The sequence below is a fragment of the Boleophthalmus pectinirostris genome, unplaced genomic scaffold (assembly GCF_026225935.1).
Source record: "Boleophthalmus pectinirostris isolate CB_2022bp ecotype Guang Dong unplaced genomic scaffold, ASM2622593v1 HiC_scaffold_15, whole genome shotgun sequence".
Lineage (NCBI taxonomy): Eukaryota > Metazoa > Chordata > Actinopteri > Gobiiformes > Gobiidae > Boleophthalmus > Boleophthalmus pectinirostris.
This window is the reverse complement of record NW_026571070.1, coordinates 16,429,258-16,573,436: the sequence shown is the minus strand read 5'-3', so window position 1 is coordinate 16,573,436 and position 144,179 is coordinate 16,429,258. Positions and strand designations below refer to the sequence as shown.

General features: G+C 37.6%; 4 protein-coding genes across 7 annotated transcripts in view; 3 read left to right on the top strand and 1 right to left on the bottom strand.

Moving 5' to 3' along the window:
- The window catches only part of cebp1 (CCAAT/enhancer binding protein (C/EBP) 1), a 2,210-nt gene extending 52 nt beyond the window's left edge, over nt 1-2,158 (top strand). Inside the window, exons 1-3 of one of the 2 annotated variants that reach the window (XM_020931557.2) lie at nt 1-108; nt 898-1,128; nt 1,741-2,158. The exon at nt 1-108 is cut by the window's left edge and continues 52 nt beyond it. In XM_020931557.2, the coding sequence (XP_020787216.1) occupies nt 898-1,128; nt 1,741-2,043 (534 nt within the window). In that variant the 5' untranslated portion in view covers nt 1-108 and the 3' untranslated portion in view covers nt 2,044-2,158. The other variant, XM_055151191.1, reaches the window with a different exon arrangement.
- A 5,557-nt stretch (nt 2,159-7,715) lies between these two features.
- slc22a17 (solute carrier family 22 member 17) lies at nt 7,716-40,664 on the top strand. Its single transcript, XM_020931554.2, has 10 exons — nt 7,716-8,201; nt 9,466-9,975; nt 19,748-19,851; nt 24,235-24,389; nt 25,309-25,474; nt 27,509-27,633; nt 29,080-29,185; nt 30,983-31,206; nt 34,006-34,117; nt 35,890-40,664. The coding sequence occupies exons 2-10, from the start codon at nt 9,502-9,504 to the stop codon at nt 36,164-36,166; spliced, it is 1,743 nt and encodes a 580-aa protein (XP_020787213.1). The 5' UTR covers nt 7,716-8,201; nt 9,466-9,501; the 3' UTR covers nt 36,167-40,664.
- Nucleotides 40,665-50,314: 9,650 nt separating this feature from the next.
- zmp:0000000991 (mucin-2) lies at nt 50,315-72,079 on the bottom strand. Of its 3 annotated transcripts, none has more exons than XM_055151112.1 (5): nt 71,866-72,079; nt 62,132-62,217; nt 61,886-62,036; nt 57,209-57,251; nt 50,315-55,994 (listed from the first exon to the last, which is right to left on the bottom strand). In XM_055151112.1, the coding sequence occupies exons 1-5, from the start codon at nt 71,967-71,969 to the stop codon at nt 55,635-55,637; spliced, it is 744 nt and encodes a 247-aa protein (XP_055007087.1). In that variant the 5' UTR covers nt 71,970-72,079; the 3' UTR covers nt 50,315-55,634. The 3 variants fall into 3 exon arrangements, with proteins under 3 accessions (XP_055007087.1, XP_020787211.2, XP_055007086.1); XM_020931552.2 differs by having other exon boundaries at nt 71,866-72,068; XM_055151111.1 differs by lacking the exons at nt 61,886-62,036; nt 62,132-62,217 and having other exon boundaries at nt 71,866-72,068.
- Nucleotides 72,080-75,285: 3,206 nt separating this feature from the next.
- LOC110166320 (receptor activity-modifying protein 3) lies at nt 75,286-143,032 on the top strand. Its single transcript, XM_020931556.2, has 4 exons — nt 75,286-75,623; nt 125,919-125,948; nt 127,228-127,384; nt 142,012-143,032. The coding sequence occupies exons 1-4, from the start codon at nt 75,572-75,574 to the stop codon at nt 142,265-142,267; spliced, it is 495 nt and encodes a 164-aa protein (XP_020787215.2). The 5' UTR covers nt 75,286-75,571; the 3' UTR covers nt 142,268-143,032.
- Nucleotides 143,033-144,179: the final 1,147 nt, after the last annotated feature.

Sequence of the window (144,179 nt, the reverse complement as noted above, 5' to 3'; positions counted from 1 at the left end):
GATGGGAGGAGAGACACTTGGAGGATGTGTCTGCAGATTACTTACACCTGACTGTCTCACTCAGGATTATTTATTTACACATACTCTTTCAGAGGAGAACAAGTCACGGTAAGACAAACTCTACTACAACTAACAAGACCGTTTTTAGTTGCTTTAGGCTTATATTAGGCTATAGTACACTGTATTGATGTTGTTGTTATTATTTATTTATTTATTTTTAATTGGCCTATGATCTTTACTTTTTACTTTATTTTCTCTCCGCTACAGAGAGCCTATGTTTGAAAAATAAAGACCAATAACCACATAATGGATTAATTAATGTATTTTTGTTTAACAGAAATTGTAAACTGGTTCAATATTCATGGGTTACAGGTTGCTGGTTTAGAAGTTTTGTTTGTTTATTTTCTGTGTTGCCAACAGTGCATGCTCATAGCAATAATGTCCATTAATCATTATTATAAAGAATAAAAAAAATAAAAAAAAGAAAGGTTAAAAAGTTCATTTTAAACATACCAAACAAAAAAGTAACTACCATTTTGAGTTGTTTTTTTGTTTTGTTTGTTTTTTTAACTGATAATTACTATAACAATGGTCTTAATATTTAATCTCACTGAAATCTGTGAATAATATATATAATTATATCTTATTGATGTTTAATTATAATGTAAATGTGTTTCTTCTTTGTCATTTTTAAATTGCTTACATCTTCATTTTGCAGTTTTATGTATTCCATCACAGAATTAGGCTTATGAAATACAACAACAGCAACAACAAAAAGTGACACAACACGCATGTTTTCAACAGAAGTCTGTACATTTTGTATTTGTGTATCTGATTCTAAGATTTACATCATCCCCATGTTTTCTTTGATTTTTTCTTATGTTTATTTTTCTTTAGATGTCCGATTCCAGGGTATCGTCTGTGATCCAGGAGTGGGTGAGCTCGTACCAGGGACCATCGGGGCAGTCTCAGATGGACCTGCTGTATTCCCAAGGGCTCAGGGCAGAGGACAGAATGGTGAATGAGCAGATGATGGGACTGTCCTACCTACCCTACACCTCCACCTGCATCAGTAACACCTCCAACTCTATAACAGGTTCCAGTGAACATCTCCACAGCCCTCAGCCGGTGGGTGCATCTATATATTCAGTTACATATTTAGAAAACATTGTGTTTCTTTCAGCAGATTAAAAAAATTCACCAAGTTAAAAACAATTCGTAATACCCTAAGATTATTGTATTAGCCTGCCTTCACACTCAAGAAAAACAAAATGTAATTTAAAATGTTGATAATTTCATAAAATCCTATGGTAGATGTATACTTTTTTTTAATTTATACTACTGAATATACAAGTAGAGCTTTCTGATTCTCTCTCTCAGGAAACCAAATATTGAAAACCTTGGTCACATTTTTACATTTATTTAAAATATCTTGTATGCTTTTGTGTTGGCAAGAATAAGATGAGTAATATTTTGTCTCAGATTCCAGTCTAAGTTATTGTATTGGCCTGCATATGCCATAGCATATGTATGAGAAAGCATTACTTGAGATTTAATCTTTTCCTTTGAATTTTATGCTAGTAGATTAATTTAGATCTGTATGAATAAATGAAATCTGCCTCTGCTTTTTCCTCACTTGTGTATATTTCCCTATTTATCCCTCTGAATAAGTAGTACATCACTAACTAGCAAGTCATATGAAAAAAGAAACAAGAACAATCTCATTCTCTCTGTTTCCAGGACTTCGCCCAGTTCCTGCACCCCTCACTGCGCCCCCCGATGACCAAGAGGAGCATCAGCAAGGACAGTCCTGAGTACCGACTGAGACGAGAGAGGAACAACATCGCCGTGCGGAAGAGTCGGGACAAAGCGCGGCGTAGGATCCTGATGACCCAACAGAGGGCCCTTCAACTGCAAGACGAGAACCAGAGACTGCAACTCAGGATAGGGCAGCTAACACAAGAGCTGGACACTTTAAAGCATATCCTCTCCCAAAGACACATGCAGGGGCCCGCGGAGGGGCCCGTGGAGACCTCCATCTGAATCTACTGCACCAAATGGACTTGTAAGAAAGAAGGGACAAAAAACAGACATCAGATACCAGACTTTGTGCAAGACTACTTCATCGACGATATAATTAAAACGTGTTTAAAGCCTGTCTATTGTAGCTACTACTAATTTTCATTGGAGGTGTATTGCTGAGTTTCAGTGGGGGCCAATACTGGGACTAGCTAAAATGTATATTGTTAAAGGTGCATTACGTAACTTTTCAGGAGGTAGGATCAGTTACCTGTTTGTCTCCATGGAGATGTTATTGCTTTGCCACTATATAGTATCTTGTATTTTTAAAAATGCCTTGAAAAACTCTCTTTACTCTCTTTTATCTCTTTACGAAGAAAGATAAGTATTTCAAGTAAAGCAATAATATCACCATGGAGACAAGCAGATGGCAAACCCTTCACCAAAAAAGTTACACGGTGCCATTTTTAAATTCATATTTTTATTGTTATATAATGAGTTCTAGTCCCTCAGGTTCTACATTTGTGAATTCACCTGCTGGATACTGTTACTGAGAATACAAAGTTATCAATAGAGAAAACTGTCTGTATGAAATATTGATGTATTTTCCTATCCCCACTACTTGAATGATAGCATCTGTGCAGGTCACCAGCGATTTGATTGAGACATTGCCTAATAATCTACCTTCAAACTTCACAACTTAACTTGGTTGTTTTGTTGCCCAACTCCGTTTCACAACAATGTTTACAGGCAGTCCAAGCCACTTTAACTAACTGTAAAGGGCACTCTTCATTTGTTCAGAAGTAGAATTATATCATCACCATTGTGTAAGTTTTATTATTGAACAAAAAAAAAAAAAAAAAGAAATGCTGGCACGAATTCACTCACAACCTGTTCTCATCTAATAAAAGACAGTCGATTTTTACATAGTACAAGAACATAATTCATCACATGCGTTTAAGTGACCTATAGAAAATGCTTCATGTAACAGTACAGTCTATTATTAAGACTCATTATTATTACTTGGGTTACTTTTACTTCACTGCATCCTTTCTTTGGAGATTCTGCCATTTACCATAAGCTGAAGCCACAGGAGCGGATGTCATACCGGAGACCGTTGTTCACCAGAATTTCCCTTTTGTGAGATGAGCGAGATTTCAACACATCAGGACGGAGATGGAGAGTGCACAGAAGATGGTATCAGTCGTTTTTGGGGCTGCCAGAGCTTTCCTGTGGCAATGATGGCAATGGAGGGACACAGAGATAGTGGACACGACAGGGAGGGGAAGGAGGGCTGAGGGGCAGACAGAGGAGAGGGGAGACTCCAAACCAAATTCAGTGATTATACAATTCAAACATCCTTTAGTTATGACATATGGGGCTTCTTTAGATACCACGACCAACAGACAAAAGTAGAAGACACTGTGCATACGTATGTAAAATGAACACCTCATTCAAAAATAAATCCTCTTTATAACAAGTAAAGTTTTTTGACTTATAAATTAACCAAGACATATGTATTTTGTCCTTTAAAATGTGTACCACTCTGACATTTGGATAATAAAGTTTGTTAAAGTGTTAAACTAGCCTCTTATGGTGTGGTATTGAAAGTAACAATTGTTATAGGAAGACTGAACAGCAATTTCTTTACAAAAATGTGTTTATTGTTAAAGACAATGAATTAGGAGATGTTATTATCTTGTGGATGTGTTTTCACTGCTACTCACTAGCTCATTGTATAGAGCAGTGTTAGAAATTGGCAGGTAAATGCACATAAATAATTTTCATCTTTTTTTAAGCATTAATTAAAAAAAATATATGAAGAAAAGACAACACAATTCTAAGTTAAAATATTTTCAAGAATGGTATAGCCTAGCAGATAATATTAATTTTATGTATGAATAAATTATGATTTGTCTAAGTTTTTCCCTCATGACTTGAATGTGAGAATGTGAGATTGCAGTGATGTAAATAACAATTTACTTAGTTTCACAGAACTTCACCAAACGTTATTTGAAAATACTATAATTATATGTAATTACCAATGCTTTGATCTGCTCCATTAAGCGTGCTTTGTATTACTGAGGCCGTCAAGCCCTGAGCGGCAGAGCTGGGTACTGCCGGTTTATTTTCAAGTACACACACAACTCTGTCCTTTTGAAAGAAAGCCAAAATTTTACTCCTATTATGAAATATTTAGATTGAAGTAACAGTAGAAAACGTTTTGGTTACTTCTCCCGCTGTGAGTCTTCTATATTAATAAAAACCTTTGTTGACAATATTAAATCATTTGAACATTTGTGTTTCCTGCACCTCTCATTCAGATACAATTTAGTTTTGTTCATTTTCATGATCCATCTTTTAAAATGCCTCCAAATACATGAACTTAATTATAAATCTTATGTTAACTTCAGACTCTTTGTTACTCTTTGTTAGAAACTCCATAATACTTCTGGGGTAACTTCTTGATCCACTACTTTGTACTTCTACTTGAGTAATATTATTTTTTGTAACAGTACTCTTACTTAAGTACTTTTGTTAGCTACTTTACTCTGCTCACCTCCGTTGAATCGGTTCTTGTGTGTGAAGGTGTCTGTTGAAATGTCCCAGCATCATGTGGGGCAATCTGTGGTCCTGGGACTGCAACATCTGAAGTGAAGAAAGACTGTATTTCACCCTAAAATCTATAGTTACTCAACAACAAACAAGAGACCGCAGAAAACCATAGAACCAATGATTATGTTATAAATGTTTTGTCAGAGGTACAGAGGGGCTGTGTCCACTCCTGAAATAGGGAAGTTCATCTCGACTTTCTTGCCAAAATGCCTCTTCTGTTCCCATGGTCATCACATATTAAAGATTCTACACAGATATTACACAAAATTGTCTCTTGTGAACTTAAAGTCATGTTATGATGTCGCTATCTCATCAAAAACATACCTGGAGCTTTGTTTTGTTTAATTTAGTAATCCTGTATTATTAGTGTGTCGACATCTCCAAAGCTCAACATGCTCTGTTCCAACTTGTGATGTCATGAAGCGATAATTTTCAGCTACCTTTTACCTTTAGTTGAGTAGAGATCGCCAGTTCCTGGGCTGGTCACCCAAATGATTCTAGTGAAGGCGTGTGGAGTTTAAAAACACAGTGGTGCACTTCCTGTACTTCCACATGGCATAACAAGGTGGAACAGTGTTTTCAGTTTGAGAGAAGAACTCTAAATTTGCAGGATTTTGTGTGTTAAACATGTGAGAATGAAACAAAACACAACTCCATGTATATATGTTTATGATGAGGAAACAACATTACAACATGGATCAGAAAAAAGTGTAATATGGGCCCATTAAATAGCCAGTTTTGTGTGTTTGTGTGTTTAAATGCTGTTTTTTTGTGTTCAAATAGCCAACAAAATTACTGTTTCGTTACACTTTGACAGTATCTGATTTAAGTTTCCACAATTGTATTCAAGTAGTGATGATTTTGTTTTGTTTCAGCTCATTTGTTTTGCTGTCATGTAATTCTTGTGAACCTGGAGGGCCACCGTATAAAGAAAAATCGAAGTAGAAATGCATTGGATGGGTTATTGGATTGAGTTGGGTAAGATTCTCTTCAGCCCTTTAACCTTGTATACGGCTGTGGTGCAAGATATCACAGTTGGCCATTTTAAATACACAGATTGAATCTTGATGCATAAAAGGGAAGTGACAGTTGATAGTAACGTATAGCCAACTCCCTATGTACCTATGTATGCAATCTGTATATGGGGAAGAAATTAAAAACTGACATTTAGCCATATATAGCACAGATGACGAAATGTTATTACCAAACAAAAGCATAAAACAGAAATACAGTTTACATTCACGGGCACTTCAACAGTTGTGTCTGTTTGCTTAAGCTGTATGCAATCATTTTTAAGATAAGTAAATGGAGCCAACTCTTTCTGAATCTGTTTGCAGCAGATGTCATCAATATTCCCTGAGGGTGTGATGCTACCTGATAGGACTGCTCTGTCTGAAGCTCTGTTACTCAAATTAGACTTTATCTGAGCTTTTTTTTTAACACAATCTGACCAGAAAGAGCTGACTTAGTTGGAGCTACAAGTGTTATGTTTGTGCGCTTAAACAATTCTCCCACCCCTAAAATTACAGTCACAAGCTAAAATCAAACTCCTTAAGGTTTGTTTTGATCACAGGTTCCCGAAAATGTGTTGTTTAACTTCATTTTTTTCCCCTTGAGTTTTCAGATTATATTAAAACATTTTTGGCAGTTTTTGCTAATGTGTGCATTGTGTCACCGTGGTAACTATTGAACATTCAGCCCATAGAGACACATTTAGAATACCCCAAGCATGACGTAACTACAAATTAGCAATAAAGTACCAAATTTTAAACCTTTACCCACATTGCTGGATCTTGCTCAAAGAAACTTACAGATCATAGTATCTTTTTTTTTTTTTAATAAACCACAGTTATATGTAATTAAAAATAATAATTCATAATAATTCATAAAGCACTGACAAGGGCCTAAGACAGATTTCTTCAGCCTACCTACCTAATCCCTAAACATGACAGTTTCCACAGTGCTGCACAGACAAATTATAACAATGAGTGGCAGTAAATGATAAATAAATAAATAAATAAATAAATAAGACACAGAGGACCACACAACTCACGCAGTGTTAAAAGCCAGAGAGTAAAAGTGGATCTTAAGCCAAGTTACACGTTAGATCTGTGAAGAGGAGACCCTGCTCATGGCTTTTTTTTTCTTTTTTCTCCAACACCCTTACAACACCTGTAATTTAATAAACACAAGATAGATACATTTGATGCTGTACTGTCTTTCAGGCAAAACAATCAAATCCACCAGAAAAGTTACACAATGCAGCTTTAAACTCGCCTGTCGCTCAGATTCAGGTTGCAGGAGCCTGTCTCTTGTGAACATTTGATTAATGGCTCCATCATGTGGCGCGAGGGCAGAACGAGAAAATGACCTAGAGAGATAGAAAAAAACTCAGATGTCTCACTCTGACTCTCATTACTAGAGTTAAACCTGTTTCAAATACCTTCTGGAAGTGTAAATTACTTTATAAAAAATAAATAAATAAATACACGTGACAAACTTAGGGTGACCAGATTTTCAACATAAAAACTGGGACACTCCTAGTTTGGATTGGTTGGTAATAATAAAATTGTGGAACGAGTGCGTAATTAAGGATAATTGTTCTGCACTTGGCACTAATGTGAGTCAGTATAGTCACATTTTCTCTGTGTTTTTATCATTTTTAAGCAGTTTTTCTGTATTTTACCTTAACAAATGACAATATATGCCTCTCTTTAATGTTGGTAGGAGTCAGATTGGTCAAACATAGGGACATTTCTTGTTTAAAACTGGGTCAAATCAGTGGTTTTGGATAAATGTGCTGGAGCAAGGGACACGGGCCTCAAAACTGGGACTGTCCCGGGTCAATATAGGGTCTGGTCACTCTACCTTTGACACACCTGAAGGATACGCATGAATAAGACAACTATATATATAAATAAAGTTATATAAGCAAAAAATCTAAAATAAAAGTGTTGAGTAAGAAAACCCTTTATTTATCATAACCATGGCGTCATTGTTCCGAAGACACATCCAGACACACCTCTCTTCTCCACAGACACGATCTTGGACTCGGTCGTGCTTTGACGGTGAGAGCCGATTCTTCTCGAAGTGAGACACCGGCGACAGTGTTGCTTTCTCTCCTCTTTTAACCCGCATTTCCCCGTCGCAGTTTTCCCCATCAGCTTTCGGACAGGCGACGCTTTCCCCTTTAAGGCCACGCTGGCGACTATCATGATTTATTTATGTATTCCGTGTGATGTCGGCGAGCAGAAACTTGGAGTCGACTGAACCGCTGGTGAGAACAGCAGAGGAGCATCCACCGTGTGACTGCCTCCCCTGGCTCTACCATCCTCTCATCTTTTGGCAGGGCGCTTGCTAATTCATACACGAGTACTTATCAGAGCTGGTACGATACTTCTTTGTGTCCGACATGTCTTTTTATAATGGAATAACATAAGGATAGCGACGCGCGCAAAGGACTAGAGCGCAAAAGGGAATGCAGCTAGACCACTTCGCACTACGCAATGTTTTGGATATTTAGCACCCAAAGCCAGCAGTAGGAGACTTCACGCTCAATTTAAGGGGTAAGTAACAGTTTGTGTAGCTGTGGTACGTGATCATTTGCGTGTGTTGTCGCTATTTGGGCAGGTGGATGAGGAGACTCTTCACTTTGTAGCCGCTCTCTACAATTTTCATCTGAGCTTTTGTGTCTGCTCCACGTTGGCTGGCAGATTGTTACGTCCCTTCCTCGCCCTTTACCCTCCTCGTGTATAAAAGCACTTCTTATGTAATCCCGTGGGACTCGTTTTTTCCAAGACTTCCTGACCATAGGAAAACACGCCGATCCAAGCTGCTGCTATAGGAAGAGCCATGTGCAGCCGACTCAGACAGGAGGGAGGGAGGCTGCTAAAGGCACAGCTTGTCCACATTCCTGCTCTCAGCTGTGAACAGCACTGGAGGAGGCTAGTTAAACAGGATCAGACTGCTTTTTGACATATTTTGTGTTATAATTTAAAGATCATAGTTCATTTTATTTTGCCAGTAGCCACGTGTCAGTTTCAAACACGTTTGTCACCCATCGACATAGGCCTCCTTGACCTATTATTAATTACTGTATTTTGTAATCATCTTTAGGAAATATGTAGTAGTGTCTATAATGCATTTTACAACGCCCAAAATATCTTCTTAGATCACCACAATTGTGATGTATAGCAAGTTGATATAGTTTTCTATTGTGAAACTAATGAAACTTTGTGAATGGGTAGCTTTCTTCCATGTGTAATAAGACATTTGATACAATAGATCTCTCTTTTAGAATCTTTATTACATTATAGCCTGTGTCTGTGTAAGTTGACCTTAGGGCCAACACTCATAAAATGCAAATTTTACACTTTAATGCGTAAAAAACCTTCACCAACCAGATGACCTGCCCTCAAAGCAGTGATACAGGGTGTTACAAATCACAGCCATAAGAACTCTTTATATAGGATTAACATGTGATAGGCTGTTTCATTGGGCTTACAAGGCTTTTAGTGTAATGAGCTATTTATACGGTTTATAAAATACCTTTTAAAAACATTTTGTCTCTTGTAGTACATAGTTGTCATTACTTCACAGTCAACTACTGCAAGTGGATACTAAATATAACAACTAAAGTAAGCTTATCTTTTATCTTCAGGTATTTGGTATCTTGAACAAGCAAAGTTGAAAAAACAAACATAAAAACCAAAACAGCCTGTTACTTTGTCCAAATCGATAAGAAGTGTTACTCAACTGTTCTTTAAACTTTGCACAGTTTTAAGATTGCTTAGTGACATCTTTGACACGTGTTCTTCTTGTCTTCCACAGAGCTCGCCCTCGCCTAGACCTACCTCACCTGTTGCCATGACATCACCAGACTCCCCTCCGCTGGTGTCCCCCTCACCATGCCCCCCTCCTCCCCCGTCTCTCCCCTCCTCTCCTGTCCCATCATCCCCAGCTCCATCCTCCTCGTCCCTGCCCCTCCCACCCGCTCTGCCCCCTACTGGCGAGGTCATGGTTCTCGCTTTAGGACGAAAAAAGCAGCGGGTTCTCATCGCTCTCTCCATTTTACCGAACTTGTTCCTGGCGTTTCTTCTCAATTCGGATGGGTTGATAACTCTCTCCCCTCCTCACCACTGTCGCCTGCCCATGTCCTCTTCTTCTCCGGAGATCCTGAACGCGTCTCTGCCCTGGGTGAAGGGGGACCGGCCCGGAGACAGCGGCGGGCCTTCACAGTGTAAACAGTTCACCAACAGTAGCCGCGCCGCCATCGTGGATTGTGAGAACGGATGGGACTACAACGTCACAGAAGGACTCAAGAACAATATAGTGACTGAGGTAAACACAACCCCATGTTTAGATATACATTTAGTAACTTTTAGTCCTGGTTTAGTCCGGCTGTAGATCTGATCGAGTGCGGGTTTGATGCAGTTTTATTTCATGTTAATGTTCTGGCTTTGTCACAGCTTAGTCCTGGTTTAGTTCAAAAGTAGACCTAGTTGGGTCATGGGTTAGTCTTACCTGGCCAGACAGAACCACATGCTTTGGCAAAATTTTACAAAGATGAGTGGATCTGGAGCTGTATCCTTTCTCCCTGATTTAAGAGGGAGTGATTGACACATGGATTTACTGAATAGATAAAAAACAAAACATGCAAGCTTACACATGAAAAAGCAGAAAAATCTACATAAAGGACTGAGAAACAGTGCTGTTTTTACAGAATCAACAATCAAAGCACCAAACTACTTCTTATCTCAGGGAAAAGTTATATATGAGAATTTTTCAACCGGAGATGTCTTCTACATTTGAGAGACACGTGCTGTAAATTAGCAGCTGTGGTTGGATTGTCTTATGTTAGGACGGAGGATTTTCAGCCTCTATTGTCCGGTTCTAGTCCCTTCTGGATGCAAACAAAAGGTAGAAAGGACTGGCTGGACAGGCACCTGGTTGAGTCTGACTGTAGACCTGAGTCCTGGTGTGATGCAGTTTTATTTCATGTTAAAGTTATGGCTTTGTCATAGCTTAGTCCTGGTTTGGTTCAAAAGTAGACCTGGTTGGGCCCTTGTTTTCTCCTGGTTTGCTCCTGATTTATAAAATTTTTGTCCTATGATTAGTTCTAGTTTAATCGTAGTTGGTTTAATCAGATTTTAGACCTGGTCAAGTCCTGATTATTGCAATTTTTGTCCATGTTTAAGTACTGGTATTGTCTCAGCGTGGTCCTGGTTTGGTCTATAGTTTTGCCTTGCTTTAGTCTTATATTTTTAATCACATATTTCTACCAATTTGCATCCGTCGCTTTGTTGAATTCACTTAGAAGTTTTCCTGAAATAGCACTGATTTTTGCATAACCAGCCTAAACCTAAACCTCATTTAACTTTATATAACACCCCAAGCACTATACACGTAAGTAATTGTTCTCAAACTATCCTTCAAGCTTTAGTTAATTCATAGTTTTGGTTGTAGTTGAAATCTCCAATAACAAAACTATTGTTCTGGTTGGGATCAACAAACACTGGCATTGTCAAGTAAACCCCATAACAACCTCTTATGTTTTTGATTCTTACCAGGTCTACTCTTTAAAACATGTCTAGATATGTTAAAATTACTTGAATTTAGAATAGTTTCTCTTTCTGGTAATGATAAAAATGTTGTGAACACAATTTTCAAAGTTCCTATTATGAAATTCTTTACTTTATGAAAAAAAAAACTGAACAAAACTGAACTAAACCTCTAAAAATATCCAAGCACTATTTACAAATCTACTAAAATAACCCGAGTCAGGTGTAAGGTGCAGATTTCTACCTTTAGGGAATTCTGCACAAGTTATTGAGATCTCCTAAAAATATTTTCTCTGGTGTTATTTTAAGCCAAACATTTGTCATCTGAGGAAGGTAGCTACAAAAAGACATAGACTGGGTTAATTGTGAATATGCCTGTAGTGCAATTTGTTGGAGTATTTGAGAATGGGAAGATTATTTTCCTGTCACTGATTAAGAAAATAATAATTGGAGAAGAACTTAAGTACAGAGCAGTGGGCGTACATGCCATTAGCGGATGAAAACTGGAGTTGATCAGCAATATGGCGTCTTGAAAATAAGCGATTAAAGATTGCTCAAACATGCACGAATTACTCCAAATACAACTCCGAGAGGTTAAATGAGAAGGGTATTATGCATAATAGGTCTGCTTTAAGGGTTTGAAGTAAAACAGGGCTTGGAGGGAGTTTGTAGTAAATTTATATTACCTAATTTGCGGAAAATAATCAGTCAGCCCAAAAATATCAGCAGTGTTTATCGGTAATCAGCTCCTCTGGAAAATATCAGTCAATCTCTATTTTTATCCTTCTGAGTTTACTAATTTCTTACCAAGGGGCAAAGTAAATTAGACTATAGAGCTCCACTGTACAATTTTGTATTAAAGGGCACATGTTACACTATAATGTTTCCTCATCAAAACCCTACCAGGACAGGAGTTGTGTTTTATTTCATTTACACATGTTTAACACACACGCCCTGCACATATAGGCTGAATTATCTCAAACAGAAAACACTGTACTAAGGCCCCGTCCACACTAGTACGTATTCAAATAGTTTTTTGCGGATGCAGTGTACTTCCACACTAATCCGAATGAAAATGGCTCCAGAGACAGAACAATCTGGTGCCGCGAACTCCCACGAATTCATCTGAGTAAGGATCTGATCTGACACTGTGTAGACGCCTGAAAACGCTGATACGCTAATGTAGGCCTATGCACCGCGAAGTAGCTAATTCACCACCAAAACGCTAAGAGCCTAGAATATATGTCCATTCATATATACAGTCTATGTGTATGACCTGCAGACGTATAATCTCTAAAAAGTTTAACATGAACCATTTCCAACGCGACAGAAGCACAGAACAGACTCACCACTAGAAGAACACCCCTCTGTGACAGAAAAAACACATATAACACATATAATCCACTGAGTCATGTCCTTTAGTCCGACAGAAGCTGAACCACATCAGCAGCACAATAGTGAGCTGTTTTGAGCGCTAAATTTATGCAAATTAGCCATGTGGTTTTGAGTTTCGTTTCTGTAAAACATAAACAAATATGCTCAAAGCTGTGTGGATAAGGAAGGATTGTGGACACAGAAACAATGTGTGTGGACGCAGATCGTTTCCTATATGGTGATACACGGATTCGTTTCAGTGTAAGCGGGATCTAAATGTAAAAGGTAGATATTAATCTGAAAACTACCTCCATATGACATCTCAAGGGAATTTTGAGCTTTGGAGATGTAGACAGACTAATAATAAAGGATTACTCAGACATGTGTGGATGAAACGAAACACATCTCCAGGTATGTTTTGTCAATTTGACATAATACAGAACTTTAAATGCAAGCACTGTCAACTTTGCGTGAGGTGTAATTTAAAAAGCAAAGCCAGTGAAACATCATTTTACCGAGACCAGCCCATGAAAATCTTTGGGTTGTCCCGGTAACAACCAACTTGTGCCAGTTTTTTTCCACTTGGTCTGGTGGTTGCCGTGGGAGACACACCCAGTGCTCCCAGCCCCAGCTGATGTCAGGCTTTTGGTTATCCACCCACCAATAAAATACAGTGTCTAGCTGCAACTGTACTTAGGCTAAAACAGGAGAAATCTAGAAATAATGAAGGATTTTGCTGTAGATTGGGTCCATTCCTTCATTACTGCTGTGCTGAGCGGGCAGGCTGTGTGCAGGAAGCAGGAAGCTCACTGATCAATAAATAGTCAACACCAGGTTTTAGTCAATGTCCTGATGCTGTGGCTAAGAACGCTAATAGCTAATCAAGCAACATCCATTCTGGCTTTAGCTGATCACACAATTTCCACAAATGCTCAGGATGAAGTGAGCCAATTTAAAATAGGGTTGAGAAAAAATCGATACCTGCATAATGATTCATATAAAATCAATTATTGAAACTAGATCCTCATTTGTAAAAGTATTGACAATGAAAAAAGAATGCATTTATATAATCTGGACCTTTCCTTTGTTGCTTTTGGTGGTCATGATCTTGAACTAGTGTAAGACTTGCCTGGGATACACACTACTTCAATACTATGAAGGTGTGAGTCTGTAAATCTCCCCGTTTTCAAATGGGTGTTATTTTTTTTTATTTATTTATTTATTTATTTATTTCATTCATAAAGCATAAAAAGACATCTACAGTGTCACAACATCAAACACACAAGAAATGAATGAAAAGGAGCAGAAAGAAGAAAAAAAATCTTATGTTATCTGCCCCCCTTTCCTTTTTCAAGACAAAACATCAACACTGATCGTCACTAAACATTCCTTATCAGTTCAGGCACAATTACTGATCAATTGCAAACAGTAAATCTTCATTATTATACACAACTTAGTTTTCTTTTTCATACAGACACAGTGCATTCGATTTTATATGTTTTTTAAATGTCATCATTGTACTTGATTCTTTTATTTCTTTGTCAAGACTATTCCATAAGTGAACTCCTTTCACAGCGACACTTCGCTCCATAACCTTGGTTCTGAATCTGGGTTTTTTAAACATGTAGGTTCCTTTTAAATTGTAGTGGCTTGTTCTCATCTCAAACAGTTTTTGAATATTTACAGGTAATAAATTACACTTTGCTTTATACATGACTTTGAGGAGACTTAAGTCAACAATATCCTGCATTTTCAACACTTTAAGTTGAACAAATATTGGGTTGGATGGCTCTCTACAATGACTGCTGGTGATAATTCTCAATTGACAGATGGATTAGCCAATCAGGGACATGCATTGTCTGTCTGTGTATAAAGTAATAAAGGAAGAAAATATCACAGGCGACTGAAAAACATCTCTGCAGGATTAATGAGCGAAGCACTATAATCTATTAATCTGAGGCGAGATAAATTAGATTTTATTTGTAAATCATGAGTGACCAATGAGCTTCTTTGTTTCATATGCATCACTGAAAAAAATACAAATCTGATTGCACGATCAAGATTGGCCGGGCGTGAGACGTGACAGAGGGCGTGGGGACCAGACTCATATCAATCTGCATAAAAATAAAGGAGATATCATTCTAGATTTGCCAAGTATAAGACCAAAATCCTAATTGAGTGCATTTTTATTTTAAATAATTGTCAAAATAGATGATATAGTGTGGTATTTTGCATGCTATTGAACTCAAGTTTAAAATTGTAGTCCTGTGAAAAGGCTAATTTATAATAATAAAACATAGTTGACTGTGCATTGTAATGCAATGGACCATGTCATTCTTGCCACTTCCAAAATGATTCTAAAAGTAGCATAATAATGTTTCACAGTCCTTAGTGTATAATGCTTAATGTTACCATGAGACCTAGTTTGGTGTAACCAAGAGGTTTTACCCAGTTCTACCAGAATTATAAGCTTTATTAGAGCATCTGTTGACAATTTAAAATGTTATAAATGCCTTATATTTATATTTACAAACAAGCTCCACACCACTAGATTGTAATTGCTTTTATGACAAATGAACCACCCTGTTACTCAGACGGGCAAAGGTCACAGAACATGTTTTCACCACAAAAACATTCAGACTGATAATAATTAACAATATAGTGGAGTGTAGTTGAGATATATTTGAGTATTGATTTCTTGAGAGATCTGGAGAGGGCCACACCTCTCCACCTTTGGGCAGGGTTTGGATTGCACCAGTAAACACACCTGCTGTTTGTCCACTTCGGTCGATTGGGTAATGAAATATTAAAGTGATATGACTGGGTCCAACTAGAGTGCCAGTATTATTCAGACAAAGCACGTACACCCCTAAAAAGACTATAGTTTATTGCAATTTATTACATACACAAGTTTGTAAAAGCAAGTAATGTATTAAATTATTTAGAATAGGACATTTTACAGTGGAAAGTGACATTTCAGTGAACTAATATTGAAGCTCATCACAGGAATATAATATAACAGATGACCAAAACACATCTATGGCAATCTAAAAGATAACTCAGACTAAACCAGTAATTTTATTTTTTAAACCAGATCAAAACCAAGACCAAATCAAATTTCCTGTAAGCTTAAATTAACTAATTATGGGAAAAGACTTTAGAGCACCACTGAGAAAGACCATTTATCACTGTTGGATCTTTAGTTATGTAAAACAGCTGTTGTGCGTCAAATCCTGTTTGTGAGTGTCTTGCTCAGAGGCCGATCTCCACTCACCAAACCAGTCTGTCCTGTAATGCTCTGTTTTGTACTTTGGCCTTTTCCTGCCTCTTTCCAGTGTTGTGGTTCTGCGAATGCATTAAGCAGAAGTGTCATAATTAAATGTTGCACTAAGAAACATTGCTCAAGGAAGATATTATTACCTTAACTAGAATTGTTCACATTATGGCATTAAATTCATCTAAATGTAGCGTTTATTAATTATAGATGTTTTTAATTGCTTAAAAATAGCAATAGCAAAGAGCATGCATGCATACTATGAGCAGGCTCACCTTTCCACAAACCTGACCTGGCATGGTAGCATCACCTACCTGTCTCCATGGAGAAAAGTTACATGGTGCATGTTTAAAATGTTGTGTTTCATGAAATATAAATGATTTTAATTTGAGTTAGATTAGATTAGTTGTTTCAATTAAGATGTTAGGACTAAATGTGTGTGTAAAAGTGTTCTTAAGTAAATAGTACTAAGTCCCTAAATCTGGGTATTGTTATTTGAATAGTTTAAAGGTGCACTGCGTAACATTTCTAGTGGAGGGTCTGCTACTTGCTCGTCTCCATAAAAATGTTATTGCTTTGTCCATAATGTTCCACAGATCAGATCTGTGAAGGGTCACCCCATTTAGTTAAGATTATGGTGGTATACATTATTTTAATGTGGATTTAATATGATTAACCGAGATTCAGGGGCAGGACCACACCTCAACCACACTCTTTTCCTCACCAGCGAACCACAGCTCACTTCAACCCACCTCTAATTTCCCAGAAGCCTATATGTAGCAGCCTTTCCCATTATCCCAGTTTGTCTTGGCTAACTCGACCCCACCCTCCCACCCTCTATCTTGTTCGTCTTTCAGACATAAGACGCCTGCGAGGGGGGTCCCGTTCCAGCTGGGCCAATTGAAGATCGAGATGGAGCCCCCATTCTCTGATTCTCAACCCAGCCATCTCTGCCCCGCCTCGCACATTCATCATCAAACTTCTTCTTCACACAATGTTGTTTTTGGCGTGGTACTACCTAGTGAACTGAATAATTTAGTCTCATTCAATTTACTGCCTATATTTAATCTTGAAGCAGTAATTTTTGACCAGTATAGCATCTTTTATATGATGATATATTGAGCAACAAAGTACTATTTTGTTGTGCAAATATATAGTCCAGGTTGTTTTTAGACTATGGGGGAGAATTTAAGACTATGGGGGGCCATTAGTCTGATTCATGAGACGGTTTCTATGATGTGAAACCCTTCTGACCTCGCAGTATTAGGATTTGTTCGCTCAACAGTAGACGGGTACTTTTTTTATTTAACCAGTCGCTGCTATTTGGTCGTGACGAATGTAATGCACCACTAATGGGGCTAACTGGTTTATTAAGCTTTTCCCAAATCCCGTAGGAAGAAGGGCAATAACGTCTTTCCCCTTGATAAAATTCACTGAACATTTTCTTTGTTCCGGCTTTAAATCCTCGATTTTGTGAAACGTTACCAACACTGAATGTGTGGCTCTTCGCTGATTGGCTGGTGCACGAAGTTGCACTTCTGGGGTTCTTGCGAACCGTCTAGTGTATTCCGATTCCTGATGCCATAGTCTCTTCTATCACTGGGGAAACACTGAATGTAATACCATGGAACATTCCAGGCAAAACAATAACATCTCCATGGAAGTGCAGGTGATGCACCCTTCACCCGAACAGCTACACAGTGCACCTTTAAGTGGCTTTATTCAGTGCTAATTTAGTACTTGTGTAGTCCTGGTTTGAGGTGGAGAATGTGAAATATGTGTTGGATAAATCGCAGCACATTTTTTTCATTCCTACCCGGGACCTCCCTGGAGTCTAGAGCAGCAGGACCAATGATGTCACCATTTCCCTCTCAGCGCTCCCATTAAACACTGTTCATTTCATTTGCGCGCCTAGTACTTCCTCATCTGCGTCACTAAAATAATTTTGCTGTGGGCAGTGGCAGACAGAGCAGTTCGCCCCCCTCAGCTCTTCAAACGCAGTGTCTGGGTTTGATGTGATTAAAACTCATGATTTGAACAGATGTACATGTCCCCAGTGCTCTCTCTGTTAGAGCAGTTAGCAGTTTGTTTATTCCCACAATAGAAAGGCATGTGACCTGGCTGTCTTTGTAGAGGAGTGAGAAGTCAAAGTAAGAGTAGTGATAGTGTTTGGTTAAAGGGCTGCTTTTTTCTGATCTATGTTATGATGTTGTTTGCGCATAAAAAGCTGGAGCTGTGTTTTGTTTCATTCACATGCTTTTAACACACAAACCCTGCATATTTATACTTTCTCTCAAACTGTAAACACTGGGCCCCACCTTCTGTTGTCATGTGGTGGAAGTGCTTCATTGTGTTTTTAAACCACGTACACCGTCACTAGAATAATTTGGATTATTTCAGCCCTGGAATTGCCATCTCTACTAAAGAAAAGGTAAAAAAGTAACTGTTAACTTGAAAAGTACCACGGCGTGACATCGCAAGGTGGAGCAGAGCATTTTAAGCTTTGGAAATGTAGACAGACTAATAATAAAGAGTTACTCAAACATATGAATGAAACAAAACACAACTCTGGGTATGTTTTTGAGGCGGTAACAGCATTATAACATGGCTTAGAACTCACACAAGAGTCATTTTTGTGCAACTTCGGCCCTTTAAATAAAATACATTCTCCAAATGATCTGATTTTAAGTTTGATGGGGCCATTTATCTTTCTTTACACTGCATTGCACTTCACAGTTGCTCCCACTCAGACTCAGAGATTTCTTGACCTACTTTTGATGTAAGTGGTATTGATTTTCCTGAGACAGCGTTTCAGAGTAATCCAATGGCACATGCCGCAGGTACAGTGCGTGGGTGGGCACAGAGTAGAGGAGGGGCTTTTTTTGCATAGGGACTACGGACACTTAAAATAGGATTCACAGTTTGGTGTGAATTGAGTTTGACCTCTCATCTGACCTTTAAGTGTGCCTGTCTTTTATTATTACCCCAAAGTGTGTTTAAGGAGACATTTAACAAGTATTTTGGCAGAAGTTAAACCTACTTCCATTAAGGCAGATTGAATTTTTGGACAGGCATTGCGATTGCATTTAGATTTATGCTTTATGTCTTTTTTTATTTTATCTTTTTAAAGGGCCCATATGAGAATATTTTCAATGCTATGTTATAATGTTTCTTTGTCACAAACATATTTGAAATTGTGTTTTGATTCATTCACGCATTTAACACACAAACCCTGCGTGATAAGATTGAGTTCTTCTCTCAAACTGTAAACATTTGTGATGTCATGTGGTAATACAAGAAATGCACCACTGTGTTTTTAAACTCCCCACACTTTCACTAGAATAATTTTGACAATTTTGACCGACCCTGGAATTAACTAAAGGTAAATGGTAGCTGTTAACTTGAAAACTACCGCTTCATGATCTCACAAAGGTGGAACAGAGCATTTTGAGGTTTGGAGATGTGAACAATAATAATAAGGGTTACTCAAACATGTGTGTATGAAACAATACACAACTGCAGGTATATTTTCGATGAGGTAACAGCATTATAACATGGCTTAAAGCTCACCAGAGGTAATTTTGCGTAATATAGGACCTTTAAGAATAAGCTCTTGTTCTATCCACATCTGGAAGCACATTTGGGTAAAGACTGAACTATGAATTGATAAACTAATAAAAGCTATGTTATCATACCAGAACATGTTTGTAGAGATCTAAACAGACAGATGAGAGGCAGTTCTCTGGAGAGGATCCCATAAATTGGCTGAATAAATGCAGCCTTTTGCAGTTTGCTAATTGTGACCTTCTAAATTGCAGTTTCAATGCTATTTTGTTGAATTTTGCAGCACTCATTTACATAATTATGTATTAATCAATATTGTCTTCTTGTGTGTGTTGTACAGTGGGACCTGGTGTGTGCGCAGTACTGGCTGGTTCCAGTGGAGGAGGTGTGCTTCATTCTGGGCGTCCTGACCGGGTGCCTTGGTCTCGGTTATACTGCAGACAGGTAAGGCAATGTCACCTGAGCTGTTCATGAAGTTTATAGATGGTAATACTAACCCTGTCACCTGAGGTCAATGTAAACATCTATGTTATATTTACATATCTAGTACACCACAACTTTTGTAATAGTCTACGTATCTTTAAAGGTTCTATATTGCACAAAAGTGACTCATGAGCTTTAAGCCATGTTAGAAAGTTGTTACATCATCAAAACTATACCTGGAGTTGTGTTTTGTTTCATCTGCACAGGTTTGAGTAATCATGTATTATTAGTCTGTCTACATCTCCAAAACTCAAAATGCTCTGCTCCACTTTGTGATGTCATGTAGTTGTAGTTTTCAAGTTAACAGCTACTTTTTGTCTTTTTATTATCCAAATGATTCTAGTGAACGTGTATGGACTTTAAAAACATAGTGGAGCACTTCCTGTATTACCACATGACATCACACAGTGTATTTTATGTTTGCCAGAATATGCAGGGTTTGTGTGTTGAAAATGAGTGAATGAAACAAAACAAAACAAAACTCTGGGTATGTTTAAATCACAGCTTCTTGTTATGACATTCAACTGTCAAATTTGTTGCATTTTGTTTTGGCCATCTGAACCCAACAAGACATTAGAATCAACAACTTTTAAAGGTGCACAGTGTAACTTTTCTGGTGGAGGGTCCATCACCTGCTTGTCTTCATGGAGATATTTCAGTTTTACCTTGAATCACAGTATAGATACATAGGTAAATGGTCAGGTCTTTGGAAAAGTAAGCCTGTGCATGTTTAAGAATGAATGTTTTTAAGGTTGTTAAGGCATGGGAGATGTGTCTAATGTCATAATGTGGAAAATTCCAGGCAAATAAATAACATCTCCAAGTAGAAGACCCTCCACATTACATAGTGCACCTTTAAGATAACTAATCTAGAAATTCTTAGGTCTGTTTTGTTAATATATAAAGTGGAGAGATCATACTGTACCATACAAAATAAATTAACCAAAACTAGATTCTGTATTTCCTCATATGAACATAGTAAGTTGTTTTATATTCTCAGCACTTGCCTTATGTCAGATGACCATGAGAAGTGAGCGATCTTGTTACACGGTGGACAGATATAGCTCACAGCACGTGGCATTCAGTCTTCAGCATCATATCACTTTGTTGTTCATTCATATCCTGTCATTAACATGCTGCTCCACTGAATGAAACCACACCACAAAGAGAGAAAGAGAGAGGGAGGCTGCTGATATACAAATGAAATTATCCTCAGATTTACTGCGCCTGTCTGCAGTTAAAGCCGTTAGTGAAGCTGGAGATTAACTATGTAGTGGTGGAAGTGACATGTGGGGAGGCTGTATTTCAACAGGTATAAATTAATTCAAGGGAAAGGACAGCAAATCTTACACAACGGAGATTTGTTATTATTTATGTTGTCAGACAGGGCAGGTAATGAACATACAAAAGTCCCACAAAGTAAACACACTAAATCGTAACCATGGGAAAGCTTCCATCTGTCATCCGGGGTACATTTCCAGGCTTTTTGGGAACATTACACTGACTTTCCTGGATTTTGTGGATTTCCTGGAGACCAATTCTAACCTTTACTGCTACTAATTACTGCTTGTCTATTCTTCACCTAAACCCATAACTATTTTAATCCATATTTGAGCTTTAAATCTTCTTGTTATTCTAATAATAATTTAGATTTTTGTTCCCATAATTTTGGCAGGTCCCCATGGTGTGAATGTGTTCACATTTCAGTCCATGCAATGTCCTAAATAGCTGCCCATTTGTTCATTCATACATACATGCATACACTGGATGCAAGGGAAGAATGAACTGCCCAAAAGCTTTTGGGCAGTTCACTCTTCACTTGCAATTCCTCTGGGTTAGTTGGCCTATCAACCACTGTTCCTTCAGCCTCTACAGTGCTGTGATGAACATCTCAATAAACTTAAAGGTTTTTGGTTGCATAGTACATAACATCTCCATGAAGAAAAGCATTTGCCCACAATCTATGTGTCATTTGTTCATTTGTTTTTCAAAATAAAACCAAAAATAAGAAAACAAAAAAGCAACTATTTTCTTCATTATTTGTCTCCAAACCCAAAATGAAAAAAAAAGATAATTTGTTTTTTCAGTTTTCGATTTTGTGTTTAAATGAAGAATGGAAAAAATGGATAACCACCATTTTCCGTTTCTGTGACTTAAACTGCGATCTGGACTAAAGAAGGACTGAGTGTTGGGACGGACCCGGAGGTGCACCCACATGGACTGTCGGGTTATCAGGACTGAGACCAGGACTGAGATCAGGACCAGACCCGGGAACAGACTGGGACCAAATCAGGACTGAACCAGGACTAAACCAGGACTAAACCAGGACTGAACCAGGACTGAACCAGGACTGAACCAGGACTAAACCAGGACTAAACCAGGACTAAACCAAGTCCCAGTCTCAGTCGCGGTCTAGTCCCAGTCTGGTCCTGGTCTCAGTGCTGGTCTCAGTCCTGATCACCCGACAGTCAGTTTTTTCCATTATTCATTTAATCACAAAATCGAAAACTGAAAAAAAAAAAAACAAAAAAAAAAAAAAAATCGTTATCCGTTTTTTCATTTTGGTTTTGAAGACAAAAAAATTATTATTATTATTATTTTTTTTAATTTTCTTATTTTTGGTTTTATTTTGAAAAACAAATTAACAAATGATATACGGATTGCCCACAACTATGCAAATTAGTTAGTTTATTTATTTATATGAAACTGAACCAAAACCTTCCCTGTAGTGTATATGTAATCCCCTATTCAGTTCTCATGTTTATGCTTCATTAGCTCAAAACTAGGTCTGAATTCCTCCAGTGCGTTATTTAGGTTCTCTTCTGATTGTGTTTACAGGTCGGGTCTGTGGAGCTGTGAGGGTGAGAAGGGCTCAGGGGGGAGCTGTAGTTTGGGAGAAACACTGGGGTCTGATGCCAGTTTAATTAGACTAACAGCTTTAATTCATCTGGAGAGAAACTGAGTGAGGGCACAGTTTATTCTAACAGCATACACACCAGAGAAAGGGAAAGGAACAAGGGAAAGGAAAGGGAACAAAGCTTATCCAAGGATATTTTTCCTATTTTATTTTTTCTATTATTAACTTTAGTTCAAATAATACATCTATAAATAAACAGCCAAATATACACAAATACTAAAACAGAGAGGCTTGCAACTTTGAGAAGCAGTGTTCCCACAAGTTCATACTGAGAAAACTAATGTCAACAAAACCATTAAGAAATTAAATGAGCAGAAAGAACGTGAAAAAAGAAAAACATAAAGACTGTAACCAAAATTTTACTTGGCTCCAACAATAATACTCAAGTAAACATACAAAACATTACTCCAAGAAATGACTCAAGAAGTATTTGGGGGAAACTTACTAACTATTCAAATAATAATATTTGTAAAAGTAACTCTCTGGGCATAACATCTAATTTGTAATTCATTTGTGTAATTGGAAGGGAAAAACATGAAATAATGCACAATGTCTGGTATTTTCAAAGCATGCTGACCACACGAAAGGGAAAAAAAACAGTAAACTCTGAAAGAGCAATGCAATAAACACAAATGTTCAAATCATTTCATTTTGTCAACACAAAGTTTTGTTACTTGTAAACTCACAGTGGGAGAAGTAACCACAACTTTCCCCCAAGTGACACTGTGAGTAAATATTGGTGATACAAATGATATCAAAATCATACCAAACACAGGTAACTATATTTAATTTATTATCAGTGCTCTTTTAATCAGTGGAGGAGTGACATTTATACTCCAAAAATTTGATTAAATTATTCAAATGTGGATCAATTGTGCCACCATAGTCTTTTGGAAACGCTGTATGTCACTTAAGTAGGAGTAAAAATATAAGCCTGAAAACGACTCCATTATGAACTAAAGACAATGACGCTATACTTTTTAATTAACTTTATGGACTAATTTGGTTGCCTTGTATATTTTTTGTATCCTGTTTTTCTTTGTAACTATGGACCGAATAATATTTGTGTCTGAAATAAAGAATAAATAAATACTCCAAGAAGTACACAAAGTTACCCAAGTAAATCTCCTTCCTTCCTTCTTCCTCCACCTACACTGAAGGGTCAAATACAGAGGACAATTTTCCCTACAGGCTCATTAAAGTATACCATAACCTTACATATTGAATCATTGTACAACAGGAAATGATACGATGTAATTTTATACTATCATTGTACATTTATATCCTCTCTGGAACTTTGTCCTACTTTCTATTTCCTCTCTATAAATACACTCAGATCAAAACACAGCACATTTCTCTATAATATGGGATTTATATTTCTTCTCTCTCTTCTCTAATCGTGTCTCTGTGGTTGTGTCTGTCCTCAGGTTGGGCAGGTCCAAGTCTCTCCTGATCTCGCTCACCCTGTCTGTGGTTTTTGGAGTGCTGGTGTGTGTCTCTCCGTACCCCTCCGTCTTCATCGTGATGCGTTTCTGTTTGGCCGCTGCCAGTGCCGGAGTCTACCTCACACTGTACATCGCACGTAAGTATCACTCTGGGGGCGTTTAATGTTTATCTTTATGAGGGGAATGTTCAGCAATGACCATAGTGACACAATCTACACATCAGCAAACACTGCCAAAAATGTTTTAAGATAGTAGAAAAAAAAATACAGCCTGTGATAAATATGCGTGTTCATGGTCCTGTTTAAGTGTTTGATTTTCAACAAAAAGATGAGAGTGACCAATGGAAAAACTAATGCTAACTAGCTTGTTTAGATGTGAGAAACTTTTTTAAGCGCACAAATCAGCTCATCTGTTGTAGTTCGAACTAAGTCAGATCTTTTTGGTCAGAATGTGTTTGATTGAGGAACAGAGCTTCTAACAGAATTGTTCTTTCAGTTAGCTTGACACCTAGGAGTGTGCAAAAATATCAAAAATATTGCTGATATGTGCTGATACAGTATTGACATCATGGGCTGCTGTATCGATATATCACCAAGAATATTTTTTGGTATTGCTTGTTTAGGTGAAAGAAACTCATTCATGCAACAGATTTGACATTTTCACTGTTTTGATGATTTTAATGGGCATATTTCATATTAACTTGGTTTAACTAAGACTTTTAGTATCACAGCCATCATTTAGCCATTATTTTTATTGAATCGTTTCGAATTAAAAGCTCAGTGTATCGATATATTTATCATATTGTGGCCCATGTATCAAGATATGTATCGCATTGTGGAACATGTATCGAGGAATGTGTCGTATCGGCAACTTCTTAATGACACGCAGCCTTATTTATACCCCCAGGAAATGCTACTGACACCAGCTGCAAAGTGTCAGAAGGGATGATATGAAATTGACAATATGAGCAGATGAGGTTAATTAATGTGTTATAATAAAGCTTAGATTCCCGCTGTATTATTGATCATCTGATAGTTGTGATCGTGTACGTTTCAGGTCTGGAGCTGTGTGAGCCCTCCCTCAGGCTGGTGGTTACCATGGCAGCGGGTCTGATCACAGTGTGTGGAGAGCTGCTGCTGCTGGCCGTGGCCCTGGGCTGTCAGTCCTGGAGGGGGCTGCTGGGGGCCGGAGCCGCTCCTCTCACTCTCTTCCTCAGTTATGGGTAAATATTAGCATTTAATCACGCTGCGATTTGATGTGTGTGTGTGTTTTTTCAATTATTTAAGCTCATAGACTTTTCTCAACAGAACAGTAAGTAGTGAAGAGTGGGGAGAGACATTCAGAAAATATGCTTGGGGTTAGCATCGAGGCAGGTCACAAGAAAATTTGTTGGCACAGATTTTGATGTTTTAGTTGATAAATCGTACAAAAATATGTATATATATATATATATATATATATATAAGTAAATTGGATGCTTTCACTTCTCAGAGGAAGCCACTAACAAATACTATTTAAAGGGAAGAACTACACAGAGTTGTATTTCAAGTAGGGATGTAATGATATCCAAATCTCTCGGTATGATGTTATCACAATATGCATCTCATGGTAAGATATTTATTGCAATATTTTGGAGAGGCTGATATAATTGTAGATAGGACACTTTTTTGCTTTTAAAATACCCTGCAAGATTTTGGTGTGAATTATTACTGTCATAATCCCAAGAATTCAACTAGAAAACATAACTTCATGTTGTCTGCACTGCAATGAATCATGGGATATGCAGTTCCTGATGTTTATTAGCTATTGCTACTATAAAACAATGCATTTAAGCAGAGAAACTTGAAATTAGATTATATTGTGACAGCCCACGATAATTATTGTGAGACTTCTGATGATACGATATCACGATATTTAAATTATTGTTACATCCCTAACTTTGACTGATTTTTGTATGTTTGAGATATGAGATATGACACATAAAACAATCAGTTTTGGGGGTAAATATTTATTATTGTGGGGACTTTCTTTGCGCTAGTTTTTTTTTGTGCTATGATTTGAACTGTAGAGGGTTGAATTATGAATTTCTATGAACCATTATTGACACAAACAAGTTACATAAGTGTTACATTCTGTTATTTAATAATTGCAGTCTGTGTTTTTTTTACAGTATTACACATTAAGTATACTTTTTGGGGGATAATTTTGCTTTATGGTTTGGTTTCAGTATTATTATATTACTTCAGCAATATCACGCATTTAACAGGCCTAGGCTTGAGTGCTCAGAAAATTTCAGTTTTCACCTACCCCCGATCCCCAGCTATTATTCCTCACATTAGTGGCGCACTGAGCTCCTGTCCCCGGTGGTGTATAGATCGTGCAGTATTGACCTGTATCACGTCTGATAAAATGTCTCCATGCCGACAGACTTGCTGAAAGCTTTGTTTGATCGCATTGATCGCTCGTCACCTAAAGCCTTCAGCTCCTGTCAGGAGGAATTAGGCCATTGAAAAGTCCCTGGACACATTCAGTTCTTTGTTTCAAAATGAAGCTTTATTGAACTTTCATTATTGAGACTTTGCAGCCGATGTCATCAGCATTCGTTGGGGGTGTGATTCTTACTGTAGGCACAGCTCTGTCTGAGACTTTATTAGACTAGACTAGAGATTAATGTTGGATTACAGGCAATATAATGTCTGTTTGTGGCCCAATTAGAAACAAAATCTGATGATGCCTATCCATTGGTTTTACAGTGATACAAAAAAAAGCACTGTTGCCGTGGGAATTAACAATTAGAAACAAAATACACTATATTTTTAATGGTGACAAGTCCTCAAAATACACATCAAACTGATACCCATGATTAATTTATCTTGATTTGTGAGTGCCTATTTTATGCTCTTGCTTTACTTAAATGATGCGTCGCAACACTGGAATTTCCCCATTGTAGGACAAATAAAGGTTCTTTCTTCTCATGCTTTATTTAGTTGGAGGTTAAAGGTGGTCCACAGTATGACATTAAACAGCTCTACCTTACATTTACTGTGAGCAGAGTCGCCTCTCCACAGATCTGACCTGTAACTTGGTCTGGTTTGGTCTCCATGCAGATAGAAACGTTTAATACCATACTGTGAAACATTTCAGACAAAGCAATAACATTTCTACTGACGAAAGCATTTGACGGACCTTCCACCAGAAAAGTTACACAATGCACCTTTAAAAGATTCATATGTTTACTATGCTGTCTGTTTTGCAGCATTCCTGGGGTCTTTCCAGAGTCCCCAAGATGGCTCCTACTGTCAGAAAGATCTTCCGACATGAACTCCTTCAGCGAGAGACGAAACTCGACCCGAGAAGGAAGAGACGATGAGAGCTTTACAGGTTTGCACACAATCACAGTCTGTTTAGCGTTGAAAATAACTAAGCTTTGTGATATAGAGGTTTAATAAGCGTTCACTGGATCAATTATTCATGTAATTTACAGTGTATTTGAAATCATTGTTACCTTTCATTCAGCAGTTCTAAGAGCAGAAAATTGCACTTGGTTACATCATAATTTATTAAAACTCATTGGACATAGCAGAGCACAATGATAAGCCTGTTCTGTATTGGAAAATTAGCTCAGATTGCTTTATGCTAATGTGGTTCCCAGACTGTGAAAGAATAGCTGCTATCATAATGTTTAGTGTCTAATAACCTCACTACATTGGCACCTTTTGTGATTTAAGTTCACACAAGTTTACACATTACAAGAATACTTATCAAACTAAAGTGATGTGTGCTCATTTCTCATCTTAAAATGTGACATTGTATAAATTATTCAGACAGATTCTCTATAAATTTGCACTGCCTTTTCTTCTGAGATAAGAGTTCATCTAATACAGGTCAGACAAGTGCTTTATAAATAGTTTTCCAAGCCAAGTTCACATCTTTGACTAAAAATTCATTCAGTTGAAAGGAACTCCAACCAAGATTTCTTTTACAACAAGTAGCTCTCAGCGGTTTTCTAACATGGAAGTTAGCAGACTTGTTTCTTTATTAAGTCACTTTAACCTAATTTTACAATTTAGAAAGTGTAAATTATAACACAATGATATGGTTGGAGCACCAAACACAGGGCAGCATTGAGGTTTGTGCAGAAGCCAAAGCCTATTTTAGTACCAATACAGGCTGTTTTGTTTGTGAAAAACGTGCATAGGGACAAATAGGTGGTGGACCATGTTTCGTAGTCTACCTTTTAAAGACAAAAGATCCTGATCAAAAGTTTAAATTGCAGTAAACTGTCTTAAATTTGTAGTCTGATTCATCAGCCGGTTTCACTTCATGGAAATCGTCTGACCTTGCACTGTTAAGATCCATTCGCTCGATTGTAGGCGGGTACTTTTTTTAATTTAACCAATCGATGCTATTTAGTTGTGATGTAAGTAATGCACCAAATCCGATAGGAAGAAGGGCAATAACGTCTTTCCCCTTGATAAAATTCACCAAACATTCACACTTTGTTCCGGCTTTAAATCCTCAATCACGGGAATCATTGCCAACACAGAATATATGGCTCTTCGCTGATTGGCTGGTGCCTGGAATCTTACTTCCAGGGTTCTTGCAAACCGTCTAGTGTAATTTGATTCTTGACCTAGTCGCTGGAGAAAAATGAAACTTAGCGGAGGCACTAGGTGGCGCCAGCCTGCTTAATCAAATTGTGCCTAACATATATAAATTTCCCATTATAGTACTTAAGTATCAGTACAGAATTCCTTCCATTTGTCACTCCTACATTTGTTCATAATTGATGAAATAAAACCTGAGTCCTTGTTTTGTTTGCTTCAGAGCTGGACTCAGAGCCGCCTCTTTCGACTCGCCCACATCTGTCCTTCCCTGAGCTCGTCCACAGCAGAAACATCTGGAAAAACCTTTGCGTGCTCGGATTCACCTCGTAAGTCACCACACACTGCCCAAAATAACATGGGCTAAATCAGATTCAGAGTACAGAGTAAACATATAAGTGGGCTATGTTTTGATGGCTAGACGTAAGTATTGAATATACAATTTCATCATTTCATTTCCTGGACAAATCCATGGGGAGGGGCAGGAGGAAGTGTTAGGGCGAAGGGAAGTCTAGTAGTCCCTGCTTAAACTACTGCCTAAGAGGAATACAATGGATGCACTGCAAAAAGAAATATCTAGGTAAGTTAAAATGACTTAAATTAAGAACATTTTAGTTGATTTGAGTAGATTCAACTTGACAAGTAAAATGATCTACCAATGGAATAAGTGTGTTTTTCTTAATTCAAGCAATGTTAGATTTTGTTTCTTATTTTCAGTTCAAATAGTATTTTTTTTATATTAACTGTAGCAAGATGTATTTTCATATTTTAAATACAAAAAGTCTTATTCCATTGGTAGATCATTTTACTTGTCAAGTGAAATCTACTCAAATTATGATAAAATTTCTTAATTCAAGTCATCTTAACTTGGCTAGATTTGAGTTTTTGCAGTGTGGATGGAAATGTCATCGTATTAATGCCTGGTTTAAAAGCACATATATGGAGATCTAATAGCTAGGAATTTTAAATAAAGTTAACCTAAAAAAACCCAAAGTGGTATAACATTATATAGGATGGTGGGGGTGATTCAGGTTCACTGAGTGTTGCTTAATGTGATTTTATATATATCTGCAACGGCTCTGTCAATAACACACACAGTCCTTATTTTACCTCCCAGGGGTAAAATTAGTATTTCTCCATTTAGTCATCAGGTTATTTCAGACCTGTGTCATATTACACCTGGGTCATGTTACTATAGACACTTTAACTCGTCACTGTTTAACACACCTTTAAACTCTCTTCCTCTCATTTTCACCTTCCTCTCTTTCTCTCTTTGCCTGTCTCTCTCGCTCTCTCTTTTTCTCACCCACCTTCCTCATTCCTCTTCTTTCTCATTCACATTTGTTTCCCTCTTCCCCTCCCACTGTCTCTGCTCTTCTCTCTCTCCATTCCTCTATTCTTCTCTCTCTCTCTCTGTGGCTCTGTGTCTCTCCCTTCCTCTATCTCTCCCTCTTTCTCTACCCCATTCTCTCTACGCCTTTCTCTCTCACCCCCCCTCTCTCTCTCTTTCCCCTCTCCCTTCTCCCACTCTCTTTCTGTCTCTCTTGTTCTCTCTCTCCTCTCTCTTTTTCCCTGTCACCTCTCTCTCTTTCTCTCTCCCTCTCCCTTTCTCTCTCTATCTCTCTCCCTCTCCTTTCTGTCCCTTTCTCTCCTTCCTCTCTTCATCCTCTCCCTCTGTCTGTCTGTCTTCCTCTTTCCTCTCTCCCTCCTTCTCTTTCTCCATCTCTCTCTCTTTCCCTCTCTCTCACTTTCTCTCTCTCCCCCTCTCCCTCTCTCTCTTTCTCCTCTCTTCCACTCTCTCCTCTCCCTCTCTCTCGCCGTCTCTCTCTCTCTTCCTCCCTCTCCCTCCTCTCCCTCTCTCTCTGTCTCACTCTTTCCCTCTCTCTCTCCATCTCTCCCCATTCCCCTCTCCCTCTCTCTCTCCTCCTGTCTCTCTTTCTCCTCTCTCCCGCTCTCTCACCCCTCTTCCTGTCTCCCTCTCTCCCTTCCTCTCCCTCTCTCCTTGTCTCTTCCTCCTCTTTCTCTCACCCACTCCCCCTCTCTCTCCCTCCTCTCTTTCTCTCCCCCACTCCCTCTCTCCCCCGCTCTCTTTCCCTCTCTCTCCCTCTCTCTTTCTCTCTCCTCAGGTTCATCTCTCACGGCATCAGTCATTGCTACAGCTCGTTCCGCGGTGACGTCAGAGGCACGGCGCCCAGTTTCTATTGGACGTACCTGCTGTCCGTCTGTGCGGGAGGCGGGGCTTGGCTGTTGCTGTGGGCGACGGTGGACAGGTGCGGTCGCCGTGGCATCCTGCTCCTGTTCATGACGATGACAGGGCTCGCCTCTCTGATCCTCCTCGGCCTCATGGAGTGTAAGTGAAGTGGGGTTGGGCTGGGACACTGAGTCGTGACTAATATTTACGGTAAACCGTTACTCATGGGTTACAGAATTATGAACATCTTGGATCGTTGCCGTAGCAATTAACAACATAAAACAAAATATTATATCTTTTCAATTAGAAGTCCTTCAGATGTAGCAGATAAAAGTAAACTAAAACCCATGTAGAATATAATATAAAAATAGATAATAAATAACTTAAAGATGCTCTGTTCCTGCTGTTTCCATGGAGATATTAGCTCAGTGAATGTTCCACAGTACGCCATTAAAATGATCCACCATGCATTGATTCAATTAAGAGGTTTTTATTCCTAAAAATACATTGGAACTTGTCTCTTGTCTCTTGGCACTTGTCTCCCTGAAGGTAAATAAGTTTAATGCCATACTGATTCAAGGAAAAGCAATAACATCTCCACGGTGATAAGCAGATGGCTGATGCTCTACCATAAAAGTTACATATTGCTTTTGGATGGGATTTTTGAGCAGAGTCCTAGTTCCTGATGAAAGCTCGGTACTTACCCCAAACTCAGGTGTTTAGTTGTGATGAGCATGAAGAAAGTCGAAGATTGCAGATCAAATTTTCTGAAGCGTAGGATGCTGTAGAAGAGTAGTGTTTGTAGGATTTGGTTTAAAGCCTTTTTACTGTTTAATTCATGATGTACTTGAAAATCAGTCTCCTAAAGAGCTGACAGTGTGAAGCTGAATATGCAAAACGATGCACTGCCCCTGACATGCTGATTCGCCTCGTTGACTGTATAAATTGTAGATGGAACACATTTTTAACACTTGTTTTACTGAAGCAAATAACAATTAATTTCATAATATTTCTTCCATGATAATATGACTAATGCTAACAGTTACATTTTCATTCTCACGTATTTGAGTAATTTATTATTAATCACTCTACATCTCCAAAACTCGAAATGCTCTATTGCACCTTGTGATGTTTTGAAGTGTTAGTTCTCAAGTTTTGAAGTTAACAGTGAATGTTTACCTTTAGTTCAGCAGAGACTGGCGATTCCAGCGCTAAAATTATCCAAATGAAGGTATATGGAGTTAAAATACATTTATTACAGCACATAATATTTTCAAAACATTTTATGAATCAACCTATTTGGACAATTCTGAATGCACTCTTTACTAGAAATCCAAAATGTCCTAAATACAATTCATTCAATATAGACATTTTGTACACAATCTATTTACTAATCTTTCTTTACAGTATAGTCTTATTTATTAACTTCATAACACAATGATCCAGACAGCCTTGTTTATGGAAAAGTACCTCCTGAGTTCCTTTGTTTGTCCTCAGCGTGATGTCAAAGGAGCATATGCCTGTTGTGTTTGCTTGGTATCCGGCTCCCCCTAGCGGCTGAAACAGTCCCATGACCTCACAGTTTTATGTAGGACACTGCAGTAGCGCCAAAGTCAAAGCCTGGTCAGGTGCATTGCTTTAATCATGCTCCAGTGACTGTGTGTGGCCCAATAACAAGGAGGTATGGTTCAGGTCACCTCCTCTCACTCTGATAAGAACAGCCTGTGGGAGTGTGAAGTGCAGCAGTATTAAAGGAGAGGGGTATCCAGGGTCTGCATTAAATAAACAGAGCAGAGTTTACAGTGTTTTCTATGTGATATGGACTATAGGGGTGGGAAGTACTGACTTAAAAGAATATCTATAAGTTTTTTTCTGGAACATCTCTCAGTAATATTCAGATAAATTAATACTACAAAAAGCTGCATTATGTAACGTTTCTAGTGGAGGGTACGTAAACACAGGGTGGCATTATCTGTCTCCATTAAGACAAGTATGTGTATATTTCTGAGGTATTTTTGAGCAATTAAAGGGCCCATATTACACTATTTTCTGATCTATGTTATAATGTTTCATCAAAAATAAATCTCCAGTTGTGTTTTGTTTCATTCACACATGTTTAACACACAAACCAATCCAATCCACAAATACAGAATAATAACAACAATATTAATATAATGATAAAATAAATGCTCAGATTTAATCATACTAGTCTTAAACCAATAAAACCAGTAAAATAAAATAAGCAAAACCTCAGAATAGCAGTAAATAAATAAATAAAACTAATAAAATAATTTTAAAATAAATAAAAGCAAATGAGGACCACACAACTCATGCGGTGCTAAAAGCCGGAGAATAAAAGTGGGTCTTAAGACGAGACTTAAAACACTCCACTGTGGGGGCGGTTTGGGCATGGTGAAGCAAAGTGTTCCAGAGCTTTCAGCCGGCCACAGAGAATTCCCAGTCCCCTTAGTTTTAAATCTCGTCTTAGGCGCCACAAAACAGAAAATATGTTCCACCTTGTGATGTCAGGAGGTAATACAAGAAGTGCTGCACTGTGTTTTTAAACCATACATGCTCACTCACTAGAATCATTTGGATGATTTCAGGTCTGGAATTGCAGGTCTCTACTGAACTAAAGGTAAAAAGGTAGCTGTTAACTTGAAAACTACCACTTCATGACATCACAAGGTGGAACTGAGGAATTTGAGCTTTAGACAAACTAATTAACCAGGATTACTCAGACATGTGTGAATGAAACAAAACACAACTCCAGTTATGTTTTTGAGGAGGTAACAACATTATAACATGGCTAAAATTTGTGTAATAAAGGACCCTTTACAAAAACAAAATTTCTGCAGTGTCCCTTAAATTTGAGAAAAACAAACCAATATATGGCACGCTATTTTCTGAGTTGAAGTTGAGTAACAATGCAAATCCAAAATCTCTTTCATCTTTCAGATTTGAGTGAGACGGCCATCACAGTGTTTTCAGTCTTGGGACTCTTCTCATCTCAAGCCACTGCGTCTCTGTGCATCCTCTTCACCGCAGAGATCATGCCCACCATCATCAGGTAAAACTAACCAGCTTCACTAAAACTAAAAACTAAAACTAAGTCAACTTCTCCACAGACTATTATAAGAACAATGTTACTAAATGACTTATATATAAACATCTTTCTCCACCCCAGTAATGAACAATGAAAGATTAACCACAGTGTACAAATGAAACAAGAACATTAAAACCCACTGAATGTATTAGTAATGAACAGAAGTGAGTTTATGCAGAACTCAGTGCTCCCACTCTCCACCTCCACACAGCACTCTCAAAACTGGGTTAGCCATTATAAAACAGAAAAATGGTTTATCACTCATGAAGCTGTAACTAGTGGGATGAAGCAAGTTTAGTTCAGTTGATGATTACTGTTTTTATCATTAGACTATCTGAAATTATAATTTTTTCCACTACAAGGATACAAATTACCTTGAAGCGCTTTGATCCAATGAGTAAAAAACCCATAGATAATCTATAACAATAACAGACTGCATCCCATGTATTATTCAAGCATAAAAAATGAACTACTTTGGTACAATTTGCTGTTAAACTATATTATGTATATTGATATGTTTGTGCTTAAAGGGACAGTCTGGAATTTTGGACATAGGACCTCATTTCCTAGTTAGCCAGAGTGTTGGAGATGTGTGCAGACACTTTGTTAAATTTTCCATCCAGTCCTTGTAGTTGTAGAGGTGACTGGTGCTAGGCTAGTGCATGTCAATGGCCATAGTTAGCCTGCCACTAAAAACAGTCTTGCCGGGGAAGGAATATTTTAAAAACACTCTGGCTCACTAGGAAATGCGGCCTCATGTTCAAAATTCTGAATTGTTCCTTTAAAAATATTAGAAAATTTATTTTTTTTTTCTTACAAGTAACGAATTTTAGTTATGACCATAGACTGTGTTAAGAAGTGGCCCCATAGTATTCACCTCCAGTCAAATGAAACTCACGAGAACAGTTATAGGGGCAAATTTGAAGATGAAATCCATATTTACGGACAAAATTGCGAAATAAAAACACCAGGATCATGTAGAGTGGGTTAATGTGAACCTGACAGCTGCAGTTAGGGAGAGAGAGAGGGGCGACGTTTTCTCAACACAAAGTGAATTGGAGCCAGACTCGATGGAGCCGTAAGCTTGCCCATGGTCACTTCATATTTTAATGGACTTTACATTGACCTGACAGCTGCAAGCTCTCTGGTGTAATAATTTATTAACATTAAAATCTTGGCTGATGTTTGAGAAATTAATAGCGCTCTGCTTAATTATTCATGTGGGTATAAAACAATCCCTTGTGCTGTCTGGACACTGGGTCAGAGCCTCTCGTGTGGGCTGCTGTAATTAGCGCCTACTAAAACTGTGCTATTGTATAATGAAATATGTGTGTGTGTAACTGGTACAATACATTACATAACAGAAACACATCTAAAACACAAATATAGATATAACGATTTGTTTTAGATCCAAAATACACATGGTTTTCGAAAGTAGAGTTGTAATGCATTTTTCATGTGCTTAAATCAATTTTCTTTTCAAGCATGCTAGTTTTTTGGAGTTTTTTTTTAGCATTAAGCGTGACTCAAAACTCCTCTCTAGCCTCTGAAAGTTGTGAAACAGTAATTAATTAGGATGCTAGTAATGTGTTAGGAAAAGTGTTTGATTTGCAATAAAATTAACAAATTCTTTTTTTTCACACAATTTTAATTAGGTACAGCGCCTTTAATATATAATTAAAGTTTTTGATACTATATGACTTTAAACATGCTGTGTGCTCTGAAATCCTGTGCAGGGGCAGTGGTGTGGGTGCAGTTCTCGCCCTGGGCTGCGTGGGGCGCCTCAGCTCTCCTCTCATGGACTTAAGGAACCACTACGGCTACTTCCTGCACCACGTGGTCTACTCCTCCCTCGCTCTTTTGGCCGTTCTGTCCATTCTGCTGCTGCCCGAGAGCAAAAGGAAGCCCCTGCCCCAAACGCTCGCCGACGGAGAGCAGTACCGGCGCCCCCCACTGGGGCGGAGGAGACGGGACAATGTGCCTCTACTGGCCACGCCCAACCCAGAGACCTAAACACACACACGACTGTCGCGTTCACAGGATCGATTAGGCAATATAAGACTAATATTACAAAAAAGGGATGACGAGAAAAGGGCTTAACAGACATGAAGCTTCCTAACATTGTCATATCCTGCCACACTGACCCCCCTCCGTATGACCTTTTGACCTTTGACCTTCACAAATGGGGCATCATTGATAACAGACAGCTTGTATTTCCTCGTCACCAGCATTCATCATGATTCACCAACGTCCCAGATCATTTTCTAGAGTCTGCTGCCTACCACATCTGAGAAACTACGCACTTGAACCAGTCAGGCATAACATTGTGAATCAGTTTATTTATTTCGTATTAGTCGATGACCAAAGAGGTGTTACTTGGATTGCACAGATTGCTTTTAATTATAGCGCTTGATAGTGGCTTGGAAAATACGACATAGCAAAGGGAATTTTTTATCATGCAAAGTTGAAAAATGTGTTGGAAGATTTTGATGAACAGCGACGCATGAAACCTTTGTTTTCTCAATATAGAAGCTACTCTTGCTGAAAAAGTTACTGCTGATTTTGAATTCTTATAAATATGCATTATAATAAGAAGATGAAATTTTCACTCTGTTTTCTATTGGGAATATTGTGACACTTAAAGGTGCACCACAGTATGTAACTTTTCTGGTAGAGGGTCCTGGAAAGATCTACAGTATGGCATTTAATTTAGCTATCTCCATGGAGACGAATCGGCTGCATCACCAATCCAAGTTAGTGGCCAGATCTGTGGAGAAGTGGGCCCGCTCAGAGTAAGAGTGCATGTTTTTGCGGTACTTTTGAGAAATAAAAACACCTGGAAATGAATAAATACAAGATACACTGTATGTGTTTAATGCTGTGCTGTAGAACATTCCAGACAAAGCAATGACATCACCTTGAGACAAGCAAATGGTGGACCCTCCACTAGAAAAGTTACACAGTGCACCTTTACACCCTTATTTCGACCCTCAATTTTGCGATAGTGTTACTTATTCCCTTTGTGTAGACTTTAAGCAGTCCTTTTTGAATAGTATGGCAGTTTTATATGATTTTATACGCTGGTACAAGTTTTTTATACAGACATGTTAATCAGCTCGGAGAATGAACATTACAGTATCAGGGGCAACCATAGTCTCCTCTATTATGGGAGTGGTCACAATGTTATGCCTGATTATTTGTGTACGTCCCTGTGTTTGTTAGGTCTTCATGTGTTACTATGGAGCATATGGACAGGCTGTGCCACTGTCCACTGATGAAGATGTGGGTCTGTTTGCCTTGTAAATACACTCTAGTCTCTTTAACTTGATGTGGGATACAGGGGGAGTGGGGTCATGCACTTTGAGTCAGTTTTTCTTAACATTGTGACAAACTTTGGCCCAAGTCTTTAGAGGCAAGTAGCTAAACAAACACTACCGGACAACACTTAATATTAACTTAAAACACTACAAAAAATTATATTGTTACTAAATCTGGCCTGGAGTCAGTGATCTCTAATATTTATTGTATTATATTAGTCAGATATGACAGACAAATGGCTAAAATAATAGAAAGCCTGGGGATATTAAAGCAGAAGTAAGTTATATTTTGTTGACATTGGGCTGAAGTTGAACTTTGCTTTTAAATAGACTTTGCTGTACTTTAAGTTTTTGTTAGAAATGTTTCGACAAAAGCAAAGGCATTTATATAATAATGGGAATCTCTTCTTTTTATAGTTTATTCTGATCATGAGTTTGAATTGTAAAGTTCTTTTTGTTCTATTTTTTTCTGTAAACGATTGCCTTTTAAACATGCTTTCTTTGCTTGTAGATTTTGTTTATGTGGCTCAAAACATCTGTAATGAAGCATTGCCTTTCTTTAACTCTTTACTAAATTATTAATAACTTCATTTCCAGTTTGGGCATTCACTTTATATTCTTAGTTCTTAGGGATGCACCGATCCTGCTTTTTCAGTTTCGATACCAATTTTGATTCTATAAGTATCTGCCAGTACCAGAAATCAAGCAATGTCAGTGCGTAGACTAAAAATAGCATTTATTTCCATTAAACTAAATAAAATAAGACAGAACTGATCCAAATGTGTTATGTAGCTGATATTTATCTCTCAAGGAACTACAGAATAACTTAAATAACTTGTAACATATGAATAAAAGTTGAAACATTGTGAGACTTTCTTTTACCTCAACTGAACCGATATTTGGAATTTCGATATCTGATCCAGCTAAATTTTCAGTATCTATGATCATACCCAGTACCAGTATTAGATCGGTGCATCTTTAACTCAATCTAATCTTGTGCTTTAGAGTTATGTTGCTAACTAACAGACCAACTTAAATTGTAGTCTTTCTAAATAGGCTGTAGTCGTTAGCACATAGGCTGTATTCTTCTTTTATGGTGATTGCTCGTATTAGGATCTGTTTGTTTTAGCTGGAATATTCTCCTTTCGTATTAATTTATTTCTACTACAATGAGACTTACTTCTCCTTTAAAGCAGCCCATGTTACAGTAACGGTATTGAGTGAATTATGGAGTTTAGCCTTTTCACGTGTCTGTGTTTAAACTGGTCTCTTGTCTCTTACATTCCTGTCTGCATGAAGCACTCAAAGGGCTTGTCTAATGTCTATGTATTTCTCAGATGCTTCTAGTATCTTATTACCTCTTTAGACTCTTCTCTTTTTAGCAGGACAAACAATTTATGGCAGAAGTAGTGACGATAGCTCTTGTATTTTCAGGTTTTGAACAATTTAATGATGTCACTTCCTGTTGTTGTTGTTGTTGTTGTTTTTTTGTTTAATTTTGTACCAGAGGATGGCCCGGTGATAAGGTGCCGCTGTTGGACATGGCAGCTCAAGAGGGCCATAGGAGTCATTATAACTTTACCACACAATGTCAGTCTTCAATGTTATTACTGTACAAGTCCTAGATTTGAATTTGCTCAGGCTGTTATTATTGTTATAGTTATTATATTATAAACGCTGTGTCATTTTTGTTGGGATTAGACAGTGCTGTGCAAAGGTTTAGATTTCATACTGAAAGCAGGTACAAACTGTACACTGCGGAGAAGATCTAACCTAAAGGTACATTGTGTAACTTTTATAGTGGATGGCACGCAGCCTGCTTGACTCCATGTAGATGTTATTGCTTTTCCGAGAATGTTCCACAGTTTGGCATTAAAATTATTTATCTCCATGGAGACAATCATGCGACAAACAGTGGCAGACTCCAACCAGAAAACTTACATAGTGCATCTTTAATAGACTTATATATAACAGTTATTGTGTAGTGATCATAGTTTACTGATTACTTGTTGCAGCCTTATTGATACTTTGCATTGACATCGTGCTGTGGGTGACCAGAATGTCAAAAAAATAATAATAATAATGAATAAAACTGGGACACCCTTAGTTTGTGGTGGTTGGTAATAATAAAATTGTGAATCCAGGGCATAATTAAGGAAAATAGTTTTGTACTTGGCCCATTCACGACTAACATGAATCAGTATAGTCACATTTTCTTAGTTTTTTTGGTCATTTTTAAGCAGCTTTTCTATATTTACCTAAACAAATGCCTCTCTTTACTGTTGGCAGGTATAAGATTGGTCAAAAATAGAGTCACCTGGGGCAATTCTTGTATACAAATCACTGGTTTTGGATAAATCTGCTGGGACAGGGGACTCAAAACTGGGACTATCCTGAGTAAATAGGGACGTCTGGTCACCCTAATCATGCTATGGGTGTTCTACATGTAGCTCAATGGTGGAATTTTCAGCTGTTATCATAGTGACACAATGCACACATTAGCAAAAACTGACAAAAAAGATTTAAGATCATTTGAAAACTCTAGAAAAACTGTTGGCAATGAGAGATTGTGACTATAATTTTATGTGCAAGAGATTTTTTTATTTTTATTTTTTTTTTTTGCAGCACAAATCAAATCGCATGTTGTAGTTAGTAGTAGCAAGTAAATCAACACTTTCTTGTCAGATTATGCTAAAATGAAGCTCAGATTAAAGTCTAACAAGCCTCAGACAGAGCAGTGCTTACAGTTAGCATCACACCCGAGGATTGTTGATGGTATGAGCTGCAAAGTGTCAATAATCTGAAACATTTCTTTTACTTAGTTGCTGTGGTTAATGCTTATCAACATGGTACAGAATCCCTTTAAATATTCCTTAATTTGAATCGTCATCTCACCAAGTTACTATCGTTACTTTATTCAACTTTATACTTGTCAGTTTTCACCAGCATTTTCCACACTTCACCAAAACCTTTGCAGAGTGCTGTGTTTAGATTGGACAGTGAAATTATGTCTGTTTGACCTGATAACTTCTTCCTTCAGACTTAGGTATTTTTTAATTTTGTGTATGTTGCACTTGGAAACTCTTATACTCAGAAAACTACTATCACTACTTTTACTGAGGTATCTGACAACACTGACGTCTGTTTAATGAGTGAGCAACACTATAGCCTGATTTACTGTACAATAAAACTGATTCAACAGACTGGCTTTTCAGATTAAATGTGTTTATTTGATTTTGTTGTGTCTATAATAATCCGACAATTAAAAACATTATTAGTTCTCTGGCATGAGAATCTTGTTAGTACGCTTTAATCTGTGTAATTAAAGATAACTACTGGGTGGTAATGTTTTAATTTGGTTTTGTAACGCCAAAGGACGAATGCTGTTACATAAAGTGACCACTAGATGGAGACATTGTAGCGACGCGTTTATCACGGTTTAGTGGCGAATACTTCAGATGCTGTAACACTGCAGTGAAAAGTGCCAGAGGTCCTGAGTAAACAAACTTGAATGTCACTGTAAAATTATACCACTTGAACACAGATGTTAAAACAGCTTGTATTGTTAAGAGACACAGGCTTTATGGGACGGCTGTCATCTGCCTACATTTGGTATTGGTGGTTTTCTAGACTGTAAAGATCAAAGGGATGTCAAAAGTATCGAAAATCAGATACTTATATATAAAAAATAAATAAATAAATAAATAAAAAATAAATCAAACTAGATACTCATCAGGCTTCGATATTTATATAAAAAAATATAATAAAAATCACATAAACAGAACAAAATGTGAGGTTTCCTAGATAGTTTTAGTTTCACTTTGAGCTTCATCAGAACTTCTAGTAAATGAGATCAAGGCAAGAAAAAGAAAGTATTATTTTGGTTATGAAAATGACATTGTATTTCTAAAATAGGAGCACGTTTGTGATATCATAATTGATATTGAGTATTGAGTCAATTCATTAGTATCAAAATCAGATTTGAAATTTGAGTATCGCAACACACTAGTCATACATATTCCCAAACAGCGAGCAAGCACCATTTTCCTTATTTAGTACATGCAAATTCATAACAAATATCCAAAGGGAAAATCCACAAATGTTGAATCTGATCAGTTCTGTTAATAAAAATATCCTTGAACCTGCTACTTGACCAAAAATCTTCATTTTACTAACTTGACCTTTACTTGCTCTGCCCGTCACCGGTGGCCTAAACATAATACGTGTTTGATAATAGACCATTAGTCCAGAATACAGTTGACGTGAATATCCATGGATTTCAGAGTGATGTATCTAACAATGTTGCCATAGCGATTAGCAATTCAAAATATTACGTCTTTTAAACTGACAAAAGGCCTATAAGCAGGAAGCTAAAAGCCATGAATAGGCCCATAGAATGTCGTGATGTCATTGGAAAACCATACATTTATATCTGTCAAACTAAACAAAAGCAGTCTAGTCCACAAAATGAATGGTCATTTACTACAATGAGTTTAGATTTTTTAAACTTGAACTTGTTTTTCTGTTTGTTCTGCTCAGTGGCCTTGAGGTTAGGTTGCAACGCATCACTATTTTCTGATCTGTTTTATATTTATTTTATAGTTTTGCTCATCACAAACATACCTGGAGTTGTGTTTTGTTTCATTCACACATGTTTAACACAAACCCTGCAGATTTAGACTGAGTTCTTCTCTCAAACAGAAAACACTCTGTTCTACCTTGTGATGCCATGTTGTAAAACAGGATGTGCTCCACTGTGTTTTAAAACTCAAGGCGTGTTTTTGAGGAGGTAACAACATTATAACGTGACTAAAAGCTCACAAGAGTTGATTTTGCATAATATATGACCTTTAATGTCTCTCTCTCCCTCCTTTCACTTCTTGCGCACAGCCCTGCCCAACACAGCTTTCCAAAATAGCTTTAAACCTCATAATTACAAACCATCTGTGAAATAACTTACCTGGAGTATATTATTTAGGCTACATATGTTTTCCTCTGTTTTTTCCAGTCTAGACCAGTCCCTCCTAGAGTGAAGACAATGCGTATTATGAAAAACTTAGCAACACCCTTAGCAACCCAGTGAATCTGACAAAGGCACTCTAAATATGAGGCGTGGAGTTAGGCGCAGGTCACAGTCTCCACTCCGTCGGACGTTAACTGCCTATAGGAGCTTGCCGTGGAGCTGCCCTTTTGACCTTTAGTTGTTGAGGTTGCAATTTAACCCCTGTAAAGTGAGCTGTGAGATTTATGGTGCAGAGAAGGACACAGGAAGAAAGACAAAGAGAAAAGCAATAGGCTATTCATTTGTTCTATCTATATTTGACTGTTTTATGTGGCCTCCAGGTTGCTATAGGTGTGAAAGTTGTGATAAAAGTCGAGATAAGTGAATTCTAGCAACTTTTAAAGCCAACAAAGCAAAGTAATAATTCAGTTTACATAATATCTTCAAAAGTCAGAATTAAAGGCCAAATTTCAAACTATTTAAGATGAAAAGAAAGCATGTTTTGAACATAACCTACATACTTTAGCTTTGAGTAAATATTTCACAAGAGTATGGGGAGTATTTCTGTTGCACTTCTCTAAGCATTTTTGACCTAAATGGGCAGCCATGCAGGCGCTGCTCTTAACCATTAACTGTTGACATGTTAATTACAAGTACAGTGTGTGGTCCTATTACATGAAAGTACAAATATGCCTTTTTTTTTGTTTTTTGTTTTGCGTGTGTTTTGTTTTGGATATCAGTGCAGAGAATCAATGAAATAGGTGAATTTAAAGGTGCAATATGTATGTTTGTCTCCATGGCAATATAATAAATCAGAACTGTGGAATTTTCTAGGCAAATAAATAACACCTCTAATGAGTCCCTTCACCAGAAAAGTTACACAGTGCACCACACAATGACCAGATCCTGATCATTTAGGATTTTTAAAAGTTGCAGTATAAAGTAATTGAACCAAAAAACAAAAGTTAGAAATCTGTTGTATCTTGTAACATTTTATTTTATTTTATTTAAATTTCTTTTCTCAAATCTGTTGGACAAGAAATCATTCTCAGTTCACCACTGCACTATATTAGACAAATACAACTTGCTTAATTTTAATAATTTAGTTCATTTTAAAAATGAATGTTTTATATATAAAGTTCTGTATGGAGGATTTTATTAAAACAAAGACTGTCAGTGGGATGGGAACTAGGGCCATAGCCCATGGAAACTGTGAGGTCACAGTTCCCTGTCACTGTGAGGTGACATTTGGACAAAGTGTGTCTCAGTCAGAGTCACTAAGTTCTCAAATAGTCTCCCATTATCAGTAAGAGAGACTCCAACACTGACCACTTTCAAATCACATTTGAAAAAGTGGCTAAAGGAAAACAAGACTCATGGACACTTTTAGTGTTTAACTGTCACTTGTTTTGTCACTTATTATTTTTGCTGTTAAATTTGTGGTGTCACCTGCCTAGACAGACAGATGGAAATTAGCATTTTTGCTATAATCTGTCATATTTACACTGCAGTGTTGTAAATGTTCATTAATACGCACTGTCCCTAATGAATAAATAAATAAATAAAATTAAACAATACTCCTACTTTGACCAGTTGTCTTTATACAAAAAACCTGTAACAGAAGCATCTGACACCAACAACAGCAGTGGGAGAGGAACACAACCCAAGATGGTTCTGAACATACTGCTCCACTGGCCCCATTAAACCCGCTATTTTATTTCATTTTCATCGTTGACCTTTCTGCAAACAATTTCTGCAACCCAAGAAGGAATCTCCAGTTACAATAGAAAGTATGTGAGTGTACAAAAGGCCCTGGCCCGGTCAGAGGATGTACTGATACTGATAACACTAAACTGATACAAGATCTACAGAAGATTAGACTCATGCTTTCTTATGTAACTGTGATTTACGATAATATGATCTCACTTTGTCAAGAGATGCAACATTTTAAGACACTGAGAGAGTTCACACATTAGTTAGACCTATAAGTTTGATTTAAGGTCGCATCCTCTCACGCTGTAGACTTTTATCATTAATGTGTGACTCTTGGAGGGTCCAGAGGCAACGTGAGGTCATTTAAGGTCACATTACATTACATTACAATAAAGGTGCATTATGTAACTCTATGCTTGTCTTCATGGAGATCTTCAGAAAAAACAAAAATGTGTGAGAACAGGTAGAGGGTGCTCTTGAAAAACAGATTTTTATTTTTTTTTTAGACAAAAGGAAACCCAGGCAGTCCATAAAAGTAAAAGTTGCACAAGGAAGTATAGTTAAAAGGCCTTTACTTAATGTAGATGTTATTGCTTTGTCTCCATGTTCCTGAGTATGGCATTAAACCATCTCTATGGAAACAAGCAGGTGATGCCTCAGTTACAAGAAGGTTAAGTTACAGGTCAGATCTGTGGAAAGGTGTCAAAGCTCATAAGGTTTTTGAAGGTGTTTTTGAGTCCTAAAAACACTTGTAATTGAATAAAAAAGAAGCTAGACAGTTACATACCAGACAAAGCAATAACACCCCATTACAGACTAGCAGGTGGCAGACCCTTCACTAAAAAAGTTACATAATGTGTCTTTAACTAGACTCTGGAAAAAATGGGTTGCGGTTGTGCACAAAATAATGAAAGATTTGATTCTTGAGCAATCTGCCACCCAAGAAGAATAACAATTTTATGATTTATTATTACCACTACAACTGTAAATTTAATTCCAGGAGTGAACATTAAAGTCAATGAAAACATAATGCCCTTTGCTTATGCTTTGGGGTAACAAGTGTCAAGTTAACACTAAACATCCCCGTGTAAGCTCACAGCACCCAGAGGCACTGAATGAAGTAGTCTACAGTGTCTTATGTCTGGGCTTGACTGTCCAATGTGCTTTGAAGTTTCAGGAAAAAAGAGACTCAATGAAAAAGACACATGTCAGAGCCTGAACTGCTTCAATTCACAGTGCTCAGGTGAGCTTTCTCATTCTTTCCAAGATTATTTATATTATACTGCATGTTTGGATACTCATAGTCTTTTCCAAACTGAAGCCTTATAGGGCCAATGTGTCTGGAGCTTTTTGCATTTCTTAAAGTTTAGCATTCATCTTTGCTTTGGCTGCATGATACAAAATATTAATACACATTCCACTTGTCTAAACTATGCCAAATGTATTTATTTATTTAAAGGTCCTATATTACACAAAAATTGACAGTTTTGTTTCATTCACACCTGTTTGAGTAATCCTTTATTATTAAGCTCAAAATGCTCTGTTCCATGAAGCGGTAGTTTTCAAGTTAGCAGCTATATTTTACCTTTTGTGTGGTAGAAATTGGCAATTCCAGGGCTGAAATTATCCAAATGATTCCAGTGAAGGTGTGTAGAGTTATTATAGGGTCTCAGTTGCTTAGTTTTTGTCAGTGTTTGTCCATTGATCTGAAGGTTGATGGTTAAAATCACACTCTGAACATGAACATCAAGACACTTAACCCTCCTTGCCCTCTTGTGTCTGTGTATGGATATGTATTTTTGAATGGGTGAGTAGTTCAGATTTTGGAGCACTGATTAAAAGTATACTAGTGAAAGCCTTTTTTCCTTTCCTTTTTTTTTTTTTTTTTTTTTTTACATAACAGACAAAACACAATTGAAAGTTGAAATTCGACGAAGGTTACCACATTCTTTCCCAGGAGTATGAGTAGGACCATAACAGACATAACAATCCTGTCCTGCTCTGGGCCACATGACGCCACCTGCCCCACTGCCCCCTCCTAATGCCCCCTCTCCACCTGCCCCCTCCTCCAGGGAAAAGCCGGGCTATTGTTTGGGGAAAGGTGATACTTGGTTCATGTGAAATAAGCGTTTGTACTGTAAACCTCATCGAGCACAACAGACAGGATCATGACAGGAACAGGATTTGTGCCTCAGCCTCAGCGTCTCTGATCATGTTACGCGTTACACAAACAGAGCCTGGTGTTGAAATACATACATTTTCACTGTCATTACAAAAGCTCTGAGTAGTGGTTTGCATAATGTATAAAACAAAAGCAAAAAAAAAAAAGCCCAATTATCCATGGGTTTTACAATTCATGAGAAAATAAAACCATTGACACAATGAATAATAATTCAGAGGGTTTATATGACACTGATCTTTGTTGTAATAATGCTTTTTTCTCGCCAAAAATGTTTCTGCAGTTGGATTGTTTCTTCAGACATGTTTAACACTCAGTTAAGTTCTTGTTTTCTCTTCTCTTCTTCTTCTCAGAAAACACTTTGCGATGTCATGCGGTGTCAGTCACTGTTGTGTGCCGGTGAAAAGATTAAAGTGAAGTTTAACAGGAGAACTGGTCAGGGTTAGCCTGATTCATCAGCCGATTTCACTTTGTGGAAACTGTCTGACCTCGCAGCATTATGATTTATATCCTCAATCCTCAAGAGAACTATGGCTTTGTCTACATCCATCTCGACTGCTTTGTTTACTGTTGTTCTGTACCACAAAAGGGACTCAGTGATGGCTTCACAGCTCTTCGCTGATTGGCCGGCGTGCGGTCTACAACTTCGGGGTTCTTGCAAACCGTCTAGTGTATTCCAATTCCTGACCTAGTTGCTGGAGAGAAATGAAATTGAGTGGAGGCACTAGGTGGCGTCAGCTTGGCTAGGTCAGGGCAGCTTGAGGAGAGGAAGAGCCAAAAGTGTCCCTCCTTTGTGTCCTGCAGCATCACCATGGTTGCTCATAAAGACAAAAACAAAAAAAAAGATAAAAACATCACTTATAAGTTGAACAGTTGGCAGACATAAAGCCTACATCTGTGTAAAAATTCTAGCCATCTCACTACTGCCAATAAATAAAAAACTACACATTGTTTTCTGTATGTTTTTGTCTCATCTGAATGGGAAACGGCAGACTTCCCAGCACTCTGAGCCATGCACCATGACACATAATGGAAATACAAAGTGGTGTCTCCACTCTGTTGAAGTCATGGTTTATTTCACTCCCTCAGTCCACTGTCTGTGTGAATGTCCCTGTGAACGTCTCCAGTGCATATTTTCTCTAACCATCCGCCCATAATGAATACTTTATCTAACTACTGCCACAACACTTCACCTGTCTCTCAAACAAAGGCCCCACCCATGACAATAATGTTTAAATGAGCTCCACCTTCAGAGATGATGAGAAGAAGACGACAGTGTTGCGATTCACGTGGTCAATTTAACCCCAGGCTTCTATAATTGTGATTGCGATATTAATATGCCTTTTAAAATACCTTTCACTTGTTACGTAGTTTGTTAATAAGTTTTTTGTGCAAAGTCATTTAGAGATGCCATCCTTGTATTGAATGATTGTTTGGTGTGTCTAGTAACGCCCTACATAAGATTCAATTTCAGAGTTCAAAGTACAGCGATCCAGGACTATAAAATTTTATTGACAGGGGAAAGTATACAGCAGAAACAGGAGAGCTCTATTCTGCAAATAGCTATAAGTCTACTTAATCTGCTTTTACTTTGCAGTGACATCACGCTGGGGGAGTCCTATCTTTATGGTGGGATGTTCAGCAGTTACCATGGAGACACAATACACACATTAGCAAACACTGATAAAGAGTTTTAAGAAAACTTTGTCTGAAAACTGAATAAAAAGTACAAACTGACATTTTCAGGAGCCTCAGCGAGCGTTCTTGGTTTTGTTTAGGTGTTTGATTTTCAACAAAAAGGTGAGAGTAACTAAAAAAAAAAACTAAAAAAAAACTGTGAGAAACTTGTTTAACAGCACAAACCATCTCACCTCATGTAGTTCCAAGTAAACTGGCTCTTTCTGTTCACATTGTGATCTAAATGCTCTCCATTATATTATTACATTCACTGTATTATGGAACTGGACAATTTAAAGGTATGCTTGTGCTAAGGCATGTTTTCTGTGAAAGGGTCCACTATCTGCCCATGTCTATTAAAGATGCACTGTGTAACTTTTCTGGTGGAGGGGTCACCTTACTACCTGTCTCCATGGAGATGTTATTGCTTTGCCTGGAATGTGCCACAATATGGTAGTAGACTTGGCCATTTCCATAAAACCAAGCATGTGACACCACCAAGCACCAAGTTACGGGCCTGATCTATGGAGAGGCAGCCAGGCTGGCGCCACTTAGTGTCTCCACTCAATTTAATTTCTCTCCAGCAACTAGGTCAGGAATCAGAATTCACTAGACGGTTCACAAAAACCCTGGAAGTGTGAGTTCAGGCACTGGCCAATCAGCGAAGAGCCATACATTTTATGTTGCCAGCGATTCCCGAGATTGAGGATTTAAAGCCGGAACAAAGAGAATGTTTGGTAAATTTTATCAAGGGGAAAGACGTTATTGCCTTTCTTCCTGCGTGATTTGGGAAAAGCTTAATCTACCAGTTATCTCCGTTAGCGGTGCATTACGTGCGTCATGATCAAATAAAGAAAGTACCCGCCTACCGTCAAGCGAACAAAATCTGAAGCTGCAAGGTCAGACGGTTTCTACAAAGTGAAAATGGCTGATGAATCAGGCTAATGGAGAAGTGACCCCCACAGTAAGAATGCATTCAAGATAATTTTGAGCAATTAAAACTACTTTAATGAATGAATACAAAATGAATATGTTTAATGGTGTACTGTGGAACATTCTAGGCAAAGCAATAATGCCTCAGGTGTGCGTGTTTGCATAAAAATGGATAGAATAGGACTGCAATTATTTTAGACTGATATAATTTTTCTGGAGTTATGGTCATATCAGATAAGAGGGTTTTATAACTGTCAGGTCACATACCTCACACAGATAGTGCACTGAATTACACTGTATACTGCTCTATTAAGGAGGGCAATAGGGAAACACTCAGTTTTTATATTGTGTAACTGATATGATTACTGGGGGTTTTCAGGTTGTAGAATGTGATCTTGCCATACTCCCAGATAAGGGACAGAGGCATTTTTTTTTCCTATTTCCTGTTTTTCTTTCCCATGAAAAATCCAAAAAGTAAATACACAAACGCAAGTTTATAAGGGTCTAGACCCAAGAAGTCACCTGCTTTTTGACGTTTTAGCTGCCCCCGTCTGCATAAAATATGATTGTCCTACAGAATGATGTGATTTATTTAGTATAATACCAAATCCAGATATTTCATATCTTTGCTCCATCTCTTTCAGTTTATTGTATTGACTTTAATAAACAAAGTGTCGCTACTGATACTTTGCATCTGATGTCCATGGGAGTGTGAGGCTAACTTAAGGAACTACACTGTTAGACTTTAATCTGATCTTTATTTAACACAAACGAACCAGAAAAAGTCAACTACAACAGGTAAGATGATTTGCACGGTTAAAAAGTCTCTTGCACATAAAATTACAGTCACAAGTTAGTGAGCATTAGCCAAGTTTTTCAGTTAGCTACTCTCATCTTTTAGTTGAAAATCAAACACCCAAAGAGGAACATGAATGCTCATAGATCACAGGCTATCTTTTAACTTTTTTTTGTCAGTGTTTGTTAATGTGGTTTTTCATTGTGTCTTCACACTCCACCATAGAGATACATGTAGAACACCCCAGCATGATGCCACTGCAAAGTATCAATAATGTAACTCGGATACTTAGTGCTGGCCTAACTTCTCTTGAACTAATGTTAAAGCATATATACACTGTTGAAAGGGTTCAAATTTATGATACGTTTTAATCAAATAACTGACATTTGCTATTGGAAATTCCTGCAGAAACACTTTAAAAAGATCCTTTTTGGCTGTTGGAAATAGCCTTAGGTTGTGTGTAACTGTTACCTAATGCTTATGCAATACATGTCTCTTTTGATTGATGAGATAATAATATAAAACAAACAAAAAAAGATGGATTTTGACAAAACGTTTATTTATAAAACAGATATATTAAGACTTAAGAATCTCTCTGTGCAAATAGTTAGTCAGCAAAAGATCAAAACCTGTACAGAGCAATTTAAACATTCTCATTTAAACATGTTTTAAATCTATTATATAAATACAACTATATTATTATTATTATTATTATTATTATTATTATTATTATTATTATCCCTTGCTCAAAATCAACATTCTGCCTGTTTAAATGGTGGTCATCAATTCAGCTTATGCATTTTAAAAACATTCAATCTTCAAACACAAAGTACATTCAAACTGTAAATTAGCACAATGCCTCAGTAGCAGATGCACACATCACACACACACATTTATATTTAGCGCCATTTTCAGCTTAATCTTACAACAGTTTCATCATTAAAATATATTCTCTCACAACAACCATGCAAATCTATGTAGAACAGTGAGCGTATTGGCTAAGCCTAGATCAACTTTGTACACCCCACCATACGAAACCAACCAGCAGTACTGTGCAAAAGTGTTAGGGAGCTATGAATACAGTTACATACTGTAAGTGTGTATAGAAAGTGTAAAAAAGCAATTGTTCAAATGCTATTTTTGCTATAAATTATTATATTTATCTTTAAGAGACCAAAACAAACTTCACTAAAGGTTCATTATGTAAGTTTGTTGGAGGGTCCACTCCTGTCTTTTCTTTATGGAGACATTATTGCTTTGAAATATGCATCTCTAATCAGGTGGCACCACCAACTTACAGGTCAGATCTGTGGAGAGGGGACCCCGCTCACAGTAAAAATGCAGGTTATTTGAACAATAAAAAAATTCCAGGTAATTCAATAAGATAAGACAAGCAGGTGGTGAACCCTCCATCAAAAAAGTTACACAGTACATCTTTTTTATACTAGATTTTTATACTAGGTTGAAAAGACTTGTGCACAGTACATGGCCCTATTTAATGTCTCAAAGACAACAGTAACCCACACTTTAAACAACAAAATTAACATCTTTGACATTCTTTACAAATTAACTTGATGCATTGCTCAAATGTCCCTCTCCTCTCATCCAAAATCACAGAGACTTTCAAATACAACTATTTTACAATTCTGTCTCCTTTTCTTCATCTTCACCTGTTTCTAAATAGTATTCATCGTCTGTGGTAGTGTCTGAGCTGCTGTCAGAGGACTCTTCAAAGGTGCTGAGGCTGGACATGTACCCCCGGGAGGGTCGATGTCCTCTGGGAGACAGGTTGTCTTGTGGTGGGTCAGATTGTCCAGGGAAAGAAGGGGGAGAGAGACTTGGTGGTTTGGACATGCGTGGCATTATGGGGGACAGGGGAGGAGTTGGAGGAGGTGTGGGGGGTCCCTCTGTATCCCATGGAAAATCAACAGTATCCATGCCTTGTGCCCATGATGGATTTGAAGAAGACTGTCCCATACTCAGATATTGTGGGAAAGATCTCGGCAGTGACCTTGATCGGACTTTACCGTCACTTGGGTTACGTCCAGTTTGGGTATTTGCCTCATAGTCATATTGTCTGTTCCAGTTATCTGAATCGCTGGCTGTATGTCCGCATGAAAAAGGAGTACCTTTCGTCAAATCGCCAACACTCATGAACCTTGACCCCGTTGAGATCCGTCCGGGGCCAGAGGGGCGACTAGATGAAACCGAACTTACAGAGAAAGACCTCCCAGGCTCAATACCATGCTTTAAATCCGCATAAGAACTGGACATGCGCTCTTTATCAGTTACAGGTCCCACACTTGGAGGTCCTGTTGAGGCTTTGTTCCTTCTTGTCGCCACTAAACTTATCTCACCAAGTTCACAAGGCGAGGATGAAGAGTTTTGTCTTGGTGGTTTTGGGCTGTAGAAGACATTATCACTAAGGATCTCCGAAGGCGAAAACGGAGAAACAGGGGATAGAGAAGGGAAGGGGGAAAAGGGAGACCTCGGACTAGAGGGGGATTTTCTAAAACCATTTGATGAATTTGGGCTATATCCTGAATTGAGATCATTGGCAGACAAAAACTGGTTTTGTTTGAAATCAAAAGCGACGTGGTCTTGACTTGGGCTGTGTGTTTTCAAATGAGGTGAACTCCTTTTATCAGGTATCTCTTCATTGTCATCATTCATTGTCATCACTTCTTCAGTCCACACTGGAAACTGGTCCTCCACCTTGTTTTTCTCAACTGGCACTTGGACAAGAGTGTATCTACTATTTGCCCATCTATGCATGTCCTCCACACCTTTTTCATTATTATTTAGCTCCATTGTCATGTCCTCCTCTCGCTCTAGTGTTTTGTTACTTTCTACTGTAACATCACTTCTACTGCTATCACTAACCCCACTTAAAGATGGTGCCTGGGATGTCTTCTGACATTTTTTGGGTAAAGACTCCTCATCATTGTTTGGTCTTATTTGGCTGAAAGTCTGTTTGATTTTACTGATCATTTGGTCCATCTTGCTAGTTTTCTCTGAGTCAGACCTGGTCAAACTAGCATTGGGTGTACTTGAACTCTTCTTCAAACCCAAACGGCTTCTTTTTGGGCTTTGTTCGCTGTTCCCTTCGATTGAATAAAACTTGCTCTTACCAACCTCTTTTATTTTTCTTTTCGAGCTGTCATCATCAACGTTGTGGCTTTCTATGGAACTATTGGAGCTGAGATTTGACATATTGCCCTGTTCTTTCAATACCTCCTTTCTCTGCACTTTTTCGGGTAACTGCGTCTCCTTTGGAACTGGTATGTTAGGAGTGGTATTCTTCAGCCCTTCAGTAGGTCTATCTAATTTCCCCCTTAAGCTATAAACCAAAGTCTCAGTTACACATGAAGATATCCGTGGAGATCTCTCACCAGGCAGAGATTGAGAGATTTGGACTCTGTTATGAACGAGCTGAATTTGTCCATTAGCAAGAACCTCCCCAACAGGCTTTATGGAATTATTGTTGATTTGATCTAAGTTTAAGCCGTTTAAACAGTTTTTCAAGTCTATTTGCACTGGTCGCAGAGACAGTGGCCCACTTGTCAACAGAGGATTCTTAACTGTTGCAGGAGTTGAATTTGCAGTAGCAGCAGAGGTATTTAGAAGATTAGTTTGAGTGGATTGGCGTGGAAAAAGTGGTGAACGTGGTGGCTTGGTTTTAGTTTCCAGTTTGGATGTTCTACTTGACACAAGAGTAGAGTAGGGAGGGGAACTATAGCGGTTCTTATAACCATTGGAAAAATCAGGGGGTAGTGACAGAGCGGCAGAGGAGCGATATTGAGCAGTAGCTGATTCTGCCGATAGTGTCCTCTCTTGTCTCGGCAAGTTCAAACCGTGGTTTTTATGATCAAAAGTTTCAGCTGACAGTTGTTTGTACATTTCTCTTGATTTCAACTCCGCAGAATCAGATGACAGAGACCTATACTTTGTCCCCACACCTACTTGAATACTTGAAGACTTTGGCGAGGTCGAAAACGTATGCGGCTGGTTGAGAGTTCTCAACGCAGTAAAAATAGATGGTCCTTTAACGTTCCTTGATGGCAGTTGGTTTAGTGATTCTTGCTTCTCTTCTTTTTTTGAATCAGCCGACTTATCAAATGTGACTCTCTTAGCCATTTTTGTCTCTCCCTTGGAATTTTGCTTTTTGGGCTCTAAGTCAATGCTATTGCTTAATGTTCTGTTAGATTTCGGGCTAGGAGTTTGTGGGGAGCTGGGGCTGTTGTAGTTAGGAGTAGAGGGTGGAGTTATCAAGGAGGAGATAGTAACAGGAGGAGTATGTGGACTAAGATATGAAGGGCTGGAAGCTGTTGGGATATTATTGGTCAGATTGTAGTTTGATTTTGAATAAAGACTAAGTGTTGGACTTAGGTTTGTTTTGGCTTGGTAGGGTTTGGGGGCATAGCTGCGCTCAAAGCCAAGGGGAAATTTAGGCGACAATGTTTCTTCTTTCTGAGACACTGAGCCAGAAAAATTAGAAGAACTTGACGTGGATTGAAAAGAAGCTTTGTTGTTTTGACCCAAATCTAAGCTTGATTTATAGTTCGCATTAGTCACTGCGTTGGTGATGTCATTTAAGTGGGATTTCTTGGTCAGCCTGTCTTTATTTTGTGACGTAGCAGAAGCAGTCTTTGGTGCACTGTACATGTTTTGGTATTTGCTGCTGTTATCCGTGGGATTATAGGTGCTTTTTGGGCTTAGCAAAGGAGTAGGAGTGAACTCGGGTACTTTTGGTGTAAACAAATCACTGCTTGCATCATGGTTAGCTGGTTTCGCTTGATTCATTTCATGTGTCCCTGCTATGCTAAATTTAGAGTTGGCACCAGACAAACTCATGGGTTTTGGTGGATCCCTGTTTAAACATTCAACCTGGGCTTTGAACTGGGATGACTGACGGTTTGGTGAATTCTGTGTGCTTGATAGTCCTTCTTGTAGCGTTGCAAGATTACCACCTAGCTCTGCCATGTTTTTGTTGCTATAATTAGGGATTTGCCCATTGACTGCTGTATTATCTGACTGCATAGTATTGCTATGAAAAGGTGTGGTTAAATGAGAATTAGATTTGTTATTTATGTTTAATCTGTCTTCCTTTTCTGGGGACATCCAATTTAAAGAGGAGAGCAGGGGTCTTCTTGGAGTTGGATGAGGTTTTAACAAGGCATTGGGGTCATAAGGTATGCGCTTAGGCAAGGTTAGCGGCTTTTTTGTGAGCTTAATACTTTGTGGGAGGTCTCTGCTAAAAGATCTTTGTGGGGTGGTAGCTTCTTGGCTTGCATTCGCTTGGGAATAGGGTGATTCTGAATGCTTACTTGGCACCGTTGAGTAGTTATAAGCTTTTGACAATCTTTCTCTCTGTGTAGGCGATGAAGAAAGAGGAGTATTGCCGTTATTTGAAATGGAAGTTGGAGAAAGCTGATTTTTATGTTGAAAAGTTTGACTGAGATGCGTTGAGAATTGCCGATTGCTGTCAAAATGATCTGGACTCTGCGTTTGATTTTCGGTAGGACTAATTGGACTGTTGGCCCCGCGGAGGGACAAAAGCATGCTGCTCGTAGTTGGCTTCGAGTTTAGAGGTGAGTGACCCCTTTGCGGAGATCTCTGTGGTTCATTTGTGTCTATGGCCATGGGCGAGGCAGGAGAGAGAGGAGAGAGGGGGGGAGAGAGGTGAAAGAGGCGACGGAATTGGTCTATCTGTTCTTTTATCATCCACTCTCATATCCAAAGAGGCCGACTGCTGAATTTTCCTGTCATTGTCCAAACTTATAGGCCCACTCCGAGTAGACCATCCCACTGTGTTGCTCCTCGTAAACTGGCTTTGTAGTCCACTTGACAGCATCCTTTCAACACTAGAGGAGCTCTGTAAGTTCCCCTGATAGTCTGATACCCCTGTCCCCTCCCTCTTGCTCTTGCGCAGTCGTCCGCTCCACTGAGGGGGGGGCCAGGACAGTTACAGTAGAAGATAACATTGCAGAGTGTCCCAAAAGTTCCTTAGCCCTTGTCTTATCCACGTTTAAATCCACAGAATTCGGTCTTTTCGCTGGTATCCCACTTTGAGATGCGTTTTCTTTAAGTAATCCGCGGCGGCCATTGGGGAAGCTCTGGATGTCACCGCTGCTGGTCTCGATGCTGATGCAGTTCTGTGTTTGTTTGACTTCTCTCAAATGAAGAGGTATCTTGTCCACAGCATGCAATGTTAGATCGTGAACCTGCACCAAAAAGAAATAAGCAATAAGCAAATTAGACTTAAAATAAATAGAATAGGCCAGCAACAAAGAAGAAAAAAAGACGAAAACAACCCAAAAACATGGTGAGTGTTTAATTGGACAGATGAAGTAAAATAAAAATAAACAAAAATCTTAAAGTGCAAACAAGAATAACTTAAAAAAGCGAAGGTTTGAAGAAATTTTCAGAAGCTACTGTGACCTGCTGCCACTGTCTCAGGCGCTCAGGTCATAAATATTAGAGATTGACTCACATGTTTGTTTAGTTTTTTTTCATGGCCGATGCTGAATTATTTTAGAATACAACAAATTGCATATTTTTGGGTTGATATTTTGGGTTTTGATTATTTTTCACAAATTATGTAATTGAAATGTATTATAAACTCTCCCCATGCTCTTTTTTTACTACATACCATAAGAGCAAATCTCACAAATATATGACTATCAGTAGGAAATAGATTTAGTTTTATCAGTCGCTAAATGCAAAAAAGAATTTCCAGAGAATATATACAGTAATTACAGTTGATGTTTTTCCATCAACAGCACTGGTAAGATTTGTAGATAGGAGTTGAACTGATGAAACCTTTTAGAAACCCAGAGAAAGTAGTTGGAAGGTTAAATATGTAGGACACATTTACTTACATGGAAAATTAAATATGCAAGTAACAATTATAACAAAATAACAATAAATAAAGTGGTTGTAGGCAATTTCTTATTAATTTGTTTTGTTTTCCTTTTCATGTTGCCAATTTTTTTAGAGCTGGTTTAAACTTGTCAAGTTAACCTGTCGTGTTATCAAAGATCTGACACTGTGGCCAGGGAGTGTACGATGGAAAGCTCTCGCCTGTGCAGTTAAAATGAGAGGCATTTAATCTCTATGCAAAAATATGCAAAACACTCAAATCTGCAGGATCCCATGTAACTTTTCAAAGTACATGCTGTGCAGTGTCACTGAAGTCTGCGTTCCCATGGTGTGGCTATTTAAGCCTCGACAAACTGGTTATTTTGAAAGACAAGAGAGATTTCCAAAGCACGCTGTACACACACCCTATCTTTTAACCGCTAAAATAATAATCAGCCAGTGATGTTTGTGGCAGTTATAATGTTTTGGCTAATTATCTCCAACAGGTAACACTATAAAAACAATAACAAAAAGTAAATATGAAATTTGCTTTTATAATTTGGCAGTTGTGACTTACCCGGTAAAATATTTCCTTGCCACAAACTGGAGATGCATCAAAACTAGAAAAAGAAGAGAGAGAGAGAAATTATTAGTCATAATTAAAATATTATTCAACTGACCATATGTGACATTTGAACACATTCAGTATTCCCAATTAAGTATTTTACACATGAAAGCTAATTACAAATAACTAAAAGAAGACTACTGCTGTTCAGCGGTTTTCATGGTGACACAAGGCGCACGCACTGGCAAACATAGACAAAAAAACGTTTTAAGATCATCTGAAAACTCAAGAAAAAATGCTAAATAGATTTAAACAATACATTTAAAAACTGGGACTAAGTCATGGGCCAAACTAAATATTTACTGAAAAATTTCAAGAAAATCTGCATGTTTTCACTTCTTTCGAGATAGGTAATGTTAAACCGGGCCTGAGTTTGGCATGTCTGTTCTGGAGGCTGTGGTCAGTACAAGCCTTCATGGTCCTGTTTAGGTGTTTGATTTTCAACAAAAAAGGCGAGAGTGACAAACTGAGAAAGTGTTGGCTACACTAGCTCTCCTCTGATTGTAATTTTGTGAGTGAGAGACTTGTTTAACAGCACAAATCATCTCACCTATTGTAGTTCCAACCAAGTCAGCTCTTCCTGGTCAGATTGTGTTAAAATAAAGCTCAGATTAAAGTCTAACTTGAGTAACAGAGCTTCCAACAGCACAGTGCTTTCATTTACCTTCACACCCACAGATCAGCTGCAAAGTATCAGCTGTTTTTATTAGTTGACAAAACTGAGCTCAAAATTATAAATAAATACCTTTACTATTTGAAAGTAGTAGTTGAGTCATTCTTTTCTATTGTAAACAAATACAAATATGCAGTTTTTTTTTGCTTTGGGGTAACTCCATTGTCATGACCACACCTTGTTCTGTACTGTAATGTTTTATCCTTGACATTTGAGGCGTTGGATTTGCCACAGAAATGCAGACAAACTGAACATTCAACATTTCAATGCTCTCTCTTTCCCCTTTTCTTTTAGTAAACAGTTTTCTCAGCTACAACCGTCACACCTCAGAAGAAACTATGCGGCGATTTGCTAGGTAAACTCCCGACTCAAGTGACTATATAAGGAAACAACCCAGCCTTTGAACTGGGACATGTGATTGGGACAGAGAGGTGTGTCCCGTTTTGCACAGCTCAATCAGTCCACCTGGTATTACTTTTACTTCAGGCATGTAAGATTTGCCCAACCTTTAATACAACTACGTTTCCTTATCTGATGCTGAAGTTTATTTACAAGTGCCTAGATACTGCCGCTGCCAGGAGAAAAGGAGTTACCACAGAAGCAGCTATTGTTCATTCACACGATGTAGAAGGACATTAACAAAGCTTGTAGACTGATTTATTGTTCATCTTTAATGTGGTATGCAATGTGGAGCACGCCTAAAATTTGACCATGGGAATAAGCAAAAAAAACAAGCAAAAAAAAAGTACTGTAAAAGAGTTTAAATTTGTCCGTGAATATTATTGTTGGGTGCACTACAGTGGTCTAGTGGACGGTCTTTCACCAATTTGTCTCAAGAAAATGTTATTGCTTTATCTGAAATATTCTTTATTAAGGTATAATCGCATACATCTTTAATTTACCCAGGAAAAATCTTAAGTAAAGGTGCAGTGTGTAACTTTCAACCGCCTGCTTGTCTCTGTGAAAATGTTATTGTTTTGTTTTGGTTATTGTTTAATCGTCACATGCTTGTTTTCATGGAAATAGCCACTTCTAATACAATACTGTGGCACATTCCAGGAAAAAACAATAACATCTCCATGGAGACAATTACTGAGCAGACCCTCCACCAGAAAAGTTACACAGTGCACCTTTAAGTTGAGTCACCAGCTTGTTTCCATGGGGATTCCTTTGATTTATGCTTTTTCAGGCACAATAACATCTCCACGGCAAATAGGTTTCAGATCCACAACCTAAAAACTTACATAATGTCTCTTTAAAAATCAGCACCAGAATCGACCTTAGTGGTTTCTGTTCTTGAGTAATATGAGTCAGATTATTTAGTAAATAGTTTGGTAAATTGTTTTGACAAGTTGCAAATTATTAAGGCTGAACGAACTTGTAACATTTGGCATGCAAAAGGTTTAAGCTCAACCTCCACCTGTTCTGAGTCTGTTTCTTATCTGATAATAATATTTGTTTACAATCACAGGCTTGCTACTTAAGACTACTTTAAGACTACTTTAAATTCTTTGGCTACCGCTACCTCTTGATAACATTTATATCTGAAAATAGCAAGAGCTAAAACTGATACATTTGACATAATACTCAATAATCAGGCACTCTAAATTATTATAATCTAAATAAGTATGATAAATAGACTGATTAGAATTACTAGAAAGCATGTTATAGCATGTCTAACAATTAGCCTATTTCAACACTTTCTTGTTTTGTCGCTCATTTCTAAACCTTCAAAAATATTTTCAGATAATGTTTCAGGAAGTACCGGTATTCATTTTCTACCTTGTTATCAAGATCAAGGCTAATTAATTTACTTACTCGTTACCAGCCAGTTTATATTTAACATATTAACTGTGAGAAACTTCCTTAAATAACTAAATGGCATTTCAAAGGCATGACACATAATATAGATAAGTGAAGGAAATGAAAATACAGTGCATGCCATTACAGTCATATCAGGTCAGCTTTACTCCACTAATGTCTCTGTAATATTTCCAGACGTTTTGTTACACAATGAAGTACGCAGACAATTGATTCAGATACTGTTTAAACCAAACAGTTGAACCAGCCCTGTACAAAAGAACAGAGTTTGACCTGTGAGCAGGCGCTGTTACTGCCAGGTGTCACGAAATTACAGGGCTTAAAAACACATCACGCAACCCTGGTATGCACCTTAGTGTGTGAACGAAATCGTAACTTCATTCACAAACGCTACTGTGTACGTTAAGTATATGCAAATTTTCTGGGGATGTTTCTAGTTCACCTAAAATGTTCATAGTATGGCATTAAACATCCATCTAGTATTGATTCAATTATAGGTGTTTGGTTATGTGAAAATAATCCTTCTTCTGACGTGTAACTTGGCTTGTTTCCTTGTAGATAAACTTAATGCTATACTGGGGACATTCTAGGTAAAGCAATGACATCTCCATGGAGACAAGCGAGAGGTGGACCAAAATGCCAATTTAATGTAATATACAATGCACACATAGGTTATAGAGCAGGGGTCTTCAACTTGTAGCAGGAGCCACCAGTAGCTCTCCACTTCCTTCCAAGCAGCTCGCCAAAGAATTTCTGAATTATAAATTTTGTGCTGAATAACAAAAATTAGATGAATACAATTACTATTAAAATTGTAAATGTATAATTTTCATGCCTAACTTTACTTTCTGCACTAATAAATGGATGATATGTATGTTTTATAGGCTTCTAACTGTTCCTATCTAAGACAGTGGCTCTTATATTTACTCAATTTGTTGCCACTGCTAAAATAAGTAGCTCTCTGGCATTTTCATTTTGTAAAATCGCTCACTGGAGGAAAAAAAGTTTGGAGACCCATGTTATAGAGGCTGCAAGATTAATCAGAGCGGTCACAATTAGCAAATTAGCTAAATCTTCTCATTTAGTGCATGTATAAAATATGCACTACAATCTGAATATTGATTTTAAATGCTAAAGCCATAAATCAAAACTAGTCCAGCTCCAGTTGCTACTCCAAAAATGTCAAAAACTTTTGGAGACGCGATACTAAACTTAAAAAAAGAGTGTGAAGTTCAAAGTTATGTAATCTTAAAGGGCATATAATGGTAAACGATTCATAAAATAGTTATAAAATAGGCCAACGTGTCAGGGCAATATATGTGTCACGTAACCAGACAGGCAGGTGTGCTATAGGCGATTTAGTGTGATGTAAGTGAATAAAATGACACAAGGTACAAATCAAGTGTACCTACTTACTTTCTGCCTCCTGATTTTATTATTAGGTTATGTATAGTTTCTAAATGTACTTTTTACACTGGAACATCTTTTAAACAAATATCAAAAAATAATAATTGAAAAACTAAAAGAACTAACTAATTTTGTTTTAAATTGTTAAATGTTATGGTGATGGTGTTTTTTTCATGACTCTAAAAGTTATGGATAGGTACTGCCTTATAATAACAGATTTGCTCAGATTTATACTTTGCAGTGATGTCATTCTGGGGATGTACATGTATGTCTGTGGTGGAATATTCAGCAGTTACCACGGGTAAAATACAAAATGCATTTAAACAACACATTTTCATCAAATATGATCAAAATACGAGCATTCATGGTTTTGTTTAGATGTTTAATTATCAGTAAAAAAGGTGAAAGTGAAAGAAAAACTGTTCACTAATGAGTGTAATGTCATTTGAGCCGGCTCACCTGTTGCAGAGCCGGCTAAGTCAGTACTTTATGGTTTGATTGTGGTAAAACAAAAACACAGATTAAAGTCTAAATTGAGTCACAGAGCTTCAGACAGAGTAGAGCCTCCAGTTAACATCACCCCCTCGAGGGAATGAGGATGACGTCAGCTGCAGAGTATCAATAGTCTAAAGCCATCTGTAGTACACACTGTCCCCCTATAATGACTAACTCTCATGAAATGTTTTGTTTTGTAAAGGCATTGTTGTCTGTATTCAGTATTCTCTTACCTATCTGTGGAAGTCTCTTTGTTGTGTAGGTCCGGCTCTGATCCGCTCCGACCTGGTTTGGAGCCGAATTTTAAAAAGAAATGTGATGTGAATTTGGGTCTCTTTGTCTGGCCTGTGTGATCCTTGGTGGACTTTGAGGAAAATGTCAGTGCTGAAAGAAAATTACAACCAAGGTTACATAAACAGCCTACAGGCCTGTATAGTCACTAGTGTTGGTGTTATATAAATGCATTAACGCTCATTTACCTGTGGAAGTTTCTTTTGTGGTGTTGAGTGGATGACTGGATTTAGACTCAGTGACAAAGCTGCTGTGAAGTGTCTCACCTTGTTCTCTGAAATAATAGGAAATAAATAACAGGACTTTAATTAATTGAATTTAATACGCTACATGTAACAATATCCAAATCTCTCAAGTATGATATTTTCTTGATATGCATCTTACTGTACGATATTTATAGCAATAACTTGTATATGCCAACAGAATCCTACTTTTTCCTTTTATAATGCCTGAACAAGCTTTGACAAGTCATAAGAAGAACAATAATTTTAGGTGCTTAATAACAGTTATTTCTTAGTGTAGTCTGACTCTGCACTGAAACAGAGCAAAGGTTTATGTCTATGTGGTTCCATCTACTTTTTAGCAATTACTGCATCTTCATGTAGTCTGCTCAAAGAATTTAAGCAAAGAGACTTGTAATCCAATATTGTGATGGCCCACGATATTACTGTGAGACTTTTGATGATACAGTATTACAATATGTCATTTATTGTTACTTATCTACACATGATTAGGTAAACTAAACAGGGCAAATCAAACAAAACAGTTTATTTTTTTGGCTGAAAAACAACAACAACAACAACGGAATAACCCTGCGTTCGATTATCCTTCTGAATTGGTTTTCCGAGGAAGTTGCCTAGCAACACACGTGACACGCCCCTTTTCCTGGGAGAGAGTGACTCGGACCTCGGTGGCGGAAAAAGTAGACTGAGCAAGGATTCCGAGTCAGAATCCAAAATGGCTACGCCCACTGTGACGTGTAAATGTGAACTGTTTTTATTGTGTTCGGACACTTTGGTGGTTTAAATGTCAATTTCAGTCACTCATTTTACTGTAATACCTTACCGCGTCCGCATCACTGCCTATGGGTTTTGGTAGTTGGTGTTGTGGTGAGGCCAATATTGAACAAAAACTTGATTTAATGAGTGTTATCGTCCCTAAGGTTGTAACCGACGAGAAATCATAACATAATATGAAGTGCAAATTTCAAAAGTTAAATTAATTCAAGTGGTAGTGTTTTCATAAGATGAGGGAATAATCATAATCATAATCCACGTAGTCCGACACGCGAAACATAATACGTTTCAAACTCGGACGTGACTTCAAATCCAAGGTCCAAGTGGGAGCCAGAAGACAACTGAACACAAGGTAAGATCTTCCCTTGTTTTTTATGTAATCTAAAGCTCAATAGCCAACATTTAACCATATTAAAAATAAATAAATAAAACTCTTAAAATAAATGTAATATTTACGACTCCCACAACATTTTAGAGATCTGCCCAAAGTATCTATCTGTTGGTTTCAGACTGATGAAAAATGAGGACCGTTGCCACAGCAGAAATCAATGTAAACAAAATAGAAATATCCTACCTTTTGAATAGTGAAAAGTCCTCAAAATGTCACCAATAACAGAAAGCTGAAACCCGTGAATATTGTCAGATCCAAACCTGGACAAATATTACCAGTGTGTTGCTATAGTTACCACCTCTATTATTGAATACTTGAATGCCTAAGGGGTTGTTGAGTAAGCGTTTTTCCAATAGTAGGACCAAACCAGCGGCAGTGCTCTTCCCACAAGTCAGAAAAATATTATAGACTCAAGGTGCACTGCGCAACTTTTCAGGTGGAGGGTCCGCTACCTGCTTGTCTCCATGGAGATGTTATTGTTTTGCCAGGAATGTAAACAAATCCATTTCGCATGTATTCTCTACGGGTGTTTCTGTTGCTCAAAAATACAATAATTCCTTCTATGAATAGACAAATATATCTAGAAAAACCAACCACATTTCCATGGAGAGAACCAGGTGGAGGACCATCTACTAGAAAGGTTACACAGTGCAACTTAAACTGTAACACAATGCAGTGTACCAGCATGCAAACTTGAAACATGTCTCTTCTTATCCTGTCCACATTACCGAGGTGCAAAGCTATAGTTATGCAACAGCACTGAGTCCACACACTTTCCTTTTACAACCACCAGAACAGCTCACACACCCACTCACCCACTCCAAACATGAAGCTCCACTTTACTGAAGCTCTGCCAAAAACAATGTGTGGAGAGGAGGACAGAAGGGCTCAGAATTTGGCGTTAAAAAAACGTGACCGAGCATGTCAGCATCACCATTTTGGACAGACTGATAAAAGAGTTAGTAATAATTGAATAAAAGAACTAAGGTGTGTGTTAGAACTGATCAGATATGATACTACAATGGACAAACAATTGGAGACATGTTTTTAATGTGAAAGAGCCTGTTCTGTTATAATGTTTCCTTATGAAAAACATACCTCGAGTTGTATTTTAGTTCATTCATACACACATTTAACACACAGACCCTGCATATTTAGACTCTAGAGTTCTCACTTGAAACAGAAAACACTCTTTTCCACCTTGTGATGTCATGAGGGAATACAAGAAGTACTCCACTGTGTTTTTAAAATCCATACACTTACACGAGAATCATTTGGACCATTTCAGCCCTGGAATTGCCCATCTTTGTTGAACTATGGGTAAAAGGATGTGTTAAATGCAGAGGACAATTTCCCTACAGGGACAATAAAATACTACTACAAAAAAGAAGGTAGCTGCTAATTTGAAGACTACTACTTCATGACATCACAAGGTGTATCAGAGCATTTTGGATTACTCAAACATGTGTGAATGAAACAACACACAACTCCACGTAATATAGACCCTATATTAGGCATGATATTATATTATTATATTATGTTATCGTTTGAGTGTGGGGCACATGTCCTAGTTAAGAATTTCCCAAACTTTTATCAACTAAGAATTTCAACAATTTCAACTAAGAATTTCAACTTCAAAAACATATGCTCTAGTGGTGTGTTCCCAGTCTGCAGTGGTCCAAGGAAAAGGAACTCTAAATGCATTTAAGTGTGTCATTCTGGACACTTCACTATGTCTATGTACTAGTATACATCTACTGCACTTGATTAATGGTGCACTGTGTTATTTTTCTGGTGTAACTTTACTTGTCTTCCCTGAGAAGTTAATGCTTTTCTGTAGAAGGTTCCACAATATGGCATTAAACTTATTCATGTCTGTGGAAGGAAACAACCACCAGGCAAAATCACAGGTCAGATCTGTGGAAAACTGACCCTGCAAGAATGCACATTTTCAAGATAATTTTGAGCAAGGAAACACCTGCAATTGTATAAAAGCAAGATAGATAAGTATTATGCCATACAGTGGAACATTTCTGGCAGCATCTCCATAGAGACATGATGCACTTTATCAAAACAATCTGCATAAACAAAATTGTTGGATCAAACATCTTTTCATGACGACATATTGCAGTACAGTCTTGGCTGAAGTCTGCAGACTTCTCCACCTTTTTCCTTTAGGCCTGACTCATTGGCCTCATTAGAGTCTGTTCTTTTGGGCTTTTACAGCAGCAGCAGCTGCAGCAGCGTGACAAGACAGGACCAGAGAGAGATCCCAAATATTAAATATGAGGCGTGATCTGGTACCAACCCGAACACACCTCCCATGTGGACTTTTCTGTGTATGTTTTCATCCCAACCTTTGCCCCGGGACAAAGATGAAACATTACATTACATTGCATTGAGTCTCTTGTAAAACTTGTTAGTAAACTGTGGCTAAATGGTGTTAGCCTGTAAATGATCTGTAAAAACAAATGCCTGTTTGAACCACATTCTCACAAACTAAAACTGCATAGTTCACATTTCAAAGGTCGGAAGCCATTTCTGTCATAGTTAGCTGTCTGTAACAAGCTAATATCTTTTCATGTCAGTCAACAGTTCAACAGGATGTGGTAAAACTAGACAATTGCATTCCCCAGACACTTAGTGTAGGATTTATATTCAAATAGCAGCTAACTGAGTGAAGACACTAATGAAATAATGCTTAGTATGCAGAGAGTCCAGTAGATCACATTCTTATGATGTCAGCGCATTACTCTGACCCATAGTGAGAGACAGAGGAATACAGTACTTTGATTGTTGGAACTTTCTCAGCAGATTCAGAGCTCAGATATCTTGGTATTGGTTGACTGTATTATGTGTAATCATGGGTGTATTTATTAAGCCAGACAGGGCGATATGGTGATTTCATAGGGCTGGGCAATTTTGCGTGACAACACAATTGTTGATTTTTCTCAAAAAAAAAAAAGTCTATGTTCAATTCAATTAGATTTTTTCATCCCTCTCCACCAAAATGTTCTGCAAACTACAGAAAATGGTCAAAACTGAAAAGATTGCATTCATTACCATATTTAACCCATTGGGCAATGATGAAATATTTTATGAATGAGCTAAAACAAACTATTGCATTAAACATGCATCCCTCAGGTGAGGGGAACATGCGAAGGCAAGGACTGTAAGTCAGAACTGTTTTATCTGGTTTAGTTATCTCTCTATCATACAGACATGTCAGAAATCCACATGGCAAAGCAAGAAGTAATATTATAAAGTAGGATACTAAATGAACTCATCTCTGTGCAAAACTAAAATGAAAACTTTAACACATATTTTTGGTCTGTTTTTGGTATTAATAAATGTTGAATGCATTGACTTGATCTTTTCATTAATTTGAATGAAAAGCTGCTAAATACTCCTCTTCTTTGAATAAGGAGTAGTTGTAGAAATGAGGGCTTACTCAAGAGGAGTCCCCAAAGCACAGATTCTTGATTTACAGTCAGAAGTTACATAAGCACTAAGAGATTAAATGAAAACCAGAACAGGCTAGGAGGCAGAATACATCAAATTAGCTTTGCAACATCTACAGGTTCCAAGTTGTTACTAAAGACAAACTCTCAAAACAAGTCACTAATTATAGGGCTGTAGGTTTTTAGTCATTTAGTCGATCAGCTGTGTCTTAGTCAAACACATTTTCTCTTATCTCCATGAAAATAGAAAGGTTTAATGACATACTGTGAAACATTCTAGAACGGGGTGGGCAAACTATGGCCCGGGGTCCATATGTGGCCCTTTAATCCTTTTAATTCGGTAAACTTGAATAATAATAATAAAGATTTTAAGTGTTTTAAAAGTCATTTCAGTAAACAGTAAATACCGTGGGACTTGAAAGACAGATATTTTGTTGTAATGCTTTGTAATGATTTTCAAGTATGGGATATTTCAATATTGTAATATTGTAACATGTCATTTTTTTCTTACCAAAAAACTCCATCCATCTGCTTTTGGAATCCTTTGTGGCCCACGAGTCAAAAAGTTTGCCCACCCCTGTTCTAGACAAAGCAATAACATCTCATGGAGAAAAGTATTTGACGGAGTCTCCACCAGAAAAGTTACACAATGCACCTTTAAGGATTTATACAGGACAACAGCAGAGAGTGAGGGAGTTAGCTGAATATTTGATATGTTTTAGTATCTTTATATGTAACAGGCAGATTCAACTCATGACTCACAAGTTTAATTTGTTGTTATATAAATGCAGTGTTTCCTAGTACTTTACTGTATAAATAGTAGTTTTTTTCATGATTTCCTGTGCAGGTGAGTCAGTTTGGGACAGATATACACAGAGATACATAACAGTTTTGAGATCTTTGCCCCGCCCCCTCTTTCCGTAGACTAATCATCCAGCAGGACATGTCTTTTGTCTACCAAGAAGTTTCCTACAGCTTTACTAATTAGAATTCACAGTAGCATAATTTAAGTTCAAGGCTCAAAATGCCGAGGGCAAACTCCAGAGAGACTTTAAGTGGTCATTATTATCACACTTTGAATCACTATCTGACCACGATCTCAGTTTAAAAGTGTGAAAACTCTCATTGTGGTAGTCCCTGTGTGGGTAATTGTTCATTTGCAGATGGCCTAGAGCTTTCTCATCCATCTGGCCCTTTTTACTTTTGAAGAAAATAGCTCAATCTGGGCTAATGTGATGCTGGTTTCACACATGAAGCTCGTACTCTTCTTAGAAATCACACCTCCTCAAACATTTCTGCCTCTTTGTACACACTGCTCACTAGCCTTCAGATTATTTTTACTATTTTGTTTCAGGGGACTATTTATTTTTATGGCAATTTTATTTTTTGTGTTTAATGAAAAGCTTAGTTAAAATGAATTTGTTTAATGTTCTAAAAAATGTATTCCTTCAAGTGTATTAGCTATGGTGATGTCTGATTGAGCTGAAATAAATAAACTACAAACAGACCTCCACCAAAGTGCAACATTTCTATGATAAACACATCATAACACACTATGCCCTTGAGTAAAAGTTGTTAAATTTGAGCTGTGTTCTCAAAATAGTTATCAAGATATATATGTTGAAAAGTTTCTTCCTCTGTCTGTAACGTTTTCTGACAGTATTATAAACATTACGAGTTGATTTAACCTATATTCTAGTAGAAATAGACATAGGCCAGATCACGATAACAAAGAAACAACAGAGATGTATTGTAATAAACGATAATATTGAAACTACTTTATGCCACTGACACATTGACAATAAAACAAGATAATCCAAGTAAACCTGTTATCATGAACGGCAACAAATAAAGAGCAGAATGAAGGAAAAATTGCCATTATTCAATGTTTTGCAGCTCAAATCTTATTGTATTACACCAAAACTATCCAAATATTACACCAAAACTATCCAAATATCCAATACTGAGCCCCAAAACATATAGTTCCAGCTTTCATATACTGATCACTAAATCGATACAGAAATTATTGTGACAGGATTAGAGGCACAGCTGATAAACCAGGAAACACAAACCTTCACATTCCTTCATATAAAAGTAATATCTAAGAATAACACACTGCCCTACTAAAGCTCAAATCCATCAATGCTGTCTACATTGCTGTGTCAAACATGATTTCATTCTAAACCAACTATAACGATATTAACTATCTATGAAGCATGACAGCTTTTAAGTCAGGCCTCTGTATCCACGGAAACCGCATTGTTCTATTTCCTTCCTTCCGTTTAATAAAATCCATTTAATCTGCCCGTTTGTTTTTGTTCAGTACACTCACCCGCAGCTCTTCCGATGGTTGCATTAGCAGACTATATCTTGTTATTGTAGCTGTGAGTACATGTACTAGAATATCCAATACAGTGGACACAGTGTTTATGTTTTGATCCCCTGGCAAACCTCTATGACTAATTGTTGTGCTTGCATGTCTCTCCTCTTGGCATCTGCAGCATAGTGTGTCTTATAAAAGTATGCTGTGACTTAGTTTAGGTCAATTTCTCTGTGGGTGTGTGGCTGCTGCATCTGCCAATAGGATTCTTACATAACCACAAGCATCGATGTTGAGATCATTCTGGGTGCGGACTCACTGCCATTGTAACTCATGTACTATTCCAACACCTTTAAGTCATTTGCACTGCTTAAGAGACAAATACAAGGCAAATTTAACGATGATTTTCCAATGGGTGCGAAGATACAAAGTGAAGACAGAACTGGGCTTGTACGACACACCTCTATAATCTGTTCCTTTTAAAAGATTATTCTGAGCTAATATTCCAAAACAAATGCGTCTTGGAAAAAATAATTACTGGTAATACCATGAACAACATGCTAATTATTATTAAATAATAATAATCTTTTAGGATGGCCTATGTTTCTCTATTGTATTTTTCTTGTATAATACTTAAGCCTTACTTGGCACCAGACTCTTGCTATTTTATACTATACTGATTTTGAAATTATTATTACAATTTTTTGTTTTTTTTTGTTTTTTTTTGTCTTTGCTCTTTGTTATTATATTTTATTGTGATGTGTGAACTACTATGTCCAAATAGTTCCCCTAGTGAATCATTACAGTTTGTCTAATGCCTTTCATAAAATGTGATGTGGCATAGATTTTAAACCAGATGCCCAAACTGCCTAAACTACTGAGCTTAGAGCCATCATAATGAGGAGACTACTTAAAAAAGCATTATGTAACATTTCTGCTGCAGGGTCTGCCAGCTGCTTGTCTGCATGAGGATTAATTAAAGATTAATGAAAGAAATGCTACAGATAAGTTTAATATCATATTGTGGAACCTGCAGGCAAAGCAACAGCATCTCCATGGAGACAGGCAGGTGGCAAACCCCACACCAGAAAACTTACACAGTGCACCATTAATACAAGATGTAGACCAGAACATCCAATATTGCATCGTTAAATTAGTTCAGACAAAGCTTGGGATATGATAAATCAAACCATCTTAAGCTAGCCAAAAGGACAGTGTAACAGCAGGAAGGGCATCTGGTTTAATATAAGCAAAATCAACATTAACCACTGCATATAAGGCTGATAATTAAAAGGATAATCAGAAGGAGAACCAGAGATTACACAAGGTTTTGCATTAACCAAGCAAACAGCGCGCTATCCTGCCATCTCATATTCCAGTTTGGGACGTAATAACTCATCTTTATGCGTTGTATGTGTATAGACAGGCTGCAGATCACAGTTGTAAACATTGAAGTACACTGAACTGAACAGGATTGATTATGTGTTTATATAATGAGTGTTTGAAGAAATGCAGGCGCACAGACACAAGACAGCTTTGTGTGTCTGTGGGGGCACTTTTTAAAAGACTGAAAGGACACTTGTATGAGCTTGTCTGATGACATACAAGGCTAAAATATACGAGTGTAAACATTAAAGGTGCATTGTGTAGCTTTTCCGGTAGAGGGTCTCCGCCTGGAATGTTCCACAGTATAGTACAGGTATTAAATGGCAGTACAACACAGGGCGAAGTTATATGTCAGGTGTGTGGAGAGGCGAGCCCACTCACAGTAAGAATGCAAGTTTTTAGATTAAAAAAAAAATGTTATTGTGTAAATGTAAGATGGATAAATGCAATGCCATACCGGGACATTTCAGACAAAACAGTAGCATCTCCATGGAGACAAGCAGGTAGCGGACCCCCCATCAAAATATGCACCTTTGATACACATCTTTACAGTGATAATAATAACAATAACAATAAGGCCTAGGATTTGCTTAGACTTAGAGCGAAGGCTATAAACAGCTCTTCATTGTCTTAAGAGGGGTTACTACAGATTAAACCTGCTCCAGCATGCCACAATAGTGATTTCCATTAACCCAAGAGCGATATTCCAGATGCATTCTAGGTCAAATATGTAATCCCAAATGCAAAATGTCAAAATAAATAAATCAGCAACTAAACTGGCTGTAGTTTGAATGACAGTGTAGCCTACAGCCTATGCTCCTAGCGGTATATGACACTTAACTACTGTATACACGCATTTTTGTTGCTTTAAAATGTGGCTGATTTGACTAGACTCTAGCAAGCTTCTGTATTTCACAATGGCAACATCTAAAGCTTACTGCGCACAAAGCTCGTGTCACTGTCCGCGCAGATCCCCAGTACATCCACGTACCCCCGGGCTCCATGTGCTGTCATGCGCCGCTGCTCCTCGAGTCGTGTTAAATAACGCTCACCTGGGCACGCTGACACTTGTACAAAGAGTTGTCCGACACATAGAGACAAATGTTGAGGTCTGTGTGAGTTTTGTGCGAATTAAAGTGACCAGAAGTTGGATAGCCACTCGCGCAAGCCATAAAAGCAAACTTCAATCGCACTTTTGTCTTCGGGAATTTTCTGCGTAAAATGAGCCCGTGCGTCAAATCCCAACAATAATGAAGAACAGGCTGAGCAAAAGCAGTATTTCAGAGACAAATAGCATTAGAAACGATCGAAATCTGATAAAAATCCCCGGGAAGAGGCTGGGACTTACCTCTCTGTGTGAGTCCGCGTTTGTGGCGAGCTCAGAGGCGTAGCTGCGTGTGTCTCTCCTCCTCCACCTCCAATTCTCGGCTTTCCTGCGTCACTTGTTGACATCCTTTCTTAACCGGTTCGTCCCGGACTGACTAAGAGCGGCATCCTAAAAATGTGTGAAATGTGTCGCCCGAGTCCGAGACCCCGCGCGGCCGCTGCAGGTCTGCTGTAGTCCCGCTGTAGTCCCGCTGTAGTCCCTTGTGCCACTGCCACTGCGGAGGGCAAAGTTCACCTCCGTCTAGCCCGCAGGCCAGCACCACCAGCGCAAACACTGCGCCTCCGAGCCACGTCCATGTTTACTGAAGGTCACAGGGCACTTCTGCACAGGACACTTCAGTCCATTCATAATTCAGTCTGTGACAGTTTGTGTCCAGACAAAGTTGCGAAAAGTAAATATTTTCCTAATAAATATGCTAAGGCTATCTCCCTCCTATGACCTAAGAGAGCTATTTGACACCTGACTGCTACAGCAAATAGCCAATTAAATGCCGTAGAGTTACATAAGAATGCTGAATAAACACTGAACAAATTAAAAAGAAACCCATTCTGTTCTTCTAATAGACATCAATGAGTGGGCAGCCTGGTGCTTTATACTTTATAACCACCTAAAGGATAAAGTGAATTTGGTTGATCTGTCCCTTTCAGAGCGTTAACAATGACATGAGGACTTTTATTACTGTATTCCACCTGTTAATTATTGTCCATGTCCAATATTGACGGTTTTATTAATTTAATAAAGAGTAGATCCTTATACAAACTGCATTGTCCCCTCCAGGGTACACAGGTGAGCAGACACTTTCATGTGGACCAAATACCTCCACACCCAACCCTCACAAGCACACGCACCGAGGACAAAGGAGGAGAAGCTCTAACTGTTTAATGCACTTTCAGTTTTAATGTTTTGTTTAGTTCAAGGAAATGTGTGCTGGGCTGGTTCAACCAAGGTCACGGAAATCTGATGCTATATCAGAAATCAGAAAAAAATGATATAAATAATATAATTAGGCAATTAGGCATGGGGTTTATTAAATTCAGCCTTTATTAATTTCTCTCATTAATTTTGTTAATATGGCATTTGTTGCTTGGCTAGACATCTCCAAACTCATATAATCGAGTTGAAACAATTTTATTTTAGGACATCTTTTATATAAATAAGTATATTTATTTAATTATTTAAATGTAGAGATTGTAGAACAGCTGGATATATAGTTTATTTTGGATACATGCATGTATTTCTATGCCTTATTTCATATTCAAAGTATATTTTATTTGTTTTATGTTTTATACATCACAAAACTGCTCTAAGGTACAGTACATATTTGTAGCCTATATTTATTTTCAGTTTTAAAGTTTTGTGTAAATCAGTAGCAAAGTGTTTTTTTGTTGTTGTTTTTTTGTTTTGGTTATTTTTGAGAGAGAGAAATGCTGAATAAGTGCACTGTGTAACTAAAAAATAATTGTTTGTATAATTGTGATTTCAATATTGACCATAATAATCGCGATGATGATTTTTTCCATAATCGAGCAACCCTACACATAGCCTATATATAATTCTCAAAAAAATTTAAACAAAACATTGTGCACCTGATATGCACCTGAGCATTTTCATATATTAAGAAAACAGAGTTCAAAACAACTGGCTTTAAACTATTTTAAAAATCCCTTCACACCCAAATTCCTTCACCTTCAAAACAGTTGGCCTAATAAATCACTGAAGTAGAAAATATAGTTCTTCTTTTTGTGGTTGGTTTAAATGTTTTAAATGCAGGTGGTTAATTAAAGTTAGTAGGCCAGGACGTCCATTTGCAAATATTGTGAAACCTTTCAGGACAAAGAGACACAATTTGAAACACCAAATCTTACCATTCAAGGACTCAAACTGTTTTCTGATCTATGTTATAATGTTTCCTCGTCAAAAACAGACCTGGAGTTTTGTTTCGTTCCACTCACACATGTTTATTACACAAACCCTGCATATTTAGGCCACGTTCTTTTCTCAAACCAAAAACACTCTGCTTCACCTTGTGATGTCACATGGAAGTACAGGAAGTGCTCCACTGTGTTTTTAAACACCATGCACCCAGACGTGGCACTACCATTAGACAAATTTAGGTGGCTGTCTAGCCCCAACCAGTGCTCTTAGTGCCACTAATGGCCAAGGCCTCAATTTGATTTTCTCTCAATAAGACACTAATTGAGTGTAGTTTACTTTTAAACAATAATCATGAGAAAAATAATAAATAATAATAATAATTTGTAATGGATGTAAGGAGTGTAGGGGGCTACCTAACTAATAGAACAAGTTTCCAACCCACCATAATTCAAATAAATAGAGATGTGCATGTCTAAAGAACAAGGGGGAAAAACAGACAATAAATATATTAAAAACAAAAAAACAAAGCAAAACAAAACAAAACAAACAAACAAACAAACAAACAGTACATTATAGTGAGTGCCCCAAACTCAAGTTATCCCCCAAAATATTAACTCCACCACTCCATGCACCATCACTAGAATCACGTGGATAATGTCAGTGCTGGAATTGCCGATCTCTACTTAACTAAAGGTAAAAAGTCGCCTTTAACTGAAAACTTGAAAACTACCACTTCATAACATCACAAGGTGGAATGCAACAACATTTTGATATTTGGAGATGTGGACAGACTAATAATAAGATAGTCAAACTTGTGAATGAAACAAAACACGACTGCAGGTATGTTTGGTATGTTTTTGATGAGGTAACAACATTATAACACGGCAAGAGTCCATTTTGCGTAATATGTAGTCGTGGATGTAAACAAGGCCCATTTATTTTTGGATTGTCTGATTGAATAATAAGTTCTTAATCAGGCCTTAGTTACTCAACAGAGACTTCTTGAGACTAAACTTGCATGTAATGTAAAATGTAACCACTAGAGGGAGGCGTTACTCAACCAATAACATCCAGATTTCAGAGCGCGAGGCGAGGGTCAGGCGTTCAATTCAATCAGCGGACACTGTAAGTAAATAAGCAGGTCTGTTTTATTCATGTTGCACTTTATGTTGGAAAACAATATCAAAGAGCTCATGTCTGTTAAAATCCGACACCACAAAGCAATTAAACACAATAGTAGGCTTACACACAACTGTATACGATTTCAGAGACCACACAAAGACGATTTTCGGTTAATTAGTAATATGATGCGTTATAAAACAAATAAATTCAGTTCTAATATATGAATGTGTCCATATGGTTGTATTTCCAGGACAGTCCCGGTGGTTGTAGGACCCTTCCCCCTCCTCTTTCTCCCTCTCCTCGCGCTCCCCCTCCTCCCTCTGTAAAGATGCAGCGGGACAGTGGTAGTGGTCCTGACTCCTGACGCACACGAGGAGACGCGCTCATCACGAGAGCACGCCGGGAATCTCTCTCTCCCTCTCTCTCCATCTTTTTCTCTTTTTGTTTTTCTTACTGGGACCCTGCGATTTTTTTTTCCTTTTGTTTGTTTGTTTTTCAACATTTGGCGGCTTCTTTCCCATCAGATGAGCGTGGACTGTTTTGGCAGCATGACGGAACCCGCGCCGTTCGTTTGTGGATAACAATGATGATGGCACGATTCAAACGCACATTGTCGCGGAGTTGCAGCTGAGGATTTCACTCAAAACTCGGACTGGACCTCTCCTCAGTGATGGAAACAAATGAGATCGTGCTGCTCAAACTTTTCGTTGTTGGGATTTTGGGTAAGTTTGTGCGTAATTATTGCATTTCACTCATTGTGATAGTGTCATAGTGTTTCTTAACGGGCCCTTGTTACGCTATTTTATGATTTAAGTTGCTTATGTTGCTTCATCATCAAGGCACCTGGAGTTGTATTTTGTATCATTCACACATGTTTAACACACAAATCCTGCATATTTATGAGTTCTTTTCACAAACAAAAAGTGCTCCACTATGTTTTTAAACTCCATACACCTTCAGTAAGATCATTTGGATAATTTCAGCCATAGAAAAGGCAGTTTCTACTCAGATAAAGGAAACAGGTAGCTGTTAACTTGAAAATTACCTCTACATGACATCACAAAGTGAAACAGAGCATTTTGAGCTTTGGAGATGCAGACAGATTAATAATGCAGGATTACTGAAACATGTGTGAATGAAACAAAACACAACTCCAGGTCTGTTTTGAGGAGGAAACAGCATTATACCCTCACTGTTTTGCATAATATAAAACCTTTAAACATTGGAATGACGTGACAAGACAGTAGGCTGTACTTACAAGCACTTCAGAGCAGGTGCGTGTCATTTCAGTGTGTAGGGCGTTACACACAGAATATAGAGCAACATAATTATGAAACAGTTCACTTGGCATCCATCACTAAATAGAACTACTACATTATTCTTGTTTTTGAATGGGGCACTGGCAGAATACAATTGTTTCCATGTATTTGTTTACACCGGTTCTAAAGTACTTTTGAATGCAATACAATAAACAAAGGACTGTCTTTTCAAATTCTGAAAGCAATTTTTTTTCAAGAAGAAATTTGAACCATATTTAAACAAAAATGCCTAACAGAAATGAGATGATAATTGTGTTCGATCATTTTAAACCTACAATATTGTGTTTTAATTAAATTATTAGGTTAATTTTGTGAGCTTTAAAGATTCCTTGTGTTGAAAATGAATAATATGGGACCGACACATATTCTTGTAATGCTCTTATAGCGACAATGGCAAGAACTTGGAGAGTGCAGATGCTTTTTTTTTAGTCTTTGTGCAGTCAGAGTCTTGCTGCCAGAGAAAATGTAATATTTTCTTCTTAAATCAATACAAAATTAGATGTGATTTTTACAATTCACAGCACAGTTTGAGCCTTAAAGGTGCTATGTTACGTGAAGCTGACTCTTGAGAGCTTTAGGCCACATTGTTACCTCATCATAATCATACCTGGAGTTGTGTTTTGTTTTATTCACACATGTTTGAGAAATCCTTTATTATTAGTCTGTCTATATCTCCAAAAATGAAAAGGCTCCAATGCACCTTGTGTTTTCAAGTTAAGAGCGTCCTTTTACCTTCTGTTCAGTAGAGATTGGCAGTGCCGGGGCTGAATTGATCCAAATGCTTCTAGTGAAGGTGTATGGACAAACAAACAAAATACAACTCTATGTACGATTGTAATAAGGAAACAACATTATAACACAGATCAGGAAAAAGCGTAATATGGGTCCTTTAATAATTTGGACCCTGCTTATGATTGTATTACATAATGGACCCTACTGTAAGTGAACTGTACAATTTCAGCCTTAAGCAAGTAAGCTAATAGACATGGACGAATCATCAATTTTGCTTCTTTAAACTCTCCTTGCGTCGAACTCCCGTCTATAATCCAATCCTTTACATTTACACTTACTTAATCAGCACTTATAGCCTGAGTATCACCAGCGCTCATGGACCACTGGACATACCTGACCTATATCTCTAACCAGTGTGTGCCTCGTTAACCCGCAGAACAGAGACCAAGTCATGGATGAAATCATATTACATGTGAATCGTGGAAGTGAGAGGTGGTGATTCTATTCGCACCAGTCCACAAAGGAGCTGTCAACACGAAAGCCTCTGTTTTGGTGTTGGGCTGACGCTTTATTGACCTGTATTAATTATAATGGCTGTTCAACGCTGCGGATCAGTGTCAGTCTGGTGTAAGATTGTTTATTCATTTTTAAAGGGCCTACATGAAGCCAAATTTACTCTTATGAGCTGTGTTATAATGTTGCCCCATCAAAAACAGAGCTGAACTTGTGTTTTGTTTCATACACGCATTTTTGAGTAACGTTTTATTAGTCTGTCTACATTTTCAAAGTTCAAAATGCTCGTTTCCACCTTGTGATGCCATGACACTGTAGTTTTCAAGTTAACGGCTGCCTTTTACCTTTTATTCAGTAGAGATCGTCAATTCCAGGGCTGAAATTATCAAACATTTTCTAGTGAAGGTGTGTGGAGTTTATAAGGTGGAACAAAGTGTTTTCAGTTTGAGAAAATAACACAATTTCAGGTGTGTTTTTGATAAGGAAACAACATTATAACATACATAACATTAAACTGTATGTGATTGAGTTTTTTGCGATTAAGTGATTTTTTTTTGGATCCTTGGGAAATTATCCACTATGTATGATTATCACAAAATAAACAAACAAAGCTGCAATAGTGTTTTCCACATGAACTTTTGATTCAGGTTTTTTATTCCAATAAATTTTTGCATGTATGACTGATCCCAAATAATCCCACATTGCATTATCGAATATCTAATGGTTGTATTTCCTATTTTGGACTCGTTAGATTTGAAGTAAACAAAACAGATAATGGTTTTGCTTTATCACTTTCCACAAGAAACTTTCCACAAATGTTTAATATGTTTTAAGTTTTTTGCCTTTATTTTGGTTCCAAAGCCGACACTGCCAATGATTCATTCATCTAATCAGAAAAGAGGCTGTGTTTTTGAAGTTTTATTATCTTTGTTTTCCAAAATTTCTCATGATTTTAGTTTTGTTTCTCATGTGTTTTGAGTGTATCAGCTACATTTCTGAAATCATTGCCTGGCTTGTCTCTGGAGGTCAGTAAACGCACCATAGGGACTATTGATTTTTTGTCATTATAATCTTGAACACAGAGATCTCTGCTCTGAAAGCACCTCTGGTTTGAAAGAAAACTTTAGAGACCTCGGTTTTTTATTTTGTTTTTGTGAATGAACGCGGGTGTATTGATTGGTTGTGTTAGATGATACCAAATTGCTCTGTATTGTGCTGAGATTTGAAATGACCATTAGATTGCTTTTCTTAAAAATACAAAATGAGCCACTTGGGAGCTGTTAGGCTGAAATAACACTTGTCTCTCTGTATTTGACTCCTTTTAAAAGATAATTCTTCACTGTTTAGACTTGATTTGACAGGATGACTCAAAAGTCCCTATAGAAAAGACAACAAGAGGCATCCAGCAAATCTTGTCTAATCTTCAAAGGTTTCAGCTCCATGTTATCTGACATTTTGAGGCCATTTCACCATTCAAAAGTTAAAATTTCACTATGTAACTTTTTGGTTTGGGTCCATCACCTGCTTGTTTCTATGGACATGTCATTGCTCTGCCTGGAATGCTCCACAGTATGACATTAAACAGCTACTTTACATTTATTAAATTACAGGTGGTTTAATTGTTCAAAAATACCTAGAAAAACAGGCATTCTGACTGTGAACGGCGTCGCCTCTCCACAAATCTGACCTGTAACTTGATATGATTTGGTCTCCAGGAAGAAGAAAGGTGTAATACCATAGTGTGAAATATTTCAGACAAAGGAATAACATGTCCATGGAGACAAGCAGTTAATGGACCCTCCACAAGAAAAAGTTTTTGTAGATATTTTTGACGAATAAAACCACCTACAATTGAATAAATGTAAGGTGGATATGTTATGTCATATTGTGGAACATTCTAAGCCAAGGGTCACCAAACGTTTTTCTCTGGGGGCCACATTTTCGCTCTTGACTGTGATGGGGGGCCAGGGTCAGGTCGGCCGTATAACAGAATTGTATGACCCTGACGACACAGATTCTTTGAAAACCACCACACTTTCATATCAGACAAACTGCACAGTCCTTACACTGAACAAAAATAATCCTTCGTTCCACTGTTGTTTGAAAACTCTGCACTCTCTGTCAATTTTTCCTACTTTAACATGAGCCATTTTGCTGTCTTTAACTGCACTACAGAACTCTGCGTGTGCGTCGACTGTCACTGTTTGATCTCGAGCTTGTCAGGTGACAAAAATTCGGCAGCAAATGTAAATAAGTCATATAAATATTTAAATATAAATATAAATTCTACATATAAATATATTTTTTTAATTGAAAAAAATTAACCAATACAAGATGCAGATGTGTTATTATTTGCTAAAAAGTAATAATAATAATAATTAAATCCTTTTGAGGATTGCCTCATAGGGCCAGTTCAAGTGGTGGGGGCAAAGGGGCTGGGGGGCGGTCAAAGGGGCGTGGCAGCCCGGAGTCGGCTGGCGGGCCTTAGTTTGATGAACCCTGTTCTAAGCAGAGCAATGACATATCCATAGAAACAAGCAGGTGACCAACTTTAAGGTTTGCTGGCACCTGGTTGGTTAATAGTTGGGGGGAGGGGCCTGGTAAAATGATTCACTCTGTAAACATGAGCGAGGGGAGGGCGTGAGTAACCTCCTTAAGATGAGCCATTTGGACTTGAGCCATAAAACAGCTGTAGCCCTCAGTACAGTGTGCATAAAGCAGAAAAATATTCCATTGAAGAAGCTAATGCATGCTAAGATATGCAGAAATGAGCACTGGAACAAAAAGTCATGCTGTAGTCCCTGATGCAAGACTCTAACTGTAGAATTTTGATCATGGTTTAATCCTGGTTGGAGCCTCTTTAGTCTTGATGTACTAGATTTAGTTCTGCTCTAGTCTAGTTAATCCTGGTCTAGTTTAAATAAGGTTTAGTTCCAGGATTATTCAAAGACTCTCAAAGCACTGTGCTCATTAGTCATTCACTGCACACTCGGTGGTGGTAAGATACTTCTGCGCCTTTGGGTTCACACAGTTTTTTTTTTGTTTTTTTTTCATACTAGGCAATGCGGTGTTTTGTGTCTCGCCAAAGCACACAACGACAGAACTTGGTCAGAGCGGGAATCAATCCTCAGACTTTCGGGTTGAGGGATCACTGCTCTAATCACTGAGCCTCTCTCGCCCACAGCTTAAAAAAAAAAAGTTAAAATGCTGAAAATATTGTAATATTTTCCAAATTTGCCCACAGGACTGTCTGAAACTCCGAAACCCAGTTAAACCTGTCAAAAGTTTTATTTCTCCAAATTTCCATGAATCACTGAATTCTTGGGGGAAAGTTGGGTTCTGCAGTTTTTTAATTTTCATCCAATCAAGATCCAATAGTCAGTGATTGATTTACTTGGGGTATTTCAATCAAGGTACAACCAATCCTCTGTTAGTTAAAGTGATTTAGAGCAGAGTTCAGGCTTTGGAAGAAACAATTTGACTACGTGTTAAATGACAATGATTAAATGTTAAAATTAAGATGGGAACCCAGACTGATTTGTTTTTAACAGGATAAATCAATCGATCAAAGCTGAAAATCAACTTTAATTTACATTTTTAGATTACCCAGCCCTATTAGAAAGTCTCTGAAACTACAACCCATCGTCATGCATTTTAATATGGCTGCTTTCTAAAGTGGAGTATTTTTTCCATCCATTTATTCCCAGTAGAAAGTTAGTGTTGTGTTGGAAGTCTGACATCACTGGCTCCCTGACTCCGGTGTTTGGAGTGTACTATCGTGGACTTTGCAGCTGAGACTTGAGCGGAGGGTCCCATCTGTGACATAGAGAGAGTTTTTCAGTGGAGACCGTGGAGCATCTGTTCACCCAAATAAACACCTCTCCTCTTCCTCTCCTTCCTCTTCCACTCCGATCGGGAAACGCCCCAGGGCCCTCTGCTTTTCCTCTCTCTTTCCTTCTTCCTCTCTCTCCTTCTCTACCTCCCTCTGCCCGTTCAGAATACACTGCTCAAGTTTAGATGTAATCACAAACTTGTTATTGAGAAAAAATACAGGAGGATTTTGGAATATGTTATTGCGCCTCTGAAACACTTCTTGTGCAAGTATTAAAAATTCGTCAGTGATTTTCCCCCCCCATTTTTTCTTTCCTTTCTTTGTAATTGTGAAGATAGTCTTTCCTTGTTAGGGTAGGTGTAAGTCATATCTGTGGAAAGGTGTGACCCTCTGCTCGCTGTATAAGTAGTGCTTTATCTGAAAAACAAAAGCTCTAATAGTATTTTGGATTTCAATCATACGCTGTATATACTAAATTCACATTCTCTCTGTATTTCCTGCTGTGAGCGTCATCATTTTGATCTTAAAATGTCTGCATTAACTCACTCTACATGATTTTTATTTCTCTCTTTTGCCCGTAAATCAATAACTTTACATAATAAGGTCACACTCCCTTAGTCCACTTCTTTATACAGTCTATGGTTTCACTGTACATGGGAATTTGAATCTTGAATTTTGGATGTATGTTTGGTTTGGAAAAATGCCTAAAACCCAACTTCATATTATAATATCTTTACTGCATCGTATAAAGCTGCTTCTTTCAGACTGGATATTGCTTACGGCTCCAGAGGGGAGTATGAGACTGTGATTTGGAGATGTTCACAGCTACACTTGGGACATCTCTGTATCCTGCTTTTAGTGTTCACTTATTCAAATTTAAACCCCACAGTATTCATGTAGAGCATAAAACATTCAAAACAAATACTTCTTAGTGGTCGCACATAAACCGAGCGGTGTAATATGATAGCGGAAAATGTGTTTAGACCCAAATGAAAACTGATTTGGGAAGAGTGCCCAGAAGGGAGTTTCTGATCTTACTTTGGTTTCTTATTTGGTACTCAGGCTAACACTAAAGTTGATGGTTTGATACCTGCTTGCATTGCATATTGTTGTTTTCTAGGGCAAGACACTTAGGCCTGTCAGGGTAATTACTATTTCGACTTATCGTTCAGTACATAAAAACTAGAACAATATATTTTGAGGCTCAGTATTTATCGTGTGTACAATTTCTTTGCAAGTGAAGAGTTTTTTTTTTCCATTTTTATGTAATAATGAAAGATTATTATCAGTCCAGAATTTTGGACATAGGACCTCATTTCCAAATGAACCAGAGTGTTGGAGACGTGTGGAGGCACTTTTTTAAATATTCCATCCAGTCCTTGTATTTGCAGAGGTCACTGGTGCTAGGCTAGTGCATGCCAATGGTCATAGTTAGCCTGCCACTAAACACCTGAAGCAAATTTATTATTATGCCAAACTGTTGATGTGAATGTCTGTGTTGTTAGAATAATGTGTGAAATAAAACTAACCTGGCATCGCATGAATCGTTGCATGTTGAGGGACTATGTTCTCATATATCAGTCTGCTGCTGTCAAGCTTTCTATCTGGAAGTATAACTCGCTACTGCTGCTCAGACATAAATCCTTCAAATGCAAGGTTAGTTTTATTTCTAAAATTATTCTATCAATACAGACATTCACATTGACAGTCTGGTGTAATAATAGATTTGCTTCGGGTGTTTTGTGGAGTGGGTAAGACTGTTTGTAGTTGCAGGCTAACTATGGCCATTGACATGCACTAGCCTAGCACCAGCGACCTTTGCAAATACAAGGACTGGATGGAATATTTATAAAAGTGACTCCACACGTCTCCAACACTCTGGCTAACTAGAAAATGAGACCCTATGTCCAAAATTCCGGACGGTCCCTTTAAGGTGCAGAAGGTTGGATCAATACATTTTATAGCTAATAATTGGTTCTTTCTGCTGTTTTTTATTGCAACTCAGATCTTTTAATAAAATTGTATATTTAAAAATAGATTACTGGGATTATCCTGCTTTGTGTCAATGAGTAAATCAATTTCAATATTTGTGTTTTTCACACACACACACAAAAAAAAAACATTACAAAATACATTCTCATTGTCAGCATGTAGTCGCCTCTGCACGGATCTGACTTGTAACTTGGCGTTGTAGTGTCGCTTGCTTCTTTGGAAATGGATACGTTTAATGCCGTGCTGTTGAAAATTCCATGCAAAACAAGGACATCTCCATGGAAACAAGCAGTTGGAGGACCCCTGACTAGGAAAGTTACACATTGCTCCTTTAATTTGAGTTTTTGTGTTCCTATTATGTCTTTAATAAGCACTATTATTCATTACCCTTGACATCCTGCAGACACTGGCGTCCTCTGAGAATAAAATACTGCATATAGTCAGACACGACTTTGAATAAGCAGTGTTCTTCCGTATATTCAGGCAGTTCTGTTGACCCTGTATTTCCGTGATGTCCACTGACAGTGACTGGACACTTCAGTTATATAAGAGGATCTTGATGGACAGACAGCGTCACATCAGAGCTCCCATTGGATCTAAGCTTTGGCAGAAGTGTGTTAAGAGCTTTATTAATGTTTCAGATGCCTCTTAAAGATTGATGCACAGGCCAGGACTTGAACTTGCTCTGGTTTTTCTCATCTTGGAGATCGTCACTGCTCAAAATGAACACACTGCTGTTTATCAGAGGCACCATATGGTCAACACACGCTTCATTTGCTCACTGCTTACAACAAAGGAATTATCTATGTACTACATCATCAAGAAGAGGCAGGTGCAAATAAGCAAGCATGTCTCCACTTGTAAAGGGAAGTGATTGCTTAGTGCCAATCTCGTACTGTTGTAAATTCAAGACAAAAGTACCAAGGACATTTTCAAATACTAGAAACGATCATCTAGAGTTTAAATGCAACACTTTTCACTAACCAAATATACTACATATGTTTTTTGCAATCCCAACTTTTACTATTTAGCCTAGGTATTATTAGGACCTGACTGATATATCGGTTGGCCAATATTATCAGACGATATACTTGGAGACATATCGGCTATCGGCCTAAATCTTACCAATATGGGCCGAGAGTCCACGTGGGCATGTTATACCTCATTATAAAGCTTAGACTCTCTATATTATGTCCATTTAATCCAATTTACAGACACATAAATGTCCTATAAAGTGACTATAGTGGCTGTACACATGTTACTGGACCTGCACTGATATATAACTGTGCTGTGAATAGAGGTGTGAATGATCAGCATTTACGCATAATTAATTACCGCGGCATGCACACATTTACCGCTAAAGGCTGATAACGGTAGTTTACTTTCTTTATTGGCTAGAATGTCACGCAAAAATGCCATTAGGCCGACCTACCCGATTGTCTTTAAATATGACTTTAAAGAGCCAGAATAATAATAAATGTAGCCTAAATAAACCCAATATAAAATCCAGTAGAGTCAGACCTAAGTTTTATAATCAACTGAAGATGTAGAGTGAATTTTTACTTCACTAAATATATCGATTTTTATATCAGCTATCGGCTCCTCCAACTCCCATTTTTATCAGTATCATATCGGCTGCAAAAAAATCTATATCGTTCGGGCCCTAGTTATTATACTTACTGTACTATTACTATGTATACTGTATTCTACCTGTGATATTATGTTGGTTGTTCAGTTTTGTAAAACAATTATAAGTACACTAGGTAATTTATCATATGGAGGGTGGGTCACCTGCTTGTCCCTATGAAGCTTTTCCAAGAATGCTCCACAGTATGGCATTCATCCTGCCTGTGTCCAAGGAAACAAGTAGGTTACTGTACCAGGTCAAGTTACAACTCAGATCTGTGCAGAGGAGATCCTGCTCACAGTAAGAACCAGAGACTGTATAAAAATGTGGACTAAACGAGTGCAACGTCACCCAGAGCATTCAGCTCCACTCAAATTAAGCTCCCGATGCTAAGAGTTACAGGAGTGAATTTGGAGGCAGGCTCAGTATTTGGAAATCTGACCAAGAGTATCATAGCAACCACAAGAGCCAATCATGATTGAGGTTGCTAAATGTACCTGCCCTTCTCACCAGAAAGCAGGAAGGGGGCTTATTTAGTTGCTACCGTAAACGGGAGCGATCTTGGGGAATAAAGGCATCTGATTGGTCCATTATTTATGTTCATGTCTTGATTTAGGGACAAAATAGTGAAATGAAAAATTCAGGATCATGTAGAGCAGGTTAATATAAACGTTTTAAGACCAAAATGGTGAGCCTCACAGCAGCAGGAGAGGAGCGACAAGATCCAAATGTAAGTCAGTTGGAGCCAGAGTCAGATGAAGCTGGAAGAGCTTCCTGGAGCACTTCCTTCCATGTTTTTTAAAGTATTTTAGTTTGTTTTTTGTGTGTTTTGTTTTCATAAAAAATATAAACATAGTATGAGACATTCCAGGCAAAGCAGCTTTATCTCTGTGAAAATAAGCAGGTGTCAAACCTTCTTCCGGAAAAGTTGCATACTGCTCCTTTAATTTCCTTTGTCTGACAATCACTGTTTTGAATTGTTGTCATCAAACGTTTCTTCTCTATAACTATTGCGTATTTATTTTTACCTACAACTAAATATAGAGTAGAAGCCCTTGAGAAAGAAATAAAAACATTTACTTAAAACAGCTTTCCTTTAAATTGGCAAAAATATAAAATATACTACAAGTCTACAACAGCACAACCACAACCCTTATGTTTGGTGCCAGAAATTACTGCTATTTCCAAAGTGGCTGTGGCTAACGCTAGCTTCCATTACCTGACCCCACGGCTAACATCAAGCAGGGGTCACAGACGGTGCATTTCAGAGCAAAGTTAGAGCAGGGCCATTATCACAGCGCTGTGTTTTGATCTCAGTGAAGAATAGGCTGAAATGAGATCTGCTGAAAAACACTGACCCAAAGGTGAAAGGACAAAATGTTAATGAAATGAATTGAAAATTAGAAGAGACACGACAAAGGTCTCAATGACTGAATTTTTTTTCTCACTGTATATTCTGTTAACATAATTTTATAGAGTAGGCATGGATAAATAAATATTCTCATTCTCTGGTCTAGAAAAATTGTTTCCTCATCACAAACAGAGCTGGAATTGTGTTTTGTTTCATTCACACATGTTCAGCACACAAACCCTGTATATTTAGGTTCTTCTCTCAAACAGAAAACACTCTGTGCCACGTTGTGATGTCATGTGGTAACACAGGAAGTGCTCCACTGTGTTTTTAAAGTCCAAGGGTTAGGGTTAGGGTTAGGGTTAATAATTAATAATTTTAATTAATAAATTAATAATTAATAATAATTTTGATTATTTCATTTTTGGAACTGCCGCTATTGAACAAAAGCTAAAATACAGCTGAAAACTAAAACTTACAACTACCACTTCATGACATCACAAGGTGGAGCAGAGCATTTTCAGCTTTGGAGATGTAAACAAACTAATATTAAAGGGATAGTTTTGAATTTTGAGCATGGAGCCTCATATAGCCAGAGTGTTGGAGACGTGTGGAGACACTTTTTTAAATATTCCATCCAGTCCATCCAGTATTGCAGAGGTCACTGGTGCTAGGCTAGTGCATGTCAATGGCCATAGTTATCATGCCACTAAAAACAGTCTTACCCACTCCACAAAACACCCAAAACAAGTCTATTATTATGAAAGACTGTTGATGTGAATGTTTGTGTTGGTACAATAATGTTTGAAATAAACTAACCTTGGATCACATGAATTGTGAATTGTCGCATGTTCAGAGACTATTTTCTCATATATCAGTCCGCTGCTGCCAAGCTTTCTATCAGCAAGTACAACTCCCTGCTGCTGCTCAGACATAAATCCTTCAAACGCAAGGTTGGTTTTACTTCTAAAATGATTCTATCGACACAGACATTTACATCAATAGCCTGGCGTAATAATTGTTTTGCATCGGGTGTTTTGTGGAGTGGGTAAGACTTGTTTTTAGTGGCAGGATAACTATGGCCATTGACATACACTAGCCTAGCACCAGTGACCTCTGCAAATACAAGGACTGGATGGAATATTTAAAAAAGTGTCTCCACACATCTCCAACACTCTGGCTAACAACAAAATGAGGTTCTATGTCCAAAATTCCAAACTGCCCCTTTGAAGGGTTACTCTAAAATTTCTCCATAGAAAAGCCATACTGTGGAACATACCAGGGATAACATTAACATCTCCATGGAGACAAGCAGGTGGCATATTATCCACCAGAAAAATGACATAGTGCACCCTTAAAATATTAAAACATGTAACACCATTATGTGGCCAATCATTTTTCCTCTATTACACATATTTTCTGTGATTTCATGTAAATGCCAGACGATTAGTAATCTTACTAAGTGCTTGCTTCCCACCTGCCTCTACAGAATGATCTAATGAACTCAGCCACAGCAGAGGGATGTTATCAGAGCATAACTAGCTTCATTAGCGGACTTGTTAGTTCCACTGTATGCTCCTTGTACACACCTGGAGCCTCACAGAAAAGCATTGGAGCGTGAAGCATCAGCGCAGGTGATGAGCCATTTTAATGTGTGTATTCTATTAACACAAGCTATACACAAGGGAGATAATGGTTTAATATGTGTATTCCATTAACACAAGGTTTACGGAAGAGAAAAAGGGGTTCACTGGCTTTGACCTCCATGGACTGAAGATAAGTACATTTATTGAAGTTGGATAATACGTTTTGTTGTTAACTTCGCTCTGCATTTTGGAAGATTTGGTTCAAGGTAGTTTCACATTACATTTTATTTTTCAGTGTAAAACTGTATTACCTTTACAAAAACATTAATTTACTTTTTTTGATCTCACCAATTAGTTCAAATTAAAGCAGTTGGTGGTCCACTGCCAGCTCTTAAGTGCATACAGCCGCTGTGTCCTTGGGCAAAACACATCATCCACCTCGCCTAGGTTTTCTTAGCTCTCAGCCTTCTAGGTGAATAAGCAGAACCTTTTACTGCAAGTTTTTTTTTTTATCTACCTTGATAAACTCAATATAAAGGGCTGGTGTCTCATTTGAACCTGTTATATATGCACATATTTGATTCACAACATTAACCACCATCAGTCTATGGCCCTTAATCTGTGTTTTGATATGTGGTCCTTGATGAACAAAGTTTGGACACCCCTATCTAGTCTATATGTGTGCGAAAAAATGTGATGGGTGGGGACATTACCAACTGACCAACTGATAGGTTAGTTATACTTACTTACTTGTAGGTTGCGGGATAACAGCAATGTAGCTTTTTTGAATTTGTAGCAGATTTCCCTTTGCTTGTTGGTGATGAAATATTTGTGAGGTATGTCCATACATTTTATCAGTAGAGTCCGGGTGCTCACAGCGCACGATTAGGGCCCCGTTTTTGAGGTGCACTTGTGGTGATAGTCACTCTTTTTCCATGGTGACTCATTATAAGGCAAATTTAATTGAAGATGAAGCCATTTAAGTTCCTTTTGGTGCGCAGCATCTTCACTCACGCCTGCTCAAGCCGCCATCTTGGGATGCTGGCCCTGTTCTGCCGCTTCCCCATTTTATGCTCCTGGCACCACTAATGACATCACTCTGTTGCAGTCAGTGAAATAGCGGCAGGGGTAACCCTGTCGTCATATCACTGAATACATCTCAGAACGTCTAATAAACAAAATGTGAACTAAAACATGTTAAATTAATACTACTGAGTTTGGAAAAACATCAGAATAAATGTATATTTTTGTTTATTAAAATAAAATGGCAAATATTGGTAGGGACTATTTTGTCTTCCTCAAATATTGGTTCTGACATGTCCCCACCGTCCCTATGCACACATACGACCTTGTTGTTGCCACAGATTTGTAGCCATGTTTATGTTGGTCTGTCCCAGGGCTGCTTTGGCTACATGTTACCACCACCAAGTACATTAGTGTATGGGAGTGAGCGAATAATAATACATGAGATATTCAACTTTGAGCATCAGATTTTACAAGATTATTTCTTCTTCTTCTTCTTTTCTATACCCCCTTTCCCATAGGTACCTTCACAATAGCACAGGCAAATCTTTGAGTCTTAAGGAAAGTTTTACTATTTCCAGTTTTGACAGTGAATCATATTACTGGTGTGCTTTTGAGCTGCTCCCCCTGCTCCATTGCACCCATCCTGAGACACTGGTGTGTAAAGTTTCCTCTGCTTTGGTGAGAGACGCTTTCTTCTTATTTATGAAGCGAGGGTCTGATTCTCTGAAGGCCCAAATCTTCTTTTAAGCTGATACCAAGTTTTTTTTTATTTTTTCTTCAGTAAAACCAATTCCAGACTCAAAATTCAAACTACAAACATATTAGGCAAGTGGATATCTTCCTGACAGTGGAACGAAAATAACACTACACTACACAGTATGATACTTTGCAGCCTGATATCATCAACATTCCCTGGGGTTGTAAATCTAACTGTAGGCACTGCTCTGTCTGAAGCTCTGTTACTCAAATTAGACTTAATCTGAACTTTATTTTAAGGCAGTCTGACCAAAAAGAGTTGTTTTGGCTGGAAATACATCAGGCGAGACGATTTGTGCTGTTAAACAAGTCTCCCACATACTCACCTTTTTTTGTTGAAAATCAAACACCTAAACAGGACCATGATTGCTAGTATGATTGCTATTGATCACAGACTTATGAAAATGTGTTGGTTAAATCCATTTTGTATTTTTTCTTGAGATTTCAGACTATATATATAAAAATATATATGTGTGCATTATATCACCATGGTAACTGTAGAGAAAACCAATGATAAGCTAAAAATGTGCTTTATTTCTTGTATTTTCTGGAGCAACGAAATGGCAGATTTTAGTTTTACAGGACTTGCAGAGCTGTATCATACTGGAGGTAACTGCTACGATTTTGTCATAGAAGCTCCATAAAAGAAAATGTGCTCCTGCAAAGAAATCCTCAATAGGCTACAAATCAAACGTAAACTAATAGGTCCTCTATTTTCTCCCCGTCTAAGGGTGTGTTCACATTTTTCAGTATTTGGTTCTAAATTTAGTCATTTTTAGTCCCGATATGGGTTTCGAGTTTAGTCCTCATTTGTGATGTGGTGAATGTGGAAAAGACAAAGTTATTTCAGTTTTGCCAAATTTTTCAAGATTTTGGAGAAAATAACAATAAATTGTCTATATCAGTAAGATGACTGCACTGAGCTGGTTTGTTTTGATTGTCCAAGGACAGATATCCTGATTCATCAACAGGTTTCACTTTGTGGAAACCGTCCGATCTTGCAGCATTAGGATTTGTTCACTCAACAGTAGGTGGGAACTTTTTTATTCAACCAATCCGTGCTATTTGGTTGTGCCATACGTGATGTGCCAAATCCCGTAGGAAGAAGGGCAATAATGTCTTTCCCCTTGATACAATTCACCAAACATTTTCTTTGTTCTGGTTTTAAATCCTTGATCTTGGGAATCATTGCCAACACAGAATTGATGGCTTCATCTACATCCATCTCGACCGCTTTGTTTACTGTTGTGCTTCACAGCTCTTCGCTGATTGGCTGGTGCGTGGTCTACAACTTCTGTGGTCCTTGCAAACTGTCTAGTGTATTCTGATTCCTGACCTAGTCACTGGAGAGAAATGAAATTGAGCAGAGGCACTAGGTGATGCCAGAATGGCTAGAGGAAAGAGCCGATGACACGAACAAATACAACAGGGTCTGGAGCGCAGAACTGATACTGGGGGTGTAATGCTAACAGAAGGTACTACAGAAATTCTATTACTCAACAGCAACAACATGCTTTATTTCTTGTATTTTCTGGAGCAATGAAATGGCAGAATTTATTTTTTATAGGACTTGCAGAGCTATATCATACTGGAGGTAACTACAATAGTTTCAACAGAGAAACTTCATAAAAGAAAATGAGCTCCCACAAAGAAATCCTCAATAGGCTACAATTCAAACCTAAACAAATAAGTCTTCTGTTTTATTCGATTACAGTGAACTCTCGTCCTCTAGGGGTGTGTTCACATTTTTTATTATTTAGTCCTAAATTTAGGCCATTTTAGTTTTGATATGGGCTTGGGTTAGTCCTGTTTTAGTCCCGTTTACTGTAGTTCTTTATTTTGCATCTGATGTCACCAACATTTCGTGAAGGTGTGATGCTAACTGTAGGCATTGCTCTGTCTGAGGCTTGTTAGACTTTAAAAAGAGCTGACTTAGCAAGACCTATGGCAGGTGAATGCTCATATTGACCACAGGCTCCTGAAAACGTGCTGTTTAAAAACCTTTTGTTGACTGTTTCAGACAGTGTAATGTCACAGCGAAGTATTAATGCGAGAAAAAAAAAATCTACTAGTCCAGATAATGACTTATGATATGGGACTATTGATGTCATACCCTTTATTCAAGTCATCTATCACACATCCATATATTTCCCAGCAGGCAATTTGCTGAAATCATAGTAGCAAAGGTAAAAGTGCTTTTGTTTCTGTGTTACTCTGTGTGTGAGCCTTCACCTCCACCTCCACCTCTGCTAGTCTGTCGTTTATCACCTCATCTGTCCATCCATCACTTCTCCGATCAGGTTTTCTGCTCCCGCTCTCCTCTGCACTGCCCTGGTCCCTCTCCCTTTCTCTATCTCACTCTCACTCTGGAGGAGGCTGAACAAAATGGTGGTTACTGCGCTGGTTGTAAAGGTGAAGTAGTTCTCATTACATGTGATCTGACAGCTGCAGTACCTTTAATATGGTGGGAACTGCTACAGCGATGAAATAATGGGGTGATATGTTTAATACATAAAGTTTGTAGATTTGTATTCATATACCAGTTGAGGCTGAATACACTGGAACAAACTTTTACAATTATTTATAACGTAGTGGCACTGGTTGCTCGATTCAAATTTAGAACATGTACTCTCACAGCTGGGGTTGTCTAAATTTTAAAGGAAGATAAATAATAAGTCAGTGAAGTGAAAGAGATTTAAAATACTGTTCTTGTATGGAAATTTGTTCTCTGTCTTTGTTCAATCCAATATCAGTGGAGCAGCTTATATCCATGTAGCCAGGCTAGCGCCACCTAGTGACTCTGCTCAATTTAATTTCTCTCCAGCGACTAGGTCAGGAAACGGAAGACACTAGACTCAAGCGCCTGTCTTTGTCCATTTTGTGGTACAGCACAACATTAAACAAAGCGGTCGAGATGGATGTAGACGAAGCCATACATTCTGTGTTGGCAATGATTCCCGAGATCAAGGATTTAAAGCCGGAACAAAGAGAATGTTTGGTGGACGTTATTGCCTTTCTTCCTATAGGATTTGGGAAACATTACATATGCCACAACCAAATAGCAGTGATTGGTTAAATTAAAAAAGTACCCGCCTACCGTTGAGTGAACAAATCCTAATGCTGCGAGGTCAGACGGTTTCCTCGAAGTGAAACCGGCTGATGAATCAGGCTAATCACCATGGAGATCCTTCACATACCTTGAGTTCATATAATGATTAGGAGTATTAAACAGGGGCATTATTATTTGTGTTTTAAAGTTAAAAAATGTGCCTTATTATGCAAAATCAACTGTTTGGAGCTATCTACCATTACCATCTCATCATAAACATGCCTGTAGAGGTTTTATGTGTCATCCACATATGTTTGACTAATCTAGCAATCTCTCCTGGGTCCTTTTCGAAGCCTCCTTGCTGTTAGGTGTAAGATTCTGCCCAAAGCTCAGCACACAAACATCATCTATGCTCCCACATGACAATTCTCCATAAATATACAAAAGGATGGCACAAAACTATACACAACTTCTTGACAAACTTGATACATCATTGTGTTAATGTAATAGCACTCTGAAGGGGGAGTGACTCAGCGCAGGGGGTAAGGAGAGGGTAGTTTGGGACTTAAAGCATGAGCAATGAAACTGAAACTTATAAAAAACATTTGAATATATATATATATATATATATATATATATATATATATATATATATATATATATATTTTTTTTTTTTTTTATTAATTTTTTTTATTTTTTCAATACAATTAAAAGAAGTAAAATGGTGAAATAAATATATGTGTTACCAATTAATACTCCACAAATGTTGTTGTGTTGTTGTTGTTGTTGTTTTTACCATAAATGAATCACCTTGTATTGTTCTGTTGACATACAAGTGTGTGTTTGCTCACAATATCTGACACCGTTTGAAAAAGTGTTATCTTGTCTTAGCTTTCCTTCCATTGACCTTATCTTAGGTTGTAGTCCCTTTTTCTTATCTTTACAAACCTCCCTCGCTAGACTTCCTGAATTCATTCAAGGTTTGTTTGTTTGTGAAATGAGGAAAAAATGAAAGTTTTGAGTTTTCTCCTTGAAAATTGTTGAAACTTTTTTTTAATATGCGAGCGGCCGCTGTTTATTGTCAGCTAACTCTGGAGTATCGTGCTCTAAAAGCTCCAAATATGTGGAGTTATTTGTTTTTATTTGGCTGTTGCGTGCTGTTTTTATGAGTTTACTCTGAGAATGAATGAGACAAAGTAGCCCTAAGCCTTCTTCAGTAATTATATGTAAATTAAACGCTTTATTAATTAAGCAGAGGTATGTGGGGGATAATAAATGATAAAAGAGAGGTTTATGGTTTCCCTTAAGGTTATGTCTGCACAAATGCAATTACTGTTTTAAAATAAGATGCTGGTATTCAAACTTTGGGTTACATCAATGTTCAGAGAGTAGACTTAAGATGTCTCAGAACATTTTAAAGGATGCACTAAAGACAAAAGAAAAGGTGCTGTACCTAATTTTAATGGGAAAAATGTGGAAAACAGAATTAGTTTTCAACAGTTTGCAGTGGTCCAAAGTTATTCCTCACTTATCATATGTATTCCATGCATTCTAATCATTCACCACGATGAATTTATAAAGACTTTTCATAGCTTTCAGAGGACAGAATAGAGTTAGTTCTAACAACAACTAGTATGATAAGATATGAGCACTTCCTGATTATCGGACAATATAACGCTTTAAAAATGGATGCAGACAGTACCTTAATGTGAAAATACTCCTACTGATGACATTATTTTTTAAATTGTCCTTTGTTTACAGCCGATACAAAGGTTGTCAGCATAGTTGTCAAGTACAAGGTTGGCTCATCGTCATAATTTTGGTATTAGGGATGTAACAATAACCGAAATATCGTGGCAAAGTTCTCACAATAATATCGTGGATCATCAAAATATATCAAATTACAAGTCTCTTTGTTTAAATTAAGAGTTATGGTGCAGCAGCAGCTAAAAAAATACAGAGGAATCTACAAAGACCATGATCCTTTGCTCCATTTCAGAGTAGACTACAAGAAGGAATAACAGTTCTAAACACTTTTAGTCTTAGTTCTTTGGATTAAGTCTTGTCAAGAGGAAAAAGTAGCATATTAACAGTTTTGTTAGCCTCTACAAAATATCGCAATAAATATTGTACTGAGAGGTTCATACATTGACAATATCGTATTGTGAGACTTGGATATCCTTGCACCCCTATTTAGTATACTACTATTGATCCTGATTGATGCTAACTGTAAGAACTGCTCTGTCTGAGGCTTGTTAGACTTTAATCTGATCTTTAATCTGAATTTTAATCTGACAAAAAAGAGCAGTTTATTTGGAACTACAACAGATGAGCTGATTTATACTGTTAAACAAGTCACTCACATATAAAACAACAGTCATAAGTTACTTACTGTCACCTTTTTGTTGAAAATCAAACACCGAAACAGGAACATGAGCACTCGTATTGATCACAGGCTCCTAAAAATGTGCTGTTTAAATTAATTTTGTGTTTTATCTTAAGTGCCTGGACTCTTTTTGACTGTATTTGCTAGCGTGTGCATTGTGTCACCATAGTAACTACAGAAACATTCCACCATAGAAATACATGTAGAACACTCACAACATGGTGTCACTGCAAAGTCGCGATTGTGTAAGCTGTAACTTTTTGTGTCATTTGACTAAAATAAAACATAAATTTTATAAAAGTTTCATTAGTGAACTTATAGACTTTTGACATTTCAACTGCTAAACTTCTGAATAATGTTAAAACTTTCCTGAAATGTTAGTTACAGCGCAGCCAGTGTGTTGTCAAGTTATTTTCAAATCACTGCTGTTTCCCCTCAGCCTTATCTCGTGCAAACACTGTGTTCTGTTCAGTCAGGAATCCACTGTGCAGCTCTGGAGCAAAACAAAACAATTAATGGATCCTTTTAATTGAAAAAACATGACTTCACTAAAATCTCCCTATGGCTGCAGTCAGATGGTTCAGCGCAGGTGGATCTGTCATTGTAAAACCTGTAATTTCTCTACACATGAAAAATGGACAGCTAATATTATAGTGTCTCTGGGCTATTGTAAGAAATGCTGTTTCGTATTATGGCTATTAAAGTACAACAATCACAGCTGAATGTGGGCTCCTACACGTGCTGGGGTTTAGGAAGTAAGGACTCAGATCAGAGAGAGTCCTTTTTGGTTTAAATCTGATTATACTGCTAAAAAAATAAGTAAGAATTTCCCACTAATACAAAGAAAAAGTCCCTATGAAATAAATAAATACTGGCCCCAAAAAATTATTGTTCCATTTATAATATATTGAACGATCATTGGATATAGTAATTATCGTGACAGGCCTACGTATAATTAAACATAAAAAGAGCCGGTCTCAAACGACTCTTTGACACAAACCAATCCAAAAGATACAAGTACACACAAATGTTTTTATTAATTATTTATTTTTATACATTTTTTCCATTCACTTCAAAAACATCTGGTGTTTTCAGTGAGGTGAATTTAAATAGTGCCAAATTGGTTATATTTTAGACATTATTATGCCTGAATGAGCCAGATATATAGTTTTTGTATCAGTATTGTGTCAGTTGAATGTCGTGTTTTTATAGTGCATTTCACTTGCTTTGGTGTGAATTTGAAAGGCGCCAAATTATTTTAGTGTTTTATATCTGTCCCATCCATTTAAACATAATAAATTAGGAATCCAATCATGTTAAGAATTTAGTTGAGCCCCAAAAACACCATCACCATCTAAACAAAAGGCACTTAAAATATTTAGTCGTTTTTACAAGTGTTCTCGTGTGATATCATGCCACAATACAATACCGTGTTTTTCACTAAAATCATTTGGATAATATCAGCCCTGGAATTGCCAATCTCTACTGAAAATGAAACTAAAATGAGCTGTTAATTTGAAAACTACCACTACATGACATTTTGAGGAGGTAACAAGATTATAACATGCCTTAAAGCTCACAAGAATCACATTTGTGTAATATTGGATCTTTAAACAAGAAACATTATAATTTCTAGTAAGTTAAGTTGTCATTATGAAACTGAATGTAAAAACCAAAAGTATGTCTTTGCGTCTTATCTGAGCAAGTCACTTATTGAAAGATGTCTATGGAAACCCCCATTGGATCTTCTCATCCACCAACACCGCTGTTAGATTCCAGTCTGTCTGTATACGTGCCCCCTCCTCTGCTCTTCTTCCTGCTTTTGTTTAGCTCCGGTTCATACCCACAATCCCCTCTGGTCTTGCTGTCACTCATCCCAGCCCCTCCTGTCTCCGAGCCTGTTCAAAGAAACACCCCGGCTTCAAATGTAACTTTTATAGCACCATGAGTCACTTTCTATTTAGTCTTTAGAGTGATAATATCCTCGTGTGGAGAAGCCTAAGGACGCTCTCAGACAGTTAGGTGGAAGATTTGTTTTGTGCTGAAACTTTTTGTTAAATCTTCACTTGTACCGTTAAAGAAAATCGAGCACTTTTGTTTTCTCACACAAAGTAATTACTGAGATGTTTGGTTTAGAGTATGCCTTAAGGACAGCAGCCACAAAGGTAAAACTAAACATCAATACGAGATGCATTTTCAGAGTGAGGGCAGATTTCCCTATTTCCAAGTTATAACTTCAACAAGAGTTTTATATAGAGTTTGACTTAAGTTTAACTAGGCATAACTAAAGAACATATAATGGGATATACCAAAACATAAATTGTGTTTCCAATTGCACATTTACATTTATGAACAGTAGGTAATGTATGTGCTGGTTATTGTGGTGAGTAAGTAATGTGGTTTGTTTTAGATGGGCCAATAGAGCTTGTACTGTAAAAATGTTGACCCTCTTAATATTGTAGAATATATATATGATCATTTTTTATTCATCAATTTTTTTATCGATCTATTTTGTGTTAAAGGTAGTGAGGTAAGAGTGTAATTGAATAGAAAGTTAAAACCATATTTCTGAACATTCACCATGAAGATAAATTGATGCCATACTGGGTAAGATTAAGTACTCCCATTGAAATAAGCAGGAGAAGGCCGTCCGCCAGGTTTCAGAGTCGGGTTTGTGGAGATGCAAGCCCACTCAAAGTAAACATACATCAAAATTATTTGGTCTGAATCAACATAATAACTTGAAAAAATCTAGGAAACGGATTGCTCTAAAAAATCTGATGAAACTGGATTGTGACTCTAAAACTGAGATTACAAGTAATTCCTCAGTATAGTGTACAGTAATTCCTCTTTCATCTAACTAGGCACAGCAAGTCAAGTGTGCTTTAGTTTTCATTCGTAGAACTCATGTTGCGAAGCTGTGCCAACTAATCAGTCAGTTCCTCAAATCTGAAATATGTAGTAACCTCTACTTTACTTTAAGAGTAATTTCATTTTACGTGGTAAAACTGTGGAAGCTGATTGCCTTGAATTGAGTAAGTAAATGTTACTTATATACAAAAGTTATAGTAAAAACAGGTACTATACTACAATAATTATTTGGTTTGATTCAACATAATAAAAGGTAAATGAGATAACATTTGGACAGGATCATCATTTCATTACTTTATTGTACAGAGAGCTTACAGTATAGTACATAATGACCATTAATATAATATAGACCTAGTATCTTTTAACATTGCAAATTGAAAAGCCACAGTAGCATCTCTATTCATGCACTGAATGAGGGTCACCTTGAACCTGACGTGTTATTTTTAATAGAAACACAGCTTTTTATATCTCATTATATGGTCTCTCTTTAGAAAGCAGCTCCATTCAATCCATCACGCTGTGCCTCCAGGTCATTTGAGCTATAGGCCCACTCTAATGCATTAACCTTATACTGTGTTTTATTTATTTAACATATACTATACAGTATACAGGGAAACCAACTTGACATATTAGTTTTAAGTAATTTTTATAATTAAAGGAGAGATTCATTCAAGAGCAGAAATAATAAGTACATCTGTGTGTATGTAAGCTTGAGCAATGTATAAGGTTTCCCTATATGTTATAATAAAATGACTCATAAATGTAGTATGTTTAAAAGTGATTCATTATGACGTATTGCCATATATTGCTTTGTTTAAAAACAGCATGTGAAACTGCATTTTCACCTCCCATGAGACACAACAGAATCCTGAACACACACAAATACACACTTTTGTCTGCATAGTTTTTTCAAATTTGAATCATGAGAGAAGAAAATATTTCATAATGAGCCACCGTTTTACAGGCTCCTCTCTTCCAAATCTTCAACCATTTTGAACAGTCTGGAACAGCCACAAATAGCTGCTTCCTAATTGGTTTGCATCCAGCAAAACATAGATAAAATTGTCAGCTGTTAACGGCAATTTTTTCTATATGCTTGTCATCCATCAAAATTTGACCTTTTAAAATATCATTCAGTCTCATGTTTATAGCTGATTTTATAATGTGTTATATAAAGTAAAATACTTTTTTTTTTAATAGATGAGCTATAGATCCATCTGCTGTTCTTCCTTCACTTCCCTCAATGACAAATTTCAAACATTTCAAAAAAGATTTCCGTTTTTTTTTCACACCTTTCTCTCAAGGTGAATGGTAATGACAAAGTCTGTGTCCTCTGAGGCTGTTCATGAATGCAAGTCTGCCTCTGTTATTTTAACATTGTGTGAGGGCATTTTCAAACCACCTCTACGTCCCTTTTATAGTCAACTTTCACTAAAGATAAAAAACAACTACCAACAACAACAAACATAAAATAAAATAACATCCAAACTGGCATTTAAACTGAATTTTTAGCATCCTAGAGTTTTTGATTTCATACTTGTCCTGGACCTGGTTTGATCCCGAGTTAGATGTGCACTGTTTTGGTACAGATTTAGTTCTGGTCCAGTCCAGGTTATATCCAGTTTTTGTGCCAGAGATGTGATGTCTGTGTGTGACTGTAGCCATGTATGATTTCTGTATATATCACATAGAAGTCACAATGCAATATTCCTGAACTTTTGTCTTGGTTCCTGCTGTGATCAGGGCCTTCAGTTCTTCCACAGGGTTTCTTAATGCCCAAATCATTTCCAAAGCAAATGTGGTGTCTCATTCCTTGTGGTGGAAGAGAAACAAGAAGTAATGACATGAACGATTACATTTTAGACCTGTTTGGATGTGATACCAGCTCTCATTGATTACAAAATGTGCACAAAGCAACATATGAATAAGAGAGGAGATGGTAAGATAAGGTTTACAGTTTCCAACGTTAAAACCTGATTGAGGAGAAAGACTGTTATTACTGGTTGATTGATCTAATATGGCTATAAAAAGAGCCAATTAGCTTCCAAGTATCTTTTAAAGGTCCTATATTACGCAAGATTGACTCCTGTGAGCTTTTAGCTATGTATAAAGTTGTTACCTCATCAAAAACATACCTGGAGTTGTGTTTTTTTCATTCTAACTTGTTTGAGTAATCCTTTATTGTTAGTGCGTCTGCATCTCCGAAGCTCAAAATGCTCTGTTCCATCTTGAGATGTCATGAAGTGGTATTTTTCACATTAACAGGTTTACCTTTTACCTTTAATTCAGTAGAGTTTGGCAATTCCAGCGGTGAAAATATCAAAATGATTCTAGTGAAGGTATATGGACAAACAGATTGGAGTGCTTCCTCTATTACCACATGATATCCCAAGGTGGAACAGAGCGCTTTCTGTTTGAGAGAAGAACACATCTTAGATTTGGAAGATTTGTATGTGAAACAAAACATAACTCACGGTACACTACCGGTCAAAAGTTTTAAAACACCTTAATTTTTCTGGTTAGTTATTGCATTTCAAGTCATGCAAGTCCAATGAATAACTTGAAATGATACCAAAAAAAGATAAAAGATAACAAAACACAAGTCCAAGCTCTGCCAAAACTACCTCAGGAAAAAAGAACAAGATGGTAAAACTTGAAAACATGGAGTGTCCAGCACAGTCCCCAGACTTAAACCCCATCGAGCTGGTTTTGGGATGAACAAGACAGAAGAGTGAAAGCCAAGCAACCTAGAAGTGCCACACATTTATGGAAACTTCAGCAACAGACTTGGGAAGAACTTTCTGAAGAATATTTGATTTCTGTCTTAAAAAGAACAAGCCACGAGTGTGTTCATATGTTATATCTGCCAAAGGCGGACACTTTCATGAATCAGAAGTTTAGAATATGTTTAGTTTACTGTTAGTCAACAGTAAACTGTAAAAAAATGGAAAAAGTGTGGTGTTCTAAAACTTTGTCAAGTAGTTTAATATGTTTTATGGTGAGGAAATAGCATTATAACATAGATCAGAAACTCTAAAATAAAAGGCCCTATAATAGATGAAATTATATATCTGCTTGTCCATTAAAGGTGCAGTTGGTAACTTTTCTGGTGTAGGGTCTACTAGCTAAGTCCTAGAGTTGAGGACTTGCAAGTCATGACTTGGACTCGAGCCAGACTTGAGTCACTATTTTTAGGACTTGAGACTTGACTTGATAAAATAAAGACTTGTCTATTTTATCGGACTTCAGGTCTCTGACTTGAGAATTCTTGATGCTTAGATTAGTTGACAAATTAACTGGTATTAAGCACTCTTAAAACTTAACTCTTTATGTTCTGACTGTAATAATTTGCACTCTTGTCAAGACATTTAAAAAGGAGAAATTTGCATTTCTACAACTCTTATATAAATGCTCATATATAAATATACCATGATTTTTAAGTACAATTTAGTTTAAAATCCATATAAATTGCAAAAATCTAAGCTCTATTTGGTGCTTTGGTTTAAAGACTTGAAATGACTTGAAGCTCAAAGCAGACAACTTGGACTTGACTTGGATTTATGGGCCAGTGACTCAAGACTCAACTTAGACTTCCCTGTCTTTGAATTTAGACTTGACTTGGGCTTGAGGTCAAAGACTTCAGAATTATTTGAGACTTGCAAAACAATTACTTGGTCCCACCTCTGTCTACTAATAATCCTTTTTTTCCCCCCCAACTATCCCATCCAAACTGAGTTATAATCCAATTCGGCCCACCGTGCCTGAAAATGGACTTAAATGTCAATCTGACCTGTAACTAGTCTTGTGACTTTATTTACTTGCCTCCATGGAGATAGCTAAGTCTCATACTCCACTGTGGAACATTCCAGGTAAAGCAATAACACCTCAACGAAGAGAAGCAGGTGGCAGACTGTTACCGGGGACAACCCTAAAAAGCATTGCGGCGTTGTCAACATCTCCCACCCTTGTAGTATCACTATGGTAACTCAGCGAGACAGGATACAGTTTCAGTTCAGCTTTAATCTTGCTCTCAAGGCTGCAGACACATCTCCTGCTCGTTGTGGTGTGAGATTACGGCACTCTCTCCTGGGCCGGTGCTTCAGGGTCACCTCCTGTCAATCAAAGCTGTCTGTCGATATCTGATTACCAACAGGAACTCATCAGAAATCAGAGAGCAACTCCTTCCATTGTCTAGTGCTGATGTGATCTTTGTTTTGATTTAATTTCCAAGTCGCTGCATCTTAATTTGTACAAAATTGACAATGACGCTATAAGAAATACAAAACTAATCCTGTCGCTTTGATTTAGTTACGTCTACCACTTCTAATAACTGAAATTGCAAATTGCATTAGGAGACAAACAAAGATAATGTGTTTTGTTCAGTCATCTGATTGAATGCCAGAGGTAAACTGTTCAAAAGTTTTTTTATAAGTTACATCTGCGTGTATCAAGTTTTATGCCAGTACACTTTTTACCTGTTCATATTTAAAAGGGGCTGTATGTATGATTTAGATCAAGGGTCCTACAACTTCTTTCCTCTGTGGAGATGTTTTGTCTGGAATGTTCCACAATTTGGCATAAAACTTTGCAATCTCCACGGCAACAAGCAGGTGACTCCACCAAGCTATGATCAGACTGGAGGGCTTAATGCTCAATTCACATCTTTTTGTGAGGTTGTTCAGATTTCCAATTAAATGCGACTTGTATGTGATCTCCAGTTTGAACTTTAAACGCCCCAAAAGTGTCATGCGCACTGGAGGACACGACGACATCACACGCAGGCGAGCATGCTCAGTGTTTACGGAAGTCGCCTAAACGCTGGGCTTGTCTTCTAAAATACGGTCCAGTTCGTTGTAAAATGGACAGGTTACACATCCATGGCCGCTTCGTTTGTTTGACTGTTTAGCCTCAAAATCACCGGGTTCCCCTCCACCCCTCCAATTTGGCCTGTATACAGCAATCTCCCCAAATGTTAATAAACTTGCTAACGTCACTTTCCCTTCATTGACTAGACTATGAACCTGACATGTAGGTGGGACAAATGTGACCTGGCCGTTCAGACTGAAGTTACATGTCAAAAGATCAGATATGTATTGGTTCTAAAAGCACATATCCAAATGGACTGGGTCGCGTTTGAAAAAACTGGATCTGTATAGTTCAGACTGTCATTTAAAGATCAGATACAGGTTGCATAAGGGCAAAAAATTTGACTTAGGTCACTTCAGGCTGCAGTCTGAATGTAGCCTAAGTGATTCCTGGCAATAAAACGACTGAAATTGCATAAATGGAAAATCTAAGTCTATACCATATGGCAGTTTAGTACCATATTGAATACAACAGTGCTTATTTGAATATGTTTTGTCAAATGGATATCATTAATATTAAAACAAAATCTCATGTTTCTTACAAAAAGTACTAAGGTGGATGCCTATGAAAAAGCACAACAGAGACTACTGTGATTTTGACTTGAGTGACAACATTTTTAAAGGTCCTATATCATCAAAAACATATCTGGAGTTGTGTTTTGTTTCATTCATACATATATGTTTGAGTAACCCTTCATTCTTAGTCTGTCTACAACTCTAAATCTCAAAAACAACATTATAACATAGATCAGAAAATATTGTAACATAGGCCCTTTAGTAACTATAAGTAACTACACATTAATACAATGTTGGCTGTATTGTCTCTTCAGTTTAACTCATTCTTGGAGGATATCATGTTTATGAAGCTTATTTGCTCCCCTGACCCCTGGTTTGGTGTCATGATGGACATGTGGTGCAGTTTTCACATGGCTTCTGCCCTGCGGTGAGAGGGGCCAGGCCTGGAATCTGACAGTTACACTTGTATCAGAGATAGCTGCACCACTGGGGTTATCTGGAGCTGTGGGGGAGGTTTGGGGCCAGGGCTGAAAGAGGCCAGTCTAGACACAAAGCGGACCAAGTTATCACTGCCCATTACACTGCACAGAAAATACAGATACACGTAACTCATTTGTTGGTACTTACGTCATGTTAAGTAAAAGATGTTAGTTACTGAGGCAGCACTTTCATAATTTTCTCAAGCTTGTTGTATGGTACTACTACTCCTGCTATGATCTACTACTGCAATGCTTCTGTATACTATTTCTACTACGACTACTCCTACTATAACATAAGCTCTTTTGTTTGTATGGATGTTATGAATGATTGATTTGTATACTTTTATTTCTACTACTACCACTACTACTAATACTAATGTCATGTCAGTATATACCACATAAATGGAATTTCTCTAACAATATCAACTATTACTATATTGCTACTACTACAATTACTACTGCTGCTCCTCCTCCTCCTACTACTCCTACTACACCTACTACTCCTACTACTACTATTACTGCTACTACTACCACATAAATGGAAAGTCTCTAACAATAACAACCACTACTACAGTGCTACTACTATAATTACTACTGCTACTACTACTACTACTGCTGCTACTACTACTACTACTACTACTACTACTACTACTACTGCTGCTACTGCTATTACTATGTAATTACAGCTAATACTACAACTTCTACTACAATTGCTTCTGTTACCACTACTCCTACAAGTATTGCTACTACTATTACAAGTACTGTTGCTGCTGCGGCTACTACGACAACTACAACAAACTGAAAGAACATTCGTAAATACACTGCTTGCAAAATTTATTTCCTTAACTGTCATTAGAAAAAATGCAACCTCAACACATGCTCTTTTTCTCATTGGGAGTATTTATATATTAGATAGAAGATGAAGTGTGTTGATTCCTCAGAGGTGTAGGACAGACTGTACAAGAGGTGACATCCTCTGAACACTGAGAGGAATTTCACAAACACTTATGTGAACAATGTGCTATAAATCAAACGTTACATTTACCTTTGGCTGTAACATGCACTACGCTCTACTGTAGATCTGCGCTGTGCTTTTACTAAGGGGAAGTCTGAGAGTGCTGACATTGATTTTAACTTCACGACCTGGAGCTTGAAAGAATTCGAGTGAAAATGTTTCTCCTAGCTGTGTAAAACCTAGCAACAACACTGGAAAGATTCTAAAATTATTTATATTTTGGGTTTATGAAAAAGGCCTCGGAGACACTGTCTTTTTTAAAATCACTGCTTCACTTTTCTGTTTAAAAAGATGTTCTAAAGCTCTGCTAATGGTCCAGACGTGAACACCATAGACTATAACAGTGTTCAGTTGCAACCAAATGAAGCTAATCGAGGTCGGCAGTTATAGTGGATAATCTGCAAACAAAGACCATATTTGGGTATCCGAGCGAGAATCCAAAGCGCAAATCAGGGGCAAGACTGTTCAAGATAACACCCCCTCTTGAAATAAAAAAAAAACAGGATCATAAAGAGCAGTTTAAAACCAAATTTTAAGACCAAAATGATGAGCCTGTCAGCAGCAGTTACAGAAATTTTTCAATAGAAGTCAACTGCAACCAGAGCTCGAAGGAACCACCTACTCTCCCATTCTCACTTCCTATTGGCAACGCGGCAGCTTGTGCGTTAGTTATGTCCATTTATATACAATCTATGATGAACACTAGCAATGTGGTAAAAGGGTGTGTGAAAGCTATAGGACAAGTTAGATTTAAATACTTCTTTATTAAAAATCAGGTATCCCTATTTTAAACAAAATCAAGATCACAATTTAACTTTATAAATAAAACCACCAACCTCTTTTAATCTAAAATTTGACTAAATTCACTTAAAAATTCAGTGCATGAATCATTCAGTCCTGCCTCACTTGTCAAGCTCCTGTGTGGCTGCCAGTCATCGCCCACGGCTCCTCTGACCACCATAATACAAGCTTAGGAAAATGGATGTCTTGCTTAAAGCAGAACTATTAGGCAAAATTGACTTTTCAGAGCTTTTAACCACATTATAGTTGTTTCGCCTTCTCATTTACTCTCTCAAAGTTGTTTGACGAAGCTTATTTTTATGATGCCATATTACCAATTAACCTGTTTTCAGTGGCACAGGCATAGGCCCGCTGCTTTGTACTATGTCATTTCTAATTTTATTTTCTTAATTGGTGAGACATGCAGGATTCAGCAGTGACACATAGCAATTTTGGTACAAATGGAAAAAAAATAAATAAATAAATCTACTGCTCACTCGCATGATTTGCAGCTATCCACTGGAGTTGCTGACTCTTTGTTGTGACGATGTTTATGGTGACGTCAGCTCCCATCGGGCTCTGCAGTTTGCTAGTGTGGAATTCAGTTGGTTTAGATGATTATTGCAATTTAAAATGTTCAAAATATAACTCCATGATGTACAGGGGCATAGATGATGCAGTTATGTAGCACAAGCACAGTAGGTCTTATTACTTTGCAATTGTTTTGAAAGAGAATCTGCCATTTTTTGTCTCCATGGTGATGTTATCATTATACCTGAAATGTTCCACAGTATGGCATTAACCATTACAACTGTTAGCGGGGTCACCTCTCCACCGATGCGAGCTTTAACTTGACCTACCTATATCTATAGAGTTAAGCAGGAGGTGAACCTACAATTAAAAACTAAATAATAATATAATAATACACTTTTGACTGATGAAAAGTAGTAAAATTGCACCTACAAACAGGAAAATGAAACACACGAATAGTGCATGTTTTGGGATTACTTTAAGAGTAGTATGAGCTCAAATAAAATTTTTACAAATCCAAAAAATGTACATTTAGTATTCATTGTTTTTCCCTTTATACTACAGCTTCCTTGATATACACAGGCTCCGTCTCTTCTCATTTGATCATCTGATGTGCCTATCCTGTTTAAGTCCCTGAGCTAAAATAAGGTGTCCACACAGCGCTCCACTTTTCTCGGGGGCATGCGTGCGTGTCGACCCGAACAACCCAAACAAGCATTTCCTTCGGTGGTCCACACTCCCATTGATCTGCTCCTCCCTGCCCCCCTGCCCCCCACCATTTCTGTGGTTGTTTTTGTTCAAAGGCTGAACGCAGGAGGCGGCCACGTCTTCTAAGGGTCTTTAAAGAGCGCTCAGCTTTATTCAAAATCACAAACGACAAAAGGAAAAGCACCAATTTATTCACACCACGTTTGGGCTGCTCACCTTGCGCGTCCTTGATGTGATTTAGAAACCAGCCTGATTTTTGTAAGAAAAAAAAAGTGAAAGTGAGATTGTTTAAGCTTCTTTAAAACATATTGCAATATTCTTATCATAACCTTTGTATAGTCTCAATAAAATAATTTCAAATTAATACTAAGGAAATGACTTTCTTAGAAAATAAAATGGAATTGTCAAAACAAAATAATAGTACTTTCTTTAATATGACCACATGTAATAATAACCGAAATATCGTGATATCGTACTGTCAAAGTTCTCATAATAATATTGTGGACCATCACAATATATTGAATTACAAGTCTTTTTCCTTAAATTAAGAGTTATGATGCAGCAATAGCAGATAATAGCAATAGCAGATAATAATAGCAGATAATAGCAGATAATAATAACAATAGCAATAGCAGTAGCAAAAAAAGACAGAGGGAACTACATAGACCATGATCCTTTGCTCTATTTCACTGTAAACTACAAGAAGAAATAACAGTTCTAAGAAATTTTAAGTCTTAGTTCTTTGGATTAAGTCTTGTCAAGGCTATTATCATTGTTATTGTTGTATTATTGTTACATCCCTAATCGTGAGCCTCCCCACTATATCGTGAGCTTTCAAACGATATCGCAATAGATATCTTAGGTTCGTACTGTGACGATATTGTATCGTGAGACTTGGATATCTTTACACCCCTCATCTTAATACTAGCACTGATATAGATCAAAACTATTATCAAAGTATTCAGGGAAAGTCCATTTTTGTCCAGAGTGGTTGTCCAGTTTTTTTCCAGGGTGTACGTGAGATAGGGCCAAAGATACTAACTCCAACCACAAGGGGTCAGTAATAATCAATTTGAGTGCTTTTAACATACCTAAAAGCATACCATGGTACTTTTACATTACAATAGGCTCTATGCGCAGCAAAATACCATATCACTGTGTCTCTTAATATCATAAAACAAAACCAAATAAACAACCTATTAACATTCTCAAGTATTAATTTTATTTGGGTACTTTTTAAAATGGTGCCAGTCACATCCACCCACAACTCTCTGTCCAATGCCTGATCTTTAAATATGTTTTTATTTTGGCACAACTTGGCAAGAACCTCAGATCAAACTGCACAAGAAGTAGTCGCGGTAACAGTTGCCGTTTTCCGGGCGCTATTGTGAGTAAAACTGCATAATTCCTGCAATTGACACAATTCTAAATAGCTTTTACCTCATTTGCTAGTCCGTTCCCCTATTGTTATGCCAAAAAAATCCCACCTTTGTAACTGTTAAAAGAGTCCCTGCCTTTACACAATTTGCAGTCAACTGTATTTAACCAGCTCGGCTTTGTGTGAAAAATAAAATACTCTTTGTGGAGCACTTAATCGATTTCCATTTTAAAGGAACATTCACTCATAGCCTAATCCACGTTTGACATTTGCTCTCCACTGCTAGACTTCTCTCTCTTTTGTACAGTCTCTCAAGTAAAAAATCACCTTTGCTATTGTTGCACAGTTTCTTAAAGGAACACAGCCGATATTGTGAAGTTTGGGGTCCAAGTTGAGTAAAAGTCCACTCTAATGGAAGTCAATTTTGCTAAAAGCTTGAGGCGGTTCTCACTTCCGATTTTTCCAACTTGCTTTTTAATAGACAGCAGGACTACACACCATGTTTCTAAATGTATCCGCAGCTCTTGTTGACCTTGGATCGTCCTTCTCTGTTCATTCAACTGAGTCCGGAGGAGGTTTTGACAACCAAAGACTCTCCCCTCGTATAACCCTCTCTTACCGTAATGACCCATACAAAACCCACATATCATAGACTTCTGCTTAAAACTTTTCTGGTGAAGGGTCTGTCAGATGCTTTTCTCTGTGGAAATGTTCTAAGTTTGTCTGGAATGATTCACAGTATGGTATTAAACCTTTCTATCTTTATGAAGACCAAATCAGACCAAATTTATGGAGAGTCAACCCCGCTCACAGTCAGAATGCTTGTTTTTTTTTTAGGTATTTTTGAGCAATAAAACCACCGCAGTTGACTAAATGTAAAGTAGGGCTGTCTAATGTCATACTGTGGAACATTCCAGTCACAGCAATGATAGACCCTTCACCAGAAAAATTACACAATGCACCTTTAAAGCTACTTTATGTAACTTTTTGAGTATCTGCCATCTACTTGTCTCCGTATGAGGATGCTTCATTTTGTAGGGAGTAGGTTGTACAAAGAAGGTACTGATCAGATCTGGCAAATCTATTAATCTTCCACTTGTTTTTCAGGGTATTTTTGAGCAAGTGAGTGAGTAAATGTAAGCAATAACATCACTACCAGGTATGAAAGTGCACCTTTAATCAGGTTTATGTTGTTGGTGAATGGAATCAATCTTTAGACTTTAGTTTGAGCCTGAAATGTGAGGGACAGAGGAGCTCATTCTACAACAGGCTCCTACAACTCTGCTCAAACAGTGAGAGATACAGGACTTTAGTCATACTCCATACAACTGTACAACAACTCACCCTTATCTAACAGATAATACTCCCTACCACTGTATAACAATTCACCCTTATGTAAAAGATCAGTGTTTCCCAAACTTTTTTCTGGGGACCCATATTTTAAAAGTCACAAACCTTCGCAACCCAAGTGAATAGACGTTATTCCCGTCTCTCTGAACAATTAGTATTACTCAAGTTTTAAACAATGAAAAACAGTGATTAAACCAGCAATAAAAGGATCCATAAGTCGCCTATTTGGACATTATAAAGTAGCCCATTTCTTTTTCTTTTCAACATTTAATTAAACTAGCAATATTTGACCAAAATAGTCAATAAAATAATTACAAAAAGATTAGAAATTATACAAAGCATGTCTTAACATTTCAACATTTCTAATGAGATAATTGAGCCTGTCTGCGTTTTTGTAGCGCTTCCTAGTCCGGAGTGCAGGAGGAAAGTGGAACACACAGATCAGACACAGCATTCAGTCTGTTTCTGTGATTTGTCTTCATTTTTTGTGAGCACAGACAATCCCAATTCACATATATATGTAGCAGTGAAAGGAATAAGCATAGAAACACTGACCCTACTGAGGACAGGATATTCTGACGAAATGCTGATACAGAGTGAAGATAAGGTCACAGATCCATGGATACAACTGAATATTACAGACCTACACGCAGATACCCCCCCCCAAAAAAAAAAAAAAACAAAAAAAAAAAAAAACAATTAAAAACATAATTACACACAATTGTGTAATTATGTCTTCTTTGACACTAGCCTCCTTTAACTTATTTTGAATGTATTATCATCATTTGTATTTTTGCTCTTTGTCATTTTAATATATTGTGATGAGGTCCCATAAGTGCTCCCAGGCTGCAGAATGGAGTTATGATTTACTGCAACTAAGACAGAAATTCTTGCTATTAGCACAATGTGGCTAACAACCTTTCACGCTAACAAATTTAAAATGGCACCACTCTATTAAAGCTATTACTGCTAGCATCAATCAAGTACTTACTGTCATAGTGTATTTCTTACATGAGGCTCTGAAGACATTTTGAAGTCATTTACATTTGGAAACTGTAATGAATCGCTGCCAAGAAACAAGATCAAGGCTAATTACTCCAGTTTAATGTTGTGATGTTAATGTCTCTATTATCCCCATAGACACACATTACTCCACTGCTTCAACTTGTCAGCAGATTAACATATTTTTAATCTCGGCACAAAAGTAGCCTAGAGTCAAGGAGGAACTCATTATATAAACCATTACAATGCTAATTTGGATTACTTGTAACCCTGCGTGCACTTCGGAAACTTTCGGTTCCTTTCTAATTCAAAGTCATTGTCTTTTGTCTCGTTTGTGGAAATGATAATTGTTCAGATAGTATCACGGAGGAGGCTGGAGTCTCTGACCGGAGCAGAAGTCCAATTAGCATAAGTGTGCGTTAATGTGACTGGATTGTACTGGACAAAATGAACGCTGCTTCACAAAGTCTGATCTGCAGGAGGTGGAAAGTTGGAAGTTAAAGGTCAAAGTGGATTCCTGTGAGTTTTAAGCAATGTTATAATGCTCTTACCTCATCAAAACATGACAGGAGATGTGTTTTGTTTCATTCACACATGTTTGTGTAATCCTGCATTATTAATCTGGCTACATCTTCAAAGCTCAAAATGCTCTGCTCCACCTTGGGATGTCATGTTGTTATAGTTTTTATAATTATTATTATTATTAATTGCTGCATTTATATAGCACCATTCAAGACAAAGCACTTTACAGTTCATTATTCATTCACTCAATAAAGTGAGGCTACCAATCTGCACCATTGGTCCATCCAACCACCACCAACACTCGCACACATCACTTTCTTACTTGGAAATGTAGGTGAAGTGTTTTGCCTAAGAATACAACAACAGTTTTTGCGACTGGTGCCCCACTGCACCACCTGGAAATCCCAGTGGTCTCCCATCCAAGTACTACGCAGGCCCGGCCTTTGTTTAGCCTCAAGAGCTTCGAGATGACGAGATCAGGCTTTGGCAGTTTTCAAATTAATGGCTTTTACCTTTTGTCCAGTAGATTGTCAATTCCAGGACTGAAATGATCCAAATTATTCTGGTGAAGGCATACAGAGTTTAAAAACACAGTGGAGCGCTTCCTGTATTATCACATGACACAAAGAGGAAGAGTGTTTTCTATTTGACAGCCTAAATACGCAGGGTGTGTGTGTTAAACAAAACAAAACTCCAGGGATTTTTTTTGATGAGGAAACAACATTAAAACAGATCAGAAAATAGCGTAATATGGGCGTGAATGAATCCAAACACAACTCTGGGTATGTTTTCAATGAGCTAACAGCATTCTAATGTGGCTTAAAGCTCACAAGAGTCAATTTTGTGTAATATAGGACCTGTGATGAGTTTCACCTTTGTTGATTAACCCAGCTTACGTTGCATTTTCAGCTGTCTATTCTTAGCAAGAGAGTCATTATTTCGCTCAGCCCTGTGTCAACAAAGAGTTCAAACTGTCAGATTATTTTGTGTCAATTGGCATTTGGTGAAAGTGAAAACACTATTAGCCTGACAGGGAGCGTAACTCATGTGGATGGCTGCAGCTTGCTTCATTATATTGAGCCCACAGTGACGAGTTGGCGAACAGACTTTACTGTAGGAGGAAATTGAAAAGACACTGAGTTTAATAGCCTGTAAAGTATGTCGGATTGAGGGCAGACTTCTGGGAAAAACACCACTCATGCTCAGGATAGGAAGAAGTCTGTTAGAGCCAATTGTCAATGAGGGCTCCTGCAGTGGTGACTTAAGGCTTTGTGTTATTGCTGTTTTGAGAAATAACTGTGTATGAAAAGTCATTACTTTATAAATACAGCATTGCCCATTACTGCTGCTGTTCATTCAAACCATATTCAGAGCTGGTAGTTCATCTGGAATGAGCATAGAATGTATTTATAAATGGACTAACCTGCTAGGCGTTGCGTTCCAGATAGTAAGTGAGCTTTGGTGCGCTTCCAGCTCCATTGACTCTGGCATCAATTCACTTTATATTGAAAAATCTTTGCCCCTCTCTCTGTAAATGCTGCAGTTAGTCTCCTCCTTTTGGTCTTAAATTGTGTGTATTAACCCATCCACATGATCCTAGTGTTTTTATTCTGCTATTTTGTCTGTAAAACAAGATATGAACATTTATAAAAGACAAATCAGGCTCTTTTTTTCCAGATTGGCTCTTTGTTTGCCCCTGGCTCAAAATTTGCCCCTGTATCCACCAGCCTCGATGAGCTTCATTTGACTGGAGCTGAACGCTATGGGTGACATCACACTCTTCACACTCCACTTCATTTTATTGTCTACCGATAGGAGTTGCTAAATACATTTTACAATCATAAGCACATTAGCAGTCTGTTGGTATTAAGCTGCCAATGTTTATAATTAATTTGACTTTTGCCCCCATCCCACTATTTGAGCCTTTACAAAACAAATATTCATTCTTATTTCATAATTACCCTGCCAGTATAAATCCACTGATCCACACATGTTTTTGTTTTGTTGAGTAAAAATTGGCGCTCAACTGGACCAAGACCGATGAAGAGGTGTGGAGTTTTATTTCAAAACACTTAAATCAGTTATGGCCACACTGATCCCTCCACCTCTTGTAAGTGCAGTTTGTTGTTCGTCAGTTGCTAAAAGCATAGTTGCGGAGCTGCCAATGGAGCCAGTGTTAAACAGTGGAGCCTGTGTCCTGTTCACCATCACACAACTGTACAGCCACAATTGTCCTTTATCCAGTCAGAAAACAGTCACTTGAAATCATTTTCTAAACAGAAGGTTGGCAGTTTAATCCTCCCTCAGACCAGTGCATATACTGTAGTTACGTACTTAGGCAAGGCACTTCAAATGTATAAATGTAAATGTATGTATATGTTGTGTAACTTGGAAGTGAAGGGTGGCTGGAGGCGGTGGTGGAAGGTCGAAGTAGAAAAGTACTTCTTTACTTAAGTACATTTTAAAACGGGTAACCAAAGTATTAGCCTGATTCATCAGCCTGTTTTAACTTCTTGGAAACCGTGTGACCTCGCAGCATTCAGATTCATTCACTTGACGGTAGGCGGGTACTTTTTAAAAAAATTTAACCAATCGCTGTTATTTGATCGTGACATATGTAATGCACCAAATCCCGTAAGAAAAAAGGCAACAATGTCTTTTCCCTTCATAAAATTCACCAAACATTTTCTTAGTTCCAACTTTAAATCCTCAATCTCAGGAATTCTGCCCCCACAGAATGTATGGCTTCGTCTACATCCATCTTGAAGGGATTCAGACAAGTGCTTGAGTTTGATGTCATGGCTTCACAGCTCTTTGCTGATTGGCTGGTGCGTGGTCTACAACTTCAGGGATTCTTGCAAACCATCTAGTGTATTCTGATTCCTCTGTGGAATCAGTCAGTCAATGTTACGTTCCCTTTGCTAGGGGAGAAAGGGAAGTAACAAAAAAAAAAAAAAAACAGGATGTTAAAGGTTTACCTAAAAATTGAGCATTTATTATTTACAGTGTAAGGGAAGACCAAAAAAAACAACAACAGGCAATTAAGATGAAAATAAATAGGAGTTAAACAAAATAATCTAATGAACTAAAGAGCCCTAACTAAATACAATGTACCAAATCTAACTCAAGGTTTACTGCAAACAAAAAAAGGTGTCTCAACGAACTAAACGAGGCAACAGCCAGCAATATAACAAAATGAGACAACGCAACATCAAACAAAAAGGGCGAGCTGGCCGCAGTAATCCAGCCGCCTCGAGCAGGCGGAAGATGGTCCCTTTTCAATCCTCCGCCATCACAGGTGGCATCCGCGGATTGGTGGGAGCGCAGGGATGAAGGGCCAATCGCCGACGCGCTGCGACGCCAGCCTCCGTCCCGGGTACTCCCACGCATCCGGGTCCAGGGCTCGCGGACCGGGAGCATCATGCGCAGACAAAAGCAATTACAGAAGAACGGGAGTACTCTAACAAATATCAAAGGGCCGGGGCCCGTAACAGTCAAAGAGCAGCTGCAGGTATACAACCTAAACACCATTGAGTATTGGCAGTATTGGCTGTGGAGAGATGTCATACACCCAGATGGGGACACGAGTCATTTTTCCTATTGTTTACATTATACTTGGCCATGAAATATCCAAAAGGTAAGTGCACAAATGTTGAGTAGCATAAAGTAGACCCTGAATGGCTAAAAATAATCTGTATTTTAATCACAGTTATTTCAGCTGTTTCTGAAACCCAGCAATCTAACTGATATTGTCAACCTTTTTGAACACTATGAACAGAATTAATAATATGACCTTCAGTTGAAAAACAGAAAATTCTTGCCTCTCTTTCCGTTTTGTGCTTGGGTAATATTATTTTTTTTCCCTATCTGTGTTTAAAGTTTATTATTAGGATATTTTTGTTTTTGGTAATGTTTATAATTTTTTAGTATTAAAAGGGGAAGTTATTTATTTCTATTTGTAGGGAAAAATGCAGGTTTTGTTAATTGATTTGGGGGAGGAGTCTTGTATTATAAAAGGGGACTACCACAACCTGTACATATATATATTTTTTAAATTTTCACTGTTTTTGTGCACTTCTGTTAATAAATTATTAGAACCCACAACACAGTCTTAAAGGACCCATAAACCACATGTTTAACACACAAAGCGCACACTAAAAACACTTATTGCAATGTCATGTACTACTACTGTGTTTTTAAACTCCATACACCACAAGAATCATATTAAAATTTGCAGTCCTGGAATTGGCAATCTCTACAGAACAAACGGTAAATAGTAGCTGTTAACTTAAAACAAAAAAAACAATAACCCCCCCATTACAACATGACTAAAAGCTCACAAGAGTCAATTTTGAGTAACATAGGACCTTTAAAATACAATTCAACTGCTAGAAAATAGAGAAATCCCAGAGTCTATGTCGATGTATTTTTGGTTCGGTAGGTCTATGCATGTCACCTTTTATACAGTGTGCCCGAGCCTCCCCGCACTCCTCCTGCATAAGAAATCTGTTGTCTTTGTTCATTCATTCAAACACTGTGGCTCTGCTCCAGTCTGTGTGATCCATTTAATGTAGAAGCCCATTTACCCAGAGGTTCAGATCCTGGACAAAACAGTCACAAGCAGCAGAGATATCTCAATCTGCAAGAAATGCTTAAGTCGGCAAGAAGATTTCCATTAGGCACAAGGGCACAGGGCACTGCTGTTTTACGCTCTATGCATCCAATCTATTTCCACATTGTTGAGTAAATATCTGCAGTACCATGACCTTTACATGAAGTGAATATGTGTGAGATTAAATATTAAAGGGGCTGTACCAATTTTCTCCTATACAACTGAGTAAAATTCGTCTTGCTCCAATACAGATATATAGTATAAGCAGCTCTCAAGGTCAAAATATGTCTGCTGTGTGCTGTGCTGTCTGCATCCAGTTAAAGCAGAAAGTGTGTGTTAGCATGCTAGTTGCGCTGGTCTCTGAGAGTTGTCAAAAGCTCTTATGAACCCATTGTGGTGAATAATTACAATATTCTGAAGGCATAAGATAAGTGAGGAATAACTTTGAACTATTACAAACCGGTTAAAATGAACTATTTCTGACAGTTTTTTCACTTTTTTCATTGTGTAGCTCAATTTTTTTCATAATTTGTTGTCACCTGTCACCATGTGTTTGGAAGAACCAGTTACCTTCTAGTTGGTGGGCAAACCTAACCATTTATGCCATTTTGTTTTTGATTCAGCAAGGCCCATTGATTGTAAAGTGTTGCCATGGTAAACCATCAGTTTTTAACCAGTTACCCTTTGGTTAGAGGGTAAACAAACCTGCTTGCTAATATTCAGATTCAGAAGCTGAGCAATCCAGATATGATGGCAATAGTGATGCTTTGTGAAAATATAGTATTAAAATGGTGGAAATGTCTGTTTTTTAATCACATGATAAGCTCGAGTCCTTTGCAGATTTAAGAGAAAAGAATAAACAATGTGGTATCTGCAGGGCGAGTGAAAATACCAGGTGTGAATACAGATCACTGAGTCGACCACTTGTGTCCACAGGAAGATGAAGAGAGATGAAGAGAGAGGGAGAAAGAGAGAAAAGGAGAGAGTGGGGGAGAAGAGAGAGGGTAAGAACAAAAGAGTGCAAGAAAGAGAATACAAACAGAGATAGAAGAGGGAGAGGAGAGAGAGAGCGTTAGATTAAGAAAGAAAGATCAGAGAACAGAGAAAGAGAGAGAGTGAGAGATTGGAAGACCATGTCCCAAACCCTGTGTACTATGTTCTGCCCCAGTCTGTCCCGGGCTCAGCGGGATGCCCCCGTGCTCACCAGCAGGACACTGGGAACCCAATGTGTCCAACAGTTCAGCTGGACATGATTCAACAGATCAAGGGAATGGGGCAATTTGTTATTACAGCTTCTCACATTGTGCAACTTTAAATATTATGTTAGTTAATCTCAGTTTCTGTTGTCTCTTTTCCACCTGCTTGTCTCCATGGAGATGTTTTTGCATTGCCTGGATTGTTCCACAGTATGGCATTTAAACTGTCTGTAAGCATTGTCTGTCTGTCTGCCAGTCTATGGTAGCCTGATTCATCAGTCGGTTTCACTTCATGAAAACAGTCTGACCTCGCAGCCTTAAGATTCCTTCGTTCAACGGTAGGCAAGTACTTTTTTATTTAACCAATTTTATTTAGTCGCTGTTATTCGGTCATGATGTATGTAATGCTCCAAATCCTGTAGGAAGTAGGGCAATAATGTCTTTGATAAAATTCACCAAACCCTCTCTTTGTTCCAGCTTTAAATCCTCGATCTCGGGAATCGTTGCCAACACAGACTGTATCGCTTTGTCTACATCCATCTCGACCCCTTTGTTTACTGTTGTACTGTACCACAAAAGGGACACAGTCATGGCTTCACAGCTCTTCGCTGATTGGCCGGTGCGCGGTCTACAACTTCCAGGGTTCTTGTAAACCATCTAGTGTATTCTGATTCCTGACCTCGTCGCTGGAGAGAAATGAAATTGAGCGGAGGCACTATGTGGCGCCAGCCTGACTAAATCTATGGAGCTTCACAGACAAATTATTAAATTAACAACATAATTAATGAATCTTACTATAAAAATCTAGCCTATTAATAACTATTTGCTTACATCCCAGTTCTCATTAATTAAAGCACCCATAATGCACTATTTTCTGATCTATATTCTCTGTCCCACCTTATGATGTCATGTGGTAATACAGGAAGGTGGAAAAGAACATTTTGAGCATTAGAGATGCAGACAGAATAATGCAGGATTACTCAAACGTGTGAATGAAACAAAACCCAACTCCAAGTTTGGTTTCGATGAACAACATTATAACATGACTTAAAGCTCACAAGTGAATTTGCGTAATAAGACGGACCTTTAAATAGTAATACATAATATAAATCCTATACTAAAAGTCATTGTGAATATCTTAGGCTTGAAGTTTCTCTACACTGGATTTGAGTGTTTGTCCAGTGACTATAGCGGATTAGCATTGAAACGATTCTCTTTGACTCATTCCCTCGCTGTCATCTCGTTTCATCTGATAAACTGCTTTACAATGTGATCCATATTGGCTCTGCGTTCATCACTGCCCTGTGCTTATTGATCTGTAAAACTCACTCACTTAAATCGCCAATTCAAATCCCCCGTAAAACCATTTGGACGCCACATTAGCGGAATCGAACACGAGCTTGCTAGCAGTCGTGATTTCACAAAGGCCCCCCGCTGCTCGCCTCTGATCGGATTATCCTCCACTACTTCCTGTTTTGTATTTATTTATAACTCTTCACTAACAGCTGGTTCCTGGTCCCATCTGGTTCTCTCTCAGCGTGGCCGTGTCTTGATGATTAATTAGCAAACTGGGCTAAAGGCACTTGAATATGTCATTACGAGCTGTTTAGTTCTGTGATTTTTCCCAGCATGTGAAAAAGTGTTTCTAAAAATATTTGCTATACAGTTGATGTCTGGAAAGCTACAAAAGCTATAAAAAGCAATGCAGTGTTTTCTTGATCTTGTTTCCCATTGCTCTAAAGATTATTTGTGTTGGAAGCTAAATTTAGAAACTATTTTAAGACTGTCGTTCTCGGGTCAACTCTGTGGAAAAATAAAATGCAAAAAAAAGCATACAACATGAGTGAGAGTTTAGCATTGTGTTACTTGTTTCTCATTGCTTTAAAGGCCCGACATTACACAAAATGGATTCTTGTGAGCTTTAAGCCACGTTATAATACTGTTATCTCCTCAAAAACATACCCAGAGTTGTGTTTTGTTTTATTCACACATGTTTGAGCAATCCTCAATCATTAGTATTGTCATGTAGTGGTAGTTTTGAAGTTAACAGCTAGGGGTGGGCGATATCTCGATATTTTTAATATATCGAGATTTTTAAAAAACTTGATATGAATTCTGACATATCGTATATATCGATATAATGCTTATATTCAATTTTGATTTCGCCGCTTCGCTTGTTTGTCTTCTCTGTCGCCGCCCGCGCGCCCCCGCCTCCCTGATTTTGTTCGCTCGTGTCTCATTCACTCCTCACTATCACCGTGAACGCCGAAAGTTGCTGCCAGTGAAAAGCTTCAAGCACCATGAACCTTTTCCACCATTTAGAGACAAGGCCACCAGCAGCACATCTCATATTCCACCAAGTCGTGTCCTTTAGTCCAAAAGAAGTTGAACCGCATGAGCGGCACGTGGAGTGCGCTGTTTATGCAAATTAGCCATGCTCTTTTTAAGTTTCGTTTCTGTAAAACGTAAACAAGTCTGCGCAAAGCTGCAAAAACAAAAAACAAAAACATAAATAAATAACACTATAATCTGAAATGGGCTGATGTGGCTCTTGAGTCGTTATGCTATATATCTTGTAAAGTTTAGTAATGTAAATTCTATTTATGCAGAAGATTTTAATTAATAATCTGTTGTACAAAAGTGTTTGGAAACATTGGGTTTGATCTGCAGTGGATTGTGGGAAACCTCAGAGCCCTTACTGCTGGATAGGAACATTAATCTATTGAAATAAGGAACATCCTGAGCTTCTTCTGCTAAAGGAGCTCATGGTTCTGGTTTGGATAACAGAGTTAATGCAAAGATGAGCTTGTGTTGAGTTGTTTTATTTATGAATGAAACAAAGGAAATATGTTTTATTTCTTTTATTTAACAGTTAAATTATTATTTATGTAATTAGGGGTTTTTGTAATCTTAAATCTTCCTATATGAACTGCCTACCTCTTACACTTAAATTTAAAAAAAAAGGACCTTGTGGAATTTGGCATATTTGTTTTTGCAGTTTTCCGTTTTAAGGGGTTATTTTTTCCTGTACAGATATCGAGATATATATCGTATATCGAGATATAGCAAAATATATCGAGATATATTTTTTTATCCATATCGCCCAGCCCTATTAACAGCTACCTTTTACTAGCCAGGCTGGTGCTGGCTAGTGCCTCTGCTCAATTTCATTTCTCTCCAGTGACTAGATCAGGAGGCAGAATACACTAGACTTTTTGCAAGAACCCTGGAAGTTGTAGACCTCACACCGGCCAATCAGTAAAAAGCTGTAAAGCCATGACGTCAAACTCAAGCGCCTGTCTGGGTCCCTTTTGTGGTACAGCACAACAGTAAACATACATTCTGTGTTGGCAACGATTCCCGAGCTCAAGGATTTAGTCGGAACAAAGAGAATGTTTGGTGAATTTTATCAGAGAGAAAGATGTTGTCCTTCTTCATGCGGGATTTGGCACATTACATACGTCACAACCAAATAGCAGTGATTGGCTAAGTAAAAAAAAACAACCCGCCTACCATCGAGCGAACCAATCCTAATGCTGCGAGGTCAGACAGTTTCCATGAAGTGAAACCAGCTGATGAATCTGGCTAACCTTTTACGTCTTGTTCAGTAGAGATTGGCAGATCTGAAATCATCCAAATTAATCTAGTGAAGGTGTATTGAGATTAAAAACAAGCTCGAGAATTCCCTGTATCACCACATGACAGGTGAGTGTGTATGTGTTAAACATGTGTGAATGAAACAAACAAATAAAACTCCAGGTATGTTTTAATGAGGAAACAACATTAAAACATAGAAAAGAAAAATGAAGAATAGAAAATATGTGGCCTTTAAAGCTTATTTCATTTGGAAGCTAGATTTTAGAAACATTTTTTGAGACACTAAGGTGAGGCCCAAACAAAATGAAAATGCAATATGTATACTAAGAAGAAAGCCAAGCCTTGAAGTCACAACTTTCAATTTCTGTAGCGCATTGTACACGTCAATATCTGATTTACTGCATTGATCATCTGACACAAAAGGGCATATTTTCTCCTCTCTGAGAATAAAGATTTTCAGTTGGATACAGTTTAGCGGAGCGGATGTGAATGTAATAGCTTTGGATCACATAAAAATAAATTATTCTACTCATTCTTATTTAATATGTCAAGCATTGGGCATAACTATGACTATTGCAATATTGTAAGTGTAAGGCTACAGATTTTGGTTCATAGTGACATTTAAGTCAAAAGCCCTGTACCAGATTTTTTGTATGCATGGAGCAAAATGTGTCCTGCCCCAGTGCGCATAGATTTTATAAGCAAAGGTCAAATTAAGTCTGCGACGTGCTGTCTACATCTACTTGGAAAGTGTCCGAAAATAAGGAAGTGTGAGTTATCATACTAGTCACGTTACTGTGGCAAAACTCACGGTGAATAATTAGGATGTTCTGAATGCATACATTAAGAGAAAAATAAGTTTGTACCACTGGAAACTATTTAAATTGACCGAGCTGTATTTTTCAAGTTTAAAATCGATAAAAATCAGCTACAGCGTCTTTAAATAGGCTTCACAATAGTGGCACTCAAGTTGAAATTACTATTTGTTGTCTCTTTGTGTCAAGCGTGGTTCAAATACAGAAATATTATTTATTATGAGCTCTTTCTGTAGTTGTGCATAATCATCACAAAATAATTCTCGATCTTTGCTCAAAAGGGGCAATTTGGCCCACCATTCAGCCCTCACTGTCAGACCAGACTCTGAACACACATTTCAAAAGACAGGTTTGATGGTTGCGTCATCTCTGCGAAGCAATAGAAAAGATAGAAAATAGACTTAAGAAGGCTTTGCACATCCTCAGTGTAATAAAAGAAAATTTCAAGTGTTTTTTGTTCTTATATACTGGCTCCAGTATAATTCGTTTTGGTTAAAAAATGCAAAATAATTGGTCTATAAAGCCTATAGATTTAGAAGAAAATTGTTTTTGTATTGTGGGAAACAAATGACAGTGTTTAAATTTTAATCCAATTCTTTTTTTTTTTTTTTTTTGTCTGTGTTTGGATGTAAAAGCTCTCACAGATAAAATGATAATTAAACATGCTTAAAGGTCCTATATTAAGCAAAACTGATTCTTGAGTTTTAAGTCATGAATCTTGTTACCTGATCAAAAACATACCTGGAGTTGTGTTTTGTTTCATTCACAGAGATTTGAGTAATCATGGTGTATTACTCTGTCTACATCTCCAAAGCTCAAAATGCTCTGTTGTGCCTTGTGATGTCGTGAAGTCATCCAAAAGTTTAAAGTAAAACTTATTATATAAATTATATTATTATTATATAAACTTATAATTTCAAACAGTTTTCAGGTTTGGGGGTGGGGTATGGTGCTGCAAATGGTACCGCTGTGACTTTGAGGAGTAATAATTGTTTAGTGTATTTCTGAGGTCGACTCGCCCTTATGTCTGTCACCTCTAAAAGATAAACCCAGACTGCAGCCTTTTCTAATCAGACTCAAACTTTTTTCATTAAAGGTGCCATATTACACCACATGGACTCTTGTGGGCTCCTCAAAAACATACCTGGAGTTGTGTTTTCTTTCATTCACACAAGTAACTCTTTATGAATAGTTTGTCTAGATCACCAGAGTAGTTTTCAAATTAACAACTACCATTTGGCTTTTGTTCAGTAGAGATAGGCAGTTCCAGGGCAGAAATTAACCAACTTTATCTATTGAAGGTGAATGGAATTTAAAAACACAGTGGAGCTCTTCCTGTATTATGACATGACAGTATAAGGTGGAACAGAGGATTTTCTGCTTGAGAGATGACCTGCGCCTAAATATGCAGGGTTTGTGTGTTAAACATGTGAATAAAACAAAACACAACTCCAGGTATGTTTGTGAGGAAACAACATTATAAAACAGATCAGAAAATAACATAATATTGGCTCTTTATAGATGCATGATGTAAGTTTTAGATAAGACTGACTGGTACACTATTGTTACCACAATAATACTAAAATTTCAACTTAGATTCCAAGGAGAAGGCTTAATACTTGATACAGATTTCAATGCCACAGTGATTATGAAAAACACAATTTTTCAGACAATAGAATGTAATTTTCTACTCAGAATAATCTTAGTTCTTTTGTATTGTTGTGTTTCAGATGACATCACAACTTTCCATGGACCAACATTATTTAATACAGATGGAGGCAGCTAAAATTTATACAGATTTTTGTTGAAATACAGAGAATTCTAGGGTCTAATCACTAATATAAATGATTGAGTTCAACATTTGTGAGTTTCATTTTTAGATATTTGCAATGAGAACACCGTGAAATCAATGGGGAAATGGGCTCTTCCTCCCCATCTGGCTCCATGACATCATCACAGCATAAAATCTGAAAACCACCAACATTTCAAGACTGATCCTAAAACTATAAAACTGTTTATTTATGCTATTTTTTCATACTTGTATCTGCTTTTGATACTAGTTTTCAGTGGTGGAAGAAGTACTCAGTATTCTTACTTAAGCAAAATACTGCGTACAGGAGCAAAAAAAGAAAAAAGAAAAATTGAAGTAAAAGTAAAAGAATTACATGAAAAATCTATTTAAGTAAAATTATTAAAAAAAACTTAAAGAGGAAACATATTTTGTGGTGATTTTTAGATCTAATACAGCTTCAAAAGCAGTGATTTTAATCAAGATTTGTTTTCCTGAATTTTGTTCAATAGAAAAAATTAAATTAAATTCTTGTTCAAATTATGTGTTAAAAATAGACTCCTCAGCCTTTTCAGCAGGTCTCGAACTATCAACAAAAATAATAATAATACTAAATAAATAAATAAATACTATTCAGTCCTTTTCAAAAATGTATTAGAGTAGAAAGTATAGACACCTGCTTTCAGATGTAGTGGTGTAAAAGTAAAAAGTATCAACTTAAAAAATGCACTGAAGTAAAGCACAGATACCTTAAATTTGTAATTAAGTGCAGTACTTTATTACTTTTACTTTGTTACGTTCCTACACTGCCACATATAAAGCATTGAAGGCAAGTGCTGTAACAGATTTCTCATCCTAACTGAAGTTGTAGCTTTTTCCAAAGTCACTTAAACCTATGAACTATTTTTCACCTCTTCTACATCGAAAAGGTCCAAAAGTAAGTGAGTGTGACACAGAAGGAGGAAGTGGTCTATATTTAGCAGGTGCAGTGCTGGCCCTGCAGGTTTTAGGAGCTGTACTTCAAACAGCAGAGTTTTCCTGTGGCAGTGAGTCATACTCCAGGCCACTCCTCTTAATTACCCCGTGCAGTTGAATGCCTCTCCCAGTCTGCTCTTAGTGGGATTGGGCTGTGGTGTTTACATCAGTGTGAGGATCTGTGTTTTCTGGTGTGCGTGAAAGCGCAGTGACAGAGAAGAAGTCATTTAGCTCTAAAGACGATTACAAAACACAAGCTTAAAGGAGCACTGTGTAACTTTTCTGGTGATGGACCTCGTCACCCAGTTGTCTCCATGGTGATGTTATTGCTAAGTATCAAAATACCTTAAAAACATGCTTTCTTACTGTGAACTGGCTCTCCTCTTCGTTGATATGACTTGTAACTTTGTCTGGTCACGCCACTTGCTTGTCTCTATGGATACGTCTGATGCAGGGGTCTCCAACCTATAGCTCAGTAGCTACCAGTAGCTCTCCACTCCCTTACAAGTAGCTCGCCAAAAGATTTCTGAATTACAGGTATTGTAGTAAATAACTAAAATTTGATTAATTACCACTGTGAATGTGTTACTTTGAACTTTGTGCACTAATAAATGGATAATGATTTAATGTTTTATTAGGCATCTAACTGTATCTAAGGCTTGCCTTCTTATATCGAATCAATTTCTTGTAACTGTTAATATTTTTATTTTGTAAAGATAGCTTACTGGACGCAAAAAGTTGGAGATCCCTGGTCTAATGCCATATTAACTTTCCAGGCAAATAAATAAATAAATATATAAATACATAAATAAATAAATATAATTGGAGATAAGAAAGTTATGGAGACTCCATCAAAAAAGTTATACAGTGCACCTTTTAGTACAAACTGTCAATAAAGATTGTGTCATTCTGAAAATATATAAATACAATAAATAAACAAAAAGCTGAAATTGTAATCAATAATATTACTGTAAAATGTTGAATTAGCATCTACACTATTTAACTATTTTAACCATAGATGTACACACATATACCATATTAAAACCATTGCTTATTTAAAAAGATTTAAATGTGATGTATAGTGCCAATTTTTATTGAGAATATTGTTCTTGTTACTGTAGCGACTTCTATTTTAGCCCTTTCGATTGAACGTATGCCACACATTTGACCACCAAGGACCAATACTGTTTAAATTACTAAAGGTATTAGCAAAGCAATTGTATTTTTTATTTTATTTTCAATGTCATTTGTCTCCTATGCCCTGTTCTGTTAATCTGTCCACCTGTTATAACCGAGCCTAACACAGTCCTTAATGCAACAATTCAGCCTTGACATTTTTTAATAACTTTCAGAAGCTTGTGGATTAGTTTATCTGGTATGGATCTCATTAATATTTAAAATGTTCTGGGATAAGTTTCTCATGTGGTTCGTTATTTTAATCCTGAAATATCTTGCTAAAATATAAACAAACTTAATAACAAAACTTTAGGTGTGCATCACTTCAGATGTAAAAATAAACGAAGAACTGTTATGAGTTGCTAGAGGGAACTGCTTTTAAAATACTTCTCACATGTCAGTTTAATCATGAATCCAATCAACACCCTCTGTCCGTCTCAGTGTGGAGCCGTGCACTGGCCTCAGATTACCCACGCTGCACCAGGACTGTCCCGCTGCGAACCTCCGCCCTGACCTTTGACCCGTGCACAATGTTTTTCCACACTAACAATGCAATGAGGCTGTTAGCATTCAGACCAGGAGCTGCAAAGTACTACAAGAACCTCACTGGAAACTTGCAAAGGCAGTGCTATGGATTTGACAGTAACATTTGTGTTTCTTTTTCTTTGCAGTAAACGCTTGGATGATGAGAGGAGTGTCAGGTAAGAATCTGTTTTTGATTAAATGTATAATAATATTGAGGATAATATTTCAGTATGGAAAATCAAAGTTGTTTTTGCAGGTAGCAGTGATGAATAGACAGTCTGAAAGCTCAAGTAAAAATATAAAATGGATTTAAACAACACATTTCTTCCAATCATCAGTCAATACAAGCGTTCATGGGTGGTCCTGTTTAGGTGTTTGATTTTCAACAAAAGAGTGAAAAACTGTTGAAACTGTGTTAAAGCAAATCACATAATAGTTTAACAGAGCTTCAGACAGAGTAGTGCCCACAGTTAGCATCACACCCCCAGGGAATAACAATGACATCAGCTGCAAAGTATCAATAGCTGCTAGTATATACTACTAATATGGATAGGCCTTTTGCTATGGCCTATTAAAATGTGCTCTATGCAGGCTTTTAGAAGTTAGACTAAGGCTACATTTATATAATGACAGTCTGTACAGAAGATGCAAAAGTGACGTTGCGTCTTCACTTTTTATTCCACCTTTAGACGAGCATTTTTTGGAGGAAATCTGCCTGCATACAGTGACACAAAAGTGTGTGGAATTCAATTGAGTATGCGTGCCAGGTTTCTATGTACTGTATGTATGTGACGTAAATACATACGCGACGTGAGCAGATCTGACTGGAGTTTTGCATCTTGGACAGTGTAGATGCTACGGCGGATCGTATTAAACTTTTCCACTCTGGAAGGCGATTTCAGATTTTTGTGCTTTTAAGCCCCAAAAAAGCCGTCACTGTCTAAATGAAAGGCGCTTCCAATAAAATATTTTGTCATTTTTATCCCTGCAAGCATTCTTGTGTGAACAGGCCATTAATAGGGATGTTATTGCTTTGCCTGAAAGGTTTCACACAATGACATCTAATCTATTGCCATGACAACAAGCAGGTGACGCCACTAGGTGAAGTTAAAGGTCAGATCTGCTAACATTGAGAATGGATGTTTTTCAAGCAATAAAACACCTGTAACTGAATAAATGTAAGATAGACACATTGAATTTGGAACATTTAAAGTAAAGCTGTAACATCTCCATGGAGACAAGAAGGTGGCACATCCTCCAACAGAAAAGTTACTATGAAAGAAAATTTGTTTCATAAGGTTTTGAATTTATTATTATAATTATTATTATTTTAATCTAATGGCACAAATTATTTTCCATAAGTCACACAGTCCATCCGGTTTGCTTAGTTTGGCAGGACATTAATTCATCTACAATGTTCCACAATGCACCTTTAAAGTTACGTTTTGTCTTCAGGAGCAGAGACGCTGGGGCCCACGTCACCACCGCCTCCTCCTCGGGTGTGTAACGAGTCCCGTCTGCAGTGGGAGGTGGAGATCTGTGGGGAGCACTTCAAAAAGGACATGGCTCTGATCCAGCCCCAGTACTGGTGCAACCTAACATACTTCATCAGGTGAGACGCAATCAGATACACAAGAGAAAAGGTATAGAGCAAGACCAACTGAAATCAAATAGAAAATACAATTACCCAAATACCATAATTTCCTTCATAAACAACAAAATATCCTGTGTGAGGTGCACTCCACGTCACTCCTCTGGGATTGTCCGGCCTCATTATTACCCTGTGCAGTTGAATGCCTCTCCCACTCTGCTCTTAGTGTGATTGCCGTGTGTTGTTCATCATAGTGAGAGTCTGAGTTTTCTGGTGTGCATGAAAGCGCAGTGACAGAGAATAAATAATTTAGCACTAAACAGGATTACAAAACACAATCTTAAAGGAGCACTGTGTAACCTTTCTGGTGATGGACCCGCAGTGTTGGGAAAGTTACTTTTAAAATGTATTCCCCTACAGATTACAGATTATATACCCCAAAATGTAGTTTTTAAACGGAATCCATTAAATTACTTAAAGTGAGTAATGTAATCTGAATACTTTAGATTACTTGATTTGCTGTAGAGTAACAAAGACTAGGATATCATAACATAAAATGTTTTGTCTGCTAAAAGACAATAAAAAAGCCCAGACTTTACTCAACCAAATTAAAAATATTATTGATAGAAGAGGAGGAGACACGGTTCACACAGCATGATTTAGTCCTGTTAAATTCTAGTTTAGTCCTGTTTCAGTCCTGGTTTAGTCCTGGTTTAGTCCTGTTAAATCCTGTTTCAGTCCTGTTACAGTCCTGGTTTAGTCCTGGTTTAGACCTGGTTTAGTCCTGGTTTAGTCCTGTTAAATTCTGGTTTAGTCCTGTTAGTTTAGTCCTGGTTTAGACCTGGTTTAGTCCTGTTAAATCTTGGTTTAGTCCTGTTTCAGTCCTGGTTTAGACCTGGTTTAGTCCTGTTAAATCTTGGTTTAGTCCTGTTTCAGTCCTGGTTTAGACCTGGTTTAGACCTGGTTTAGCCTAAAATGTGAAAACAGGAAAATACCGCCGTGCAGTCCATTTATTCCAACAGAGTAACTGTATTTGGTTACAGTTACTGTTTCAATGAGTGGTAATTGGATTACAGTTACTCATAATTTGTACTCTGATTACGTAACTCTGGTTCATGTAATCTGTTTCTCCCCAACACTGTGGACCCGTCACCTGATTGTCTCTCTAGATCTGTACAAGCATGTTCTGAAATTTCATTCTTGTATTAGTCTTTGTGTCAAGTCTCCTGGATGCCTTTAAATGTGAACTTTGAACAGAGTCCTATAATTAAAACGTCATCTCAAATGTAACCGCAACAGCAATGCTTGTCACAAAATTGCAATTAGATATTTTCCCCAAATTTTTCAGCTCGAGGATATGCCAAGTTCCAGGATAATGTCTTGTGCGTCCTGTTTTACCATTGTGAGAAAGTCAATTATCTCTGTGAGACTGTGAGCAAAATAACTTAATTATGCTGAGGAAACAACAACAGTGATAGCTTTTCACAAGTTCACAAGCTATTTCAGCATTTTATCATTAAGTTTTCTCAGAATGAAACAATACATCTAATTAGTTTTGAAAATTAAGAATGCAGTTGTCCAAATTAACCTTGAATGTTCCTTGTTGTAATTTTAGTGTTAATCCAGACAATTTTGCAAAGTTTTATCACATTAAAGCTTGCATTAGTTTTGCGAAGTTGCTGCTCGCAAATCTCCATGAAGATTCTTTATAATACTCCACAGTGGCATTAATCTAACCAGGACAAGCAGATGGTGCCACTGGGTCAAGTTACAGGTCATGTCTGTGGCCAGGCAAGCTCCTTAACAGTTAGAATGCATGGATTTTTGCGCAGTAAAACTATATTCTATAATGAAATAAAAAAGAAATGATAAATCAATGGAGAACAATAATGGCGTTTAGAAATACACAAAAAACTACTCATTATGAAAAAGAAAATGACGTAACTGCATAAAAGAGCAGATATCTTGTGATTTAAATGAAATGTTTTAAAGTGTATGAATGTATAAAGGCAGATGCTCTTCATTTCTTGTATGTTTCACTTTATTACACCGTTGATATCTTACTACTGTGGAACATTCCGGGCAAAACAATAACATCTCCATGGAGACAAGGAGGTATTGTGTACTCTGACGGAAAAGTTACACAGTCCACCTTGAAATTAAATAAATGAATAAATAAAAGTTACAAACCTGCCTATTCCTGACAAAATTCCTTGAAAGTGATTTTTTTTTTTTTTTTTTTTGCTGGCACTTGGTTGGTTGATTTCCCATTGTTCAACCAGTTTTAAGGCTCTCCACTTGTTTTCGTAAAAGTCTTAGTCGTCTGTTATCTATTCTATATTTAACTTGGAGACCAGACTGACTCTTTATATGGACTAGGCCAGGATAATGACGCCCGGGTTAGTTGATTTAAATGGTGTTGAAATGACTTCATAGCTACAGCATGTACAGCATTAGCTAAACTAAATATCATCCATCTTTACATGTCAGACTACTACTTAGGCCCACAAGAAAAACACTGCTACTGGACTCAATCCCTCTTTAGATGGGACAGCAGTGGCTCACAGACTCATTTAGCTGCTTATTTAGACTGCACAATCAAAACAATTAAAGAATAATGGTGAGTACTGGCTCAAATAGTCAAATACTGAAAGTGTGCAAAGTTATTACAAAGACAATGTGTCCCTTTCCAAATGGTCTAAAATGCAAAAAAAAATTACCAAGTCATTCAAAGTTTGTGCAGAAATGTTTAGCTAGAAATTACTTTTCAGAGTTTCGAAAAAATTATGTCTCTGTGACTTTTGAAAAACACAAACTTTTGACTTTTCCTACTCAATTTTACTGAGCAAAATCTACAAGAATTACTTTATTGCCATCTTACTACTTTTATACTTTTGTTTTGGCAGAGTAATTTGAATTTACTGGCCTTCGTTAGCTCTGAATGTCTCATTAAGTTTAAACCTTCATCACACAAAACTGTTCTTTGGCCAGTTTAGTTGTGAAAAGTGTATAAAATCAGATACTAATTGATACAAAAAAATAGGACTGAAACTACATACTTGTTTAAGCAGGTATACAGGAAATACAGTAAGTACTTAAAGCTGCACTATGGAACTTTTCTAGTAACTTTCCACAGAATGCCAAAGGTGTGCCATTGTATACTATTAAGCACATCTATCTATCTGTTTTATTGCAAAAAAAAAAAATCCCTGAAAACTTATTGTAAACAGCCTCCACACCTCCAGAGATCTGACCTGTAACTTGGTCGATCTAATCAAAGTTTAATGCCATGCTGTAGTTGAAGCAATAACATCGCTATGGAAACAGAAGTTTCAGTGTGTGGCTTTTTTTGTATTTTTTGTATTTTGCATTTCTACCATTTTCTTCTGCACAATTGTAGCAGTTTAAGTCTGACTGCATCGCCCACTCGCGAGAATCTATCTTAATATGGTTCCTCTCTTTGCCCTTTGGCTCTTGGTGAATAAAAAAACTGAGACAGAAACTAAACTTCACTGACGATAAGTCAAAATAATGATCACAGACTCTGGGAGGCAGCGGCTCATCTGTAAACAGTGGATCTGGTCTCACTGCATCAGTCACAGCAGCAGCAGTGCATTATGGGGCCATGACAGAAGGGGGAGCTGTGGGGGGCAGGCACTGATGAAAAACACACATCAAAACAAAACTAATATTACACTAAGCATTTACAGGGCTGTTAGCACTCTCACCTCACAACAAGATGGTCCCAGGGTATAGTCATGCAGGTATTCCTGGTGTTTCTGTTTGCTTATTCTACTAGTGTCTGTATTATTACTCATGTCTTATTCCCAATCCAAAACATGTACAATAGGCAAAATCTTGCAGCTAAGATAGTCTTGACCCATAATTTACGTATATTACACTATTTTCTGATGTTATGTTGTTTCCTCATCATAAACATACCTGGAGTTTTGTTTTGTTTCATATTTGTTTAAGACACAAATCCTGCATATTTAGGCTGAGTTTTTCTCTCAAACCACCTTGTGATGTCATGTGGCAATACAGGTGCTCCATGTGTTTTTAAACTACATTCACCTTCATTAGAATCATTTGGATAATTTCAACCCTGGAATTGCCAATTTCTTAGCCAGGCTTGCGCCATCTAGTGCCTCTGCTCAACTTCATTTCTCTCCAGCGACTAGGTCAGGAATCAGAATACACTAGACGGTTTGCAAGAACCCCGGAAGTGCAAGTCTGGGCACGAGCCAATCAGCGAAGAGCCATACATTCTGTGTTGGCAACTGAGATCGAGGATTTAAAGACGGAACAAAGAATATTTGGTGAATTTTATCAAGGGGAAAGATGTTATTGCCCTTCTTCCTGCAGGATTTGGGAAAAGCTTAATATACCATTTAGCCCCGTTAGTGGCGCATTACATACATCACGACCAAATAGCAGCGATCGGTTAAATAAAAAAGTACCCACCTACCATCGTGCAAATGAATCCTAATGCAGCGAGGTCAGACGGTTTCCACAAAGTGAAACCAGCTGATGAATCAGGTTACATATCTCTATTGAACTAAAGATAAATGGTAACGTGAAAACTACTGCTTCATGACATCACAAGGTGGAACAGAACATTTTGAGCTTTGGAGATGTAGACAGACCAATAAAAAAGATTATGCAAATGTGTAAATGAAACAAAACAAAACTCCAGGTATGTTTTTGATGAGTTAACAACATTCTAACAAAAAGCTCACAACAACCCATTTTGCATAATATAGGACTGAGAATTTACTTAACAAGAAGGTGTATTAGTTTTTCTTTATACACAGATATTATGAGACCTGTGTAGTCCTAGTGTCATTCTAAAGTCAACCTGAAATTTGTATATTCAATTAATTTTAGCAAGACACTTAAAAATGTCCCCGAACTCCAGTCTTTATTATTTGGAGATTTGAATAAAGCACAAAATCCTACGAAAATATCCTCATTATTATTTCCACCCATGCATCAGCACACTCAGTTTTGTGTTCCATGTTTTGCTCAGTGCCCGGGTCCATTATTCTTCATGACAAATCAGTTTGGGCCCGAAAATCAATCTCGTGCCCGGCTAGCTGTAAAAAGCTCTATTATGTAATTTCTGAGAACAATATCCCAAAATTAACTTTACACAGCCTGTTTACCTCCATGCTTTGTGCTTTGTTGACAAGCTAACTTTGAGCTGGTATAAAAGGCTGGTTAATGGGTGGGGTATTGTCTGTTTGCATTTGTGGATGCTTCAAGCTTTGCAAGATGAATTACTATAGAGTCTAATTCTCGCCTGTGGTGCAGTGATAAGCAGAGACAACAGAGACTAGACTAGAGGACAGGACGGAGTGTATAATGTGATCAAGGAGGAGGAGGATCAGTGAATGTTTAAAGGTCCTGTATTACACAAAATTGACTCTCCTAAGCTTTAAGTGATGTTATAATCTTGTTACCTCATGAAAAACATACATGGAGTTGTATTTTGTTTCATTCACACATTTTTGAGTAACGCTGCATTATTAGTCTGTGTGACGAGCGATGTCCTAGTTCTTTTGTTTGGCCTTGCCTCATCTGATCAGTGGGGAGTATGTGAGCCCAGACCTGCCACCAGAAAAGTGACCAAGTGGGTCCACAGCTGCAGTGAGCCGTAGTTCCTTATTTTTGTGTTATTTATCTGATTTTTCTATCCTTTTGGAGTAATTTTTATAATAAATATAATTTCTTTTGGACACCTCGCCATGCTTCTATTTTTGTTCCACGCCCAGTTTCTTTTTAACACCTTGTCCAGTTACCGTGACCCCCTAGACCGACTTGTCATGTAACAGTCTGTCTACACCTCCAAAGCTCAAAATGAACAGCTCTTTTTACCTTTTGTTCAGTAGAGATTAGAAATTCCAGATTTGAAATCATCCAAATGATTCTGGTGAAGGTGTATGGAGTTTAAAAACACAGTGAAGCACTTCCTGTATTGTGGAAGAATGTGTTTTCTGTTTGAGAGAAGAACTCTGAATATGCAGGGTTTGTGTGTTGAAACAAAACACAACTCCAGGTATGTTTGTGATGAGTAAACAACATTATAACCTAAATCAGAAAGTCCAATAACTGTCCCTGCAATGCTTTCATATATTCAACAAATGTGGCTACGGTCTCTGAATTTAACTAGTTTCACTGGTCACTTTGAGATATACTGGTCATAATTGGTTTCTTTGGAGTGGTTTTACATAATCCTATTACATAGTTATTCATCTGCATACATTACAGTAGGATTTCATACTGGTCAGACTGCCTCTGAGAAGATTTCTATTATGTTTGGTCACCCGTTCAATCCACCGAGACTCCTGAAGCAGAATATATATTTCCTGATAAAGAAATTAAATATAAAAGTCCTGTATTACACATAATGGATTCTTGTGAGCTTTAAACCCTGTTAGAAAGTTGTTACCTCCTCAAAAACATACCTGGAGTTTTGTTTTGTTTCATTCACACGTGCTTGAGTAATGCTCTGTTATTAGGCTTAAACAGAGGACTAGAGCTCAAAATGCTCTGTTCCACTTTGTGATGTCATGTAGTTGTAGTCTAATGTTAATAGCTACATTTTCCTTTTGTTCAGTAGAGATTGGCAGGTTTGAAATCTTCAAAAATGATTCAGGTGAAGGTGTATGAAGTTTTAAAACACAGTGAAGCACTTCCTGTGTTACCATCTGACATCATAACGTGACACAGAATGTTTTCCTCTCAGGGAAAATATGCAACGTTTGTGTGTTGAACGTGTGTGAATGAAACAAAACACAACTCCAGGTCTGTTCATGATGAGGAAACTAACTTCTAACATAGATTAGAAAATACAATACTAATGTTTTGAATTGTGATGAAATTAATAATTAAATTAATATGGGAGAAGTAATTTTGGTGGACTGTTTATTATTGTGGAGTAGATATAATACTGCTGAATGGCTTTATACTCCCCATTTCCTACTTTCCTACTTCCTCCACTATATTTCATACCACATCTGGATTGCGTAACGCCTTGGTGCTGTGTGAGTCCCAGCTCCGTCTGAATGATGCTAAACTCTGCCTGCACTCGAACTTTCTCTCCTCCATCATTACCTCTAATAACATATTGATTTTGTACCCTGAGCCCGAGCGGCTGTAACAGTGCTCTGGCCAAGACAGGAAAAGCCTTGTTAATCTCATTCTTGTTAGCAAAGGCCAATCGTCTCAGTGGAGCAGAGGAGCAGAGGAGCCACCCGCCTGCCCTGCTCCCATGATGAGTCCTGATTGAGGATTAGATGCGTAACCTTCACTGTAAAAGGGTTAAGGTCTGTATATGACTCTACGGGGAATTCTGACCAGGCACACTACATTCAATTATATAAGACTGTAAATCCAATAAGGGAAGGCATTAATGGGCCCATAATACATTTAATTTCAGTTTTCTGATCTGTTTTATAACATTGTGTCCTCATCAAAACATACTTAAGAGTTGTGTTTTGTTTCATTTCCACATCCTGCATACTGAATTTAGGTTGATTTCTTCCCTCAATCAGGAAACACTCTGTTCCACTTTGTGATGTCATGTAACAGGTTAATACAGGAAGTGCTCCACTGTGTTTTTAAACTCATTACACTTTCATTTCAATCATTTGGATAATTTCAGCCCTGGAATTGCTCATCTCTGTTGACTTAAAGGTAGTTTTCTGTTAACTTGTAAACGACCACTTGACATTACAAGGTAGAACAGAACATTTTGAGCTTTGGAGATGTAGACAGACTAATAATAAAGGGTTACTCAAACGTGTGAATGAAAGAAAACACACCTCCAGGTTTGTTTTTGAGGAGGTAACAACATTATGACATGGCTTAAAGCTCACAAGAGTCAATTTTATGTAATATAGGACCTTTTTATTTAGGGAATGTCACACTTTTTCATTGAGCTACATTCAGTTCATACAGTGAATATACTCCTTTCCAAGATTTTTTGGTGTGCTAGACTTTTGGGGCTGTAATATCCTGGCCCCTATTGCTATTCAAATCTTTCTGTTATTGACAAAAACTGAGAAATCATCAATAGCTGTTATTATGATCTTAAATTTTCAAGACCCGTCCCTCCATGTCTCACCTCATCCAGCAAGTGTTCCTCTTTCTCTACACCTCTGCACCTCACATTACTTCTCATACATCTCTCCATACTTGTGTTTTTTTTTATAAATAATCAAATGGCATTCTGTACATTTGCCCACATACTGAATACCAATAAATTACAGTATTGAAATAAGTTTAAATAAACACTGTATCTGCCTGGTTTTATTCATCTTAGGGTCATAGATGTCAGCTATATCTGTCCACAGTGATCTCAAGTCTGGTTATGTAACACTGTTAATGCTAATCTTTGCATGGAGATGTTATAGCTCTGTCTGGAATATTCAACAGCATAAATTATCTTCCATTTATTCTAATATGAGGAGTTTTTATGATCTAAAATATAGCTTGTCAGATCTCCATTAAGATAGAGATGTCAGCAATGTGTTAATATGCACATAAGGAACAAATCAAACCAACACAGAGGTGGCTGAACCTGCACCTCCACAGTGCATCTTTAATAATAGAAATAAACATAGCTCTACCACAGATGTTTCAGTCTGAGTTGTGTAACTCATATCATATAGCAGACAAAATTCCTTTCAAAATTCATGTCAATAAGTAATATCTTCCTATATTTGTAAAAACATGACAAACAAATGACCCTATCGACCATTCAGCATTTAACAATTTTAGGTCTTCTAATGAATAAATAAAATAGTATAAGACTGGTGAAGATCAAGTTAGTTATGTTCTGTTTGTAAAGTTTCAATAGGCTCTATTCCTGCTTACCAGAAGGCGTTGGAAGCATGCGGATGATGACTTCCAGTGTCCTTACTGACACTGGGCGTGTGATAAAAGCATGGATTTAGCAGCAGCGTCTTCACAACCTGACAAAGTTTTCCATGGGGGACGTGACTCTAATCACTTCTTTGATGTCACTCGCAGGCAGCTCTTTGCATCTGTTGATCTGGTGAACATAACGGAACGCTACAATGACATTTTTATTATACATTACAATGACATTTTATATAAATTATTATACAAAGATTATAAAAGAAAAAAAGAAAGAATACAATGGCATTATAATGTGCCAAACAGAAGGTATAAAAACAAAACTAAACCATGACTAAACAAGGTCCGGGACCAGACTGGACCTAGACCTGGACTGAGACCGGGACTGAGACTGGGACCAGACCAAGACTGAGACCAGCACTGAGACCGGGAACAGAAACAGGACTGAGGCCAGGACCAGACCAGGACCAGACTAGGACCAGACAGGGACTGAGATCAGGACTGAGACCAGCACTGAGACCAGGACTGAGACTGGGACCAAACCAGGATAGAAAATGGTTTAGTCCTGGTTCAATCCTGGTTCGGCATCACAGTCTAAGTCACGTAAATGGGAAACGGCCGTTATCCATTTTTTCCATTTTAAATTTTAACCCAAAATCTAAAACTGAAAAAACAAATTGTTATCTGTTTTTTCATTTTGGTTTTGGAGACAAATAAAAGAAAATAGTTGTTTTTCATTTTCTTTTTCGGTTTTATTTTGAAAAACGAATGAATAATACATAGATTCAAACTTCAAACTTCGTCCCTGCAGCCAGATGTTTGTAATGAGAAACAACGGGCTTTAATCAGGGCAGTACTTTGTGATGTCATGTAGTACTTGAAGAGTAGTACCACTATAGTTTCTCTTCTCATCTTTTCACTTTCAATTGCCCCTAAAAAATACTGTGCTTCACTTCACCTAAACCAATCTCCCTGCGTCTGTACATTTGTTTGTGCCTCTATCTTCTCTCACTGCAAGCTGCTCATGCATTTTTTAGACCATTCTGTCCTCTGTTCATCACAGTCTTTCCTGAGGCCATAAATCAAGGCAACACCAGTTCAGACTTCTATAATTTATAAACTAGCCTCAAAAGAACTATACGGACACCTTTGAATTTCACATCTCTCATCTTTGCTCCCACAACCCATTAGAGCACACATTAAACCTTTGATAAAGCTCCAGTAAAGGTCTATAATGGCCGTGAGCACACTTTAGACTGGCAGACAGCATTTCTCAGCAAAAAGTATATATATTTCATAGTGAGCCCTGCCTTTCTCCCTATACGCTCTTTGCTATGCAGTATTTTCATGATTTATTCTCAAGGGCCCAAACTCAGCATAAAACTAGAAATGCACAGTCAATACTGAAATATAGAGTTTTCATACATTAAAAATTGCAATCGGATTTGAGTTGAATTATAGTTTTGCTAACACTAAAACCTTAAAACTTTATTAATCCACAAGGGAAATTATTAGGACACAGTAGCTCACACATCACAGTATATTTTAATAAGAAAGAGCAAAAGATAAGTGGCAAAAATAGCAAGAGACTGGTGTCAAATAAGGTGTAATTTCAGTATATGTCAAAGTAAAAATAAAATATAGAAATATAGTAATACAAATATATCTCAGCTATATACAAGAGGTCGTAAAGAGAAACAGAAATAGTGATTCTATTACAGGGTGACTTGTTGTATAGTTGTGTGGAGTATGGTATGAACTTAGTCTTGTATCTATTTACAGCAGGGGTGTCAAACTCATTTTGGTCCAGGGGCCGTATCCAACCTACTTTGATCCCAAAGGGGCCGGATCAGAAAACTCATGGCATATAAACCCCAAAAATAACAATAAGTTCAAATATTTGTGTAGAGAAACGCAAATCTATTACAGAAATCTTTTTGAATTGATGAATTTTTTCTTTTTACAAAATATTATAATATTATGAACAACCTGAAACTTTAAGAAAAATGCAATTTCAACACAATGTTTTAACATGAACTTGTATGTAAATAGGAATAAGTCCTTTTTTTTTTTTAATCCTGCACTTGGCTCCACTTTTCTCATTTTTGACATTTTGTTGATGAGGGTGTCACGGTCAACAGTCAAAATGATCATCCTTTAAGAGCGTTTGGAAAGAGACAAGTCTTCATTTGTGCTGCTCTGGTGGGAGGGGCCACGCACAGAGACACTGGAGACACTGATATGCAAAAAATTACCAATATTTTAACGGAAAATATAATTAAAATATTTTAGTAGAAAATCAGCCAAGGGCCCTGATTAAAGGTCTTGGAGGGCCGGATCTGGCCCCCGGGCCGTATGTTTGACACCCGTGATTTACAGTTTTTAACCTTTGTATTATTGGCGTTTGATTCATTTTTAAATAGCTGGTATAAATGGTAGAACTAAGTAATATATTTCTATATTTCTGTGTCTTTTTGAGGAAACAAACTTGTATTGTCTTGTTCATTACCATACGAACGTTATTTATAAGACAGTTTCAAAACATTACAGCTGGTCAGTGTGGTACCCAAACATAAAGTAGACAAAGACAATCACAGTCAACGTCACAAGACAAATATTAAAAACAGAGAAAATAATAAGCCAATTATCAACAAGTAAACTACATCTCAGTGAAAAAAGGTGCATGGAGGAGCAGCGTCTCTCCACCGAGCTCCTCCTGTGTGACTCTCTCTCATTTAGACTGCTGTGATCTTGTCCTCCTCTTGTCCTTACCGGAAGACATTTGGAAACATGCGGATGACGACTTCAGTGTAGTGTAGTTACCAACACTGGGCATGGAATAAAACCACTGATTAAGCAGCAGTGGTCTAGCCTGATTCATCAGCCAGTTTCACTTCGTGGGAACCGTCTGAAACCATCAGCATTAAGATTCGTTCGCTTGATGGTAGGCGGGTAAATTTTCTATTTAACCAATCGGTGCTATTTGGTCATGACGTATGTAATGCACCAAATCCCGTAGGAAGAAGGGCAATAACGTCTCCTCCTTGATAAAATTCATTCATCACCAAACATTCTCTTTGTTCTGGCTTTAAATCCTCAATCTCAGGAATCGTTGCCAACACAGAATGTATGGCGTTGTCTACATCCATCTCGACCACTTTGTTTACTGTTGTGCTTTACAACCTGCCAAAGCTTTCCTTTGGGGACGAGACTCTAATTGCGTCTTCGAAGTCACTCACAGGCAGCTGTTAGTAACTGTTGAACATAACGTAACACTACAATTACATCTTTTTTTTTTCCTTAGTATAATTATAAATACACAATTTAACAGGCAGTTTATAAAAGGAAAAAGAAAATACAATGACGTCTAGATGAAGAAAATATGGCCATTTTCACAGATTTTGTCAGAATTACTTCAACCAACAGAGCCCATAGGAAGTCATCATCTTCGTGTTTCCAAACGTCTTAGTTTTTTTTAACGTAAGTGTGAATAGAGCTGTTGGCAGGAGCTATTCTATATTCAGCCAAGGAGTTAAATACGTGTTTTTTAAAGCTCTTTTCACCACAGCAAGATAATATTAGCCCTGATTTCTGAGAAGCAGCTTCCCATGACATTTACTTCTCTTATCATTAATTCACCATTCACTGGACACTGCTGCTACCGAAATAGACCAGTCTCCAGAATCCTGTATGAAGCAGCTATAGGATTTTTGGAATTTTTGAAAGAGATGTTCAAAGCGTTGCTCTAAGCTCAATCAAGTCCAGTGTGACCACAAATGCTATTCAAGGCACAGTTACAGGATCGCACGGAGAGAGAAGGGGGGATATACCAAGTCAAACTGATGGATTACAACTCCCCACACGCAGGCACTGTGATTAATATTGCCCATAGTAACAGAGCAGAGGGTCTTGACCAGAAAAGTTACACAATGCTCCTTTAAATGTGCTGTACCCTTAAGAAAACTAGGGAAGGGTGTCAGTTAATTTTCTCTTGATAGATGGTCCTTTTACTGAGGATTTTTTTTTTTTAAATAATGCAGCCCACCTCGTTTAAAATGCTAACGGCGACAATTATAATGCTAACAGGCGAGGCAGAGGAGGGGTAATCAGTCAGCGCACAATAGAAATGGGGTATTAACAGGGAGCAATTTGTCACTACACAGAAAACTGAATAGAACTGAAAAGGTGTTTTCTCAGAATTTTGGTTTCTAACAAAGAAGGTAGAGGAAATGCTCTGGTATTTCTGCAGGCTGATGGTTTGTGGTTCTGTTTGTTTGTTTATTTATTTATTTTATTATTGTGATATTAGAGACAGTACACTCAGTAAAAGACCGACATTTTGACCTGACGGAGTAGGGAGTGCATACATCAAGGTTTGAAGGGGGTGATAAGACAATAAGAATGGCTCCTGTTCTTATATGGGAGGGCAAATGTGTGCGTGTGTTTAATTTGATCAACTTGCGTCCATAAGTTTCATAAAAAAAATAAAATAAATTGTTTTCTTCAATGAGGCAAAATTTGAAAGCCACTTTATTTCTATAGCACATTTTACAAACAAAGCAGTTTCCAAAGTGCTGCACAGAGATCATAAAATGAAGACAACAGAAAGGTAAATTACTAATTGCTGGTCATGCCAGTCCTAAAACAATAAAACCAATAAAAGCAAATAAAAAGCAAAACCATATAAATCATAAAATAGCAGTAAATAGTAAAATAAAAAGACAGAGGACCACACAACTCATGCAGTGTTAAAAGTAAGAGAATAAAAGTGGGTTTTAAGACAAGACTTAACTCTCCACTGTCGGGGCTGTTCACACGTGCGGGGGACAGAGTGTTCCAGAGTTTAGGGCCGGCCACAGAGAAGGCCCCGAACCCCTGGTTAAGTCTCGTCTCATCTAGTTTACTCAAATACTAATCAAGATCTCCAAAATCCCTTCTGTGGAAAAAAAAAAATAATATATATATATATATATATATATATATATATATATATATATATATCCCTTCTGTATATTTTTTGTATGTAATATGGCATCAAAAAGAAGCAAGAAATTTAAACCTTTCATTTTTATGTTTTGAAGGTCCCAAAAATGGTAAATTTTGGCCATTGTTACACATAAAATGCTTTATTATTTATACATATATTTATATATTTATATTTCATATGAAAAACAAATGTAAATCAAAAATAAGAAAACAAAAAAACAGCAATTTTCCTCATTTTTTGTCTCCAAAATCAAAATGAAAAAAAAAAAAAAAAGCATAACGATTTGTTTCAGTTTTTGATTTTTGTGTTAAAATGAATAATGGAAAAAATTGATAATGGCCGTTTCCCATTTCCGTGACTGCAATGCCAGACTTTTGCACCACATACGGACTAAACCAGGACTGAACCAGGACTAAACTGGTCTCAGTTTCGATCTGGTCCTGGTCTAAGTCCTGATCTCAGGCCTGATCACCTGACAGTCTAACCGGGCGCACCTCCGGGCTTGTCCCGACATTCAGTCCTGGGTCAGTCCTGGATTAGACCTTGTTAGACCTAGACCTGGTTTAGACCTGGTTTAGTCCTGTTTCAGTCCTTATGTGGCACAAAAGTCTGGCATCGCAGTTTAAGTCACGGAAATGGGAAACGTTTTTTTCCATTATTCATTTAAACACAAAATCAAAAAGTGAAAAAGTTATTCATTTTCATTTTGGTTTTGGAGACAAATAATTCACATGCTGTGTCTTGCCTTATTAACCCTTTGCTGTGTTTGTCTCTGCAGTGAGTACTACCTCTTCACTCACTGCACCGAAACCAAGTCGTCCAACGTGGGCTGCTACTGGCCCAACCCACTGGTGGAGGGCTACATCATCCGCATCCACAAGCTCTTCTTCTCCAACTGCACCCTGGAGCAAGTGGTGTGGGTGGACCCTCCAGACGACACCCTCATTGTCCTAATCCTAATCCCAATATTCCTCACTTTGGCCATGATTGCACTGGTGGTATGGTGCAGCAAAAGGAGTGATCTTTTAGCGTAAGAACTGGCAGATCGAGCTCATATTCCGGGGCCAATTATCAAGTAGCACTTCCAAACCAAAATATGTTGCGACAAGGGAAATCTACAGTTCAAAGCATTGTACAAAAGACCAAAAATGGGGGAGAAAAGGACAGATATTGAGCTAAATTATCGTCTTTGATTTTGCTGGGCATCTTGTCCAACGGGACTTCCAGCGAAATGTCAGGGCATTATTTAAAGCTCTTTAAGATCTCAACTGCCAACCTCCGACCTTTTTTTCTTGGAGCACAGTTTTTTTGAAGGCCAAAGCATCACCGAGCATCAAAGGATCATGGGAAAATAGAAGACCCCTTAAGGACTCCAAATGTAACATACAGTAGACTTTAACTTAAAACAGCATGATTTTTAGGGATCACATTGACCAAATCTGGAGCATTGCGATGAGTGAACTGTCGTCACTGGATACAAAGGATACACTGGTGCGTTGGGACCCAAAGACGAGCAACTTTGTAAATATATTTTATCAATAACTTATGAAAAACTATTCTGCATACAAAGAGGGACAGTTGTGTGTACAGTGGGTGTGCTGTCTACTGTATTGTCACTGTGTGTTTCTGTTAAATCACTGTTTTTTAATGAAGATCTTCGGGGGAAAAAGGGAGTTTGAATTTTTGTGATTTTTCATGTTTCTTGCACAGCTGTCACACGCCTCAAGGCTAACTTTTATAAATTCTGCTCAAAGATGTTTTCACCTGCTCTGTCTCTCACTGAAACTCCTCAGATTAAAAAAAATGTCTTATAAAACGATTGGCTTTGTCATTGAAATGTCAGTGTTTTGTAATGCTATATGGGAGAAAATTATGTTTAAACTTCTGTTTCTATTAAATGTGTGGTCAATTTTTGTAGTTCAAGTGAACTTCAGCACGTTACCAATTTGAGGAGTTTTGAGGTTTTTAGCCTTTTAGTGTTAAATTAGCTTCATATTTGCAATATCAGTGTTTTTTTTTTTTTTTTAAATCGGTCAACTGGGAAATTATGCTTGAATTTCTGTTTCTAATAAATATGTGGGGACATTTTTGTAGTAAGTTCAGGAAGTTAGCAATTTGAGTAAGTATTTTTAGTCTTTTAAAAATAAATACACGTGGTCCCAAATGGATAAACACAATTTTGCCATTTTCAAACACAACTAGTACAAATTCACATAATTCTCCACTTTGAGACTTGCTTTGGTCTTCTGTGATGCCGTTTCCTCATCACAAACATACCTCGAGTTGTGTTTAGTTTCATTCAAATGCTTTGTGTGCTGTAACACACAAACCCTGCTGAGGTCACAAAAAAACACCTTCCACCTTGTGATGTCATGTGGTGATACAGAAAATGCTCCACTTTATTTTTAAACTCCATACAGTTTCATTAGAATCATTGGGATAATTACAGCTCTGGAATTGCAAATCTCTACTACACAAGGTGGAACAGAGCATTTTGAGGAACTCCAGGTTTTTGATGAGGTAACAACATTATAACATGGCTTACATTTTGTGTAATATACATTACTGGTCAAAAGTTTCAGAATACCACACTTTCACCAGTTTTTTATTCTTTAGTGTTTACTGTTGACCAAAACATTATCACGCACGTCACTTGGACTCAAATGCAAGGCAAGCATGCAGGCAAACAATGTCTTAAATCAATAACAAAGTGTCCTTTGACAGGTTCTCAATGTTTATGGCAAATCAAACTGAAAACAAGAGGAATATAAAGATTATCAAGTGTGAAGGAAAATATCTTCCAAAACTGGGGAATACACTACAAGAAAATAGGTTGGGAATAAACTCAGGAATTTGATTTGATTATTTATTTATTTCAGTCACAGGTATATTTTGACATTAATTCACAGACAGTCATACTTGACATACACAGATCGAAAAGTTTAT

Bases quoted from the DNA above. Each gene is read 5' to 3' on its own strand.
- slc22a17 (XM_020931554.2), top strand. From the start codon at position 9,502: ATGACATCACCAGACTCCCCTCCGCTGGTGTCCCCCTCACCATGCCCC. The intron at 25,475-27,508 runs GTAAATATTAGC...TCTGTTTTGCAG, and splicing joins ACTCTCTTCCTCAGTTATGG to CATTCCTGGGGTCTTTCCAG. The intron at 29,186-30,982 runs GTAAGTCACCAC...CTCTCTCCTCAG, and splicing joins TGCGTGCTCGGATTCACCTC to GTTCATCTCTCACGGCATCA.
- zmp:0000000991 (XM_020931552.2), bottom strand. From the start codon at position 55,494: ATGATAAAAGAACAGATAGACCAATTCCGTCGCCTCTTTCACCTCTCT.
- LOC110166320 (XM_020931556.2), top strand. From the start codon at position 75,572: ATGGAAACAAATGAGATCGTGCTGCTCAAACTTTTCGTTGTTGGGATT. The intron at 125,949-127,227 runs GTAAGAATCTGT...TTTTGTCTTCAG, and splicing joins GATGATGAGAGGAGTGTCAG to GAGCAGAGACGCTGGGGCCC. The intron at 127,385-142,011 runs GTGAGACGCAAT...TTGTCTCTGCAG, and splicing joins AACCTAACATACTTCATCAG to TGAGTACTACCTCTTCACTC.